This window comes from Rosa chinensis, chromosome 1, assembly GCF_002994745.2.
Source record: "Rosa chinensis cultivar Old Blush chromosome 1, RchiOBHm-V2, whole genome shotgun sequence".
Taxonomy (NCBI): Eukaryota; Viridiplantae; Streptophyta; class Magnoliopsida; order Rosales; family Rosaceae; genus Rosa; species Rosa chinensis.
In genome coordinates, this window is record NC_037088.1 from 17,000,178 (window position 1) to 17,144,356 (window position 144,179).

Consider the following 144,179-nt stretch of genomic DNA (forward strand, 5'->3'; position numbering starts at 1 on the left):
TGAACTCGTCTCTGCGATGGTGGTGGAGCGTCCTTGACTCAGCGCCTAAGAGCTTTGTAGATTGATGGATGGATGGTGTCACGGTCTTGTAAGATATGGAGGTTTGAGGAGTGAATTGGGTAGTCTTGGAATGATCTTGGCTGGGAAGTGATAGGCCGGGAAGTGATCTTTGGTTGGGAAGTGATGCAAATTCAGTTCTGGACGTTGCCTATTTATAGGGGAGCATTGGTTGGCTTTTCCAACTGAAACGTCTTCTTTATGGCCTTAACTCCTCTCATAATGGGGCAATTCCTTTAATTTCCAAGCTGAAACATCTTTCTCTTATTTATTTTTCCAGCTGAAACATCTTTTTCTTTTATTCCTCAACTGAAAACGTCTTTTCTCCTTTATTCCCCAACTGAAAACGTCTTTCTCTTATTTATTTTCCAGCTGAAACATCTTTTTCTTTTATTCCTCAACTGAAAACATCTTTTCTCCTTTATTTCCCTTCTTCATTGCTTGGTCAAATATCTTAATGCTTTATTTTATGACTCCATCATTGCTGTTTCCAAGAGTTCAAACAGGCAACGTTTCCTACAACAAGCAGGAGAATATCAGAATTTTCTAGAGAAAATAAAGGGAAATTAAAATGTAAAGACCGCAAAAATAGTTGACAGTTAGGAATCCTGATCCAGCTAGGATTTTTCATGAATTTTACTTTTTCCGCCTATTTCACTCCAAACACTCAACAACACTTTCAAAATGACTTAATGACTCAAAACACTAAACTAAGGGAGAAATAAGGCTAAAATGAGGCACATAATTAATAATATCGTCACACTTTTTTGCTCCTATCATCATTGCTCTACATAAGGCGGTTCGTGAGTGTGTATGGTTAAGAGCTATCATCACACATATTCAAGGGACTAATGGTTTGAGTTCTACCACTGAAGAGCCTACTTGCATTTATGAAGATAATGCATCTTGCATCAAACAGATGAAGCTAGGAGATATCAAGGCTGATAATACAAAACACATATCGCCAAAGTTTTTCTACAATCAGCAACAACAGGCCCTCCTCAAGATTCAAGTGAATCAAGTAAGGTCTGAGGAGAATGTGGCAGATTTGTTCACCAAATCATTGCCTGAGGCCATATTTGAGAAACATGTGAAAAACATAGGAATGCAAAGACTTTCCAAGCTCCCCTGATTAATGTAAGTATCATGGGGAGGTGTAGACGTCAGGGGGAGTCTAACACACACATGTCATACTCAAATGTAAAAGGTGCGTTGTGCTCTTTTCCTTCGACCAAGGTGTATTTTTTGTCCCACATAGTTTTTATTGTTACTTGGCAAGGTTTTTAGTGAGGCAACAACTCATGCACCATTTCGTCTTTGACTTGGCACAAGGGGAGTGTTAAAGGAAAAACCAAGGACTGAAAAATCGAAAATATCCCCGAAATTTCGGCGATATTTTCGTTTTTTCGAGGTCTCGATATTTAATCAACATACCAACAATATATCGTGCGAATTTTTCGAAATTTCGCTATATTTCCGGAAAGTTTTGAAATTCTCACGATATTCTGGATTTTCTCGTAGCTCAGCCATCTAAACTAGGGCCAAATCTTCTCAACTTTGACCCAAATTTAAATAATAATAAACAAAAGGTAAGATTGGGAGAATCGAACCTTGGTTGCCCCAAGATAGTTGAATCTCTTTAACCAACCCCGCTGTGCTGAGGATTCGTTATTCCAGGCACAATTTTTCTATATATTCGTAAATCTTACCATATATGTAAACACTGAAGCATTTATTTATAATGGTTTGTTTTCTTGATTGAGTTGATTCTAATTAATCATATTTAATACTCAAGGTACTTAGTTGCTTGATATTTTTGTAGACTCCTAATGTTCGGTATGAGAAGTAGTAAATTATAAAGATCATAAGTATATATTAACTTATATTTTAAGAATTATCAGTGAGTCAGCGTATACTATCTTAATTTACTATAACATGTTATGTAATAATATTTATCTAATATTTTCTTTTGAAATAAAGAATATAATCAACATCCTTTAAAGATTCATTTAAAATTTATATATATTTTTTTCTCGAAAATTTGTCAATATTGTTAAAGGAAAAACATATTGTGTGCCTTCGTCAAAGTGAATCAAGAAATTACCGATTAACATCAATCAGCAAGGATTACGAACCAATCAGTAGTTAATGTCATCATTGTAATTGTTCTTTCCATTGTAATTCTCTCCCTATATAAAGGGGTTATGAAATGAAATGAGTAGACCATTCCAATCCATTTTTACTTTTACACGTTATCAGCACGCTCAGAGTCAATAGCCAAAGAAAAAAAACTAATTTTCTAGTTTATTTCTTCTCTCCGTCGAAAACAAAAAACCAAAACCCTAGAAGAAAAAAGTTTTTTTCTTCTTATTCTGCCGCCACCCTAAAAAAAAAAAAAAAAATCCACGTCCAGCCGGCCAGACCACAAAACACAGGCCACCAGCCTTCAGCCGATAGGTCGCGCTAGCCCCGCCTGCACAGCCTCCTCCCTGCCAGCACCGTCTGCGCTGCCTCCAGCCCAGCGCACTGCTGCGCACACCTTCGATCAGCCCACGAGCCTCACCTAGCGTCTACACCGCCGAGCCGACTCCAGCCCCGTTCCTTGCCTTCGCTCGCCTACGATCCGAGAAGATCGATATCGCCTGTACCATCCTCGGTCCCTGCATGCTGGAGCACAACGCAGCAGCACTGCCCAGTCGCAGATCCTAGCAGCTACAGCCAAGACCGCGACCAGCAGCCCATCTCCACGAATCAACTCGCACAGTCGCTGACGAAGCCTCACCTGCTCTCCTCCACCGGACACAGACCGCATGCAGCACAAGATTTCGGCGATCTGCACCTGCTCCTCACACTTCGGCCAGACCGACGACGAGGGCAGCACCTGACGCGAAGAGAGAAAAAGAGAAAAAAAAGAAAAAAAATATAGAAAAGAAAAAAGAGGGGGATCCGGCCCAAAGTAAGAGCCAGCCCGGAAAAAAAAAGGGGCCCTGCAGCCCAGAAAATAAAGAAACAGACCCCTCAATCCAAAAAAAAAAAGGCCCTACGGCCCAAGAAAAAAAAATCTAGCAGGCCAGAAAAAAAAAAAAAAAAAAAAAAAAAAAAAAAAAAAGAGAGAGAAGTAAACCAAAAAAAAAAAAAGGGCTTTGAGGCCCACTGCTAAAAAAAAAGAGGAAGCAGCCTAGTTTTTTCTCAAGCACATCGCTACGCACGCCTGCATCAACACGCGCGTGCGCTAAGATTGTTTTATTTCTCGCAACCAAGTTTTTTCTCTTTAATTTATTTAATTTCATACTATGGTAGATTCTCATTATTTATTTTCTTGAGCATGCTATATATTTTATTGTTTATGCTTTTATTATAAATTTTCGAGCATGTTTAGTTAGATTATATTAATCATTTTAAGCATGCTTTGTCATTTATTTGTTATATGATTTATAATTATGTTTAAGCATGCTTTATATTTTATTGCTTATGTTTTTATTATGCAATTGTGAGCATGTTTTGTGAATTTTATTTACTCTTATATAATTATTCCTAAGCATGCCTTTATATTATGCTATTATTTATATTTTATTTTACGCATAATATATTATTGCTATTATTATGTGTGACATATATTTTGGTATAGATTTGTGAAATTTGAGTATGCTATATTTTTATTTTAATATATGCTATATTTTTATTATTTATTACGTGCTATGATTATTTTTAATGCAACATATCAATATCGTTTGGCCATGATAATGCAAATTCATGCGCATTATACACTCACTTACTGTGATAAAGTATTTTCACATAGCATCGGAAAAAAAAATGTGACCATTACGAATCTTGGTCTTGAAATCTAATTCATATGTTTGGAAAATAATTTACGTGGATGTCTTTATGCTTGCGTAATTTATATCTTCTCTCTTGTTTTATGTAGATGGTTGATCCAACTCGACTTGAGTTTGACATCTTGGGCTCAGAAGGACTTGAGTACCATCGTTGGGTTTCCGATATGGAAACTGCCTTTGTGGCAAAAGACTACACTGCCACCATTACTTATCCCAAAGATGATGAACTATCTAATAAGGTGAAAGCAGATGCCTTTATTTTTTTGAGGCGACATATTGATCCTAGCCTACGCTGGGAGTACCTTCAGTTGAAGACACCCAAAGCACTGTGGGATGCCCTTAAAGGACGTTTTGGGAACATTCACGATATTTTGCTCCTAGAACTAGCTATTCAGTGGAATGGAATCCGCTTACTTGACTATAAAAAGGTCAATGACTTCAACAAGGACATGTTGCGCTTAAAAGCACGTCTCAATTTTTGTGGAAGGGAAATCACAGAAGATGATATGATCTACAAGACTCTTACCACCTTTCCTAATTCATCTTTTATACTAGCGAACCAGTATCAGTTAGATTATGACAACAAAAGAATCACAACCTTCAATAAGTTGATAAGCCTACTGCAAGTGGCTGAGAGACAAAATAAGATTCTCTTGAATAACAATGTCAGGCCCACTGGGACAAAGAAAATTCCCGAGGCTAATTATGGAAAAATGAAAGGTGGAAATAACTCCAATGCAAGGGGGTTTAGACGTGCTGATCCCTACCCATGTGGCAACAATGCACCACGTAGAAAGGGACATGGGGATCATGGAAACAAGATGCCAAAGGAAAGAATTGACAATGAACCATGCTATAGGTGTGGATTCATTGGGCATTGGTACAAGAACTGCTAAGCAAACAACAGAGTAGCAGCCAATTACAAGAGGTATAGAGAGTCTAAGGAATAAGTGGCTCACTATATGGAAGAAGGAGGTCATGACCTAGACGTCAACCTTACAGTTGCACACTCCAATGGCAAAGAGGAACTTGCTAAGTCAATGGATGCTCTCAATCTTGACTGATCTGCTTTATTCATTTTATTTTCCAAAGACAGTTGTGAAGGCATAATGCCTCATTTTTAATTAGACTATTGTTTGGTCTTAAAGTTTATTTTCAATCATGGATTGATGAATAAGATTTCTGAACAAGACCTTGATTTGATTATCGTTGGCTTATTAATAAATTTTGAATTTTATTCTGAAGCACTGAATTTATTCAAATTTATTTACTACACATATTTACATGGTTCGACATAGCACTATAAAGATGTAAAGCAATACATCTAGAAAAAATTATTAGAATGAAAAGAATACCATTCTACGCAAATAGAAATACTCTAAAGAATATGAGTTATATTTCTAAATACCTCCCATTTATTTGTAGGAATGAATGGAGGATAACTTGAGTGCTTAGATGATAGTGGGACTACCCACACAATATTAAGAAATAGGCAATTATTCATTGAACTAAATAGCCTATAATTCCTCTGTGACTACGATGATTGGATTATCAAAACTAATAAAATGGCGAGGAACTGCCAAATTTTTGCTGCCTAATGGCACAACATTTCAAGTCACAGACGCTCTATATGCACCAAGAGCTAATCGAACCTTGTTAATGTTTCAAAGCTATTTGCGCCAACGATTATCCAGTAAAAACACACCGTGAGAATGGAACTAAATACCTTGATATTACATCTCATGACTGTGGAAGGAAACGCATCTTAGAGAAACTTATGAGTCAATTTAGTGGACTGTAGCTCACTATGATTCGAATCATTGAATCCTATACTGTCACCAACAATGAAATGTGGGACACTGACTCATACAGGCTTTTGCATGACCGCCTATGGCACCGAGGTCGTGACATGATGATCCATATTTTTCAAGAACTCACACAGACATCCCTTCTTTCGAGTGAAAAAAAAAAAGGGAGAAAAATCCGCCACACTGTAAGGTGTCGGTTCTAGTATTGCTCAAATGCAGTCATTGCCTTCTGAAGTACCAGATGCACTACCTCCCTCCCATTATGCCTCGTTGACTATTTCAAAGGTACATCACTCGTTTTGCAAAGCCTGCTCTTTAGCAAAAACAGGATCGAGACCTTCCTATGCTAAAGATACAAAGCAAAACATTCCATTCTTACAAGGGATACAAAGAGATGTCTGTAGACCTATCCATCCAGAATGCGGACCATTCAAGTACTTTATGGTTATGGTGGATGCTTCGACAATCTGGTCACATGTCGGTTTATTGTCCACAAGAAATGTTGCAATACTCCTAGCAGAGATTATACGTTTGAGGGCTCACCACCCTGATCACCCTATCAAGTCTATAAGGCTTGATAATGCTAGAGAGTTTACATCAAAAGCATTTGATGATTATTGCATATCTATTTGGATCGATGTAGAGCATCCTGTACCCCATGTGCATACACAAAATGGTCTCGCAGAAGCCACCATCAAAAGGCTACAGATGGTGGCTAGGGCAATGGTTATGCGCACCAACCTGCCTATATCTGCATGGGGTTATGCAATATTGCACGCAGCTTTACTTATTCGTTTAAGACCCACAGCTAGCCAACCATTTTCTGTGCACCAGTTGGTAACTGGATATGAGCCTGACACTTCACACTTACGCATATTTGGTTGAGCAGTATATGTGCCTATTGCGCCCCCACAACGCACCAAAATGGATAGGAGCATGATTATGCGATATTAATAACGTTAATCTCTATACTTTCTTTGTTAGTTTAGTGTATTTTCTCGTTATTTACATTGTTTACTTGTTTTATAGGTATTTTGAGCAAAGAAGGAGAAAAGAAGTAAAAGAGGGATTGAAAGGCTAAATCGGCAAATCTGCCTGTGCAGATCAGTCAACTTCGACGGATCACTGAGACCAGCTCACAACGATCCAGAGGGTGATCTTTATATTGATGGAAAGCCTTGGATGTCTAGTTTCCATAACTTTTAACGGTTCATTCATATCATTTTTCTACAAGAAGTTATGGCTGATTTAGTACAGCAAGGTCGGACAGTCCGAGAATCTGACACTTTGACGGAAATCCATGATTTGAGGCCCGAATTCCTTTTAGAAGCCCACCGACGAGTATTAACTTAATATCTCTATTCATTAGAGATATATGACATATTTTTATGGGTGAAAATTATTAGGAATCTTAGAGGAGAAGCTACTTGAATCCTAAAAGGAAAAGAAGTGAAAATCTCTTGGAGTTAAGCAAAAAAGAAGGGACGTCTACGGGGACGTACGTTTGGCCGCACAAGATAAAAGAAGAACGGCATCCTTTCTGCCAGAATCCAGCCGCCATCTCTGTGATGACCTGGTTTTCTGTTATTTAATTTTAGTAATTAATAATGGACCCGTTGTACGAATAATTGTTATTGTGCTTTATTCGTAGGTTGTATGTGGAGTTGAATGGTTTTCGTACGTATAAATATTTGAATTTCACTTTTTAGGGGGTCATGTGAAGTTTGACTTTTTATATGTTGGGATTCTCGGAAAACTTCATTCACGAAAGTTGTAGAGCGCGTTGATACGAGTTCGTGGACATGCGGAACGCGTAAATCGGAGTTCGTGTGAGGAAGTTATGGCTATGGAAAGAAGTTTCCATTTTAGTATATATAGGAAAAATCAGAAAAATATATTCATTTTTCCACTTTCCTTTTCCGGAAACCATACTCTCTCTCTCTTCTCTCTCGTCCGCGCCTTCAGAAACGAAAATCTTCGACTGACCCGACCCGGACCCGGTATTCGGACCCGGTCGGAACTCGCATCTCCGGCGACCTCTTCCGGTGAAACCAACCCAGAACGATTCGCCTCCTTGCTCCGGTTGTCTCTGTGGTGGTCTCTTACGACGATTCTCAGTCTCGGTGGCAGTTAAAGGCAGCACAGATTGAAGAAATCGGACCCGGCCGGAAATCCTTATTCCGACGTCGGCAAGGCTTCTAGTTTTCTTGGTTGGGCTCAGAGCAGCCTCGCCGATCGATCCTTGGTGGTTGTTTGGATCGATTCACGTGAAACTTCGATTAACTCAGTTGGGATCACTGTTCACGGCTTGTGAGGTAGTTTTTGATCCCTTAGGCTTGTTTTCTGACTTCGATCCATTGTGAAAGTTCACAAGCATGCTTAGATGAAGCTTTTTGATGTTGGGAGTTTTGTGAAATATTGAGTTTTGGCCGGCGGCGGTGCGCCACCACTTGTGGCGGCGTTCCGGCGGTTGTTCGGCCATGTATGGGACTATTTGTGGTATTATATATGTTCTAGTCGTTGATACGAGCGTTTCGATATATAATATGCAAATTTTGGAGTTCGTATGAAATTGTTATGATTTTTACAGTTTCATACCGATCGATTTATTCGATCCGTGAGGATTCGAGCGTCCGATCGACTTGTGGTTTGGTCACATCGATCGTGGGCGTATTCCGGAGACCTTGGGAGGTCTCGGATGTGGTTTTGCCTCGATTGGCGCCACTTTGTGGGTTTTAGTTCAAAACAGAGGGTTTCGAACTTAAATCAAATGTTAATCGTCACTAAATTGGAAACGTATGTGAATAGGTACTTGACGAAGTACAGTGGACGATTATTTGTGAATTGGCGGCTGTGTGTTTTGTTGAAGACGCAGCAGGAGTTTCGAGGTGAGTAAATCTCACAAGGATCTTTATGAACAGAAGTACCATTATTGTTTTGGCGTTAATTAATTAACTGCAAATTATAGTTGGTATTAGTAGGCATTCCTGAGCGAATGACTACATATATATGTTTAGATGAAATATATATATCCTTGTGAATGATTGTGATGAATAATAATATGCATGATGGTGTTCATATTATTGTTAAATGCAACTTTTCAGGAGACGATATTATAGAAAAAGATGTTTTCTATTGTTTGGAAAGTATTGAGCTTGATGTTACTTTTTGAGTCAAGCGTGACTCATTTTAGATGTATTGGTTTTAGTATCAAGGGTCACAGATGGTGAGCAGGGATTAGGAAAACCGAAACTACATGTTATGACGTTTTTAAGTCAGATGTGACTTACTTAACGTTGACCTTAAGACCAGATAGGGTCTAAGAAGATCTTAAGTCACAGATGGTGATAGATCATAGATAGTGACAGGTTGCAGACGGTGACCTTGATGGTTGATTTCATGACCAGATGGGGTCTGAAAATCATGAGTCACAGATGGTGATAGATGGTGATCAATGGTTGAGCTGAGACCAGATGGGGTCTAAAGATCATACGTCACAGATGGTGACAGGTTGCAGATGGCTACCTTGATGTTGATTTCATGACCAGACGGAGTCTGAAATCATATGTCACAGATGGTGATAGATCGCAGATGGTGATCAAGGCTGGAAATAGGTAATCACGTCCTTGGCAGGACGAGTGGTTACAATTTCAATAGAATTCTAGTTTATCTGCCATGATAGCTTATGGGAGTAACGGTCGAGGTTGCTTGAGACTCATAGGTATGCAGCTTAAAGGAGAGTTCCGACGGCATTCTCCTTTAATTGTCTAGATGAGACTTGAATTGCTACTTGATGGTTAAGTTAGCAAATAGAGCATGGTCATAGCGGTGACTCATGTTGTCCTTTCTTTGGAAAGGATATGGAATGTTAGAAGGAATTATGGCTGCATGTTTCCTTAAGTAGATTGATGTGAGTTGTTGATTGATGTTCATGAGTTACTCATACGAGCTTTCATAAGCTTACCGGGTTTTGTTGTGTGGAAACCCGGTGCATCATTCTTTAGGTGTAGGGGTTAATCCTGCAGGTCAGGAAAATCGTGGCTGAAGCAGAGGTAGCTTGTTGGCAGCTGAACGGGTAGGAAGCAAATTTTGTTGGCTTTGCCATTGTTATGACTTCCACTATGTAGTAAGCTCTGAGGAGCATTTACGCTTTATTTTGTAATGACAACTTAATTCGTAAATTTGTGTAATATATGACTCTATGGAGCGAGTGCATATTAACTCAGATGGTTTCAGGGCATCATTATGTACTTGTTTTAATGGAAAGATGTTCCAGGTATTTGTATTGATGACTGAACATTCACGCATGTATAATTATGGGATTATATATATCGATTCTCATGTGTGTAAAATCAGGGGCGTGACAATCTCCTCCTATTCCTTTCTTCTAGTTTTTGTTTTGTTCATGACTATGTCTAGCTAAATACTTTTGTAGCTAGGGGCAATTTCAAAGCCCCAAACATGTTCAATTCATATTGATGACAGTTCAGTTTTTGGTTTTCTATATTATCAATTGAGTGTTTGTTTCACTGTGTCTACAAGATGAATCTTTGCTTGTTTTTTTAGGTGCGCAACTAAATGAATAGGTTAGGGTTCTAATGCTAGGAGTAACACTAGATTCGTATATGTCCACAGAGACGATTAAGTATTTATGTTGGATATGAATCCCCAACAATTATCCACTATTTGGAACCCTTGACAGGCGATCTCTCTACTGCTAGATTTGCGGATTGTCACTTTGATGAGACAGTCTTCCCGTCGTTAGGGGGAGATAGGAAAAAGGATTTTCCAAGGGAACGACAGGAATTGTCGTGGTTTGTCCCCACTCTGTCTCATCTTGATCCCCGCACTTCATAAAGTGAAAGTGAAGTGAAAAGAATAATCGATCTTCAGAACGTAGCAGATTCGATGCCTGATGCGTTTACTGATATCGTAAAAGTGACGAGATCACATATACCAGCTGCAAATGTGCCTGCAAGGTTAGAAGTCCCCAACAAGGGGCACAGTGCAACAAATAGAGGCACTGCAACCGCACTTAGTGGAGGTGTGGTTGAGGCCGTGGCTCCCTAAGGAAGAGGGGAAGGTCACTTGGTTCGATTGACACTCACCCAAGGAAGAAGAGAGTGAGTAAGGCACAAACCAATCATCAATGTATAGAATCCCTCTCATGAGATTGTCTCTGATTATAGTTATGTCCATGAATCAATACTGGAGGACGCTCCGATGTTTGAAATGATTCTAGAGAACAAAGAAATCTCAAAGGATTACGAGAGTACGTATAAGTTGATAGAAAGATCTTCCATACACATTGATGATATATACTGTTGCTCAAGGAATCATAGAGCACGATGATATCGAACCACGCTCTGTTGAAAAATGTCAACAAAGAGCAGATTGGCCTAAATGGAAAGAATCAATCCAGGTAGAATTAGATTCTCTGACAAAGAGACAGGTATTTGGTCAGGTAGTGCTAACCCCACCAAGTGTAAAGCCTGTAGGACATAAATGAGTCTTTGTTAGAAAGCGTAATGAGAAGAATGAAGTCCTGAGGTACAAGGCTCGCCTTGTGGCGCAAGGTTTCTCACAACACCCAGGAATTGACTACGAGGAGACATACTCTCCTGTAATGGAAGTTATAACGTTCCGCTACTTAGTTAGCTTAGTAATTTCTGAAGGACTGGAAATGCAGCTCATGGATGTGGTTACTGCATGATCTCTATGGGGATCTAGATTCAGAGATATATATGAAAAGTGCCTAATGGCCTTACATTACCCAAGTCAAGTGACTCTAAACCATAGAGTGTGTTTGCAATTAAGTTGAAACGCTCACTTTACGGATTGAAACAATCCAGACGGATGTGGTATACCCGTCTAAGTGACTACTTGATTGGGAAGTGATATAAGAACGATGAATTATGCCTCTGCGTATTCATAAAGAAAACAAGTTCCGGATTTGCAAATTGTAGTAGTATATGTCATAACTGGTACTCTTGATGAAATAAGAGAAACCGCGAGCTACTTGAAATTCGAATTTGAGATGAAGGATCTTGGGAAAACTCGATTCTATCTAGGTCTTGAACTAGAACACCGAGTTTGTGGAATATTAATCCACCAGTCTGCATATGTCCAAAAGTCAGGCGATATAATATGGACAAAGCACATCCTGCTAGCACTCCCATGATCGGTCGAAGTTTGGATGCAAGGAAAGATCCATTTCATCCAAAGGAAGATGACGAACAAGTATTGGGAGCTGAAATTCCCTATCTAAGTGCAATAGGCGCATTATTGTACTTAGTCCAATTTACTCGACCAGACATTACATTCTTAGTGAACTTGTTAGCTAGATTTAGCTCAGCGCCAACACAGCGTCACTGGAATGGTATCAAGAACATTTTCGATACCTAAAAGGAACCATTGACTTGGGACTGTTCTTTCCCTATAGAGAGACAAGAGGGACCGCAGATGGAACTGCAATCCCTAAAGGAAATGTTGATGGCGAAAACGCCACTTACTATACTAAAACGCCAAATGACTTTTTGGTCAGTTTTGCTGATGCTGGATACGTATCTGACCCACATATCGTTCCCAAACTGGTTATGTATTTACCAATGGGAACACAGCGATATCTTGGAGATCAACCAAGCAAACCTTTGTGGCTACCTCCTCGAACCACTCAGAGATCATTGTTCTACATGAGGCGGTTCTTGAGTGTGTATGGTTAAGAACTATCATTGCACATATTCGAGGGACTAGTGGTTTGAGTTCTACCACTGAAGAGCCTACTTGCATTTACGAACACAATGCAGCTTGCATCGAACAGATGAAGCTAGGTTATATTAAGGGTGATAACACAAAACACATATCGCCAAAGTTTTCCTACAATCAGCAACAACAGACTCTCCTCAAGATTCAAATGAATCAAGTAAGGTCTGAGGAGAATGTGGCAGATTTGTTCACCAAATCATTGCCTAATGACACATTTGAGAAACATGTGAAAAGCATAGGAATACGAAGACTTTCCAAGCTCCCTAGATTAATGTAAGTATCAGGGGGAGGTGTAGACGTCAGGGGGAGTCTAACACACACATGTCATACTCAAATGTAAAAGGTGCGTTGTGCTCTTTTCCTTCGACCAAGGTGTATTTTTGTCCCACAAGGTTTTTATTGTTACTTGGCAAGGTTTTTAGTGAGGCAACAACTCATGCACCATTTCGTCTTTGACTTGGCACAAGGGGGAGTGTTAAAGGAAAAACATATTGTGTGCCTTCGTCAAAGTGATTGACGGAGAGGGAATCAAGCAATTACCGATTAACATCAATCAGCATGGATTACGAACCAATCAGTAGTTAATGTCATCATTGTAATTGTTCTTTCCATTGTAATTCTCTCCCTATATAAAGGGGTTATGAAATGAAATGAGTAGACCATTCCAATCCATTTTTACTTTTACAAATATCGATATTTCTCGATATTTCCATCGAAATATCCATTTTTTGGACAGTCAAAATTTCCTCGATATTCAATATTTTGGTCCTTGGGAAAAACACATTATGTGTCTTCGTCAAAGTGATTGACAAAGATGGAATCAAGGAATTAGCAATTACCATCAATCAGCAAGGATTATGGACCAATCAATATTTAATGTCATCATTGTAATTGATCTTTTCATTGTAATTATCCCCCTATATAAAGAGGCTATGAAATTAAATGAGTAGACCAATTCCAATTCTCAATTTACTTTTACAATAATGAAGATATATATAAAAAAAATTAATGTCCTCTTAACACTTAAGGTTCATGTGACGTCCATTCTTTATACATTTTTTATTTGTTTCCTATATAGATTTAATCTCCCCCTAATAGAATTCTTTAAATTTTAGTAAATACTTAATGAAAAATATTTTTTAGTAAGTAAATAATTATGAGATTTAATTAACATTTCTATCTCTTGTATTACTATTTACATATTTGCTCACCTAAATGACAGTTTTAAGGGACTGTGAGGGACAAATATATCTCAACCACATGTATTAAATATAAAAGCATAAATTATAACAACTTAAAATTGTGCATTTATTTTCAACCGTCAGATTCAGTTGTCCCTCACAGTCTCTTAAAAACTATCCCTTAAATTTATATATTTAATATATAATTTATCATTTGGGGGGGGGGGGGGGGGGGGGTTCCGAACCCCTGCAGACGGAACAGTGGTTCCGCCATTGCTATTGGTTAAATCGGTGTGCCCAAGATTTGTCTTTGACTCAGTTTGGAGAGCTTTTATTCTTGCTTTGGGGAATACGGAAGGAAAGGAATGAGCGGGTCTGGAATCAAAAAAGAAGTGAGGCTCGTGATGTGAAGTTGGGTCTGTCTTCAAGACTACAGGGGTTTAGATTCCATAATGTGAAGCAGGTCCGAAGAAGAGTTGCTAGTTCAAGGGTTGTGCGTTGGGCTGCACCTCATGAAGGTTTTTTGAAAATAAATGTGGATGGAGCGTTCCATCATCATACCCGGACAGGTGGACTGGAATTTGTAAAATACTCATAGTTCCATCATGCGTTGGGAAGGATTAATTATGAGGAGTTGGGGTTCTGTTGGGTGTTCAGCCAATCAGCCTGGCTTAAGGAGAATTATGTAGGTTGAAAAGGGAATATGGTAGCGCATCAGTTAGCTACTCGTGCTTCTTCTCTTAGAGATGTTCAATTTTATTTTTCTGCTCCTGATTTTCTTCTAGCTGCTATTATAGCAGATTTTAATACCATGTAAGCATGCTTCTATTCAATAAAGGGTTGACTTTGTTGGATTAAAAAAAAAGCCTCAAGGCTTAAAATGTGTAAGCCTTTCACGCCTTGAGCTATGTTTTTCACACATTTACGTCTTATGCTACATTTAAAATTTATTTTCTTTAATGACCAAAATAACTTCGTTTTGGTCAATCCATTTTAAACAAAAGACAACAACTTTCTCATTCTCCTATCTCCTTTACCCAAACCATGATGTCAATCCCTTGTTTATGCAGTTGGATTGACTCTAATTTAATTTGTATGCACTTTGGTGACAATAAATAGTCAATTTGTCAACTATATTGTTCAAACTAAAAAAATATATAAAAAAAATATATCATTATTATTCGATGTGTATTTTACGCTTCATGTTACCCATGTTTTAATGAGGCTGTCTCCAGAATATCTCAAATTATGTATTAGTGTTTTAAAACATTGTACAACATAATTTCCAGAAACATCGAGCAAACATCATTACCAAACGAATCGAAACACGCTCCCATGCAGCTAGAGCAAGTCAAAATCTACCTTTGATTCTTGGCGTCCATGAATATCATTGTAGTCCAGGTCTGTCGTTAGTCGTTACGGCAGAGACCTCTTTGACTCCACCCACACACGCCACAGACCCATAATGTCGCTGACATTCCCCCACGTATCCAAGTCTTTCACCTTCACCTTCACGCATCAAAATTAATATTACCTGATAAACTGCAAGTTGTTTTATTCAAAATCAAAGTGAAATTCTTTTAGCTCTCCTAAAAGATACTATATAGGTGGTGACTCAATTCCTTTCAACCCTTTCACCAAATCATTTACATTCTAATCATATAGAGAAACGGTCATCTTTACTGTATGTTTCAACACGTAAACTAGTGAACCTCAATGAACATAACATGTGGCCATTTTCACATGCGTTAAGTGAGAATCATCACTACAAGCTATTTTCAAGGCAGAGAGAAGCCTCAATTTCTCCGAGCAACAGAATCATCCTTTGGAAGAGCAACATAGTTAACAGTTGTTATGTTGGCCCTCCCACTTTCTCTGCGTTCTTTTGCAGCTGACACTCCATGACGGCCCGAAGGGGTACTTGTACGACGACTAATTGGGGTCCCAATCATGGTATTGGCATTGGTGCTTTGTCCCAATGGCTTCTTTGTAGAGGGCCTTGAACCAAATAGTGCCTCCTGTTCGGTCGCATGTTGTTCTTGCAGACGTTTTTGCTCCTGTAAAGATTCAACCAGAGGCCAATTAATTTTCTGCTAAATTTATCTTTGGAGGTCAAATTACGTTGCATTATCAGAGAGAGCAGCAAAAATAACAACGAATAAGGATCATCAAGATCATCAGAGGAATTAAATATCAAGATTATAGAAGATGATTCTCGGATGGAGGGCCTAAAATCACCAAGTTGTTACAGATAAATGAGATTATATAAACTTCCCACATGCAATGGTTGCGCTAAGCAATTAAAACAACACAGGCAATGAAAAGACTTGATCTAATTGTTTCATCCGCATATCAGCAAAAGGGAGAGACAAAAGTAGCAAGTCCAAGCTTACCCGAGATTTACGTTTTTCCTCCTCTCTCTCCTGCCGTTGTGCAGCGTACTCCTCCATGATATGTAAAAGGGGAACCTGGAATTCACAAAACTTTGTATTCATCAGAGGACTGAGAACAAGAAAATTAAACAAAAAAAGAGATAACAATAAAAGCATCTAGTAAACCATATAGGATCACCTTGTCGTATAAGAAAGGGACTCCTTTCTCGCTCTCCCATGCTTTAACTCTGGCAGTCAGACTTTCAATGATAGCTAGACAGAAGAGTTTTTGTAGTTGAGAAAATTTCAATCTTTACTAATCAATAGATACATATAATAAAAACACAATGCAAGAACTGGGCAATGATGGGTCCATTTGACTTTCTGTTCAACACACTTTCAGTTACATGAAATTAGATCATACACTTTGAAGAAGGCAACACACTATCACACACAGGAGAAGGTATAATGAGCTATTCAGATTTTCCAGATAGAAGTGCCTCTTAAAACTTTTCTATGCTCCACCAAAAATCCTCTCACTTCTAATCAATTATGTTCATTCATCATACTCCACATTACATTTAAGTATTTAACTTTTACAAGCTGTGGAATCTATTGCAGCTTGCAAAAGTGGGATGTTAGGCCTAGGAGCATGGCCATCCCAAGAATTTCAGGAACTGCACTGGTGTGTGCGTGCGTGTGTGTGTAATTGTATTAAATGTTTATGAAAAAGTTGTACTTTAAGCTTACGTCCCCTCCCAACAAACTAAGTAAATAAGCCATAGAGAACTCTTAACATTTTTCAGTGTAAACATTAACATTCCTTTAATTTCCAGCCACATCAATTCACTGAAAACTTAGGAAAATCTATTACAGGCAAGTATTCCTAGCATCTCTTTGTACCAAGAATACAACAATAACCCAAAACTCATTGCACACTCAATAATGCATCTACTAATTGGTTATGAGTTCTGACGGCATAAATGAAAGACACACTCGAAGTTAGTCAATCACTCAGCCTAGTCCATCTCAGAAAAGGAGACCAGATACAAAAGGGAATCATCAAGTTCTGAAAATTAGGGTTTAAAGTGGGAAGGATCCAGAGGTTAAGGGGTCTGTTTCCCTTAGATACCCATGGCTGGGTATTTCCTGTCATTTTAACACAGCTTCTAAACTAAAGATCTAAGTAAATGGAATGCAGCCTCCATACACCAACTGCCATCTCTTCATTTGCTTCTCCAAGCAATTTTCAAGTACTACCAGTGTTTTAGGCTTTTAGCCCATACATGTAATTTTTTATATTACATTTCATGGTATCATCTCATGTCTTAACCAAATGATGTTTGGCAAAACATTTTTTACTCTATAAGCTCATAGCCCTCTATGCTTCAGCCTTAGAATTCAATAGGTCCTAGAAGCATGACACGCTTCTTCAACGGATGCTTCAATGGATGGGAAAACAGTCATAAATAATGTGCGGTTCCTGTGGTTGGTACTTTACAATTAAAAAAAATTGAAGAGTACTTTTCTAGAAAAGGTAGGGATTGGACATTGCTTCCTACTCAGTACATACAGTGATAGTTTCATTGGACAAAAAGGTTAACTTACGTAGAACTTGAATTTTCAAGAAGTATAAAGTCAACCAAGGAGACAATTCTCCAACATGCACTGTAAGCATATCCCTTTCCCATTTACAATATATTACGAATGGAGTCAATAATGGCTTCATACTTTCATCCTAACATATATTTCCAGTCAGAACTGACAACCAGAAAGCATGTAGATAATTGTCAGTTATTCCAGTTATCAGTTTTTCAGGAATTTGCTTCTCTGCCCCAGGTCACACATGTAAATGAGTATGCTGATCAATAGTTCTATGTATATACTTATCAGTTATTCCAAAGTCATCAGAACAAACAAATTCTTGTGAATACACAACATACCTAGACTATGGACATGAAGAGTAATACAAGTTCTGTTATACATCAATGAAACAGTAAAACCCTAAGTCTGCAGTAAGAAATACCAATATATCAATATAAGAGAAATATACAAGTTCCCCAATCAGGCGACATATGGAGTTATCTGATAATATACATCTAAAATGGCATACTCTAGTACCAATCAATGACTAGCATTATATAAAACCTAACTATTTTTATGACCAAAAGAAATTATCAACACAATTATAACTCACAAAATAAAGGGACAAGGAACATCTGGAAAACAGAAAAGGCATTACTGTTATATAACTAGATAAGAATTAGTCATATGGATGATTACAAGCTTACATGGTATTTTTCCAACCAAAATCCGGGCTTTCTCAGCACGCTTCAAATTTTTGTGTGCTCCTCTTCCTGCACTATATCGATTTTCATCCTGGAAGGAAAAGAAAGCGGATATTTGAAATAATTAAAAGGAGAGAAACTAAAAGTTTCAAATATAAAGGTTTCCAGAGTAAGATAACAGCTAATGCTTCATAAGTCAGAGGAAACAAATAGATGTACCAAACTAAAAATATTAAATTGTAACACTTTCTCAAATATTTTTACCTTTTCATACTCATCAAGCCACTTATCCTCCTCAAATGCAAATTTGCATTTCTCTACCTTATCCAAAATATCCTTTCTGCTTAAAGCTTGCTCTTTTGCCTTTACAATCTGATCATCCATGCTTGAAAGCAGATCAGACAAATTAACATTACCTGTTAAGATATATCCACAACATAGTCTCAAGGGCAGGTTCAACAAATAAATTAGAAAATCATTGTTAAATATATAAGATGCCTGAAAATAGAGTAGTTTTAGAACCAGAATCTATGAGGCTGCTGAGAATCTGTCTAGCTCCATCACTATCTACATCCATGTGGACTCCTCTATAAATTTCTTCGAGCTCATTTTGCCTCTTAAAGACCAGCTCCTTCATCTTGCTGGCTTTCAAAACATTCAACCGCTCGACTGCAGCCTCAGTCTGGAAATAATCATTAAAATTACCAAGTAATTAAAATTACAGTGCTCTTTAGTGTGCATGAGAAATTACATGGGACATTAAAGATAGTAATTTGCACCTGCTCAATGACATCTAGAGAAAGGCATCCATGCCTTGACAGCTCATCAACTGAGGAAGAAATTAAGCGTGTAACATGGTCAAATTTGTTCCGTTCCTCAGTTGGTGTCTCCATGAGATTCCATACTTCTATCAGCTTGCTTCCAAGCTCTTGTAGCTACAGTACAAGATATACGAGTAAGAGGAATACTGACAGATGGAAAGTATACAAAACTAATGAAAACTGTCCATAGAAACAGACAGCTCCGCAACAGTATTCAAGCCACAAGTATCAAGATCAGAACTTTTAAAATGAAATTCTCAATTATATAAAATTTCATCATTTATAATGGAAGGCTTAAATTCCAGGTTCTACTAATTTAACTAATAACTTGTGAAATGAGGTTCCTAGTCACTAATTTCAGGATAAACAGTTCAAATGACTATGAAATTGGCCTAAATTTTCTTTTTTTTTCTCTTTTATATCCCAAGCAAAGGGGAAGAAAATTAGACATGTGAAATACTATTTTATTGGCCAAGCTCACATCTCTTGGTAAACTATGAGTAGTAGATTTCAACAGTCTTTCAATTCTCTATGGAATTTCATCGCATCTGTGGGGTCCCTTGCAACTTCAACAAGATAGAAACCAAATGCTGACAAGGAATGTGATTAGTAAAGCTCCGGGTCTATATATCCTAAACAGCTTCAGACACAATGAACAATGATGTAGGGCAACAAAAATAGGTGCAGTAACACCATTTAACACATATTTGTAATGTTTCAAATCCAGCAAACTAAACCTTGGGTTTTGGAGGGAAAAAAACAAATAAAAGATAATAATTAAAAAGTTTACAGGAAGATACTGATGACAGCAAAATCAGGACATTGATATAACTGCAGTAGAAAGAATATACTCGAGTGCTGGTTTCCACAATACCAGAATGGTTAATTCAGCAAAGTCATGCAATAGGGGCTAATGAGAGAGAGAGAGAGAGGTACAACATTGAGTCACCTTTTGCAGTCTCTGCTGTTTCTCTTGCTTCAGCGAGTTGGTCAGTGCGGTCAATCTAGCAAGAGTGTCATTGCTGATGCTCTTGGAATGAGCGGCGGACTGATCACTCAGGCTTGGGTGGACTTCTTCGAGTGTCCTAAAGAAATCAATGGACATTACAACTGAGAGGTCATGGATGGTATTGACATGACTATTGACCTTCTGTAAACGTAAAGCCTGCACCAAAAATACATCAAGTGAAAACCCAATTACAAACACAAGAACCGAAATTTCTGACTAACTAAGCAGAACAGACTCAGTACCTTTTCTTTGTGAAGTTCGTCAAGGTGGGACTTAAGCTCTCCCAACCTCTTCACAGTCAAATCACGCTCCTCCACTCCGGCATCCTCACCGGCATTCTTAGCCAGGCCGTTCCCGGCTATTTCAGACGAAATCCTCGCAATCTGTGTTTGAATTACCGAAAAGTCCCTCACCCTTTCCTGCTTCTTCAAGCTCAGTTCGTCCAAAACAGGCTTCACGGCGGATATCTGGTCCCTGAGGGTCCCTCTTGCCCTTGGAAACGAATTAGGTTCTCCGAGAGCGGAGGCGATGGCGGCGATTTGAGCTTGGCCGTCGGCTAAGGACTTGTGCAAATCAGCCCTGTACTTTCTCGTCATTTCCACCTTCTTCCGATAGATGTCGAGGCATTCTTGCTCCAGTTGGAGAAGCATGGTGTCCCTCTCACTGTCACTCTCCCCAATTTCGTCCCAAATGATCTGCGAAATCCCCAAAATCAAAGATGAGATTCAAAATTAGAGGGCGCGGAAAGAAGAGAGGGGCGGAGGAGGAGTGTACCTGTAGTTCATGGAGGAGAGAAGCGCAGGTGGTGCGGGAGGGAGAAACGGGCGGCGGCACCGCCGACATTGTGAAGGAGGCGACGTCGTTTCGCAGCAAAACCCTAGAGAATTGGGGGAGAGAGGAAATGGGTCGGGTGCGTTAGAATCTGGGTTTGGGAAATGTGTGTGTGTCTCTCTGTGTGTGTAGTTGGATTTGGTAGATCCCTAATTATCACGGTGGGATAATGTTAAGAGTTCTAAAAGGCAAGTACGGATTTCTCGGTCTTTTTGGCGCCAAAACCATCTCTATGCTTTTTCAGATTTTCTTTTTTTTCCCTAAATTCCTATTTATTTTTTTGTTTCCCTATTTTTTAGAACTTTTTTTTAATAGTTTATTAGAAGTTTCTTTTGAAGTTGGGACAGGGAGTGCTTATAATAGGAACATTCCCAGCTCTTTGAGCTAATTTTCTTTTGTTTTTTATTCTGGCCCATGACCTCCATCTCCATGTAACTAAAAAAAAAATAGTTCATTTCCAATAATTAATTAAGGAAAATTTTCAATAGGGCCAAGTTAAAATTAGTTGTTTTAGAACATGTTTAGCAATGGTAGCCATTTTTGAGTCAAATTTTAGCTAAAGTAGCTAAAAAGTCATTTTGGCTAGCCACTTTAGAAATACGTCTGCATCAGTGCTTTCATTATAGCTAGTTTTGAATTTATATTATTTTTTAAAGGAATGTTACATAGTTTAAATGTATTTAAAAATTACATAAAATAACTAAAAATGAATTTTATAAATTATAGAGAGCCTCATCTCGCTCTCTATATTTAAGAGCGAGATAGCTAAAAGTTATCATTGAGAGCCACTTAAGAGTCTGGTGTAGCTGCTAAAATATATAAAAAACTAAACATGCTCGCCAAAATAAATCAGGAGCCAAAATAGAGAGTCTACTAATTAAATATGCTCTTAACTCTTAGAAAAATCAACCATATTTTAAATTATTATTATTTACGATTCCTATAAATTATTGGACGAACTATCCAATACAGAAACTAATTGACCAAATACACGGTTATTCTTTCACTTTGACCAATTAGGTGTTGGTTGTCTCAGAGGAGATTTTGGTCATGAGGTTTGTCTTTTGTAATTAAAAAAATAATTAAAATAAAATCTACCAAACCTAACCCAAAAGTTCAAGCCTTCAATTAAGTTAAAGTTATCGTTCGACGGAGCTTCTTCTACCCACTCAAGTGGGTGCTCACCTAGGGTCTTCAACGATGCGTGCAATACACGCACTGTTAGGATCCTAAGCCAAAAAAACGTCTAGGTCGCAGTAAAACTTGTTTTACTACACTCACCCTTGCATGTGATATATGAGATAACCTAAAACAAAAAGAAATAAGAGTATGGACAGCAGCCGCATAGAACGGTTAGAACCCAAATGAGAAGAGGAGACACAGAAATTAGGAAGGAGAGATCGAATCAAGCTGATTAAACCTCAGCATCGGTGCCTTCTGCCGATTCTCCTCTTTCTTGAAGTCGACGCCGTTCCGGAATCAGGACCTCCCCTTTCCGGCTACTTCGGTGCCTTCCGCCGATTCCCCTCTTTCTTGAAGTCGACGCCGTCCCGGAATCAGAACCTCCCCTTTCCGGCTACTTCGTCATGAGCATCGGGCTAATGGGTGGTTGAGCAACTCAAGCGAACCGCCTCTAGGCTTCGCCATCGCTCATAAGACAGCCTGTCGGTCTGGTGTGATCCTATGTCAATGGCATAGTCGTCGGCAACAATCACAAGTTGGCGAAAATTAAATCCGAATGAGTTCGAGTCACTGGAATTGTGAAGGATTCCATTATTTGGGTTACTGGGTTTTGGGCGATTTGATCTTTGGGGCTGCGCTTTCAGGACCAGAACAACATTAGCAGGTTATTCATCTGTGATTTTTGTATAGTCAATTGTTTTTGTTTATATTTGTTCCTGCGTATCATAAATATTGAATAGTGAATTAGAGTTTTACCAGAATGTATCACCAGAATTTCTGAACAGGTGATGGGCTTCATGATGGAGGAGCATAATCAGAAGAATTTTGAAGAGTCCAACTCAGGACCAAAAGGGGTACATTTGGTGGATTCGGCTAATTTGGATGTCGCATGTTTAGAAACAGAAATTGGGAGGTTGACATACACAGTTGATTGCATGGAACCCAAGCTGGAGGATTTAAGATTACATGTATTTAACTTAGAACATGCGATGCTTGAAATATTGAATGGTGATTGTATTGAGGAAATTGTTTCTGAGGTTGTCGAAATTGTGAGTTTAAAGGCCAATAAGACTCATAACCTGTTGAGTCGAACTGTTGGTACAACCTTTGTGGAGCAAATGGATGAGGATTTGTTTGGTGAACATGGGAGAAGCAGTCAAGACCCACTAAAAAAATTGACCAAGTCACCAGTGCTGGATGGCTATGCTGATGAGGGACCCCATGAGGAACTCATACATGATGAGGTAGCTTCGTGAACACTCCCACCCCCTTGATAAACTGATTAATGTACAAAATGCTATATTCTTTTTAAGCTATTTTTCAACTAAAATTATGTGATACTATTAGAAAATTATATTGTCACCGCCATCATATCAACGCCGCTCTAACTTGCAAACTCTATTTGTTGGTGAACACAGCACAAACCTGACCCCATTACGAGGGTTAAACAGCAGCCACAAAAGACTCTTCGTTCTCAGAAGCAACAAAGGAGTAAACCCAAAGGCCCAATTCTTGCAATAAGCGGTCTCATCACACCTGAGAATGCACATCTTATGAAATTTTTATTTAGGAAGAATGGAATTGGAGAAGACAAGTGGAGGTAAAAAATTATGCTATTATTTTGTGTAATTACTTATCATTATAATTGTAGGCTCTGATATATGTTCCTAAGTTATTGTAATTGTAGTTTAGTCTGATATGAACCTGGTTATCTCTTTATTCATGAAATTTTATCCACTGTTGTCAAACTAATATTGGATTTAATAGCATAATACTATATCTAAGTTCATCTGTGTATGTTGGAACCCGGTCATGTTATCATACTGAAAGTAGGAGTAGGGGCCTTCAGTTAATCAATATAGGTTCAGATTTATATTCCTAACTAAACACTCTTAAATATTCGTGCAGTGCAGTAGTGCCTAGTTATGGTGACTACGCCGTTACTAGAAAGGAATTTCAGTGTCTCTCTTCAGCAACTCCACTATCTTGCAAGGCTAGACTCTCATCTATTTCCCATTGTACATATAATTGATTAGATATTTATTTTCACACTCATTTAATGTCCACTTATTATAACTAGGTCATAAACATATCTGCGGCGTATTTGAATGAGCCGGAGTCAGAACATTGGTTTCTCCCTTCCTTTTTTGGGGTATGAACATCTGTTGCCCAAAACATTGCTTGAAAATTTAAAATTATTGCATCCACATGGTTTGGCTAACAAATCATTTCATATCGCAGGAACGAGCGAGGGTAAAAGATGAATCATGTAGCTATGCTAAGTGGCTCACATCAACCATTGAGATGTGTGGTCTTAAGAGGTTTCATCGCCGTCTCCAACAATGCTCCAAGGTAAATTTCTGCAACCATAGTTCCATTATACTTGAAATTTTATTGAATGTATATTCTTTACCGTATTGAGGACTATGATGTAGATATTCATTCCCTTGCACGACAATATGGAAGAGCACTGGATTCTGTTGGTCATGCACCTCCCTGAAAAAAAGGCAGAGGTGTTGGACAGCTTCCCTGATATAAGGTCACGTGAGAGGTGAATGGATCATGCAAGAGACGTGGTTAGTTCCACATAGACAATGAGCCTTTTTATTAATTGCATTCTTTGTCTATGATTATGATGTGATATCAATGTGGGCAGATGGCAATGTTGCAGAAGGTATTTGGTACTGAAACAACATGGTCAAACTCCAAATTTTATCATTTTCCATCATTCACTCTTAACTTTTCGGACTTTAACCCAACACATGAACAAAAATCTGAGAGTGGGGTATTTGTTATAAGGCAGATGCAGTACTACCGTGGCATGTGGTCAACAACGGTTAGTACCGCAACTTACCTAACGACTTTTTTGATGCAATAGACTGATTAAATATTTACTTTTTGTACTTTGGTGTCAGTTTCATTCGGAGGACCAGCGTACTCGATTGGCACTTGAAATTGTTCTTCATCCAAGGAATGAACACCGTCAAATATTGATTGGAGCAGCAGCAGGAGCTTCGATGCCGCCAATAGGTGAAAGTGAGCTATTCAAAAAAATTCCTCTTCCACCAACCGGAAGAAAGTTTCGTAGCCACCGTAAGCGGCGAGATCATGTGTCGAAGGACGTCTAGGTTATATCTTGGTCTTAAGTATTAATTAAATGACAGTTTGAGTAATTTATTGTGAGAGCTCATACCCAAAACAGGGTCGTTTTTATTTTGTTTTTGTTTGGTTGTTGTGGTAGTCATATTTTCAGTTTTGGCATCACTTTATCAATTTATCTAGTGCTACTGTTTTCATAGACTTTGTGGTATCCTTGTGTATTATTTTTGTTTCCATGGTCTAGTCTTTGTAAATTTTGTTTGTTTGTTTGGCAACAATTTGTTTGGTTGGTGGTTATTTATTTGGTGGCGTGTACCAATATAGGTAGCAACTTTGCAGCAAACCCATTGTCCAACTAAAGTCGACAAATCTTACACAACTTATACGAATTGGAAGGGACCTTCTTCACCTCCTTGGCTATGGTCAAGTCTTCTTCATGGAAGGGACCTTCTCACTAGCAATGTTGCTTGGCAAATTGGGAATGGCCTTCATGTTCCAGTTTGGCATTCTAATTGGATTCCACATCTCCCTGGTATGCATCTGATCCGTCATACACCAGTTGATGTTCAACTTCATGTTGACTCTTTAATTAACTGGAATTCTCTCACTTGGTATCTTACTGCTATTGATAATCAGTGGCCTCTCTTTCTTAGTGGCCTCTCTTTCTTTCAATGCATCTTCAGAGTTTTTGGATCAGTATATGGATCCTTCTCTTCAAATGGATAATCAGTTAGTGTCTTTGCGTCCCCCTCCCAAACCAAAATGGTCCCCTCCTTTGCCTTCCCAGATAAAAATAAATACTGATGCTTCATGGACTTTGGAAGGAACAAGACTAGCTGCTGTGGCTAGGAACTCTTCTGGTTCACTTGTATCAGAGCTTGAACAGTTGATCTTGGTTCTTTTAGCTGGGGTTGGACCAATAGAATAGCTAATCAGGCAGCAGACCACACCGCCTTGTTAGCCTGCAGGAGGAAGTGTCCAGCTGATTGGGTTCAGTTTCCACCTTCCTCCTTTGCTCATATTCTCTTGTATGATGCAGGACATGCTCCAACCTAGTTTATTTCGGGTTAGCTCCCCTGTTCCCTGCGTGTTTTGGGCAAGGCTAAACCAGCAAACTACAGAAGGAACACCATCAATGGAATAAATGAAATAAAAAATCAATCATGAAATAAATATTGGAAGTAGATAAGATACATCGTTATCGAATATCATTCAAAAATGAATAGTTATCCCATGAGATACCTCATCAGTTTCTATTAGTTATGGAAACGTAAGCACGTCACAGTTAGTCCCATGCTTTAAAAGTTCAGTATACAAACTCAGCTTTCCTTTCAACAAAGAGCAGGTGAAGAAGAATTATTAAACTGTGAGCCATGCAGGATAGTAATATATCTCTAATATTAATATCAGATTCTATGTCAACGGGCGACACCATTAATCTAGTGAAGAAGAACGAAATACAAGATGAAGAAGTGTGTACATTTATGTTAACGCCAACGCAATTCATTGAAACCACTCGGGGTCTGACAATGGACCAAGCAAATGTCGTCTCCAGTATCGGCTTTGGGGAGTTACATCACCTGGGATGCACCACAATATTTGACACGGTATGTAAGATGATGGTTAATAGTATTGATCCTCTAAATGAGATTGTGTTGATACATGGCAAGGAAATACCCTTTGGACCCACAGATTTTGCACGTGTCATGGGCATAAAGGATGGTGGATTAAACATTCAGAAGATGGGAGATACGAACAAAAGTCTTGTTAGGTTAATTAGGAAACAATTGGGGGGTGGAGAAGGTGGACTACACTGCAAGTTTGAAGAAATGTATCATGGAAAGTACACAGCCTGATGAAATATTCAAGATAGCCTATGCACTTTATGCGGTCGCATGCATTTTATGTCCCAACGGAACCGATTTAGTGGACCAGTCATTGATTTCTACTCTAGTAGAGACGAACATGATAAAGGATCTGAATTGGGCAATGTTCTGCTACTATAAGATGCAGGAATTAGTCATATCGATGCAATCGAAAGGGTTCCGCAACCAAGCAATTTGTGTGTTATTCCTACAAAACTTTTACTTTGACGTCGTTGATAATGAATCCAGATGGGTTGACAAAGGAATCACTCCAATCGCTGCATGCAACACTACTTTAGTGAAGAAATTGATTAGGTGGGTGGAACAAAAGGGGGGAGTCACCAACACAAACCAGAATGTTTGGAGCAGAAATCCTACAATCCATGGGAAGGAGTCTGATGCAAATGGGAAAATATATGATGCAAAACAAATAATGTTGAGTGTAGAAGGCCTGCATAAAAGGGTTTCTAATATGGAACAAAAAGAAAGCCGGCTGACAGAATCAATGGAGAGAATAGAGAGGATGCTAGGCTCATTCCAAGGGGCAACAATTAAACATATCGTTGGAGAGGTGTTGGCTCATTTAGAACAGCGAGATGAAGGCAAGCATGGGGAGTGCCAAGATCAATTTAAGTTCAGAGCCGACCTTAATGTGCATGAATTCAGAGGCTCAGAGGCACAGTCTAATGATCCATCAAGACTATTGAAGGGCAAAAAAATTTGCATGAACCCCTGCCAGACGAGGTCATATGCTTTATTCTTTATATAACTCATTTCCTAGGCATGCATTAATTTCATTGTATAATTTTATCATATCATGAAGAAACAAGGTCGTGACTTGGTGGCCAACTTATATATTTCTCATGGAATAATTCATATGTGTAGGTTTGCATGGCTAGAAAGATGAATCCCCCGCTCAAAGTCCAATCAAAATGTTCATTTAGCCCAGATGGTCCTCCGAAGCCGGCTAAGCGATCAATAAAGGAAAAGAAACTAAGGGCTGTCGGGGTGCAGTCAATGCATATACGGAAGGCTCTTTTCAAAACACGAGGAAGAACATATGGCAAGCAAACAAGAGCGGAACTGAAGGATGATGAAAAGCAAGAGGAACAAGGTCTTCGTTGCCTATTCAACGTCAAAGCAAATACTTCAAAGGAGGACATCGAGTTGTTGACTTTCATTGGGTTTAGTAAGAAGCCACTTACAAATCTTCAAATGAGGTGTGTACAATTACCAATTGCTATATATAATTTTCAAATTATATATTGTAATATTTAACAATGTTTGCTTTGATTAACAGATATTACAATGTCACAGTAGCTAAACATGGGGGAGTGATTGTATCAAGAGCCGACATGCAATGCCTACTGCCTAGTCAACTTTTGAGCGACTATGTACGTCCTCTATTTCCCATTCAATTATCATTGCATGCAAAAACGTACATTTTCTTATTAGGACTACCATTTTTTGATTAGGTAGATATTTTTCATTAGAATGGTATATTAGGAATGCATGGGTTCATGCTTAATATTAATAGTTTGGTAGCCCCTATGTTTAATATTAAACTCTGATAATGGAAAACGGAATGTGCAGGTCATCAACATGTTTGCAAGCTACCTTAATAAAGATGGGTTTGGGGATTGGTACTTCCCAACCTATTTTGGTGTAAGGAGTTTAATTGTCAATGATTTTCAGATTAAATTAACTATTCCATTAGAGGCCTTGTTCTAACATCGTGTATAAATTGTAGGCAAGTTCTAATTTGAAAAATATTCAGATGACCAGAATGGAATGGATTGAACACACCTGTCGCGTTAGCATGTTGGATAGATTCAAGGGGAAATTGAGGATGTGCAGAAGGGTATTCAAACATGTTTTTTAGTTCAAATCTTAAGAGGTGGCACAATCGAACAAGAAACATTATTCAATCCCATTTGCTAAAATTGTGTCTTCTATGCAGATATACATTCCTCTGCGCGATCCTACATCTGAGGGGCATTGGTATTTGTTGGTGGTGCACAAAGACTTCAGATTTGGGGAAATAGTTGACAGTGCACCTGATGATGATAGGACTTCATTCCGTGAGGAAGTTGCAAGAATGGTGGTAATACTAAACAATAACGTTTATGTTAACTATTGTCACATTGAATTGAGCTGTCAGCAAACACATATCTTAATCAGTCAAAAATGAATTATTGGTAGAAATACTTTTTTGTTACAAAAACAAAATGGTTAATAGCTGCTTCTAATATGTGATGCTGCCATCTCCGCAGATGAAGATGCTAGACAATGTTTTTGGTGATGATATTAGGGAGGAAATGGGAGTGCTACCTCATTTTACTGATCTTCCATTCATGGATAAGCACAACCACCCGGTTCAAAGAAACGCGTTCGACTGTGGTGTGTTTGTAATAAGAAACATGCAGCATTATGGCACACAATGGAATGAGGATGTGAGTGGCCTCTAAACAAGAATCTAATGTTGCATAAGGTATTATTAATTATACAAAACAAATATACTTATACACTGTTCGTGGATGCAGTATGTTTCAGATGAGCACCGCGCAAATTTGGTCCTTGAGTGTGTCAATCACCCTCGCAATGAGGTGGTAAATGTAAGAGAAATGGTGGCAGATTGTTTGTCGCAACGAGGGGGAGATGCGGTAGATGGAATGTGTAGCACTAGGGTTGGTGAGGCTCGTCACATGATGACCAATGGTGGCATGACAATAGATGTTGATCCCATAGACGAGAGAAGAGGTTACTTGGGTAATGGAAACAAGCATGGATTTTGCAATATGTGTTCAAGTTGCACATCTGACCTGCAGTGAAAACTGGGTGAAATAGGTCATGGAACCTTTTTTATTTATTTATTTATGCATGCATTACCATTGGGTATCAAAGGTTTAGCCCAGTGAACCATATTGAGTGATTGTGATTTAATTTTGAACCTAAAGTTGTGGACAAAAATAATAATGACATGGCTCGTCTTTGCTTGAATGCGTCTTTTTTTTTTTTTTTTTTTTTTTATGGTTGTGAGGACCCTGTTCAATTTATCGTGCTAAGTCTGGCTACAGTTAGATTATGGATCTAAGTTGAAAACAAAGTGTAAACAACTGTATCAATTAATATGTCCATTGATCCTGACCCAAACTCAATGCCATGATTTCATGGTTAGAACTTGGAACAAAACAAGTCTTGTAGCCATGAATATTTAATCAGGGAATAAAAATCATTTTAATCAAAGGAACTGTATTGATTTAGAGTGTTTCTATTGGGACCTCCAAATCTACTCACTTGACCTCACTCTATTATGAATTATTAAATGACATATATAACCTACTATAAAATGACTATTAAGGACAATAATTATACCCAAAAAAATATTATATTTATTTTATGTAGACTTTCCAATTCAATAATATTAGATTGTATTTTTTATTATTTTCCTTATCTATTTTTCATTTTTCAATTTCACTACATACTCATTAAAGCATTCATATATATTTAATAAGAATTAAAAATATTATTAAGATAATGCGACATAAAAATGTATGATATATTGATATATATGTTGAACATGCATTGGTGAGGGAAAATAAAATAAATCCTATTATAATTTATGACCTGAATATAAGTCTATCCATTATATTTGCAAAAAAAACAAAAACAAAAAAGAGTAGCAGTTAAAAAATATATATATTTTAATAATTAATCATGAGGTACAAAAAGTAGAGAAAATAAATAAACATTAAGAAAAAATGATTTCTTCATTTTCTTTAACAGCTAAAATACAAAAAAAAAAAAAAAACCATAGAATAGTTCATGTTATTTTCTTATTGATTAGAAATTAATTTTCGAAACTCAATACCTTGTGTTTGATTTTTTTATATTTTATTGGAAAAACAATTTATGCATGTTGTTTGATTAAGGTATGTATATGTAGTTAAGATTTAGAGAGTAATTAAATCATTGAAATGACTAAGTTTTTTATTTTAAAGATAATAATTTGTTTATGAGTGAGGTTATTTGAGGAACTTTAGTGAGTAATTTTAGTATTTAAAAATTTGATAGGAGGTGTAAAAAACAAAGAGGTCAAGTGAGTAAATTTGGAGGTTCCAATAGAAAAACTCATTGATTTACTATTAAAGTTATAATAAATAAAGATAGTAGTACTTGAACTAGGAATATGTCATCATTTTAATTAAGATTGATGAATCGTATTCGTGCTGCTAATCATCCATGAGTTTCACATATCAGTCTGCCTTCTTGTCTTTCAAATATAGGAATATGACTTTCAAAAGCGATTGCGTGGTGAAAACTTAATTTGGAGAAGCCGACCATTGGATGAGTGGATTACATTTTTTTGATTCCCAATTTTGATTATATGGATTGCACAAAATCCTTATATGCATACTAATGTGATCTAACTTGTTTAGTAGTTATATCGAGAAGTAAACCTTCCATGAGCAACAAGGTGGACTGGTGGAGTAAATAGAAATGATCAAAATCGACCGTTAGATGTTACCATGATAAGAAGAAATGGTTATGGTCAAAATTTCAGCCATTTTCTTCATCGTTTGGGTCTCGATCTACTAGGTCAACTCTAAACCATAAATACTACATCAAATTAATATGCTCATAACCAGTCATTCGCAATTTCTTTTTTCGATCTGTCAGCTCTCATACTCTCGTGGGTATGAGATATATCAACCAATGTAAAAATTTTCGGGAAGTTTATCTCTTCGTGGTATAGCTCCCCTTAGGGATGTATAAGTGTATAAAGAGTTGATCGCTTTGTTTGATATTGAAATGACGGTGGATCGGATTAATTTTTTTACTCAGTACCTATTCATACACTATAAATAGATAGGTAATGTCACATTTATCGATTCCTAGTTTTGATTTTTTGGATCGCATAAAATTCTTATATGACTTCTAATGTGGTCTAACTTGTTTATTATGTGTATAAAAATATAAACCTTTCACAAGCAACAAGGTGGAGGAAATAGAATTTATTAAAATAGACCGTCAGATTTTATCATGATAAGAAGAAAAGAATATGGTCAAAATTTCAGCTATTTTCGTCATCGTTTGGGTCTCGATCTACTAGGTCAACTTTAAACCTGAAATACCACATAAAACTAATATGCTTATAACCGGTCATTCGCAATTTTTTTTTTTCAATCTACCAGCTCTCACACTCTCGTGGGCATGAAATATATCAACCAATGTAAAACTTTCGATAAATTTATCTTCTCGTGGTATACCTCCCCTTATGGAAGTGTAAGTGTGTAAAGAGTTGACTGCTTTGTTTGATGTCAAAATGACAGTGGATCGGGTTACTTTTTTTACATAATACCTATTGATATGCTAAAAATAGATGAGTAATGTCACATTTATCGATTTTCTAGTTTAGATTTTTTGGATCGCGCAAAATCCTTATATATGCCTACTAATGTGGTCTAACATGTTTATTATATGTATACAAATATAAACCTTTCACAAGCAACAAGGTGGAGGAAATCAACTTTATCAAAATCGACCGTCGGATTTTATCATGATAAGAAGAAATGGGTACCGTCAAAATTTCAGCTATTTTCGTTATCGTTTGGATCTCGATTTACTAGGTCTACCCTAAACCATAAATACCACATAAAACTAATATGCCCATAACCAGTCATTCACAATTTTTATTTTTTATCTATCATCTCTCACACTCTTCTAGGTTTGAGCTATATCAATTAATGTAAAACTTTTGGAAAGTTTATCTCCTCGTGGTATTGTTTCCCTTAGGGAAGTATAAGTGTTTAAAGGGTTGATGGTTTTGTTTGATGCCGAAATAACGGCGGATCAGGTTAATTTTGTACACAGGACGTACTAATACATTATAAATAGATGGATAATGTTAAATTTATTAATTTAAGAATGAAATTGAAAATCGATAAATTTAACAAAAAGTTTATTACTATTAGGAAAAATTTAAGGTGGAATACATGAGTAAGGTAATATCAAATATTAGTGCTAATGTAATGTCAAATAATGGGTACATATCACTACTCGAAAAAAAATTAAGGAATTAAAGAGGAATGATTAGAAATTGAGTATATGGTCTCAGTGATTGTTTAGAGATCTCGGAAATATTTTCCAAATTTTTCTTGATGTAAAATCTCCATTTTATAGGTTTGATAATAAAAGACGTGACATGACGAATCCGTGAGAATTTTCTGAAAATTTTTCGGAACTTGAGCTATTTATTACAATTTTCAAAAATTATATAAAAATATTTAAAGAAAAGGAAATTAACACGGTGCAATATGAGCCGTCTATAAACTCACCGCTTGACATGAGCCATTGACCAAAATATAATTCTTGGCTGTATATACCCAATTCAGATCGAAGAGCCAAGAAGCATCGAGCCTATTGACCCGTTTTCTTGACCCGCGAAGCAACAACTGTATCTCCCAGGTTGGGCCATGTTGCGGCGGGGAACCAGTCCCTTCCGACCTGCCTCTTGATCACCGATGTCTCTATGGTCTTTAGTTTGTCCATCGGTCTAGTTTGGAGGGAGAATCGAAGGCTGAAAGCTTCGACAGCTCCGGTGGTTCTTCGATTCAGTTTTTCGGTGATTCAGTCACCATTGGCGGTGCTCTTTTGCTCTGGTAACGGCCATGTTTTCCTCTTTTTCCTTACTTTTCATAGATACAGCAATCGAAATGAAGTAGTAAAGCTCATTAGCTAATTATTTCACTCTAAACATTTATTTCCTCTCGCTTTGTCTCTGTTCCCCCTCTCTGCAGCTCTTCTCATTCTCAGACCCAAACTCGACAACAAAAGAAAATCAATTCCACCTTGGGATTATGAATGAAAAAGGAGGTTGAAAAACTATAACTTCCAGGTCAATCTCATCTAATTAGGTGCAGACAAATTCGAAACAGTTGAATCTAATGATTGAAAGTTTGAAACGCTAAATTGCTTGGCTGCACAAGAAATTTTTGGTTAGGTTTGCAGGCGGCAATGGTGATTATATGTTGACTTCCCTATCAATTAACATGATTGAAATTTAGTTCCTAACCCATATATTCTAAATCAAACACGATTTGTTTCTTGTTTGGCTACTTCTTGATTCCGGCGATGAGGCAGTGTAGTCGACGCCCTTGACGATGAAGCCCTTGCGGCCGGCGTAGAGACTGTGGAGGAGGATCACCGCATTGGTTGGCCTTTAGACACTTCACCATGCTGGCAGCCTCTCTCCTGGGTTCTTTCAAAGCTCTCGCTGCTCGCGCTTGGATTCACCCAAAACTTCGTGACCTCTTTGTAAACAAGGACGAAGAAATAGAGACCCGATTTAATCGTGACCCATTCATTGATTTTTTACCGCATATATTGAAGAGTTTTTTGGCCAACAATATTCAAAACCGTGACCGATATCCGTCTATTAACTAACGACTGATCCAATGGCCTACATTGGCTAGTCGCGTAAGGAGGCCAGATCTCTTGACAGCACATGAGGTGACCAGCCACCTGGGTGGGTGGAAGAATTTTCGTTCGAAACCAAAAACTTTAGCTATTTAGCACTCTATTTTGAGGACAAAAGAATGTCATCCGACCAACATTTGTCTTTGTTTGTTTTGCAAGCGTTATCCTACATCTACCCATCGATCATCCATCCAATTAAGCTAACGATCTAGAGTAAAACTAGAATCACATGAAATACACAATATTAGTGTAATCTTTGACACAACACATTCCAGGTGATGAAATTATTGAAACCCTAGTGGCCTAGCCACTAGAGAGAACATAAATAAAAATAGCCTATTTTCCTTCATTTCTCCTTGCTCAGCAATGTCTCTTTGCATAGTCAAACAAACAACCCTTTTGAGATGTGGTTAGTTTAATATAGGTGTTGTCGGAAGTAATTTGCAAATGAAGAGTGGAATGTCGACGAATGAGTTGTTGAGATCAATGGATCTACAAGTGCAATTTGGCAATTTGCGATATGTATGGAGTAGTTTGAGAAATTTGTGGTGATCGATGGATCAACAAGTGCAAATCGGTGTGGGATGGATGGTTGAAGTTGCAGATCGTTTTCTGTTATGTGTTCTAATCTAGAGATAAGGTGGTGAATTCTTTTATAGGTATCGTTGGTTAAGGTTCTTAGTCAACCATGTTTTTGGATATGTGTTCATATCTCAAATATGCATGTGCTTCCAAGTTTTAGGGTTGTCATATCTATAATGGGTGCTTGAATTTGGGTAGTTGGTCCTTTGTCAATAGAACCCAGTTTTCAACCAACTTAAAGCCATGCATTTCATTACCAGCCAATGTCGATGTGATCGAGAGATCTTGGGATGGTCAAGCCAATTATCTCTATTGTGATCACTTGTCCTAGTTATTATCGACTACTTTAGTTAATTTGGCTCGGTCAATTGGTCAATCTTATTCTTGTCATTGAACCTATTGACATGTCGATCTCTCCTTTTTTGAAGGTCAAGTCTTAAAACATTGATGCACAAACAATATCAGAACATTTCGCAACTATTAATTTTCATACCTCAGTTTCGGGAAATATCAAAATGGTATCTGAGAATTTAAGCCCGACCCAATATTCATAGCTGGAATCACCAATGACGTTAAGTCCATTATCTTTTCAAGAGTATTTTCGTCCTTTTACTATTCATTTTCTCCAAAGTTCTCTGACTTCTCTCCTATCTCTCTACAACTTCACGCTTTGTTTTCTCTTCTAGGTTTGGTTCCAAAGCCCTAGACAATAACCCGCTCAACCTTTTGAAGTAAAGCATCGGAAGCTCTCTAGAGGGTAGGTCGGGGAGGATGATGAAGGAGCCATGGCCATATGTACGGATTATTGGGAGAAGGATGCACACAGATTTGGGATTGACGACGGTGAGGTGAGCTTGCGATGGTGGAGGTTGAGAGAGGAGAATCATTTGAGGATGGAGAACCTAGGGTTAAGGTTGGGCTTGGGGTCTGAGAAATGGGAGTGGGAATTGTAGAGGGAGCTGAGATGTGGGAGGTGAGAGAATTGATGAGTTAGTTCTGAGTTATGTGAGAATTGTAAGGGGATTTAGGGTTTTGTTCTGACATGATTTGGTTTCCGAGAACGGACCAGTGGATAGGGACACTAAAATGGCGAGAGAAATAAGGGTTGGGGGAGAGAGGGGCACCGGTTTCATCCTTCATTTTTCTTGTATCTCTAGTTTCGTTGTTGCTGTTATTGTAATTGTTTGCTTGTATTAATAATTATAGACCTTGTTGTATGATTACTGATTCACACGCAATTTACATGAGTTTTTGACCTTTATTACCTTGAAATTAGCAAATACTCAAGCATTATTTGTAGTATTGCTTTGTTTTCTTCATTTGTAGGAAATTATGGTCAAGAGAGGAAAAATATGAAAGAAGTGGAGAATTAGAGCAAAAAGTCAATTTTCCACTAAATAACGAAAAGTCAACTAATTGACCATTAGGTCAACCAAGTCAACCCGATCCATTAGCAAGAACCCTAAGGCCCAAGACCAAAGAAACACATAAGTGAAGATCCAAGCTCATTTGTGTTACATCTTTGTATTCAAATTTCAAATTCAAAATAGATGTAATGATAATAATAATTAGTGGACCTCACACATATCACACATGTGGATGATATATTTATTTGTGTTTACACTAAGCACACACTCACTTACACTTTTACCCTCCGGTTTTCTTTATATTTTCCAAAATAATTTCTAAACTTCTAATTCTCTACATTTTTATTAGGTTGTTTTAGTCTTTTTCATTTTACTCATTGTCTCCTTGTTTTTGAGCTCTTGGATCTAGGGTACAAGTCAAATTTTGACCCTAAACCCAATGGAGTATTTAAGCATCTTTCCACACACATTTCACAAGCTTAAGACCCATTTTTCACCTAGGCCTTTTGGCCAAATTTTGGGACTTCTCTCCCTTCTCACATTTTCTCTACTTCTTCATCCCCATTCTTCATATGTGAACTTGCATAATGAGGAGGCATACACATCTCCGGTATCTAGACCACAATCTCTACACCATGGCTTCATAAGGGTAGAAAGGGAAACACATAAGTGAAGACTCAAGCTCATTTGTGTTACATAAAGGTATTCAAATTTCAAATTCAAAATGGATGTAATGATAATAATAATTAGTCGACCTCACACCTCACACATAGCACACATGTGAATGAGATATTTATTTATGTTTACACTAAGCACACATTCACTTACACTTTTACCCTCCGGTTTTCTTTATATTTTCCAAAATGATTTCTAAACTTCTAATTCTCTACATTTTTATTAGATTGTTTGAGTCTTTTTCATTTTACTCATTGTCTCCTTTTTTTGAGCTCTTGGATCTAGGGTACAAGTCAAATTTTGACCCTAGAACCCAAGGGAGTATTTAAGCATCTTTCCACAAACATTTCACAAGCTTAAGACCCATTTTTCACCTAGGCCTTTTGGCCAAATTTTGGGACTTCTCTCCCTTCTCACATTTTCTCTACTTCTTCATCCCCATTCTTCATATGTGAACTTGCATAATGAGGAGGCATACACATCTCCGGTATCTAGACCATCATCTCTACACCATGGCTTCATAAGGGTAGAAAGAGAAACACATAAGTGAAGACCCAAGCTCATTTGTGTTACATAAAGGTATTCAAATTTCAAATTCAAAATGGATGTAATGATAATAATAATTAGTCGACCTCACACATATCACACATGTGAATGAGATATTTATTTGTGTTTAGACTAAGCACACACTCACTTACACTTTTACCCTCCGGTTTTCTTTATATTTTCCAAAATGATTTCTAAACTTCTAATTCTCTACATTTTTATTAGATTGTTTTAGTCTTTTTCATTTTACTCATTGTCTCCTTTTTTTGAGCTCTTGGATCTAGGATACAAGTCAAATTTTGACCCTAGAACGCAATGGAGTATTTAAGCATCTTTCCACACACATTTCACAAGCTTAAGATCCATTTTTCACCTAGGCCTTTTGGCCAAATTTTGGGACTTCTCTCCCTTCTCACCTTTTCTCTACTTCTTCATCCCCATTCTTCATATGTGAACTTGCATAAGGAGGAGGCATACACATCTCCGGTATCTAGACCATCATCTCTACACCATGGCTTCATAAGGGTAGAAAGAGAAGCCATGAAGTTATGGCAATAGCTAGTGACAAGTTTTGCCTTGACTTTCATGGATTTCTCCTATCTTTCCCCCTTCTTGCTCTCTATTATTTCTTGCTTATAGTGTTGTTTGATGTGTATTGACATGTACTTGTGCGATGTCTCATGGTTTTAGGGTTTTGAAACCTAAGTTTAGTTTTGTATGGTTTTTTTGAGGAATTAATAAAATGATGTTTATTCATATGCTTTGTATACTCTTACTTTAATTTCTTTACTCTAGATGTATGGTTTAGGTTTTCCCCTCCTTAATCTATGTTTGGTGTGTTGGAATTGAAATAGTGAATTGAAGAATTTATATTTCAATTTAGATTATGGCATGAGTGTGGTGGAATTCGCCCATTGCATATATTTCCATTTGAACTTCTTAGATTATGGTTCTCCAATCACCCAACTCTGAGTCCCTTGATTGTCAGAATTGTATTCGGAATTGTTGGGTAGGGTAATTGTTATCACAAGTACTATTTTCAACCTTATTATTTGTAATCGATTGTCGAAACCCAAATCATTTAGTTTTAAGCACTTAAGACCCTAAAAAGGCATAAAGTTTAAGACTAGTATAGGGTAGCCAAAACCTAAGTATTATTTCTTCTCCTTCTTTTTATTTAGGGTCGGACTATTATTTTATGACAATCAATTTAGCTTTTTTTTTTTTTTTTTTTTTTTTTTCCAACCACTTAATGCTAAATGGAAATCCGACAAAACATTTGAACCATCATTTGAATTAATCATCGTCATCTCATATGATTTTGTATTTGGGTGGAGAACTTTGAATTACATGGTGACCCTTCTTGCGATGCATCCCATGATTCTATCTATCTTATTTTTATGTCTAGTTAGTTAGTTTATTTATTATTTATTAAAATTCATTTGTATATTCATTTGGGCATGAGCATTACAACCCATTTGTGTGTTCATGGCCCTATCTAGGCCTTGCTTGGTGCAAGGTCGTCTATGTGGCTTTGTGTGATGCAAAGCCTTGTTTAGCAATTTTTTCTATTTTTGTTTATTTACTTAAGTGATTTTCGGTGATCTAGAACCATAAGATTCTTACCTAGTTCATAATCTCTAAGGTACGATAAACCAGTTATAACTAGATGAGAAGTTACAATCTTGTGGCCCATATATGGGTCTGTAATAGCTACGTAAATACTTCCCATCTTTGATGACCGTGTTGATTGTTATGAGATAGGTGAATGAAAAAGGTTCAAATCAATTACACTTTTTTGGGAGAAATTTTTTGACAAAACCTATTAAAGGAAGAAGAACAAGAGGCCATCCAGACAAAAATATCTCCAAAAATTGGCTTCCATGGATTCGATTACAGTATCAAATCTTATGTACGAGTTTGATTTCTTCTATTCTTTCAGTGAGATAATCAAATATCTCTCAGTGAAGATAAAGTTGAGTGAAGCAGAGAGAAAAATGGAGGGAAAGGGATAAGGTTGAAGACAAATAGGAAAAGAACAACTCTACCCTTCGAAAGATAACAACTTTAAAATTGTTACTGTTTCCAGGTATGAATGTTGGGTTGGGCTATTTCATTTTGATATTTCTCAAAACTGAGGTATGAAAATTAATAGTCAGGAAAAATTCAGATACTGTACGTTTGGACAATTTTTCCTAGTTGTAATCCCTTATTGGCGACATGATTGTTGTCGGTTTGCAATTTTAATTTATTAAAATGAAATTATACATATTCTAAAGTAGAATGAGTTTTTTACTGTTTAATGAATAGTAATACAGTGATTTTCTGGATTTTCTCCAAAACAGATAGACATCAGTCTAAGGATATATATATATATATATATATATATATATATATATTTTCCGGTTCTCCCTATATGCGTCTTAACATCATCAGACCTCCCCAACGGCGGAGCTAGGATTTTTAAATGGGGTGGGCTAAAAAAATTTTGATAAAAGTTTACTAATGCTTTAAACTTTTTTTTTTTTTACTTTTTCAAGTAACATGTTTTATTCCTTAATTTATTAAATTAAATATCATCATATATTATGGAAATTCTACAATGTGTTAATTATGTATGACATGCATATAATTACCTTAAAGTAGTAAAATGAGTCTTCAAAATAATAATATTAAAGTGGTAAATTTTCTTAGTTACCACATAAATTCTCAAGTGGTAAAATGAGTCATCATAGTGGTAAAAATAGTTAATATATATATATATTTTTGATAGAAAGATGTAAGCCCTTTATTGATAAACTCAAATTACACCTGGGAGTTCATTGCACCTGCTAGAAAACTACTAGGGACTGAAACATAAAAGCAATCCTCCACAATAGTACTACCATGTGCAACTAACATGTGGGCAGCTACATTTGCCTTTCTACTAACATAGTTAACTTTCAAAATATTTTGAGAATCCAAGAATAGACTCAGATCCTCATAAAGTTGTCCCAAGGCAGAGGCATTATGGCTAGCTTGGGCAGCTAGTTGGCGCTGCACCTCTTGTGCGTCAGTCTCCAAAAGGGCTGGAATGAAGCCATGATCAATTGCAAAGTTAATTGCATTCCGACACGCCAAAACTTCGGCATGTTCTGCTGATGTCCCCGTAGAGGACCTGCACCTCCAGCTAACATGGCACCACCTGAATCTCTAGTCACAAAACCAAAACCTCCAGACCTAGTGTTATGATGAAAGGTTAATGTACCATAGCCTTAATTACCCCATATATTAAATACATATCAAATAATCAAATAGCTAATTGATCAAAAAAATCAACATTAAAACATTTGATAGAATTTCGATAACAAACTTCTTAAACATATCTATTCATATTTTATCATGTGCTCTTGAATATAATTGAAAATATTTAATTATTAAATCTGTATCATAATTCTCAACCAACTCTTTTTCTGACCTAATTTACCAAAAAAAAAAACAAGCTTTTGATGCGAGTATGCCTCTTAAAGCAGAATAGAAAACAAAAATACAATAAAATACTTCAAGCAAACATGTATATGAACAAACTATATATATATATATATATATATATATATATATATGGGCTAAGTTTAGAAATTTGGAGTTAGCTACTTTTTAATATTTAATTTTCTTAACTAAAATTAAGCTACAAATTAACATTTATTCAAAATTTGGGGTGGGCTGTAGCCCGTAGGAGCCCGTGTGTAGCTACACCTTTGGACCTCCCAAAATCAAAAAGCTCACAACAATTAGAGCCGTATCAATCACAGGGTGAGAAGCCCAATTCGAAAATGGCGAGCAGTCTCGCACAGAGAGTGCAATAACGGATCGAATGGTAGGTTTATTGAGGCTCACGTCGAGTTTTGATAAAAGAAAAAAGCAGTTGAAGTTGTTGAGTTACATAGTAACCCATGAAAATCACACATGGGGATCTATGGAAGGAATTCCAAAAAAGGTTTGAAATAAATCCTTAAGATAAGCTCAAGTGGAGAGAGATGAGGGGTTAGAATTAGGCTATTTGGAGTTCGATTTCCCTTCAATGTAAATAACATTTCGTTTAAGGATTTTTTTTTTTTTTCCTCTTCTTCTTTTAGAGGATCCAAAGATTTCACTCCTACCCTCATAGTGACTTGAATTTAGGATCTAGATCCTAGAGGATCAAAAGATTTCACTCATACCCTTATGGTGACTCGAATTTAGGACCTGGATCCTAGATAATGGGTGCTCTAACTACTGAGCTAACACCTCATCGTCTCGTTTAAGGATCTAAGCACTCCCGCAACAAATAAGACTGACAGAGTCATCTTTCAATGCCGTAAGGGAATGATCAATTCGGAAAGAACCGTCATGTTGGCTACCAACAATTGAATTAGTAATTTCCATGTCTGTATAAAGTCCACAACACTGACTAATCATATTCTTTCTAACTAGCTCATTAACAGGTTAACGTGAGATCGAAAGCCAAGCTTCGGAACACATTCCACATCCTTTACAACACGCCTCCTGAAGCTCTAGCCGGCACGGAATCAAATTGGAACCTCAGACCTTTATGCTCTAGACACTACTCACATCCTAGCTCCACAAAACAAACATTTTAAAGAAGCCGTTTTCCACCAGCTCACCTCTCCACAATCAAGGGTAGAGTAACTGATAAGATCTATAAGCAAATTCTGAGAAACAGCAGTTTAAGGCCCTTCCCACTGATAGAAATGAGAAATAAACTAAATCACCTAAATCATCTCTAATAATCCATGTTCACTATTTTGGATAAGGAATGTACAAAAGACTACTTTGAGAGGTAAGCATTATGACATTTAATAAAAGCTAAACATGATCAAAATTCAAATGAAAGCCACTAGTCTTGTCTCAGGTCCTATGTTGCAGTAGGTGCTTCCAAACCTTTCTCATTCTCACGACCTTCACTCCCCTTAGATCCATTATCTGAAATTTTCAGCTCCGAGGGTAAATTCTTTCTGGATTTCTTGGTACCTTCAACTTTCCACATATCCCAGACTTTTGTTTTGGGTGGAGGTGTGGAATCTCCAATTGGTGCAACTAACCCTGGCTTTCCATCATCAATAACCTCATCAATCAACCCATAATCCCTAGCTTCCCAGGGATTCATGAAATTATCACGGTCTGTGTCCTCCTCAACCTGCAATGACGGAAGAAATTACAAATAGAGTTTAAAACTCTCTTGGACTAAATATTACAATGACAGAAATCTGATCTGATCCCTAACCTGGTCTAAAGGCTTCCCTGTGATTCTTGACAATATTTTGTTTAATTTAATCTTGTGGTACGCCATTTCTCTAATTCGTATACCCATTTCTGTTGCCTGATTCACATGTAAAAACCACCGGTCAATGTATAAACCATATAAACAAAAATTTATACCTCTCATACTCAAAAGTGTTCCTCTTGGAGCAAGGGAGGAAAGGATAAAAAAGAAGAAGAAAAGCTGATGATCAAACTCCTCAGTGACAATTAATGCACGTATTAATTATTTTGAAATTGAATACAAAGTTTTTTGCTGGAAAAGAAAAAGTAATACAAAAATTAACCATAAAATAAAAAAAATAAACAGTAAAGGTCTTCTGATATATAATCAAAGAAAATATCTAAATGGCTGCATCATTTTCTATGAAGTATTGCCTTGTATGACTTGATGAGCATTGATTCAACTACATGTTCTCTTACATAATTGGAAAGCCACCAATTAATAGAAACATCTAGCGAAGATAGAAAGGAAACACAAGTTCAGGTTCAACATGCATTTTTGGTTTTCGAGTCTACCAATGAGAACAGTTCAATAAAAAATTTTTAAAAAAATGAATCCACCTACCTAGACAAGTAAAAAATACATACATACATATATATATATATACACACACACACACACACCAACATTTTAGCATGCTTGTGGAGTCTGACGTGTCATGAGAAGTGTCAAGTGTCTACAATAAAGTGTCCTAAATAGACATGAGGGACAACTTTAAAGTCTGAGCTCATAATTGCTCTTGCTCCAGGCATCAATTAATCCCAACAGTGAAGCTCAAGGTGATAGAGGCATCACCTGAACAATAGCAATGGGAAAACTCTCCACCTCAAAAACCAAATCCTCACAAAAATCCAAAGAACAGTCATTCAGCTTTCGAAAACTTGAATAAATGCAACCTGAGTCTGAAGGCTTGGTGCCTTCGCAATATCCTCGACTACCTTGTTCTGTCTCTCTTTTCCTCCCTTTATTTGCGTTTCCCATAGTTCTCTGACTACAGTAGCTATAAACTTTCTTTCTCCCTAAACTATCTCTTAAAATTTGTATCTTTCAAAGCCACCATAATCACACTGACATCCACAATTGCTTTGTCCACTATCATGCATAATTGGAATAACTGCTCAAACACATGAGAAAAGCAAATATATAGATGGAATGGACTGGGGAGGAATCTACAAAAAGGAGATTAGCTAGTGGCTAGAATCTTGGATTTCGGGGTTTGAATAGAGTTTGTCAATTATTGACAGGGGATTTGTTGTTCCAAAATTGGAACTAAAGACCCTTCTTTGAGTGGCATATTTTGTTCTTACAGCTGCTAATAGGAATCATTGATGATGACTTCTTATAATCTTATTATGTAATAAAGGGAAGAGTGTTTGCTAATTGGTGATGTATATGTAAACGTACAACGAAATCGGTAAATCAACCTTCACAGCGTCGTCATACAGAAGGGGCTTTTGGAGTTCTATTTTCTCATTGCTGGTCAACCATGGAATTTTCAGGGGTTTCTGTTATGGCACCTTTGGGATCTTAGCATGTATCGTGTGTATGTGAGGAACATCCAAACTGATTTGCCTTGCAACAGATGACCTTACTCGTAGGCTTCAAATATATCTCCCTTGGGCAGTCTTATTAGAAAACTCATCAAATAACAAGATACCCTTGGACTCTTGGAGAAGGTAAAGAAATTGTACTTGCACTAAAAGGACTCAAATAGAAATTGTACATAAAAATAACAACAATTTACTTCAAACCATCAAATATTGAATGAAGCTTAAATTTTATACTAATCAAAATACATTTGAAAAGGTTAAATCCCCCATAAAATTGACATGTAATAAGGTTTTAATCCCCCCACAAATGAAAATTAAAATACACAATATAAGCAGAAAGGAAGCACTTACTTTGCCTCCAGCAGTTCCAAGAGGTTGATGGATCATCACTCTTGCATTGGGCATGCAGTACCTCTTTCCTTTTGAACCGGAAGCAAGGAGAAATGCACCCATAGAAGCAGCAAGCCCCAAGCAAACAGTTGAAACATCTGCCTTGCACAATTTCATTGCATCATATATTCCCATTCCTACACACATCCCAAAATTGGTAATGAGAACAAAAGAAGGCCCAGAGAAAATTTAACAGAAAATACTGGATCCAACAGAAAGTCACATCTCTAGAACATTGGTGGCTGGGCTGAAGGCTGGTGCACAGCCGAGTTTTCCCAAACACAAACAAAGCTATATTACACGCGTATACTTCTGTAGTTCACCAAAAAGATGCATAGCACTTCACAATTGTATGTTCTATTGCCTTAATACCTTACAATTGTGGTGGAAGTTGATTATGGACATTGAAGCTTTTGGGTTATTCCAAAGGGGTGTTCTGAGCTCTTGATTACTTTTTCCAGACCAAAAACCCTACTAAGCTACTGTTGTTTTCAGGGATTATTCCTCTTCTTCTATTATGATGAATCTATTGTGAACTGAGGCTGGTTTATAGTGCATATCTGTTTCCTAGCCTCTCTGGAGTCTGGAGTCTGGAGTTCTTTCTATAACTTTTCTTAGCTCCAGGCTGTGGATTTCTTATCCACACCTGGTATATATTTCTTGCCATCTGTGACCTTCCTTAATTGAGTTGAGACCAATTAACAGAAGTTCCAATACATTGAATATAATAATCTCACCAAAAATGGAGAATGAAAAAAAAAATGGATACAAATCCTAGATTTGAAATTCATGCTTGTTTAACCTCAGTAGCAATATTGAAAGTATCTGCTACTAAAATGGTTTGCAGAATTAATTATCATGTCTTAAAGTTCCTCAACTGAACTCTAAAGGAAAGTGTATAGAAGATGACATGGTTTGGATTACAAAGAGAGCTGGAAAGCTAAAGTAACTAATTGCTAGAGAAATCTGAGAAGCTCCTAGGATTTATCATCAAGTTTCTGTTAATTGCTGCATTAAAAAAGAAAGCCTCGGATGTCCGATCTAATGCTTTTGTATTTGGATAAGGCATACATATTGCAGTAATACTCCGGACATTACTATGTGGGAGAAATTAAGATAGAAAGAAGATTGAAACAATTTCTCTAGTAGAAAGTTCTTGTATCTAAGGCACAAAGAAGTTCTATAAGGCATGCAGCCACTCACTTTCTTCATTCTGAAATTATATTTATCGTAGAGGCCTTACCAAACATCAAAGTATAAAATCAACAAGTACACTTCTCCTTTTCCTTTCTGCTCACTAAAAGTCATGTCCTTTTCCTTTACTCAACAATGCTCTTAACAGGTACTACTCTTCCCATGGGCAATATACCAAGCTAACACATGTACCTTATGGGGTACATTAGCATTCCAGATTGCAGTAGAGGGACAAAGTCAAGTAAGAGAAGGGTTGTAACTAATGAAGACCTGGACTGTATTGAACTAATTTCCTTTTTAGTCGTTTTGCCACTTGACAGAGCTAAATCCTTTTAGGGTGTCGAACTTGATGCACTTATGATACTTTACCATCAAATTCAAAGCTCTTATACATGAATGGCTGTGCGGTTAAGTATGCAACTATTCAAGTATGGAGAAGGATGATCAACCCAACTGAATTAAGGTGTGACCACAGGAGAAAAAAGAAATGGTTGGAGTGTCCAGCATATACCACTAATAAAACTGAGACATATTCTCCAATTCATTTCTTACAATAATGTCCTTTCTCACTACTCTGAATTGTGTTCTTTCCAGTGCACCTTTACCCAGTTTTACAACATCAACTTGAATCAACTCAATTGCTATTGCTGGTGCATCCTAGGATCTTCTGTGCGCCTGAATGAACCATCTTAAACCACTATCTTCACTTCAATCTGCTTGTGAACATCCATACAAATGCATTTCAGCTATTCTTGTTCTATTGAATCTTAAACATCTCAAAAGTACACAGAGGAAGGCTGTCGATGCAACTTCCCTAAATCATTTTCATTGAAGCTACTTAAAACCTTGGAGAACCTATAACAATGGCAAATCCACACAAGCGGGCTTCAACATTGACCCTCATTAATAGAATCTAGCTGATCCAACCATGCTTTGCATGCTCAGATACAATGATAAAGGTCACAATTGGAACTTATCGTGCAAAGGCATTTTGCAAAGTTTCTTCCAAAAGCCCAAGCGTTATACCTACTGAATCTCAACCCCAGAAACTTTATTGAATTGATCAATAGATAACTGTAAGTCGAGAATACGCCAAGGCTTACTCATGTCTATATATTACTTGCTTGACATTGTTGGAAAGTTCTTCTTTCCTACGACACTCTTCTTTTTAACATTTCCTCATGCAAATATGTTGCAAAAACAATCTATCACCCTGCATTTACCTTTGTGCTTTGTTGATGCGAAAGCATGGCTTCATGGCATACCATTTTCCTAATCTACTAGTTAGTTTGCATGTCATCCTAAACACAAAGCTTGTTCATCTACTTATGTCAAAAACCAGGTACTTCATCAGTAAATTCTCAAAGCTCCCATATCAAGTGAAAAAAAAAAAAAACTCAAAGAGCAACAAACAGGAGAGGAATAAGTATCAAACATGTCAAAAAGACTCATAAAAACATACCAGCAGTAACCGAGCCACCAGGCGAATTGATAAACAATGTAATATCCTTTTTGGGGTCTTCAGCATCCAGAAATAGCAGTTGGCTTATTATCAAATCCGCCGTCATATCATCCACCTGCCCATCATCAAAGCTCAATGAAACAAACCCCATAAATCCCATCTTCTAACAATTCAATTCAGCTTCCAACAAACACGAGAGCACAAAAATTCACAACATTTTCCAAAACCCATTTCAATAATTCAAATGAAAATGAAACCTGAGAACCCAAGAAGATGATTCGCTGACGGAGGAGCATGTTGGTGGTGTCGAGCTCTTCGAATCTGGGGACGCGTGGAGAGGAAGTAGTAGTAGTAGTAGCTGCGAACTGAAAATCCCAATTGCTGGACAAGGTGGGTCTTGTAGGGGACGAGGCTAGAACTAGGCCGACGCGCTTCCTCCTTGCTGTTCTGCTGCAATCGAAGATACTAGAAGCGCTAGTGCTATTAAGACCATTGCTGTTCACAATGGCCGGTTGGGTGTTGAAGCAGAGAGGCCTTGAAGCTGAGGCTGCGTATGTCATCATCCTCCTCTTTTCCCTTTTATCTGGGTTAATGGGTTTGTCTGTCAAATTGGGAAGGAAGGAAGGAAGGAAGGAGAAATAGGCTGAGCTATTTGGCGTTGTGAGCCTGCAGAAAAGCACAACCAAATGGAGAGATTGGTAAACGAGGTCGTTTTGGAATGGAGGTAAGGCAATGGCCACGTTGGCCAAATGGAAAAATTTAGACGAGGGAGGTGTTGGTCTATGAATAAAGTGAGAATTCTGCTCTCGAATGGAAAATATGGTGTGGTTTACGGTAAAAATTTTCTATAGTGACAGAGTTGTGCACGTAGGGTGTGTTTGGTATGGCTATGATTTTAAAAAAAACTAGCTTCTACTTAATTCTGAAAATAAGTTGCTGAAAAGCAAAGCAGCTGAGTGTTTGGTAAACTGGCTTTTTATAAGTGCTGTTAATGGCAAAAACAGTGACAAAGTATTTGATAAACTCAAAACTGGCTTGTCCTTTTTATTTGTAGAATTACCAATTTAGACATGGATTTTTTTTTTCAAAGATTGATGTCATACGCTAGTGATCTGCAAAATGATCATTCCGCTTGATTACTCTTTGTCCACTGTTTTGGTTTCTAAATATCCATAAAAGATAATTCAAGGGGCAATGGAGGTTGATGAGCAGCATATATAGCTCCCCATTTTCATCGGCCAAATTCAGGACCCTCTTGTATAGGGACAGTAATTATCCTTATTACTAAAGCTACAAGTCCTCAGGACTATTATGCATTTCAAATTTGCCGAGGTTTTGATATTATTAAGAGCAAATTCGTCTATTGGGTCTCTGAGATTCTAAAGCACTGAAGCAGAATACTATTCATTCATTTTTTTATGTTTTCTTCCACTCGACTGATCAAGGTCTCTAGGACATACTGCAAAATAAAAAGGGTGTAAGACTCTGGAAATTCGTTATTAATTTCTAAATGTTTTGGGAACTATTAAAGTGTTCGATAACATGATTTCGTGGTTCGAAGGTGGAGCTGAGAGTATTTTGAATAATTATTCGCTCGGAATGCTTCGTCTCAAGAGTTGACTTTTTGGATTATGTGAAAACTTCCTTCACAAAAGTTGTAGAGCACGTCGATACGAGTTCGTGGACATGTGGAACATGAAAATCGGAGTTAGTATGAAGAAGTTATGGCTTTCGGAATAAAAAGTTTAAGGGTTTTCGGTTCGATCGGTTTTCGATCCAAGAGGATTTGGTCGTCCGATCGACTTGTAATTTTGATAGATTGAACGTATAAGTATTCCAGAGACCTCGGGTGGTCTCAGATGAAGTTTCTTCTCGATTGGTATTACTTTCGAGATTTTAGTGCAAATGGGGGTTCGACACTTAATTGTTTTCGATTCGTGTACTAAGTTGTGTCGTATATTCCTTAGGTGATTGACGAAGACTAGTCAATACATTTTCCTTGCTGTAAGAGAAGATGCAGTGGGATTTTGAAGTGAGTAAATCTCATGTGGTTCATTTACGAACCGAGTTATTTAATTGTCAGAATTGATTGATAATTGTAAATCGTTTTCGAAAATAAAGATTTGTTTGAAATAATATGAACTTGATCAACTACGGTTTATAGGGCTACGGCTCACAGGTAAAAAAATGAATTTAATTATAAAATGAATTTCTTGGTTTTAATATGTATGAACTATAGTTGGTATTAGTGGCATTCCTGAGTGAATGACCACGTGTGTGTGTGTGTGTATATATGTGTGTGTATATATATATATATTTACGTGAAATATATATATATATATATATATATATATATATATATATCGATGGTGTGGTGTTGTGGTGGGTACAAAATTTATGAACTTATTTATGTTGGCGTTTTGTGGTTTTGCTCCTTGCTGGAGAACAATATACTTGAGAATGTTGATTTATATTAGTTTGGAAGAGTAACATGTGTCCATGGGGTAGCATTTTGGGGTCGAGCGGGATTCCTTTAAATGTTTTGTTCTGAGCGCCAAAGGGTCCAAAGTTCGACGGTTATAGTGATAACCGAAGTGCAAGATATCGTAAGGTTGAACCTCGGCCGAGATGACAGATTACGATTCAGTTAGAGCTCTAGTCTGTTCCAAGCGTACCTTTATGATGGTAATGGGGTTACTCCATCATGAGTGCGTAGTCTGTGTATGCGTACCGTCATGGTGGTAACGATGTTACTGCAACATGAGTACGTAGTTTTCGGAGAACCTTGCTGGTGTTCTTTCTTTGGTTTATACGTGAGAATGGGATTCTATTAATGTGGTGGTGTTGATGGGGGATCATCGATTTTAGTGTTGATGGGTGATCATCGACTTTAGTGTGAGCTGTTTGACTTCTGTATCAATTTACATTTCATTCTAATTGGTTGATTTTAAATGTAATCTCCTGAACTAAACGATATGCAGGGATTACTATGGTTTTGGGTTGTATATTGTTGGTGAATTCCTGAATTAAATTTCTATCCAAGGATTACCGGTTTTCATTGATAATGATTCGATTGTCACGGTTGTGACATGTGTGCTTTAAAAAGAAAATGATTTTATTGTTGGAATTAATCATTGTGTTGATTGTTGTCCTCTTGTCGGAATGACGTTTGGGGTTATTTAGGTTTACTCATACAAGCTTCAAAAGCTTACCGGGTTTGTTGTTTCAACCCGGTGCACTATTCCATGGTGTAGGGTTTATTGTGCAGGTTAGAATATCAAGTGATCATCATCGGAGTTGAGGTTTGGTTGCTGTTGTAGCTTGGACGTTAAAGTGTACGTTAGTTTTATTCTTCCGTTGTGTAGTGAGTGTGTTTAGTTATTGAATTGTTGATCAGTTTAATTTGTAAACTCTTTGTACATTAAAATGTGACTCTAAAGAATGAGTCCGTATTTGATGTTGGTGGGCTCGGTTTGCTTTATCGCTTAATTTAAATGAAGAATTTTCTATGTGTTTTCTTGTGCTTGTTAAGTTTCGCATCTTGGATTCGAATTTCTTTATTCAAAATTCGGGGTGTGACAAAGGGTGTGTGTATTTTTGAAATATTTGACCTAGCTCTACTAGGGTTTGGACTTCAACTGTGATGCCCCGGAAATTCGTATTTATTTTCCGAGGAATTTCCGGAATCTAATTTATGGTTGTTGGACGGTTTCGTGGCTCGTGGATGGAGCGGAAGTATTTCGGACGAAATTCTATTTGAAAAGTGTGACTTTAGGGGGGGGCTCAAGGTTGACTTTTTATTCGTTGGGATTCTCCGAAAACTTCCTTCACGAAAGTTGTAGAGCGCGTCGATACGAGTTCGTGGATATGTGGAACGCGAGAATCGGAGTTCGTATGAGAAAGTTATGGCTATGGAAAGAAGTTTCCATTTTGGTATATAAAGGAAAAATCAGAAAAATATATTCATTTTCCTCATTTCCATTTCCGGAAGATATTTTTCTCTCTCTCTTCTCTCTCGTTCGCACCTTCAGTATCAAAGAATTTCGACTGACCCGACCCGAACCCGGCATTCCGACCCGACTTTTCCGGCCAACTGCGGCGGTCTCCGGCCGTGAAACTTGGCCAGCAGGGTCGCCTCCTCCGTCTGGTTGTCTCTGTGGTGCTCTCTAGCGCCGATTCATCTCCACGGCGGCGCTGCAAGGTGGTGCAGCCTTGTGTTTTCGGACCCGGCCGGAAAACACAACTCCGGCGACCTCATGACTTCAGGCTTCTTGGGTTGAGTTCAGAACAAGCTCGCTGATCGATCCATGGTGTTTGTTTTGATCGGTTGACGTGGAAATCGGTTCAACTCAGTTGGGATTACTGTTCACGGCTTGTGAGGTAGTTTTCGATCCCTTAGGCTTGTTTTCTGACTTCGAGCTAGTTATGAGAATTCACAAGCATGCTTAGATGAAGAACTTTGATGTTGGGAGTTTTGTGAAATAATGTGTTTTGGCCGGCGGCGGTGCACCACCGTCTGTGGTGGCGTTCCGGCCACTTAAGGAACTGTTTTTGGTATTATATATGTTCTACTCGTTGATACGAGCGTTTCGATATATAATATGCAAATTTTGGAGTTCGTATGGAATTGTTATGATTTTTGCAGTTTCATACCGATCGATTATTCTGTCCGTGTGGATTTGAGCGTCCGATCGACTTGTGGTTTGGTCACATCGATCGTGGACGTATTCCGGAGACTTTGGGAGGTCTCGGATGTGGTTTTGCCTCGATTGGCGACACTTTGGGGATTTTAGTTCAAAATAGGGGTTTCGAACTTTAATCAAATGTGAATCGTTACTGATTTGAGATCATTGGTGATTAGGTGCTTTTAAAGGTGAATTGGACGAGTTGTTGGTGATAGCGTTAGTTCGGTTCTATATAGAAGACGCAGCGGGATTCTGAGGTGAGTAATCTCACGAAGTTCATATCACGAACGGGCTTACCTTTATCGTTTTGAGAGTTATTTAGTTAACTACAAACTATAGTTGGTATTAGTAGGCATTCCTGAGCGGATGACTACGTATAAATATATATTTACATGAAATATATGTGTTTTGGTGGTTTGTGGATTTTGAAACAATATGCATGAAATGATGCTTTTTATTGTTTTGGGTTGTGGCTTTTGGAAAACAAATGATTGTGGAAATGTTGATTTCGATTTGTTTTGAAAAGCGTTGAGACTTGTGTATTTGAGGAACATTTTAGTTCGCGGGTGGTTTATTCAAATATGGGTTTTTACCGGGAGTAATTGATAGGGATCAATTACGGGGAATCTTTCATTTTAGATTCGTGTAACATTTTGGGTCCACTGTGACTCCTTTAATGTTTTGGTATTTATACCGCGGGTCCAAAGACTTACGAGTTGAGGATCGTGGGTGGGAAAATCGGGACTTCACGCCTTTGGCCGGGTTAGTGAATACGATCAGTTAGAGCTCTAGTCTGTCCGCCGTGCTTGTTTATTCATTTAAACGTGTGAGTTTATCTCGTGATTTGAGTGAGTTTATCTCGTGCTTTGTTTCTTGATTGAAACGCGTTTGTTTATTGATTTAAACGTGATTTGAGTGAGTTTATCTCGTGATTTGTTTATTCATTTAAACGTGATTTGAGTGAGTTTATCTCGTGATTTGTTTATTGATTTAAACGTGATTTGAGTGAGTTTATCTCGTGATTTGTTTATTGATTTAAACGTGATTTGAGTGAGTTTATCTCGTGATTTGTTTATTGATTTAAACGTGATTTGAGTGAGTTTATCTCGTGCTTTGTTTATCGATTGAAAACGTGATTCGTGTGAGTTATTCTCGTGACTGGTGTGAGTTGTGTGTGGGTGAGTTGTATGTGGTTTGAGTTACTCATACGGGCTTGCAAAAGCTTACCGGGTTTGTTGTGTGGCAACCCGGTGCACCATTCCAACGGTGTAGGGGTTAATCCTGCAGGTCAGGATAATCGTGGCTGAAACTGAGGCAACGAGCTAGCAGCTTACGGTAGGAAGCCAATTTTGTGACCTTACCGTTATTAAGACTTCCGTTGTAGTGAGCTCTGAGGAGCATTTACGTTTTATCTTGTTGTCGACAATTTAATTCGTAAGCTTGTGTAATATATAACTCTATGGAGCGAGTGTATATTAACTTTGAGGGTTCAGGGCATCAATATGTGTGTAAGTTAAGGGGAAAAAGATTTCAGGTATTGTATTGATGACTGAACGTTCACGCATGTATAATTATGGGATTATATATATCGATTTTCATGTGTGTAAAATCAGGGGCGTGACATCAACATTCCTTCAGGTTCGCCGCTCTTGTACCTACTCCATCTTCATGGAGTCTCTCATAAGTTTCAGCCTATTTCTCTATTCTCTTCGCTCTCCACAATGGCGGTGGTGGGGTGTTAGTTTTAATTGCTCAAGTAGAGGACTTTAGCAGCTATAGTCAATTCGTAGGGCTTCTGAAGTCTGGGCAATAGAGACGTTGTGGATTGTCGGTGTAGATGCTTGCTGACATAGATTCGGTAAAGGAAGATGTTGTTGGGCCGGGGGGGGGCGGGGCGGGGGCATGGGACAGTGGTGGTGTTTTGGCTGTTGTTCACCGTGGCTGGCTAACAGGTATAGAGGTGGCAGACTACGGTGATTTTCTCGATAAAGGTACCGCCGCCTTGCGTAGCCTGGGGTCGACAGGGACTGATCGAGATTTGGTTGGTTCTACTCGTTTCGATTTTCATCTTGCAGGTTTAGTTGTTTGTTGTTCATCTTGTTCTCTACTTCATGGGGGAGCGGTCGGTGTGGGATTGAGCCGATGGTGTTCCTGGCGGTGGGAATCAAATGGGAGTCTGTTGTTTCTAACCCGGAGCAGACTGTGCATCTGGATCTGGATCTAGGATCCAGGTGAAATCTGCAATAGGATCCGAATCTAGGATCCAGGTGGGTTTTGGATTTGGATTGTGACCCCCTATCTTTGTTGGGCTGTTGGTCAAATGCTAGAATGGTATGGGGCGCTTGGGTGTTACTAGTATTGGATTCGAGACCCAAATTTATGGTACCTATTCGTGAAAGATCGTCTGCCAACATGGCCATGTTCTAAACCCTTGGCCGGCTTCGATCTTTAGGTGGGAGAGTGCCCTCATTCGGGTGCCAAATTGACTCTTGTCAATTTGATAGTTGGAGTTGCATGGAAAGTCAAAGCACCGACTACTCAAATCACTACACGGCTGCAATCTGGAATGTAAAATCAGCAATGCGTTTAGACGTAGTTGCTCTTGCATTTTTAATTATTGTATCTTTGATGCAATGTTCGCATCTTTTTTCTTTCGTACTATTTGTTTCTTTCTTAATGCTTTTTGGCATCGTTTCTTTGTAATCTTTCATTTTCAATAAAGGGCTGACCTAATTTTATTCAAAAAATGTCTTAGGACATGGTACATTTTTTTTTGGGTGAAAATAAGAAAGACTATTCACTTACTTTATCTATTAGTTTATTTATTATAAATATTATAGACTTAATGTAAATAAACAACATAATTCTAAAAACTCTCATAGGCAGCTGCCTAGACCTCACTTAGGTGCTTGGAAATGGTAGCCACCTCGACTAGTATGGATGACGCTTGGGTGGTAAGGATTTAAAAAGATGTTCAAAATATTTATTTATTTTTATTATCAAATACTTTAAAATTACTTTTTATTTGCAAATACTAATTATATGCTCAACTTTTTCCTATATTTTCAATCTATTATACACCATGTATAATTTTTGTTTTTAATTGCACTTATTTGTATATTGTATAATAAAATTAAGGGCTAAATACGGGTGGGTTACTACCTTGTGGTTTAGGTCTAAAATCAATTCAGTCTCTGGACTTCTAATTTCATCAAAAACATCCATGTACTTTCAATTTTGATCTAATAGGTCAAATTCGTTAATATTCTGTTATGGGTTCAACTTATAGTTGGATTATTTGATGAAAACTTTTTATTTGATAGATTTCTAATAGTGAGACCCACTCCTAAATTGACTATGCATGTCACCTCAACACCACATCATAAAACATAGGCCATATATGAGCCACGTCAACAAGCTAAATGACTCAATTATCAGAAGACTAACAAATTGTATCTATTAGATCAAAATTGAAACTGCAGGGGTGTTTTTGATGAAATTAGAAGTTCATGGACTGAATTAATTTTGGACCTAAACCACAGGGTAGTAACCAGTATTTAGCCCTAAAATTAAAATAGCTTGTTTGCCCACCTACCATTCCCTCTACACTCCTACCGCCTAGAGATTTTTAAAATAGTGATAAATATTAAATAATAAATATTTTGGAAAATCTATTGAATGGTATATATATATATATATATATTTTTTTTTTTGAAAGGGACAGTCATCAATCCATTAAGTGAAAAAATGTAATTAACAACATATCATGTCAAATCCTCTGCAGGCTACATCAAATTTGAGTCATGTAAGTCTACCCTAAAACAACTTAAATGTAATTATCCTTGCATTAACCACAAGTAACCAAGAAGACAGTGTTAGGGTTTAAGATGTAGTCCGCCCTAACTTATTCCAAAATCCCTAGGACCACCAATGCAGAGGGTACTTTCCCAAGATCCGCTCTAGCTGCAACAATTGCCATGTCCTCTTCCACTGAGGCACCACTAGATTGCTCATCAATCATGTCTAAAGTACAACTTGCACTAGCATAAAAAAAAACTTATGCTTCTTCACCTTTTTAGCCGATGCCAACTCCAGCTTTCAAGGGTTAAAATCTTGCATCTTTGACTTGTTTCTAGCCCTAAGAGGTCGTATCACCTTCCTCTTCTTTGATGGTGATACCACCAATACTTCTGCCTTTTGGAGAAGCTCCAAAGCAGGTTTTAAATTGTCACATCCAAATTTTTTTTTTTTTTTTTTTTTAAGATGCGACTTATATTCCAATCATGGAAATAAATTTCCAAAATTGAAATACGAATAATTGGAAAAGAACGATAATAGACAAGTTTCCGAAATTGAAACACAACCTTTATTACAAGAGGGGTTTACACCAACATTTACAACAAAAGGTCAACTATATTCCAAGTTCTTGTCTAGGAATCCAAGCATGATTAACAATAACACACATGTATATTACATTATTAAAAACACCCTTGCAGTAAAATAACTTCAAACATATTTATTTGTCACCTGCAAAATGATAAAAAGGGGTGAGCATACATTGCCCAGTAGGAGAATGAAACCTCTGTGAAGATCATAGTTAGAATGGCAATAATGAATGGATGCAACTATTATCTATTCCCGATAATCCACATTGTAAAATAAACTGAACCTACATGTCCCATACCATGTATTTTACCACGAAGGTGACTCAGAGTATTCAACAATGTGAACTAACCCCCACCCAAAATCAATCCCCCTAACCCTCTTTTGCTAGTCATCTTGTCTATTCCCCTTTCGCCAGTCCCGAATTACCCTTTCAATATCCTATACTAAGTGCACATTCACAAGTGGGCATACCTGGGATCTGGTACCTGCTGAGGTTATAGACTCAACTACGCAAAAGATAAACCAACATACTCATTCCAATAGCATATTCACATTACCATCACCACCCTTATACTTCATGTCTTATTGATGCACAAATACTTTGAATATGTAAGTGTATTCACTATTCAGCCATACCAAACAAACAGAAACAGAGGACATAAATGCATATAATCATGTACACAACCATCCAATACAATCATGTAAACAACCATCCAATGCAAACATAGAGGCTCCCCAAGTTTTTCCCCTACCTCGATTGATTTTCACGTTAAGTATCCGGATGAAAACAAGTTCCTATTGCAAGAATAGAATTTTATTAGTTCCACACATAAAGAATTAAAGTAAAACTCAGCTAACAAACTATGAAAATCTTAGCAGTGAGTTATTTTGACCAAAACAGGTTTTTACTTGACAAACTGAAATACTGCAGTTTTCTGACCCAGTCACCTTAATGTTAAAAACTGTACAAATCTGTTTAAAATCTGCTTCTATGGTCTTCTAACGATTTGTAGCTGACATCCTAAAGAAACTTTTGGAATTCGAATCATCTGAAAACAATTTTCCTAGAATTAGTTATGAATTTTTAAATTTCAGCTACAGTCCCACGTTTTTCTGCAGAAACTGCTACTGTGTGCTAACCTCTTCAGTTTTAATGTACTTTCCACAACTCCAATTTGTGTAAAACTTTCAATACTGAAAATAGACTTTCTAAAGTGTTAAATAAAAGAAATCACACTTTCAACAAGGCTTTAAAGGATGAGTGAAGGCTTTCTAAATTCAACTTTAAAACTGCATATGTTTCCTACTTGGTTCTTGACTCTTCTCAAATCAGATTCTATTAATCTATGTCTTCCAAAAATTCTAATGACTAAAGGAAACAACAAACCAGATACAAAGTGATTTCAAATTCTAATTTAGATCAATTCAAAGACAAAAGATATAAACTATTTTCCAGAAAACTAATGAAATCAAATAGAAGATGAGAAAATAATTAGTTCTAGTTGTTCCAGTAACAACAACTTTATTCCTAACTGAACTTCATCTCTATTGTAACTTCTTCTATCATCAAGAATCCCCAGGTCTTATAATAACCTATGAACATAACTCAATTTCCAAATTGCATTAACCATCAGAACCACAAAGAACTCATCAAATCAAAAATTAAAAGAATCACACCTGACTTTTTACTCCTCCACTTCTAAGATACCAAAACCCTCTTTTTCTCTCTCTCCCTTGTTTATCTATGTATCTAGCAACTCAAGGAACTGTATGGAAAGCATAGATGGTTTAACCCATTTATAGTGTCTGGAAAGGAGGTGAAAACGTAGAAAGCAAGATAGATATTCTAATTGAAATCTTACCCATATAGGTACTAGACTTGCCACCTCCAGATTTCTAGAGTTCCAGCTCCTGATTCTAGGGTTCCAGCTCTAGCTTCATAGCTTTGGGGAATCACCAATCTGAAACTTGATTTCCAAGGCTGTTGACACCTCCTACTTACCCATGGCGGCGGCTATGTCCTTTGTACTTTCCTAAGGCGGTGGCTGGTGTATCAGATGGAGGAGAATATGGGGGTGAGGAAGACGATGAAGAGACGGGACAATGCTTTGAGTTTAGGCGTTGTTTGATTTGGTTTTGTCGTGGAGTTTTATTCTATCAGCTGTTAAGCTACTTGGGTTTGAGTTTTGGGCCAAATCTTTTGGGCTAAACTCTAATTACTTAAACCCAAATAAATAAAATTCAACTCTATTCTATATATATAGATATATATATATATATATAAACAATATTTAAACAAATAGTTTAGCACAATAAAATTAAACTTATTATTTTTTTAGAAAATGTTTAAAAATTTTAGGTCGTCACATAAATCCACGCTTATATATTTTACTGTTACTTCTTACACTTTCCAGATTAAAAGTAGAAGTCATACGCTTCAATTTGATATCAAGTTTTGTCACATCTCAATTTTTTTTTTGTTTTTTTTTTTTGAGATGCAACTCATACTCCAATTATGTAAATAAACTTTCGAAATCGAAATATGAAAAAAATTGGAAAAGAACGACGATCGACAGGGTTACAAAATTGAAACACAACCTTTATTACATGAGGGTTTTACACCAATAGTTACAACATAAGACCATCTATATTCCAAGTCTTATGCTAGCTAGGAACCTAAATATGATCAACAACACAATGTATATCACATTATTAATATCCTCTTTGAAGAAAAATAACTTCTCATTAGTTAATTTATTCATCAGCTACATAATGGTTAAAGGGGGTATAAAGGAGGATAACACCTCTCTGAATATCATAGATTAGAAACAACAATAATGGATGGATGCAACTATTATCTATTCCGATAATCCACATTATTCTGCAGCCTACAAGTCTCTCTCCCTCCCTCCCTCCCTCCCTCCCTCCCTCCCTCTCCCCCTGTCCTAATCGAACTAAAACCACAAAATAGTAGAAAATGAATTTGTAAAGATTTCTTTGTGGCTCATCTGAGATGTGCAGCTAGCGTTGACTTGTTGGAGGAAGACAAAGAAGATGGTGGTTGCTGTGAGTCCACCCCGGTCATTGGAGATAGGTGAAGGAGGAGAGAAAGTCATCAATATCCACTTTCTCTCTCCTCTATCTCTCTAGTCTGTGCTTTTCTCTCTTCTCTAATGAACTAGATGAATCCTGTAGCTAAACAAGCTTGGTTTGGATTCGTCTAATGAACTACACAAACTGGTCTTCTTCGGAGCCTTAGCTCTAATTGAAGTAAAAATTTCAGTAATCCATCCACTTAAATCTCCGGGCCTTTATCAATTTTCAATGTTGATTTCACCAGCCATAATCAAAGACTATGCAAATCGGTAAGGATATCCATGTTCACAAATTTTGGTATCTGATTCGATTTTGTTATGATATTATTGGATAATTGGAATTGAAATGATTGATTTTCTTATTGTTTGGGAGGGTGCGGCATTGTTCTTTTAACGAAGGTGGATTAGGCGGCGGAGATGAGGACGGAGCCAAGATGTATGGTAGGTTCGGTGGTGGAGGCAAGAAGGGGTGGACATGACTATATAGTTGGGTTGGAGTGCTTTCTATATAGTTGGTATGACTGAGTAAACTTGAAAATGGTCCCTTATTGCTATGATTATTTCTATATTCCTCAATGACATAATCAATCTTTTTTGAAATTTCTCTCTAATTGTAGGAAAATTATTGGGATTTTATGCAATTGTATATGATGATTGTGCTCAAACATAATGACAAACAAACATATTATGATGTTGGTCGGCAATTTAGAATATATGTGAAGGGTTTTTTGACTATGGCAAGCAAAGAGATAAGGAATGATCTGTTGCACTTGCTATAGTTTCATGAACCATGTATTATTATTATGTTTCTAAACTATGTTAGGGGCAACTTTGGTTGATTGTAAAGTCTGATTCTCAGTTGACAACGAGCATATTCATCTACTTTAGTTTCATTCTAATTGTATTATACATGTGGGCAGCCTTGGATGGCCATCTTTTCTTCGTATCTACTTTTCATTTTCTCACCAATTCCACTTTCAGTAAGAAATTTTATTTTGTTAATAACTTGACTTACATCTATGTTTTAGTTGTATGTACGGTGATGCTGGTGATGCTATAACCTATATCATATTATCATGAAAGATCAATTAGGATTATGCTGATCCCCTTGACACTGTATTACAACAATTATATTCATGCAATCTGTCTTTGCAGAAACATGTAATTCATTGTTCTCAACAAGAACTGATAAATTATTGAAACTTTAACTTTGCTTGTGGGGATGTGTTTTGAAATTTTCATATAATTTCATGATGCAAGAGTTAATTTGAGAAAACCCATAAACAAGAAAATCCCTTTTTTCCTCCTTAAAAAAAGTCAAATTCTTGAACCTCTAAGGACATTAGGAATTTTTTTTATAGTAACTTGTTCAGCATTGTTCACCTTTGACTCCATTAATTAATTATAACTAAGGACTTATGTGTGTGTCTATATATATATATATTCTAGAAAGGTGTAGTTAAGTTAACCAACAGATTGTATTATGGATACTTGGATAGGAATGTCTTGTAAGTTTAATGTCTTTTCTCCTTTCCCCTTTCCTTTCCTTTCTTTCTTGTCATAGCTAATTGTTCATTCAATTTTATTTGTAGGACAAAATAGAAGAACAAATGGGATATTACGTATGGCAAGGCTTGCTTTTATTTATATTCCTAGTCATCTAGTTTTATGAACCATTTAGACTTAAATTTTTGTTTCATTTCAACATTTTATGAATAGACATACTTAAGGGATGTTGTAATGTACTTTGAGCATTAACATTAATGAAACTTTGTTTATTTATGATATGTATTCTCATTCTGCCTATTCTCAGTTCTAAAATAAAAAATCGATGTCCCATTAGCAAGTGCATATCGAAATATTACGACAAAATCAATGTCCCATAAATCAGTGCACATTGAATTATGATATAATAATTGATGTCTTATATAATTTTGAACATCAATACAAATTGAATAAACAATGTCCTAGGATTACTGGGATGTTATATAATGAGAACCGATGTGCCGAAGAATAAAAGGCTTCATTTGTATTATGAGAAACGTATTTAGTAAGCATAGTTATATTGTTGGACCTACATTTCATTAAGTATTACATGCAAAAATATTAAGGTTTGACAATTCTTAAACATACCAATTTGTGATCATTATAATGTTTTTACATTGATTCTGGATGCTTAACCGATGCCTATTTTAATTTGGGACATCAGTTAAAAACCGATGTCTTGGTTTTCATGATCTTTAACATCACCAACTAAGTCATTGGTAGATTTTTTTTCTTTACATTGGCTAAAAAATCGATGTATATTAGCATAATTCTAGTAGTGATTCTAGGGTTCCAGCTCCTGCTATATAGCTTTGGGGAATCACCAATTTAGAAACTTGTTTTCCAAGACATGTGACACCTCCTACTTGCCCATGGCGGTAGCTATGACTTTTGTGCTTTTCTAAGATGGTAGCTAGCCTATTCAGATTGAAGAGAATCTGAAGGTGAAGAATGCAATGAAGAGATGGGACAAAACTTTGAGTTTAGGAGTGAAGTTAGTGTTTGATCTGGCTTTGGTCGTGGAATTTTTCCTATAAGCTATTTAAGCTAACTGGGTCTAGGTTTTGGGCTATATACTTGGTTTACAACTCTTTTACTTAAACCCATAACAAATAAGTAAATAATCTGTATGTTTCAACATATATACCCTATGGGTCCGGATCAAGGGACATCTTTTTGACACAAATTTTGACACACCTTGTGAGCCATTAGATTTAAAAATGTTCAATAGTCTAGATTCGTTGCTTGAATGATGTCAACACAACACCAAGTGATGTGGATAATGACGTGGCATTATATATTTCTAATCTAAAATTATAATTGGATTACACTTTTCTTTATTAAATAAAAAATAGAAATCAAAATTTGGAGAATACATGACATACAAGGATCAAAAGAAAAAAACAAGAACAAGAATAGCAGAAGAACAAACAGTGGACGCCAGAAAGAAGAGGACAAGGGAGTAATCGAAGCAATCACAGATCCAAACCGTTAAAACAGGTTTCACATCATAGCCAACTATGCTCAATAGAATCATAGTGTAATGTTGTATGCATAAATTTGGTGTCATGAAGTATGCACGCCAGGTGTTTGATAGAATTCCTGAACTAAGTGTTTTCATTTGGAACACCATGATCAAAGGCAATAGTTTAGGATACATTGCTCCATGGAATGTCTATGTATATAGCAATGAAAGAGGATGGTTATGAAGCCCCACTACTCTACATTCCCATTCTTGTTAAAAGGATATACTGGTGATATTATATTGAAATGAGAAAAAGAGTTTCATGCCCATTCGTTGAAGTGATGGTTTTGATTCTAATGTTTTTGTTCACAAGGCATTAGTGCATATGTACTCTCTTTGTGGTCAAATTGATATGGCACGTGGGATTTTCGATATGGTCAGTGTGAAGGATGTTGCTACTTGAAATGCAGTGATCTCTGGATACAATAAAATCAAGAAGTTCGATGAGTCTTGGAAGCTTATCAGTGACATGGAGAAGAAGGGAGTATTGGCACCATCAATTGAGCCTTCTTATATATAGATTTTCCTAATAAAGTTTATTTCCACTCGAACATAAGGTCTTAAAATTTGTAGAATTGTAGTTTTATATGTCTAGTGTTTCCTGTAAAGGGGTTTTGCATTTGGAATCCTAAAACTTCTTGAATATTGGTTGGAATGATGGAAGGGTCAGAACAAGAAAAATTACTATAGATTGAATTTGGAAGGCTATAGTTCCTAAACCAGTGGGAATATGGAGCTAAAAATTTTCAGGAACTTAGACCTACATGTCTCACATATGCTTGAAAAACAGTTTTTAATTTTGTGCCCTGTAGATTCCACAATGGCAAACCAAGTACACCAATATCAGAATCAGCTTACAGAGAATCTGCATAATAAAACAGTGAATTTGCAGGCCTATAGTTTTCTACTCATATTTAATTAGAGTGTGAAATTTTACAGGAAGAAAGGGAAATGTGACTAGTTTCTGTTCCATGTGGTTTCACCCTTTTTAATCTTCTGAATTTGGAGAAATAGCAGTTTGAGTGACTACAGGTCTGCAGCAGTTCGCAGAATAGTTTAGCAAATTTAACAAGCTACCATTTTCAATTCAGTAGAAATTGGGTGGGCTACTTTATGTGGATGGAAAGCTCTCTGAGTGTACTTTCCATTTTAGGTGGAATCACTCTATTCAGACTTTTTTTTATCTCGAATAATCAGCATATGAGGAATAAATGGTCAATGCTGAAAATAGTATACCCTTGAAAGCTTATAACATAATGAAGCAATATGGCTCATAAATGACTACGATTGTTTGTCAAGATGATAGAGCAGATATAACAAAATCGACAAAACTAACATGTTTCAATGTAAATTGACCCTCTTTTAAAATATAAAATAAAACAAATTACAAAGATACAGAACAATAGTTACTAAGAAAAAGAACATTAATAGCATGATATGAAGTGGAATTCATTCTTCTTCGTCACTGTCTAAATCTTCCTCATCCGAAACTTTGTCTGGCCCTTGCATATTCGCATTTCCTATAAGTGCAAATCAAGATAAAAATATTAGAAACTTTAATTTATACATCAGGTGGAAATATATGATCTGACAAATAAATAAATAAAAAAGTTAACTTACATTGGTTAGTAGAAACAATCGTTTTTGTTTTTGCATCCGGATTTAAAGTGCAAGTAAGCTTATTATGTCCTGGCTGTTGGCACAATGTGCACTTTCTCTGCTTGCTTTGAGCCAACTCCATACCACCTTTTATCCTCTTAGAACTTTTTGTTTTTCTTCTACTATTCTCATCCTTCTTTCTACCCTTGGTTTTTGAGATATTTGGATCCAAATGCAACGTGTCAGATGACTTACTCGTATGTTGATCTGCTTCATCTTGGAAAACATTATCTTGAGACTCCACAACATCTTCTTTTGATACCTTATTAACTTTTGAAATTTTTTTTGACAGTTCATCTAAACCATCCATGAACATTTTTGACAATTCATAACAAGCTAGCTAAGTAGCTCTCTGACACATATGACTAAATCTCAATGCTTCTGATTGTTCTTTACCAAGGCTTCAGAATCCATAACTCTAAACTTATTTGCCCCTTGTCTCCACTTTGGAAGAATAAAGTGGGAGGGTATTGTATCAATGTCTTGACGAACAAATACTTTCATAATATGCCGACAAATTATTCTCACAAATTGAAAATTCTGACATTCACATTTACCTTCATGTGTTTGTAAATTCAGCTTCACAAAAAACTCTTGTGAGTTGTCAGTTTTCTTCATCACTGAGTATCTATGAAACTGATCGTCGGAACCCATTTCTTCAACTCTGAGCTGTTTGACTTTAGACCATTCACTCTTGAATTTTTCAAATATATTTCTAGTGTACACCTGTGCTGCATGTTTCAAAAGAAAGTCATCATCATTCACAATACAATATTTATACTCTGATATAAAATCTTTGCTACTTTCCCTTGTAATAATCTTCTATAAGGCCTGTTCATACTTGACAACAAATTCTCTCAAATTGGTCGTTGATGTAACAAAGTCATCAAAAAATGCATTAGTGCCTTCATTGCGTCCAGTTATATTCATTCCGGCAAAAAATGTGCTGCGATTATATATAGGAATCCAAGATTCACTAATTTCATAAAGTTGTTGTAGCCATTCATTTTGTTCTAATTCATGCTCCTCAATCAACTTCTTCCATTGCTCTTCAAATTCCTCTATTCTGTATGTTGCCCATATACACTTTTTCATGCCAGTCTTGATATTGGACTTTTTATAATATACATGTGACAACTTTTCACCAAACTTTTTCTTAATAAGCCAAATGCAAAGGCGATGACAAGTATTGGGAAAAATCTTAGCAATTGCTCCTTTCATTGCCAAATCTTGGTCAGTGATAATACATAACGGATGTCGACCTCCCATAGCTTCAAGCCACGTCTCAAATAACCATAGAAATGTCACCTCTGTCTCATCTTGTAAAAGGGCACATCCAAATTGTATGGATTGGAAGTGATTGTTTACTCCAGTGAATGGGGCAAATGGCATGTCATACTTGTTTGTCCGATATGTTGTATCAAATGTCACTACATCCCCAAAGTACTGATAAGCCGTCCTTGATCTAGAATCCACCCAAAAAAATTAGTAGCTCTACCATCTTCATCACAATGGATAGCATAAAAGAATTGTGGATTCTCTACTTGCTTTTTCCTAAAGTAATTGAGGATTGATTGTGCATCTCCATATTCCAACTCGTTGTGCCTCACGTTCCTTAAATGATTATAGCAGTCTCTATTGTCGAAACCAATATTGTGAGCACTACCAAACATTAAAGGAACTTTACTGATTTGTAAGTTCTCTTTATGAAAAGCTTCTGTTAAATCTTTTGCCGCATTGGGCATATGTCTATTCGACTTCGTCATCATTCTTCGAGCTGGTGTCATTATTTTATGATTGTGGATGTCATTGAAAACCGAAATTTTCTATTTGTTGGTCCATTTGTCATGAAGAACTCGCATATTAGGCTCACACCCACATTTAATTGTTGAACAATCTATGCCTCTTCTTTCCAATCTATTGGTCACATGTTTCTCATCTCTCTCATCTTTCTCTTGCAGATCATCCTACCTCTTCTAATGTATCAAAAAGCATTCCCACATAAGGTGATTTAAATTTCTGAACATCTTTCTCTGAAGAATGGTGACCAGATGCTTCATCTCTTGATACTTGGTTCAATGAGGATCCAAAATTGCCATCTTCGGAAGTTAAGTCCATCGAGGCCAACTTTAATAACACTACATGATCATAAAAAATCATTAAAAGAAAAACTATGCACAAATTAGGTAATGGCTAACTGAAAAACATAAATTAAAATGTATAAGGATTTTGACAGAAAAAAAAAACTAAAAAAAAACTAAAAACTGTTCAAGTAAAACCCTAATTTGTGTTTGGCCCAAACTTTAAGTTACTTGACCTAGTGATAATAGGGTTTAATTAGAAGAATTTAGAGATTATCTTTCCTTGTATGATTCAAACTCTATGCATTGTAATCCTCTATATAAAGAGGTCCCTATTATCAATGAGAATACACAGCGATTTCCTCTCAATTTCAGTTTCTCTAAAACACGATATCAGCACGAGCCCTAACTCTAGCCCTAAAAACCAAAACCCTAAAACTCTTCTCACCAAAACTGCCGCAAGCTCCTAGCCCTTGCTAGCCATGCCGTACGCTGCCCCTGCAGCCCTTGAGCACCCGTGTGCTGCCTACTGCCCCTACAGCATTGCCGCACGCCTGCTGCCCCCTGCAGCACAGCAGCACGCTCGTTCCTGTGCAGATCAGCCTTCTTGTACGCCCAGAAACGTCTTGTTAGGGACCTCTGATCAAAATCATTTCTTCATAAAAATTGTTAATCTCTGTCTCTTCTATCTGACCTCCAAATTTCAGCCCTATTGGAGTCGTTTTGAGACCTGTATACCATTCGAGGTGGGAGCTGTTCAGCATACTCGTTCCTGTGCATATCAGTCAGTTTTCAAGCCCCGAAACTTCTAGTTCAGAACTTCAGATCAAAATTATTCCTTCATAAAAGTTGTTCACCTATGTCTCTTCTATCTGACCTCCAAATTTAAACCCTATTGGAGTCGTCTGGAGATCTGTACACCAATCGGAGTGGGAGCTGTTCAGAAGCGAATCTGCTCCGAATTTCAACAAGTTTGATTCGCCTAGGACTGAAGCTCGTCTGCAATCCTACAATGAGGATCGAATACGCTCTGCAATCCTAAGAGGTATGGTTTACTAAAAGTTCCCATTTTTGAAGTTTTTTTATTCTTTTTCTCGGGGACTTGCAAACTCCCTTCTTCTACCCCCCTTTCTTCATCATAGGGGAGACCTAATTAAGCAGAACTGTGGGGGTTCATGCTCACTCCAAGCTTGGAGCTTGTAGAGTCCTCCAAACTTAGAGTTTGTTGAGAAGTTATGATCGACCACAAACACATCATTGTTTCGATCTAATCCAAACCCTCTTGGAATCTAATTTCTTGGAAGCGACGCTCAGAAATTTTATATGTTTTTGTGGTAGCCTTTTATGCTCCAAAAACTAACCCTAATTTCTTGTTCTGTTTCAGGATGAGTAAACTGAACAAATTGGACTCCATTGGGAACAAATGGCTCTGGATATCACAGGTGGGTTCGTGATGTCCGCCAGCATCTCAAGGCCAATGGAATCCTGGATATGATTCACGAACCTAGTCAGGACGTGCTAACTGTTGAGCAAGCTCAAGCTTTGGAAGAAAATAGAGCAGCCTTAGAGGCAAATAAGGCGAAAGCCGTCATCCTAATGACTCGTCATATGGATGATTCGCTCCAGTACGAGTGTATGAATGATGAAGACCCTAGAAGGCTGTGGGTCTCACTCGAAGAAAGATTTGGCAACGTCTGTGACTCCCTGCTTCCTGACCTATTCCTAACCTAGAAGTGAGATGGCATAGCCTCCGCTTCTGTGATTTCAAGTCAGTTCTTGACTACAACTCGGAAGCATTTCGCAAACCCAATGAAAAAATGGAGAACTGAACTAAATCTTAAAGAGGAAGAACTTACAAGGAGGAAAGGGGGGGGGGGGAGACAGCAATATCCGACTTAGAAACATGAACAACTGCAGCAACCATCCAATTTCAAAATTCAAAGTAGCAACAATCCAATTTTGAAATTCAAAGTATCAATCGATCTCAGAAACCCAATAAATAAGAAACAACAATATCTGAAAATCAATCATATCAGAACTCAGAAACTCAATCCAAACCCAATGAAAAGAAAACGAAAAACTGAATCTGATTGAGAAGTAAGAGATAGAGAAGAAGAACAAGGAGGGAGGGAGGGAGAGAAGAGAGTCGCGACTAAGAGAGACTAAAGGAGAGAGAACCTGCGGTGGAGAGAGAGGCGCGGGCAATAGAATTGAGAATGTCAATTATAGAATTGAAATTACTGCAATAGCTGCACACCAATATCACAAAACCCAATCAAAACCCAATTTTTTTTTTTCGATTTGAAAAATTGAAGAACATGAATCTTATATTGAAGTAAGAAAAACCAAGAAGAACTTACGAGAGAGAGAGAGAGATGGAGGTTAAAGACTAAAGTCAGTCTAGATCGACAGAGACAGCCCATTGAGAGTGTATCGACTGAGATTGAGAGCTACAGTGAGTGAGAGAGAGGCTGAGAGCGATTTGGGAGGGAGAGTGACCTAAAATTTTAGCTAAGGGAGGGAACACGGGTTTTTCACAAAGGCTGGTAGGTTTTGAGTGTTTTGAGTTGGAAAAAAATAAATGTAAATTAAATTTTGTTTGTTTTTTTTTTTCATTTTTCAGACAACATATATCCTTGTTAGTGTTGTCTGAAATCTCTCAAATTTACCAAAGGATCATGTGTTGGATGAGTAGAAGTGAGACGACAGGTTTAAAAAATCTGTCGTTTGACTAACTCAGACAACAGCAAAAACTCATGTGTCGTCTGATGGCTGTCATGTGATTGAGTTATTCTAGTAGTGGTCTGTCTCCAAGGGATGGGAAAAACCAACAAATGGTAAAAAGTTGAGAATAGGGTGAAGGTGGTTTCCACAAGTTGGTTAAGGTTATGAAAGATCAGAGTACAAAGTACAAACAAAAATGGTTGTCACTGGATTCAGTATTAATGTGTTTACAGCTGCTGTGAAACTGTTACCAGTGCTGGCACTTACAATGATTTGGTCTATCAGAGATATCTTGGGGCAAAAATTGAAATCACATATCTATTAATCCATTTGTATTTGTCATTTTCTTCTGTTTCTATGTCTCATGCTTGTAGCACAGAGACTCATCTAAGCTGAGGATTTCTTTTAACATCAGATTTATTTTGTTTTTCTTTTACAATCTCTCTCGAATACTTCAATATTATATATAACGTAATTGAAAAAAGAACAAAATAAAACCGAAACAAAAAGTATGTACATCTGTTTGGCTCCAAAAACAGTCGGCGTGCAAACTGTCTCTTTTGAGCGTGTGCGCGAGCGTGCCAGCACTGTGGGGTGTAGTCGTCGGGGGAGTCCCTTGACCTAACTTCTTCTTCAAGCGCTGTGGACGAGGAGAGCACCAACCTCGCCACAAGGTTCTTCTCTAGCCTTCCGAGAAAGGACTTCTTGCCTTACGGATAAGGACTTTGGATGTGATCTCTTCGCGTCACTGAATCGATACTCAACGTTGAAGGCTGAGCAGAGCAATCACTGGGAAATTTGAAGAAAGCACGAGTTTTTCTAAAGAGTGACTTTAGCTTCGCTGGGTTGCGAGGGCGTTACCCTTGCTTCGCTGGCTGTATCGATGGCAGTGGTACTGGCAGTCGGCTCGTGGAGAGACTAGGACTGGAAGTACGGTCGTCGAGTTGATCTGGTGATGCTGACAGTCGGCTCTTAGAGAGACTAGGACTGGCGCGGTCGGCTCGTGGAGAGACTAGGACTGGAAGTATGGTCGCCGAGTTGATCTGGTGATGCTGACAGTCGGCTCTTAGAGAGACTAGGATTGGCGCGCGGTCACTGGGTTTCAACGAGGTTGAAGGTTTGCTCCGGGGAGGCTTTGTAATCGCTAGGATTGATTGATTTGAGAGAGGTCTGTTGTGTCGTTTTTAGCCTCTATATATAGGCTACTCGTAGATTCACTTTCCAAATAGGAATGAAATACTATATTTTAGGTCACAGTTATTGGCCTTGAATCAAATCAAAACTCTGAATAGTTTTGATAACTATCGTAGGCAATAATTAATAATAATTATCCTCCTCTGTCGCCGCTAGAATATAGGCAAAGGTAAAGTAATCTGGGGTTCGCATCCAAAACCAATTGGCAATGGATGGAGTGGCCCAAACCCTTATAAACCCATAGGCAAGGTCCCATTTTTCCCATGTGGGATGTATATATTCTCAACACGCCCCCGCACGTGTGGCGAATTTTCAAGCCATTCACGTGGACAACTTTGGGTGACGTGTAGCCCGTGTAGCCATGAGGCATGCACACGTGGGTAACCCGCTCTGATCCCTATTTATATACAGGGATGGAAACATTACTGTCTTCTTACTTATCTATGTTGATGACATATTGATTACTGGAAACAGCTCAGCCCATATTGATACTCTCATTCATCAACTAAACCTACAGTTTTCAATGAAGGATCTTGGTCCATTACATTACTTCCTTGGCATTGAAGTTCAACGGAAGTCACATGGCCTCTCTCTTACTCAAACAAAGTACGTCACTGATCTTTTGAAACGCACAAACATGTTGGATGCCAGGCCTCTCTCTTCTCCTGCCTTATCTCCTTCGTTACCTTCACCACCGCCTAACCAAATTTCATCCTTATCCTCACCGCCTCCCAATAATCTAGTTAATTCCCCTACATCTTCTGCAAGTCCAATTAATAACACTTCTCCACTATCTGACAGTAGCCCTCCTAGCCCACTTCTTAATTCAAATACACCAAATACCAACTCTCCCACTCTAGCCATAATTCCCTATAATCCTCCACAATTATCTATTCCTATCTCTACGTCCAATATTTCAAACACTCACCATGCAACTTCAAATACCAGTTCAATCATCACCAACTCTTCTCATAATAATCCACTCATCCCACCACCTCACCAAGCACCATTGTTGATTAACTCCTCTTCCCCACATAATATGGTTAAGCGTATCAAAACTTATCATCACATGTATAATCTGATTTTTGACTCAAAGCAAGCCTTTACTACTTCTTTGAATTAGGTTTCACCAAGCATCAAACCTAATTACTAGCAAGTTACATGCAAGTCTTCCCATGTTTCGAACCACAAGAACGTTCCATGTACTGAAGCATAAATGGATGGAGTGGCCCAAACCCTTATAAATCCATAGGCAAGGTCCTATTTTTCCCATGTGGGATGTATATATTCTCAACACGCCCCCGCACGTGTGGTGAATTTTCAAGCCATACATGTAGACAACTTTGGGTGACGTGGAGCCCGTGTGGCCGTTAGGCATGCACACGTGGGTAACCTGGCTTTGATATGCACTCAAGATCAGCTTGCTGACATATTTACGAAAGGACTATCTCCAGTTCGTTTCAAGCCATTGGCTTCCAAGCTTCCTGTGGTTGCCCACTCAGTCAGCTTGCAGGGGGATGATAAACCATATCATTCAAATGATGAAAGCTGTTTCTTATCATCTGTTTAGATTCAAGTATCTCACCCTTCTTATCTTGTATTTTGAATTCTAGAATATTTTCTGTTATGATAGAGTTGAATTCTGTTTTGATATTGTAATCATCTAGGACTTTAATCATGTAAATGACTATAAATACAATCATACTGAGCTTGACTTCTCAAGCCATTCAACACAAACTTTATTCACTTCATGGTATACCTCTTAGAGTGCTGGACGTAATCTTTCTCTTGGATGCGGTAGGATATGCACGTATATATGTTCATATATCTTCGCGAGGACTCTTCGCGAGCACTGTCAGTTCAACAATCATGCATATATATATTGGCAGCAAATATTTCCACGTCCACTTAATTGCATAATTGCATGGGAGACTTGTCCTTAATTGCACCATGCATGAGCCACCACATCACATATATATACATATGTATTCCTTCATTATTGACAATCAAGGATGATCACATGCTTCCTATCTCTCCCACGTCCAGCTACCATCAATTGCATGGGAAAGCTTAGCTGGTGGCCCACCTTGATACTTCCTTAATTGATCAACCAATGACCTTAATTATGGGGAGAGAAGTACGTTGCCACATTCTCTCTTTGCAAAAGCTTGGTAATCAAGCAAATAGATCACCATTAATTATCAAATATTTGATAACTAATAATAAATCAGTGAATATCCAGATTCGCTTCAAAATTGCTTGACCTCCAAGTAAGTTTTATTTAGCCTCTAAATAATATATTTTGAACATGTAGGAAATATATAACTTGGGCCACCGAAATTGGCCCGGATTTCTTCGAGTCCCCCTTGTCGGAAAAAAATGTTATTTTGGGTTCAAACAACATCTCTTAAAAATACTACAAACATCCAAACAGAACTTCACGCAAACTGGTGAGGAAGATGTTAAGCAATACACGTATTATGTCCAGCCAGAAGATGTTAAACATACATGCACAGACAGAACCATGTCGCAGGTAACTTCTATAAACTTCTAGCAGTTAATTCCACTTTCAAGCCAACTTTAGTTAAAACCAACATAAACCATATTCCCCCTTCTTCTTGATGAATTCAAGTTTGATTAATGAAAACGTAAAGAGGAGAGTAAACTGATCAAGTCCACATGAATTTGCACTACTCGAGCAAAGTTCAAGTAACCTTTATACTTATGTACTGCCTTGACCCTCGCTATCTATATCAAATGGAATACCTTGAACCTGCAGAGAGCATGAAGAAAAGACTTGTACAATCAACCTGGCATGTGAAAGTCCTTATTGCCAGAAAGATCACTACAACATAATGCAGATTTACAGACGAAGGTAAAAGTAGAAAATTTTTGTTGAGGAAAAATATATGAACAGGCAAAGGAGTGTCTTTTAGTATTTTTCACAGCAATATCTTCATCATATACACAGAACATCAATTCTTTCTATCTTCCCTGAGCCTGCTATTTTAGATGGACCAGAGATAGATATTTTATTCAGAAAAATCCAATCCATGGGTTATTTAGATCCATGCACCAGGCAGTTGGTGCAATCAATGCATTCTTATGGACTCTAGAATCGATGGCTAACACAACTCTGTACCAGAAAATTGCAAAAAATGTGGCCAATGGTACAAGGATGGTCTTCCAAAGAAAATTTAGGATCCGTACATTTTGTTGGTTTAGTGAATAAAAAAAAGGCCCGGTCATCATTTCAAGGTGAGCCACATAATTTCATACAAATTGCTAAGAATGCAATGCAAAGTTACTTAAAATTCTCTATAACAGCACACCATTCTACATGAGTACATGGTATAAAAGTATAATATTAATGGTGCAAGCCTACAAGTGTACTGATAGCTTATAGACTATAATCAATATGAGAAGCTTTATATGCTTTTCCTATCAAACTAACTACAGAGAGGCAATTCAATTTATTGTTAAACTACTTCAATAATATCGGTTATGCTAGAAAGATTATAGTTGGAAATAACTTGGGAGTCCTAATAACTACGCAAAATATCAAAACTAGAGTGATCAACTCACCTAACTGTAAAAGATGAAGGCAAGAGAGCTCCAGAAAGTAGTTACTGCAGAAATTCAAATGAGAGAAGAGGAGACAGTGGCCATTCATGATCTGCAACTCATTTCCAACCATGGGATCAGAAAGTCCTAAATTGTGGTCTTTCAGAGCGGCCAATGGTGGATCCCCTATATTTCTGCCAGTCCTACAATTCTTCAAGCGTGCAAGTTCTGCTACCAGTGCCACTGGTTTCCCCTACAACTGGAATATCAAAACCCATCAATATATCCTCATACGGAGACATCCTACTGCTTGATTGAGTGGTTGTTTGCTTCAACTCTTGCACATCTTGCTCATACATTAGACGGACTCCACACTCCTTCACCTTCAGACCCAGCCCTCTGGTTTCAAATAAGAACTCAAGCTGACTGCAACTGTTATGCCACCACTCTGTACCAAAGTATTTATCACGAGATACAGAGAATAGCCACAGGTGATCTGACTCAACCTGGCAACATTCTTCACTAAAGCGAAATGCAGGCTGTCTGCCATATACTTCCAATTCTCTTCCATCGAGCTTTAAGCAACATACAAGATGATGTGTTGCATTAAAAGTCTTGAATTTATCTATATAAAGCTCATCCACCCGATGGTGCTCATGGAGTACAAAAACAGCACACAAAGCAAATCCCAAAAACCGATTGCTATTCCAATGTGCAGGTAGAGATACACTTAAGGAACAACCAACACTCCGATGGCTGAACCACTCAGGAATATTACTTCCAGGAATTACAATTTGAAACGTTTCCCTCTCACTAGAGATTCCCTGTGCAAGAAATACGTTGTTAGTTGATTAATATCTATAAGTAATTAAGTATATGAGCAGAGACGTACACGCGCGCGCGCGCGCACAGTTAGAGAGGGAGTACCTGACACATGAATGTCTTCAGCATTTCAAATGCTATGTTATTGCATCCTTGATTGCCATTTAGATTGAAGCAATTGATGAAATTAAAATATGATTTGTTTATTCCGATCAAATTTGATGCATCAAACAAGTATTTCAGTGAAGTACAACCATCTGCCCTTAAATCTAGTATACTATTTGATGGAAGGTTTGACAGCTCTTGAAGTCTCTTGCAATTCTCCAAGTTAAAGTTCTCAAGCTTAGAAAGCGATCCAATGCCTGAAGGAAGACGAACAAAATTGTTTCCACTTAGATTCAAGGTCACCAAAGAGGGAAAGTAACCAAATTCGCTGGCAAATGCTCCTTCACCAAGATTGCAATTACTCAGGTTCAGATATGTTAAATTACAGAGACCAGATATAGGCAAGCGGAAACTCATTGGCTCTGTATTCACTTTTTGCCCCAATCCAGAAGGCATGAACTCATTTGAAGATCCCCAAACTACTTCGCATCCGTGAAAGATTGAACCTCTCACATATTTTATGCGATCATGGGTAGATGAGATTTCTATTGCAGACCCACTATTCACATCAGTTTCCTCAAAACAGTCCATATCCCCCACATTTACCTGATGTTTGCCGAGTTTCAAGCATCCAGAAAGATTAAGATTTTCAACAGACTTCAATTTATTGATGGTGCTTGGAAGACATAAAAGATTTCTGCAGTTGCTCAGATTCAATGACACAAGGCCACTCAGCCGTTCAATTGACACAGGCAGTTCCTCAATGGCAGTCTCATCAAGATAAAGCATCGACAAACGCTCCATATTTCCAACAAACTCGGGAATCTTCTTAACCTTTAAGCAGTTAGAAAGAATTAATGTTTCGAGAGATTCCAATTCAATTATACTTGGCAGACTCTCGAGACTTTTGCAGTCTTTAAGATCAGGACAATAAGCTTTTTGAGAAATCCAAGGGATTGATGGACTCTTACCAAATTCTCACATCCTTCAAGATCTAAACTCTCAAGATTCTGAACTCCTGTGAGGTCTGGGGTCTCCACAATGGTTTGAGAGTGGCAGAGTTTGATGAACTTCAACCTGTCAAAATTCTGATCATAAAATTGAAATAGTGAGCCACACAGAACAGACAATATGCTTGATAGAGATAAACAAGTAGACTTAACTAATAGCCATACCTTTTTTCCCTTCCAAAGATATGCAATGTTGCTGTGGCACAGGTTAAGTTCAATGAGATCATCTGCTTCAAAGTTTTGTGGGAGAGATCTTAAGGGATACCCAGTCCATTCGAGGAGTCTCAAGGAATTAGAAAGACAAGTGAGGCCTTCAGGAAGGTCCACATTACGAATATGGAGAAGCATAAGTTGAGACAAATTTGAAAAGGCTTCTGGATTCCAATGAGCCACTTGTAATTTAGTCAACTCCATTACCATGCCTTGGATTGAATCTGTTCCCTGATAATGAAAAAAAAGAACAAAAACTTAAGTGCAGAACATAAAGAATACAAGACCTAAGCAGATTACAAGTAAATCTGCCTTATTTCTTTTTTACACAATAATTGAATTTCATAACACAAATAATAACATGCTTATCTTTTTTTCATTATCAAACTCTTACCTTATGTCTCTTCAGCACATTGTTGATGTCTTCATGAGACCATAATCTACTACGTTTGCCTGGGTGTTTAGGAGACTGTTCACGAACAATTTCCCAGCCCATTTCTTGTAGCAAATCATGCATCGACAGTTCGTTGTTGGAGATAGTTATGAGAGATCTATCAGCAAGAACACTTAAACCAATGACAGGGTTTAGCTGGCAATAGTCTAGTATTTGTGTCACACGATCCTTATCCTTCCCCTTGTAAAAGCAAGCAATATGTAGGAATATTTCCTGATCTTTTTCATCCAGTCCATCAAAACAAATCCGAAGCAACTCAGTAATGCGTTTATGTGGTGTGGTCTTTAGCCTATCTATTGCACTTGCCCATTCATCAGCGCTTCTATCAAATAGAAAAGAACCTAAAACCACGAGAGCCAACGGAAGTCTCTGAGCATACCCTAAAATATCGTAGCACAGATGCAAATAATCTTTAGAAAATTACACTCAAGTGTATTTTTGAAACTTTAATTATTCAGAAGGCCACTTAATCTTTTTTGTCTTCATAAGGCCACTTTAGGGCTAAAACACGTCAGCTTTTTTTATGCTATGCCCAATTTGCCCTCAGTATCATATCATATCAGATCTCTCTCTCTCCCTTTCCCGATTTTCTCAGTTTTCTCTGAGAATGCTTTCTCCCTCTTGCTTCGCGCCTCTCGTCGCCGTCGTCGCTCGGTTCTCTCCGGCGTCGCCGATCTAGAACGATAACTTAAATTTGGCGATGCTCTTTACGACTCCACCTCACTCACTCCTGATTTCTCCTCGCCGATCATTTCCTGATGACCTCTGTCTCATTCAGTTGTGAATCTGAGCCTCAGAAGTCATGCTTCGTTGATCGGTGGCGCGGCGTCGGAGTTCCACGCTGCTGCGGTGGTGGGGGATGGAGATCGAGGGAGAGGAGAAGGAGAAGGAGAATTATAGAGTTCTGAGAGTCGGGGTCATCTGCGGAGATCCCTCCACCGCCAAGCGACCGCACAAGAAGATAAAGAACCTCAAGCTTCCGATCATCGAGCCCGACGGCCAGGAGCTCAAATTCGAAGCTGTCCTTCTCCGGCAAGCGGTTGAGATCTGGTGGCTGAGATCTGAAGCACTCGATGCTTTTGAAACCACTCGACTCCTGGGCTCGACCTCGTCATGAGATCTGGTGGATGAGAATCTGCCGATGCTTTTGAGATCTGGTGGCTGAGAATCCGGTAATGAGATTGGTAAAATCTCAGATTGGTTCGGGTCGAGCTGGAGCATGGTTTCCTTCGGCTTTTTTCCGGTAATGAGATTGGTAAAATCCGAGTCCTCAATGCAATCGTAATTTTTCAATTGCTTGGATTTGGAAATTTTACACCTGTTCAAAACCTGGAATTATGTATTGTTACAGTTTTTGGAAAAGTTAGAAACTCATTTGTTGATATTTGTCATTCAATTTGATATCTCTGTGTAATTGTTCTAGTGGCTTTTCAATATAGTGATAATAGCTTTATGTGTCTATGTTAGTATCTTTTCAAGCTAATGTCAATAGCTTTTGTTTTCAAATCAGTACCACTTTGTAACTATTATAGTGGTTTTCTATCATAGCGATTGTAGCTTTCTGTACCTATATTAGTATCTTTTCAAGCTGATGTCAGTAGCTTTTCTATTTTCATTTTGATTGGTGACAATAGCTTTTGTTACTGGTGATGGTGACAGTAGCCATTTGTTGCTGGTGAGAGTATCTTTTTGTGTCGGTGACAGTAGCTTCTGTTAATGGTGTTAGTGGCTTTTGATTTTTTGGAGCGCATCTTTTATTGGTGACAATAGCTTTTGTTGCTGGTTATAGTAGTTTTTGTGACCTCACCGGAAATCTCACCAACGTAGCTTTTGTTGCTAGTAACAGTCGCTTTTATTGCTAGTGATAGTAGCTTTTGTGACCTCGCCGGAAATCTCACCAGAGTAGCTTTTGTTGCTAGTAACAGTAGCTTTTATTGCTAGTGATAGTAGCTTTTGTGACCTCGCCGGAGATTGCCGGAAATCTCACCAGAGTAGCTTTTGTTGTTAGCGACAGTAGCTTTTGGTGTTGGTGACAGTAGCTTTTGTAGTCGCCGGAAGTTGGTCGGAGACTCGCCGGAAGTTGGACCGAGGTCGGCCGGAAACCCGCCGGAGTTGGCTGGAGGTCGGCCGGAGTTGACCGGAGACCTCGCCGGAGAGAAAAGAGAGGATGGTTGTTGACTTTTTACTCTAGTGGCATTTATGTAAATATGTTGGTTTTTATATCCAAAATATAACACCATTTTAAATCTAGTGGCCTTATGAGGGAAAAAATTAGTTGGTGGTCTTATGGCTAAAAAAACATTCCAAGATGCACTTATATGTAATTAACTCTATAATCTTCTGGTGGGTTAAATTTCTTAAAAGCCTTCAAACTCAAAAGTTGAAGTGCTTCATCATAATTTAGCCCGTTAGCCTTGTATTTAGAATCAACACCATGTGCCTTCAACAAGCGAATATCTGTGGTGGTTATGATGATTCTACTCCCTGGACCAAACCAGTTGCGACTTCCAGCCAATTTCTCTAATTGTGTCAACTGATCCACATCATCAATAACAACAAGCACCTTTATTCTACACAACCGCCTTTCTATCATAGCGGCTCCTGTGTATTCGTCCTCTATATTTTTAATTTTTGCCATCAGGATTTTGGAAAGAAGTTTTTTTTGTAGAGAAACTAGGCCAGCATTGTTTTTAGACATTTCTCTAACATTGGAAAGAAAGCAGGTTTGATCAAAATCCTGACAAATTTCATCATAGATAGCTCGGGCAACTGTTGTCTTACCTATGCCCCGCATGCCATGGATCCCTATAAAACGCACCCCACAAAGCTGCGGACATATGTAATTGCTTAATAAATCATGAATGCGGGAATCCATTCCTATGAAGCCCTTGTCAACACTTGAAGATGTATACATGGACTTCTTTAACATATGATTAACAATTTCCTTACATATCATTGAGTCGAATCTGAGAAAATTTAGATAAAATTCTGAGTTAGAAGCTTAGCAATGTAACATAACCGGCAAGATTAAGTGAATGCAAAATGGTAATCCAGTCTCTCAAATGTTCATTACTCTCCATTCGTATCCATCCCCCAATCAGAAAAATCAAAACCAATTTAAATCATAAAGAATAGTTCATTTTAAAAAGAAGAGATTATCCTGCTGTCAAAAGGATGGGTTTTATATGGGATTCGGTAGGAATATCTATATCTACTTCAGCAAGGAAACACACTAAGGTATGAGTAGTAAGGAGACTAACGTAAAATCCTTGGCATGCCAGCCAGAAAGATTGGCGACCTCAGTCAAAGCAGCTCTCCAGGCAGTTAGTCTGTCCTCAGTAGGCTTCCCATAAACTTCTTCATGTTCCCTTACGTCTACTTGGGGTTCCCTTACTTTGATCTCAAAACTTCGCCTTTGGTGCCGCACATCAGAAGGATCCACCCAGTAGAAGACGGGGAGGACTTGTTGGCCCATGTCTTTCATGCATTGAATAATCTTGACGAGTTCATCCAAGCACCATGACGAAGAAGCATATCCCCGTGAGAGACCTTTCTCAAGTTCTGGGTCATCCATAAAGGTGAGAATTCCTCTCAGAGTTAGTGCAGCATACAGAAGAGAGGTAAAACCAAAGCGGGTATCTACCCCCCTGAAACTCAGAAAGACATCGTATTTCCATTGACGACGACGAGAAGAGGTTGACGCCATCGATCTCCTTCTCCTAATCGGAATTGAATCAGAGTCGCCTGTTGTGTTGTTCCCGGAAATATTCTGTTTCTAGTCAATGCCCGGACTTGATTCCACTCTCCAGCTAAAAGGGTCCTCACATTCTACTTTGTATATAATATTCAACTTAGTCCGTATCTATTTCACAATTTTCAACTTTCCGTCTCATTTGGACCCAACTCATTTGCCTTTTTACGTCATGGTCTCATGAATGGGTTGGCCATTAAGCAGTAACATGATTGGGTCCTAGCCCGCCCGGACTGTAGGGCGGAAGCTTATCTGATTCAATTGTTCGTGTGTGCATGAAATTTGGTTTTCTTTTGTAGCCTGTATTTTAACTTTTCAATTGCTCCGACAACCAAACTTTTCTTTTCTGTTATTATCTTCACAATCATGTATAAAGTTTCTTCAATATGGTTTAAATATCCTGTATGTGGTAATGACTGATATATGAAGAATGTGATATTGGTAAATGCTTTTGTGTTCTTCGAATGAGTTTGCATATAGACTGGATGGTTATATCAATTTTGTATTTTGTCTATAGTTGTGATTTTGCTATACTTTTTGAGTGTAGTTATGGCACCAAGGATCCCATGGACAAGAAGAAAAAGGTTACTGGAACAGGATTCTTATCAGAATTGTAGTGTTAAAAAAAGAGTGAAGCAAGGCTCTGTTGGTGAAAACTCTTCTGCTCCAGTAACTAACTCAAGGGAATTTTTGTACTAAAGGAACAAAGCAAAGCTGCAAGTTGAATCAAGTGGATTGAAAGAGAGTAAGTATGTTAGTATAAAATATTGTTGGCATTCCAAAACTACTCTGCTAGCCGTGTAAAGTATAAAAGCGAGTAATTGTTTTAACGGAAGTATGGTGTGGTTGCTTTGCTCTCTGATCATAAATTCATACGTGTTGAAGAATTGGTGGTTTTTGCTATTTTAGCATGCAAGATTGTTTAATTGTATTGAGGAGAAAATGCTGTCAGGAGAACAAAGTCATGCATGTGTCTTCTTCACGTTCACGTGCAGGCGTGCAGCCCAGGATGAGTTGTTTAATTATGATGGTGAAGTATGATTAATTAATCAAATGCAAGTATGGTTCCCACAGCTTGCTGTGAAGACATAAGAAAAAGACTAGCATGTGGGAGACATGCTTTTTAAGCATGAAAGATTGTTTAATTAGTTTGTGGTGAGCAGGTTGTCAAAAGACCAAAAGCAGAAGAATATTGCAGGTTCACGTGTGGTTTTTCTCGTCACTGTTGTGCACTTCCATCTCCTTCACATGACCATTCCTTCTGTTGAAAACCAAAAAGAAAAGGGAGTTGCATCTGGGTTTTCAGTTTTTCTATTTCTCTCCTTCGTGGAGAACATGCTATGAAAGAGAAAAGGAAGAACATGACAACGCGCGTGGTTTTCCATTTCTTCTTATGGAAACATTGCTGTCAAAGAAGAAAGTAGGAAGCAACTACATCTGGTTGCCGCCCATCTCGTCTTGCCCACTCAATGCAATCATGAAATCCTTGCTGTCCGAAGTGGAAGTGGGAAGCTAGTGTCCATTCACCTCGTGGTCTTCTTCAACCAAGCTAAATGATCCTTAGTAATCTCTTCCTTGTATAAATATACGGGTTCTGTGCTTCTGCTGGGTATTGAAATAGTTTTGGCATTTCGATCAATCCCTTTGTTGTAAAAGAGTCGATCTCTTTGTCTCTTTGTTGTCAAACTGTTTTGTTCCATGATTGAAGACAGTTTGTAAAACAACAAGTGAGTCTGTCCAGGAATGATTGCTGAGGTCAGTGTAGAATCGCTGTAAATTTGTATGTAATTAGGATTTTATTTAATTAGGATATTCTGTAATTATGGAAATATTGTTTCCTATTAGAGTTAGACTACTCCTTTGTACTTGTATATATACCCTCATTGTGGGATGAATAGAATTATCGAATTAACCTTGAATTGAAGTATTCTTTTCTACTTGGTATCAGAGCAGGTTCAATCCTTTGAACTTGCGTTGCATCCTTTGAATCCTGAATCCTGAATCCTGAATCCCGAAGAACACCACAAACCGCTGCGTACCACCACCGTTGAAATCAAACCATCCTGAATTTCAAACCACCATCACCCTACCTTTTTTTTTTCAGACAAAAGAAACAAAACAAAAGAAAATTTTCTTTTCCAAAACATTCATATCCATCCTGAAACCCTTGAAAATCCAATCCTGTGAAAATCATGAATTCCTCAATAATGCAATCAGAGAAACAGGCTATGGGGCATTCGGTAACTACCGAATTTTCTGTTATGGCTCAATGCAAACAGGGTCCTCCTCCAGGCTTCTCAGGACCTTCTCCACACCGTCCTCTAGGTAAACCAAATCCATATGCAAACAAAAGGTGCATTATCTGTGGGGAATTAGGTCATAGCAAGGAGCGGTGCTATGAAGTGATTGGTTACCCTGATTGGTGGGACTTCACCAAGAAACCGCGAAAGAATCTGGGCAAGGCCGCTGTTGCTACTAAAGAGGAAGTTTACCTAGACAATGCCTCCGCTAATGTAGCACAGTCAGGTATGAAGGGTAATGTTACTTTTAATAGTACATGGATAATTGATACAGGTGCATCTGACCATATGACCAATGACCCAAGTCTTGTGAAAAACCTTAGACGTTCCCCTCAAGACGTTGTCTCTACTGCTGATGATACTCCAACTCCGGTCACCGGAGAAGGTTCTATTGCTTTATCTGATACCTTAACCCTTGAATCTGTCTTAGTTGTTCCATCACTAGCTTATAATCTCCTGTCTGTTGGTCAAGTTATTTTAGCTCTTGCATGTATTGTGACCTTCTATCCGTCTTTCTGTGTGTTTCAGGACATTCTGACTCGACGGATTCTTGGTTATGGTGTTAGACGGGGGAAATTATACTATCTGGATCTGACAGAGACTGGAAAGAAACAGAAGCATCTTTTGGGACAGGCTAACCAGATCAACGGGGTAGAGAATGCGAAGGAAGCTGTATGGTTATGGCATCGCCGTTTAGGTCATCTATCCTTTCGTTATCTTAAGAAGCTGCAACCTCAGTTGTTTTCAGTTGTTAGTGATTTGGATTTCCACTGTGACATCTGCGAACTGGCCAAGAGTCACCGTATTTCATATTCACCAAGTCTTAATAAAAGTCCTGTTCCTTTTATGAAGATTCACTCCGATGTCTGGGGTCCTGCAAAAATTCCTTCTTTTTCTGGAGCTCGGTATTTTGTAACGTTTATTGATGATTGCACTCGCATGACATGGGTGTCAATATTGAAGAATAAGAGTGATGTATTTGGAATGTTTACCGAATTTCACAAAATGGTGGCAACTCAGTATCAGCAATCCATCAGAGTGTTTCAGTCTGACAATGGTGGAGAGTTTGTGAATGGCCCTATGATTGAGTTTTGCCGGTCACATGGAATTCGTCATCAAACCTCCAATTCTTATACTCCTCAACAGAATGGTTTAGCAGAACAGAAGAACAGGCAGTTGATGGAAGTTGTTCGTGTTTCCTTGTTTGGTATGAATGTACCTCGGTCCTATTGGGGAGAAGCAGTAAAATCAGCAGCATATCTTATCAACCGTACTCCTTCACGGGTGATTGAGTTTCAGAATCCTCATCAGAAGCTTCATACACTTTTGACCATCCCTTCTATGCCTAATTTGGAGCCCCGGGTGTTTGGGTGCACAGCCTATGTTCATATTCCCAAGCCTCAACGCAGCAAGCTTGATCCCCGTGTCCGTAAGTGTATCTTTGTTGGTTATGCTGACTTCCAGAAGGGTTATCGATGTTATGATCCTCTTACTGGCACTATACATGTCTCTCTTGATGTTGCTTTTCGTGAATCCGAGCCTTACTACTCAGGGGGAGCTTCTCAGTCTTCCCTTCAGGGGGAGAGAGGTAGTGAAGGGAATCCTCGTTCTCATTCTATTATTGATTTTGATGTCTTTGAAGACTTGGAAAATTTGGAGGATAGATTTGAAGGTAGAAATTCGGAAACAGAAAATGCAGTTGCCGAACAGAGCATTGTAAATTCCGAAATAGACAATGCGACTGCCGAACAGAGCATTGTAAATTCCGAAATAGACAATGCGACTGCTGAACGAAGTGTTGCGAATTCCGAAATAGAAAATGTAACTGCCGAACAGAGTGTTGTGAATTCCGAGACAGAAGAGACAACTTTTTGGATAGTTTGAATCAAAATCAAGATATATCTAAAGCTCACACACAAGATATTTCCCCTTCTGCATCACCAACTGAAGATCCAGGTCAGAATGATCCACCTCAGGTACCCCTAAACTGTAATGAGTCTTCTGGGTTAGAAAGTGTCGAACCTAGGAAATCACAAAGGGTTACCAAGGGAATTCCTAAGAAACAATATGAACCAGATATCAAAGCCAAAGCTAAATATCCTATAGCTAATTTTATGTCTAACCATAGGATTTCTGGGTCACATGCGCTTGTTGTTGATCAATTATCTACTGTATCTATTCCTAGTAACGTGCAGGATGCATTGACGGATCCAAAATGGACAAAGGCGATGAATGAAGAATTGGAAGCTCTTCAAAAGAATGCAACATGGGAGCTAGTACCTATGCCGGTTGGAAAGAAGACTGTAGGATGTCGTTGGGTATTTACTGTGAAGCTTAATGCAGATGGAACTATTAATAGATACAAGGCGAGGTTGGTTGCCAAAGGATATACACAACGCTATGGGATTGATTATGAGGAGACTTTTGCACCTGTGGCAAAGATTAATACTGTCCGGATTCTAATCTCACTTGCAGCAAACAAAGATTGGCCCTTGCACCAGTTTGATGTGAAGAATGCGTTTCTTAATGGGAATTTGGAAGAAGAAGTGTACATGGATGTGCCCCCAGGTGTTAGGAATTACCCAAGTGACGTTGGCAAGGTATGTAAATTGAAGAAGTCTTTGTATGGCCTGAAGCAGTCTCCAAGAGCTTGGTTTGGAAGATTTTCAAAGTCCATGAAAGCCTTTGGATACAGACAGAGCAATTCTGACCATACCTTATTCATCAAGCGCAAGAGTGGTAAGATTACAGCTCTTATTGTGTATGTTGATGACATGATTGTTACAGGGGATGATCCGAAAGAGATAAATGAATTACAAAAGTATTTGTCAAAGGAGTTTGAAATGAAGGATCTGGGACAACTGAAGTATTTTTTGGGTATTGAAGTTGCAAGGTCTAAGAAGGGGATTTCACTTTCACAGAGGAAATATGTTCTTGATTTACTTGCTGAAACGGGGATGTTGGACTGCAGACCCATCGAGACACCCATTGAGATGAATCACGGACTTGCTATCTATCCTGATCAAGTTCCAACTGATAAAGGGAGGTATCAACGTCTTGTAGGAAGGTTGATTTATCTTTCACATACTAGACCTGATATTGCTTATGATGTAAGTGTTGTTAGTCAATTTATGCATTATCCTAGTGAAGAGCATATGGATGCAGTCTTTCGTATTTTGAAGTACTTAAAGATGGCGCCAGGTAAAGGGTTACTGTTTCAGAAAAAAGATGAATTGGAAGTTGTTGGGTACACAGATGCAGATTGGGCTGGTGATAAAACTGACAGACGCTCTACATCTGGGCACTTCACTTTTGTTGGAGGGAACCTTGTCACTTGGCGTAGCAAAAAGCAGAAAGTTGTTGCCAGATCAAGTGCAGAAGCTGAGTTCCGAGGTATGGCACACGGAGTGTGTGAAATGTTGTGGATTCGTAATGTCTTGAAAGACCTGGGATACAAGCTTAAAAAGCCTATGGATTTGCATTGTGATAATACAGCTGCCATTGAGATTGCACATAATCCAGTTCAGCATGATAGAACAAAGCATGTGGAGGTTGATCGTCATTTTATTAAAGAAAATCTTGACAGAAAGGTTATTCGCTTTCCATTTGTAAACTCAGAGGAGCAATTAGCTGATGTTCTTACTAAAGGAGTGTCCAGGAAGGTATTTGACAGCTCAGTTGACAAGTTGGGCATGATAGATATCTATGCACCAACTTGAGGGGGAGTGTAGAATCGCTGTAAATCTGTATGTAATTAGGATTTTATTTAATTAGGATATCCTGTAATTATGGAAATATTGTTTCCTATTAGAGTTAGACTACTCCTTTGTACTTGTATATATACCCTCATTGTGGGATGAATAGAATTATTGAATTAACCTTGAATTGAAGTATTCTTTTCTACTGTCAGTGCAATCTCAGAGTTGTAAGTTAGTCAGTTCAGGAGGGATTGCCGCGGTCAGTGCAATACCTGAGTTGTAAGCTTGTAATCTGGTGTATCTAGTGGATTGATTTCATTTGGGTTCTCAAGAGTAAGAGCCCGGCAATGTTTTTAATCTCAAATTGAGATTTTCACTGCGTAACCAAGTTGTGTTGTGTTGTGGAATTTTCTGTTCTCTACCCGGCCAGTATCCAAAACACATTCATCCTTGTAATTACAAAGTACTTATCAGGAAACTTGGAGTATTGATTTCAATTAATGACTTCAATTAGACTGACCAATTGTGAGAAAAAGGAAAAAGGATCATACTGTCATGCAAAGCACAGCAGGTACTTTTTGTAATTCATTTTTAACTTATTACTTTTATCAAGCATGTAATTTATGTTTTGTCAATGTTTATATTGCTCAGGTCAATGTTCATATTGATATGGTCAGGCATCATATCAGAGAAGCAGAGAAGGTCATTTATGTTGAATTTGTGTTATTGTATTGATAGAAATCATAGAATAGTTGTACAGATTTTGTGTAATGACATCGACAGTTGTGATTACATGAATAGTTGTGAAATTTGAAGATTCAGGTGATAATGTTTATGCGTATTGTAACGCATCTTTTTGGGCCGGAGAGGCCATTAAACAATCATCATCAAATGCACATCTTATCTATACAAATTGCTGTAAAAAGGGTCAAATTAAACTTGAACAACCAAAACCAACATCAACTTTCCTTGAAAATTTACTAGATCCAAATAAAGGTTCAGAGAGTAAACTTTTTAGAGAAATTATTGGAGTGTTTTCTTTTACATCAATGGGAGCAACAGTTGATCATAAAATAAATATTGGATCGAGTCTATGTATTTAAAATTAGTGGACAAGTACCATCATTTAATGGGTTCTATAGTGCCTGCTGATGGAGAATGTCTTAAATATGCTCAATGGTATTTGTTGAGAATGTGTATAAATATAACTCCCACATTGGAAAAATATAACTTTGCTTATGGGTTTTTAAGGGTTTGAGCCACTCCATCAATTGCCAATTGGTTTTGGATGTGAACCCCAGATTACTTTGTCATGGTATCAGAGCTGAAATCACTCAAGCTTACAAACTCTGGAAGAAAGGTGATAAAGCTTTGCTAAGCTTACTTGTGGCTACATTAGATGATGATACTATGGAAGTTGTAGTTGGTTCTAAATCTTCAAGAGATGCTTGGCTGTGTCTTGATGAAAGATTCTCCATTGTCTCAAGGGCCAACATTATGCAACTTAAAACTGACCTTCAAACCATCAAGAAGGGTGCTGACACAGTTGAGAAATACCTAGTCAAGGTTAAACATGCTAGAGACCAGCTCTGTTCTGTTGGAGTCACTATTTCTGATGAGGATATCATAATTGACATTCTCACTATATGATTCAAAAAATGAGACTTTAAATTGTATTAATGCTATTGATCCTACTCATACCAATGAAAATATTAAGCTAGATATTGTTAACGGATTAATTAAAATGTTTGATGAAACTAATGAATTAGTAAAAGAATTTCGTACCATAAGAAATAAATTTGAAAATCATTGTTTGCCTTCGCTAAATATGAGTATATTAAGTCGTCAACCAACTGATAGTAAGCAATATGAAGAGCCAACAACTGAAGAAATTGGTGGTTTAGTAATTGGTGATATTGGACAAAATAATTCAAATAAATTAATATATAATTGTTGAACTAAATAATGGACATTTACAACGTGTTTCTAAAATACATGCCAAATATATGTCTTTACAATATCCAATATTATTTCCATACGGCGAAGACGGATACAAAATAGATTTATTGATGCAGCAAATTAGAATAGATCATACACAAAAAACACAGAGAATATCAATGCGAGCTTACATTACGTACCAAATTCAAGATAGAAATAATATAATGCATACTTTATTAAAAGGCAGACGATTATATCAACAATTTTTAGTTGATGCATATGCAACTGTTGAATAAGATCGATTAGATTGGATTAGAAAACATCCAAAAAAATATTTGAAGTGAAATGTTTAAGGATATTTACACTGCAACTTCAATGGGAATTGAAAGAGGTCATGATTTAGGACAAAAAGTTATCTTACCAAGTTCTCATACTGGAAGTCCTAGAGATATGATAAATAATTATCAAGATGCTATGACAATTTATAGACAATATGGTAATCCAGATCTATTATTAACTTTTACTTGCAATGTCAAATGCTAGGAAATAGAAAGATAATTTAAAAACAAGCCTAAGTATAAAGTTGAAGATAGACCAGATATAATTTCGAGAATATTTCAAATAAAATTACAAAGTATGATCAATTATATTAAATCTGGGGAACCTTTTGGAGAAATTGAAGCAGATGTTCATACAATAGAATTTCAAAAAAGAGGACTTCCTCATGCTCATATGTTATTTTGGTTAAAAAAAAATTATAAATGTTATACAGCAGCTGATATAGATCTATTATTTTAGTTGAATTACAAGATAAAAACATTGATCCAGAACTTTTTGCAATAGTTAGTCAATTTATGATATCTTTGTTCTAGATGCTCATTATGTGGCTCTAGTGTGGAGACTGTGGAGCATCTTTTTCCTCTTTGTTCTGTTACCATGAATTTATGGACCTGGTGCATGCATTTGTTTATGCTTCAAGTTCCCCCACAGTTAACGTTGCATGCCTTGCTTAATTTAGCCAATACTAGTGGCCTTACAAGCTCTAGCAAGTTACTTTGGAAGTTAGTGTTCTGTAATCTTTGATGGTGCTTGTGGGTAGAAAGAAATAAGCTGAGATTTGATGGGACACGTTTCAATTTCATACAGCTATAGCAGGTTTTCATCATGGCCTTAAGAGACTCTGCGGCTCTTTGTTTTAAGCTCGGGATTGCTCCCCACTCTGCTCTCCTCATCTTCAAGGTGCTTGGGCTATCTCCTTTAAATGCCAGGGCTCCCATTTTCATTCCAGTTTATTGGAAGCGTCCCCAAGATCCATGGTTAAAGGTAAACACGGATGGGTCTTTTCTCGATCAAAATCATGCAGGTTTGGTGGTATTTTTAGAGATAGAAATGGTTCTTTTCAGGGAGCTTTCTCCTCCAATGCGCTAGCCAAGAGTGCTCTTTAGGTGGAGTTGTTAGCCGTAATTAAAGCTATTAATTTTGCAAAAGCTCTCCAATGGACCCATATCTGGCTTGAGACAGACTCTGCTTTGGTAGTTCATTATTTCAATTCTCCTCATTTGATCCCTTGGATTTTACGGGTGCCCTGGTCAAATTGCTTGCACATTGCTAAGCAATTCAACTTTAGGGTCTCACATGTTTACAGAGAAGGTAACCGGGTCGCAGATAGATTGGCAGCCTATGGAGCTAGTCATATTGGTCAGATCTGGTAGGCGACTCCCCCTGACTTCATTGTTGACAACTATGGCCGTGATCTTATTTCTTCGGTCTACTATCGTGTTTCTTAGTTGTGTTTGTACCTTTGTATTATGTTCTTTTCTTTGGATGTATTGTTGTTTCTGTTTTAGCTATGTTTTTTGGTGCTTTAAGGAGTGGCATTGGCCTAGTCCTCCCTCCTATTTGTATTTTTTTTCCTACTTTAATAAAATTTAGAATAAGGGCTAGGAGTTAGCCCTTAAAAAAAAATGATTCCTGGTCCTTGCAGACAAAGAAATTCAAAATCTCCTTGCATGCGAAATGAAAAATGTTCTAAATTTTTTTCAAAACCATATAATACAAATACCATATTTGAAACGAATGCTCCTTCAATATATAGACGTCGTAATGATGATACAAAATTTGTTGTAAAAAATAACGTTCATATTGGAAATAATTTTGTCATACCTTTAATCAAAATTTATTGTTAAAATGTCATGCTTATATTAATGTTGAGTCATATTCTCAATCTATGTTAATCAAATATTTATTTAAATACATTAATAAAGGGCCAGATCGAGCTCAAATTTTGCTATATGAAAAACTAAATGATGAAATTACAACTTATCTTAATTGTCGATATTTAACTGCTCATGAATCTGTATGGAGATTATTTGAATATTCAATTCATTCTCGAGATGCATTCATCTGTTCAACATTTACATATTCATTTTCCATTAGAACAAAATATTATTTTTAATGAATTTCAATCTCTTCAATCAATAATAGAACATAAAAGTAAAGAAAATACAATGCTTACTGCATGGTTCAAAGCAAATTCCATTTATTCAAACACATTTGAATTAACTTATGTAGAATTTCCAAGTAGATTTGTTTGGGATAATGTGACAGGATCCGCCTCGGATTTCACCCTAAAATCCGAAGTGGCTCTACGGGGCCCACCTTAGAAGAAATTCTACTAAAGAATTTGGCGGAACTTCCTCTAAAAGCAGATTACCCAAAACCTGTAGAAAGACATTCACACTTCTAAAATAATCCACCCTTATTCTTCTGGAGCCACCCTGCTCCCTAAATCACAACATCTCTCATTTTACAAACAATTCTCAACTTAAGAATAATAATCGCACGATTATCAGAGCAATCTAATGCATAAGATATACCAGAAGATGGAATAGAGAGACAAATGATCGATACATTCTACAAGACGGAAGCTATGACAGCTATGCCTCAGCTTCCTGTATGCCCAACCTCAAGCTAATCTAGCCTACAAACTAGGTATTCGAAACCGAAGGACCTAGGGGAAAAACATTTAAAAACCGTTAGAGTGAGTAGACGAAAAAAATAATTAATTTCAAATGAACAAGTGAAACTTAATGCTCTCCCAATTATCCTCTTAAAAACCTCGCATGCAGTAAAAATCTTAAAAATACTCTTAATCCTTCTTTTTACTGAAATCTCAAACATGTATTATAAAATCTTTCAAAAGCCATCTCAAAGTCTCTTTAAAACCTCATATCTCAAAAATAGACGATGACTAGAGGGAACTGCCGACTAATTATCTCATGCCACCTGGAGGGGACTGCTAACCAGGAACACATTGGAAGGTACTGCCAACTAGACGAGGAGGTAATGGTTAGAGGGGACTGCCGACTAACCACAGATAGTTAGAGGGAACTACCGACTAGTTATCTCATCCCACCTAGAGGAGAATGCCGACTAGATGACGCATCGGAGGGAACTGCCGATCGGAATATTCTGGAGGGGACTGCAGACCAGAATATTTTCTGGAGGGGACTGACGATCAGACTATTACTTGGAGGGGATTGCCGACCAGGTAATGCATGCATGCACTGAATTATTTACCTCCTCAATAAACTGGAATCAACCTCTTTCAAATAATTGCTTTCGGAAAAAAACTCGATATTAATTAAATAAATCATCCGTAAATCACCAAAAACATAACTCAGAAATATCTCGATAAATCCTCCAAAGCATAAATCAAATACTTGATGAATCATTCGTACCCGTAAATATTCGAAATCAATAACTCTCATAAGAATTTCTTAATCAATCACTTCCCTAAAATCACTTCTCAACTCAATAACTCATAAATAAATAAATAGCTAGAAAATTTACTGAAAGCCCTCAGGAAGGAAATCCACTAATAGTCTCATAATTCATAGAGCATAAATAAATCTCAAGAAATCAAGCTCATAAAATCATAAAACCTCAATAATTCAAATCATAAATTAAATCTCAATCGAAAAATATTAATAATAATATACTGCATGCACAATTAATTTAAAATAAATGTCCACTCGCAGTTTGCGGCTATGATGGCTGTCCAACTATCCCTTTCTCAAACTCGCATATTCGTTGTCCTGAACAATCAATATAATAAATAATTATTTCGCACGAACCGAGACTTAATTTATGATAAATAGAAATCGAAATTCTAAACGTCTCCTTTGAACTGAACTCCTTCAATCCACATTGGATTTCATCCAAACTTCACCAATAACATCTATACATCGATCTACAAATTCTAAGGAAAATTCGAGAGAAATCCAATGATCAGATTCTTATAAATCAATAATCAAAATTCTAAATTTTGGAAAATTCATAATTAAACCAAAACTTCTCCAATTTTCACCAAAATCACATATACAAGCTCCACAACAATTATAGGATATAACTAGATAAAAATGGAAGCTAAATCACCGTCCTACGTGCCATCATGCGCCGCCCACAGTGGCGGCGTGTGGGGTTCAAGCACCGCCGGCCACCACCACCAACGGCTACCAAATTTCATGTACTACATCGTCTCAACATTTCCAACAACTTTCTCAACTGAGCAAAGTCAGAAAATACCTTTAAGTGGTCGAACAATTAAGCAACCCAAAGTACAGTGAAATTTTCCAATTATTCTTTATTCCTCCATGCTGCAAATCGCTGCAAGAGGTTTGGAGAGCAAGAAGAGTGGCTCAAGGAGCTTCTAATGGACCTAGGTTTGTGGTCGGAGGTGGCCGAATTGAAGAGAAACCGGCATTGACTTCCAAACTGGAACAGTGAAGTTTACGGCCTTGGTTCTCCGTTTTCCAGCCAAAGCACGGTGCTCCACCACCACAGATGCGTCAAGAACAAAGAGAAGAGTCGAACGGTGGTCGCAGCTCGCTCCCAGGTAGCCGGGTTTGCTGTCAGTGGCGGTGTACAGTGTGGTGTCGAAGAGAGAGAGAGAGAGAGAAGGAAACGTGGAAAAAATGAGAAAGAGAGAAAAATGGTTACCCGGGTAGAATTCTGACCTACCACAGTAAAAATTCAAATTTCTACTAAAATATCATGAATAGTAACTTTAATTTTTTACTTATAACTTTCGAATACGAATTCCGATTTTTACATACCACATATGCACGTGCTCGGTTTAATGTCCTCTATGACTTTCATGAAGGAAATTTTCTCAAAATCTGACCCGAACAAAAAGTCAACTTTTAGGGCCTCCTAAATGGTCGAAATGGAGCCAAAAATAAAAATAATAGAAAATTACATAGTAGCACATGACCAAAGATGTAAACATAGAAAACTCTCGTTTAAAAAGATTTATACAAATAAGGACATGAGCATAGGCCCAAAAGTCAAATGATGCAAGTCTGAGTCCCAATTTTAATGAAAAATGACTAAAATGCTCAGTTTAATGAAATATTTATGAGTATGCCACTGACCAAATACTAACACCCAAAACAAAAACCCAAAACAGATGAGCATCGACGCCTTGACCCATTCTCGAAAGCTCTGAGTATCTCGGCGGGTTTTTTGCAAATTCCAGCGGTGATATGGAGGCGGACCACCAACGTTCCAATGGTCTCGGTGTCTCGATCACGTCTATGGTTCGGGTTTTCACAGAGAAGCTCAGATGAAGTCGAATCGAAGCTGGAAGTCTCAAGCTTTCGGGCGAGCTTTCTGGGAATTTTCCGACGAATCTGGCTAGGGACTAAGCCATGCCGGTGAACCTACCGATGAGCTCTACGGTCAGTTCGAGCTCTGGCTCCTGCTGGAGCCACAAGGCATCCGACTCTCCAATACTACGCACTCTGAAGTTGCTCCTTGCTTGCCTCTGCCTTCCCTTCCGATGCTCTGCGGCGCCTCCGATCAGGAACTCCAATTGTTTGATGAGCCGAGTCGGAGTAGGATTGCTGATCTACTTCGTGCTACTGACGTCTCTTGCTTGTAAGTGTGCTATTTGTTCTTAGCAGCAGATTTGATTTCCAGGTTTAGCTTTGAAATTGGAATGCAGCATCTTGAAATTGTAGTGATGATTTGAAATTTCACCTGTTTGATTGTTTCTATCACCTTTGAATTTACCGAATTTTGGATTTAAGTAGGTTTTCTGTATAGTAGCATTTGTTTTTCGTTTTCTGTTTGTGAATTATTGCTAATATATGGTATTGTGTTAGGAAGCTGAGGGAGGATACTGCGGCAGTTCAATATGGCTACGTCCAACCTATGAATCTTCATGATGAAGTTTTACAGTACAATCCAGAAGCCTTTCAGTACACCACTCCACGTAAACGAAGTATTTAATTGCTCGTTAACCACCGTACTGTTGGTCACAAGTGTAGCTGGTTTAGAATTCACTCTACTGTTGTTTACGTGCAATTTTTCATTTTCCATATTGTTGCTTTGGTTTTCTGTGTCATTGCTTGGCTACAACTAGCAAAATGCCTAGACATATTTTTTGTTACTTATTTTAATTTTTAAAGTAAGAGTGGAAGAATTGAAGAAATTTCATTTCGAGAGCAGTAGCAGGATTAGGCGATGATGAGTGCAGTAGCAGAACACAAGTACGAGGCCAGTAGTAGAATTGGACGAGTATGAGTACAGCGAGTGTAGTAGCACGATTGGACGAGTGCAGTAGCAGAATTAGGAGATGACGAGAGCATTAGCAGAAGACGAGTACAAGTGTAGTAGCAGAACTGGACGAGTATGAGTGTGTCACGCCCCTGATTTTACACACATGAAAATCGATATATAATCCCATAATTACATATGCGTGAACGTTCAGCCATCAATACAAAATACCTAGAAACTTTTTCCCTTTAACTTACACACATATTAATGCCCTGAACCCACTATGCCAATATTGACCGGCTCCATAGAGTCATATATTACATAAGCTTACGAATTAAATTGCCACAACAAAATAAAACGTAAATGATACTCAGAGTTAATTATACAACGGAAGTCCTTATCAACGGTAAGGTCATAAAAATGGCTTCCTACCGTAAAGCTGCAAAGGCGCTACCTCAGCTTCAACCCGATTATCCTAACCTGCAGGATTAACCCCTACACTGTTTGAATAGTGTACCGGGTTGCCACACAACAAACCCGGTAAGCTTTTGCAAGCCCATATGAGTAACTCAAAACACACATGCACAACTCACGCCAAACGAGGAAAAAAACTCACGCTTTGATTTCTTAAAACATGAAATAAATGAGAATAACTCACACTTTAATTTCCTTTCAAATCGAAACATAGAAAGCAACTCACTCCTTGGTTCCTATCAATTGTACCAAAATCGTACCATAGAAAACAACCCACACTTGAATTCTATCAGTAAAACATAGAAAACAACTCACCCTTGAATTCTATCAGTAAAACATAAAAAATAACTCACACCTTGAATTCTATCAGTTGTACCATAAGCGTACCATAGAAAGCAACTCACACCTTGATTTCTATCAAATCGTTAATAAGGAAAACAACTTGCACTTTGTCCCCTTAAAAACCATTAATAAGGAAGCAACTCCCACCTTGTTCCCTAAAAATACGTAATGTCATGAGTTATCAATAACCAATTCCCGTTACCCCATGAATTACCTATATGGCAGACAGAGTACAGCTCTAACTGAAAACGTAACCACTCTTCCGGCCAAAGACGTGATGCCTGATATTCTGCCCAAGGTCATAGACCTTCGATCCTCGGGCCGCACTGTCCCTTGGAGCAAAACATTAAAGGAGTCGCACATGACCCAAAATGTTACACAAATCGCAACGCTTTTGAAAACAATCGAAATCAACATTTCCATAATCATTGTTTTCTGAAAAAGCCATAACACAAAACAATAAAAAGCATCAATTCATGCCTATTGCTTTCATACCCAAATCACAACGCTTTTCCACAATCATTTGTTTTCCAAAAGTCACAACCCAAAACAATAAAAAGCATCATTTCATGCATATTGTTTTCACAAATCCACAAACCACCAAAACATATATATTTCATGTAAATATATATCTATATGTAGTCATCCACTGAGGAATGCTTACTAATACCAACAATAGTTTGCAGTTAAAAAATAACTCTCAAAACAATAAGGGTATTCCCGTTCGTGAATGAACTTCGTGAGATTACTCACCTCGAAATCCCGCTGCGTTTTCTATACAGAACTGAACTAACACTATCACCAACAACTCGTCCAATTCGCCTTTTAGAAGCACCTATTCACCAATGATCTCAAATCAGTAACGATTCACAACCAATTTAAGTCCGAAACCCCTGTTTTTGAACTAAAATCCCCCAAAGCAGCGCCAATCGAGGCAAAACCACATCCGAGACCTCCCAAAGTCTCCGGAATACATCCACGATCGATGTGACCAAACCACAAGTCGATCGGACACTCAAATCCTCACGGATAGAATAAATCGATCGATATGAAACTGCAAAAAATCATAACAATTCCATACGAATTCCAAAATTTGCATATTATATATCGAAACGCTCGTATCAACGTGTAGAACATATATAATACCAAAAATAGTTCTTTAAGTGGCCGGAACACCACCGGAACGCCGCCACAGGCGGTGGCGCACCGCCGCCGGCCAAAACTCAATGTTTCACAAAACTCACAACATCAAAGTTCTTCATCTTAGCATGCTTGTGAACTTTCATAACTAGCTCGAAGTCAGAAAACAAGCATAAAGGGTCGAAAACTACCTCACAAGCTGTGAACAGTAATCCGGACTGAATTGAACAAGGTTTCACGTGAATCGATCCAAACAACCACCAAGGATCGATCAAGGAGGCTGCTCTGAGCTCAACCAAGAAGGCTTGAAGCCTCGTCGATGTTGGAGCAAGGATTTCTGACCGGGTCCGAAATCCTCCAACTGCACCGCCTTGTTGCACTTCCTCCACCACGAATCGCCGCAAGAGGCTGCCACAGAGATGACCGCACGAGAAAGACGAATCGTTCTGCGCAGGTTTCAAGGTTAGAGGTGGCCGGAGATCGCCGGAAAATCCGGGTCGGGTCGCCGGGTTCGGGTCGGGTCACGCGCAAAGAAGAGAGAGAACAGAGCTTCTGATTTCCTGAAAAAGAAGAGCGAAAGAAATGAAAATAGTAAGTTTTCAAAAATGGAAAATACTATTTATAGAACTTTCCCAAAATTTCAAATGCTCATAACTTTCTCATACGAACTTCGATTCTCGCGTTCCACATGTCCACGAACTCGTATTGACGCGCTCTACAACTTTCGTGAAGGAAGTTTTTGGAGAATCCCAACGCTTCAAAAGTCAACCTTTGCAACCCCCCCTAAAGTCACACTTTCCGAATAAAAATTCATCCGAAACACTTCCGCTCCATCCACGAGCCACGAAACCGTCCAACAACCAAAAATTAGATTTCGGAAAATCCTCAGAAAATAATTACCAATTTCCGGGGCATCACAGAGTGCAACGAGTGCAGTGGCAGGATTGGACGAGTGCAGTAGCAGAATTAGGCGATGACGAGAGCAGTAGCAGAAGTCGAGTACAAATGCATTAGCAGAACTAGACGAGTATGAGTGCAACACGAGTACAGTAGTAGAACTGGATGAGTATGAGTGCAGTAGCAAGATTAGATGAGTGTTGTAGCAGGATTAAGCAGAATTGGACGAGTGCGGTAGCAGGATTAGATGATGAGATGAGAGTAATAGGAGAGTGAGGTTTTGTGAAGTAACATAAATGGATTATTCTCAAGAAAAAAAAAAGTAACATAAAAGAATTATTCTAAAAAAGAAAAGTAACCTAAAGAATTATTCTCCAAAAAAAGAAGAAGGGCTAAATACTAGTTAGTACCCTGTGGTTTATGTCTAAAATCAATTCAGTCCCTAAACTTCTAATTTCATCAAAAACACCCCTGCATTTTCAATTTTGATCTAACAGGTCTAATTCGTTAATATTCTGTTATGGATTCAAGTTATAGTTGGATTATTTGTTGAAAAACTATTTATTTTTAATAGTATGACTCACTCCTAAATTGACTATGCAGACCACCTCGACACTACATCATAAAACATATGCCATATATGAGCCACATTAACAAGTTAAATAACTCAATTGTCGGAAAACTAACAAATTGGACCTATTAGATCAAAATTGAAAGTACAAGGGTGTTTTTGATGCAATTAGAAGTTCAGGGACTGAATTGATTTTGGACCTAAACCACAGGGTAGTAATTTGTATTTAGCCAAAAAAAAAAAAAAGTAACATAAAGGGATTAGAAGTCAAAAGAAGTAGTTAAGGGTAAAAAAGTAAATTAACTCATGACATGTGGCAAGTGGAGAACACATTGTCCATATTTGTAAGATTTGATCCTCATAAAGTGATTAGAAGTCAAAATAAGTAGTTAAAGATAAAAAAGTAAATTAACTCATGACATGTGGCAAGTGGAGAATACATTGTCCTTATTTGTAAGATTTAGTCCTTATATGTTTAATTCAATATTTAGAGGATGTATTTGTTAAGTCAACTTTTGTCAATAACTTATATGTAATTTGTTATAAAAATAACACTCGTTTACCATCCGAAAGACTAGTAAAATGGTAACTTGAGATCTGGGATGTAACAGTCTCCCCTCCTTATAAAAATTTCATCCTCGAAATTTCATACTGTTGAAGTAGAGATGGGTGCACACACAAATCCGTAGTAAACATTCACGAAGATGAATAACGTACACATCAATCATACAACAGTGGCAATGATAAGGCATAAAAAAAAAAAAAAGATGTGCAAGTCTGCTCAAATCATGTAGAAATTAGCTTCAAAACTGATCCAAGAGTTGACCAATTAGAACAGGGAGATCAACCCTTATAAGAAACAATCCTCTAGCTGAAATCTAGCCAATCATTGTGATCTGAATAATTCCCATAGCGTTCCTACTAAATTCAGTGTCTTAGGTGATAGATTTACTTCCACTCATTACTCACAATCCTTAACAACTGAGGGAGAACATCGTCAAAGCATTATGTTTGAAGCAACCTATAAATGGTTCATATATGTGAGCAGAAACACATGCTAGAATTTCCAGAATAAAGACTCAAGACTAAATCAAGGTGATTTACTTAAACGAACTACACCTTGAATACTGCATAATGAAAATCAAATCTTCATTGGGTTAAGTTTTCTTTTGCAATCTTAAGTCAACAACTGGAGCAACTGATAATCTCCGATAATCTCAATTACACAAGCAACTAAAAACATATGCTTAAAACCCAAATTTATCAATATTACAAGTCGAATAACCTTGTCTTACCTAACTATGTAGTACTACATACTCACAAGTACACAACTTCGGCGTCAAGAAATTTATGTCAAATACTAGTTCAAATGACTCATGGTATCGATATCACAAACTATTCAATTGGAATAGTAGCATTCATAACCTTTTCATATAACTCGTATGGTGAAGATCTACTCTGGTCACCAACAACATGATGATAACCACCAAATGGTCACTGTTAACCAACAAGTCTAAAATAAGTAGTTTCTTAACCACCACAAAACAACACTCCCTTTTATCTGTTTGTGCCTAGATTTCTGATCAAATGTCATTCATGTAGAGGACCCACAGTTGCCAAGTATATCGCAAAATAGCCTTAGTCAACTCTATAAGTTCCTAATCATGTAGCTTCTTTGGCGGTCATAAGGCTACACCTTTCGAGTACTACTCACCCGTTCATGCTCAGATTCACATACAAGGGCTGCTATCATAGCATTTCACTTTCTTTTTCTTCGGGTTTCCAGACTGTAATATTCCAACAATCAACGTTAAACAACAAAGTACTTAAATATGATCAACTCTTCTTCCTTGACTCAAACAACACTACCAGGCGACAAGTGTCTCTTATGGAGCTGAGGATAAGGTAGCTGAAGATTCACTCTCCACACAATACTTATTCAATAAAACTTCAGTTACAACAACATTTTGGATGCTCATACAACACGAACAATTATTGCTCAAAATTTCTCAAATCTCATCTTGCCAAGAAGTAAGCCCAGTAGCCTACCACACACTTTACATCCTAGGAGGCTACTAGTCACACTCCAACTGTTAGTTTAGACTTTTGATAAATCGTAGGTATATGCTCAGGCATGGAACTAGAGGAAGATTGTGTTGTGTTGCAGCTCACCCCAAATTTTCTTTGAAAAGAAACTCAAGCTAGATAAGAAACTATGAGATCGGAAATTTTCAGCATTGACCACTCCTTCATCAAATACTCACAACTTGAGATAAGAAAGTCCAAATGGAGTGATTCCACTTAAACTAGAAAGTATACTCATAGGGCTTTCCGTCCATATAAAAAAAATAGGTTGCTCAATTTCAACCTAAATGTAAATGGTAATTTATCAAAGTGGATCAATTATTCTGCAAACTATTGCAAATCTATAATCACTCAAACTGTCATTTTTCCAAATCCAGAAGATGGAAAATAATGAAACCACCTGGAACAGAAACTAGACACATTTCGCTTTCTTGACATAAAATTTCTCGCTCCCTTTAACTCTAAGTAGAAAATTATAGGCCTGCAAATTCACTATTCCATCATACAGATTTTGTCGTAATTTGGTTCCAATATTGGTGTACTTGGTAGGCTATTGTGCAAGCTAAAGGCCACAAAATTTAAAGCTGTTTCTCAAGCATATGTGAGACATGTATGTCTAAGTTCCTGCAAATTTTTGGCTCCATATTCCCGCTCGTTTAGGAACTATAAAATTCCAAAATCAATCTACAGTAACTTTTCTTGTTCTTACTCTCCAGTATTCCAATCAATGTTCCATAACCTCTACCATTCCAAATTAAAAAAAAAAAAAAAAATCCTTTTACAGGATAACACTAGACATAGAGAATTACAATCCCACAAGATTTTAGAGCTTATGCTCTCTTGAGGTGAGAAATATAGGTCTCTAAATTCAATTAATAACTGTGACACAAAACTTCTTAGCACGAATTTGGCAACCTAAGATTTAGCACACTCAATTTATTTTCCTGGCTATGTTCTTGTGTATATATACCAACAATCTCATGCCAAACTCATACTTCATATTAACGTCATCTCGCTAGTAATCATGCCATGGTGACCGTATCTCAATTACTCCCTATACTTCCCAATCAAGGGTCATCATATGATAGAAACGTTGATTAAGGCGAGAACCAATATCTCAACAGATTAACCCATTAGCACCCATAATGACATCAATGTAGTAAAACTCATTCAATTTCTCCAAATCAAAATATTTAATACAAGTATTCAACTCAAGCAACAAACAATTTTCTGGAATGACAAAACACGATTTACAAGGTCCTTTCTCGAACAACCTCATTGATATGAAATGAAGGACATCCACCCAATATTTTGCATTACATAAAGGACATCCGAAAGTGGTCACACCACATAACTATCCACAATCTCGAATTAATCACCATTGAAACCCATAACTCTACTAGACAAACTACATTACATTTCACCTAACATAACTAGAATGCTGGTCAAGCCTTGAGTTAAAATAATTCCGGAGCCAATTGGAAAGCGTATTTTAGTAAAGTTGCTTTGCTAACCATTCTTATAAAAGGACAACCCATCTGTCTAGTAAAACTTCCACCAAGAACCGATCACAATTAAATCTTCAATGCTCCACGATTCAGAACTCATATCATACTTTGTATCGCATACTAATTCTGCTTGAACCATTATGGATACCCTATGATGTCATAACTGACAATCCTAATTTCAAAACAACTATAGTATCTAGAGATAGCCCAAAACTATAACCGCTCACATCTAACAATCAAGGATAATTTCAAACTTTGGTCTCGCACCTTAAACCATGCCCCAACAAACTTATTGACATCAAGGAAGAACTAATCACAATATTTCCTCGAATCACATTTCATAGCATAATTCGAACATGTAGAGTAGTCTTACTCTACCATCACCAAAAAAAGGTGCAAGATATGTAAACAATCTGATATGTAGTGAAATCCTTATGAGATCGACGTATATGAGGCATAATACTTGAAGGAAAAACCAACTAGACGTGTACCTTACACACTCGATGCGTACATCAGCACCGAAGAGTATATGATGGGGAACCGCTGAAGTCGGGCCATCACTCTAGAGGAATTGAGTAACATCAAGCAAACAAGATAACAGAATAGGAACGAGCCTATAGAATCTGACAACCTAATGCTCTGATACCAACTGACAGGACCCACCCTGGATTTCACCCTGAAATCCAAAGTGGCCCTGCCGGGTCCACATTAGAAGAAATTCTACCAAAAAATTTGGCGGAACTTCCTCTAAAAGTAGACTACCCAAACCTGTAGAAAGACATTTACACTTCTAAAATAATCCACCCTTATTCTTTTGGAGCCACCCTGCCCCCTAAATCACAACATCTCCCATTTTACAAACAATTCTCAACTTAAGAATATTAATCGCACGATTATCAGAGAAATCTAATGCATAAGGTATACCAGAAGATGGAATAGAGAGATAAATGACCGATACATTCTGCAAGACGGAAGCTATGACAGCTATGCCTCAGCTCTCTGTACGCCCGACCTCGAGCTAATTTAGCCTGCAAACTGGGCATTTGAAACCGAAGGGCCTAGGGGAAAAGCAATTAAAAACCGTTAGAGTGAGTGGAGGAAAAAAATAAGTAATTTTAAATGAACAAGTGGAACTTAATGCTCTCCCAATTATCCTCTTAAAAACCTGGCATGCAGTAAAAATCTTAAAAATACTCTTAATCCTTCTCTTTATTGAAATCTCAAACACGTATTATAAAACCTTTCAAAAGCTGTCTCAAAGTCTCTTTAAAACCTCATATCTCAAAAATAGGCGATGACTAGAGGGAACTGCTGACCAATCATCTCATGCCACCTGGAGGGGACTGCAGACCAGGGACGCATTGGAGGATACTACTGACCGGACAAGGAGGTAATGGTTAGAGGGGACTGCCGACTAACCATAGGGAGTCACTGATCATCTTTCCTCAAAGCTTCTAGCTAAAATTTTCACTGTGGTAGGAGAATTTGAAGGATTTCCAAATTGGTGAGTTTCGAAATTTCTGGGCTTATGTTCACGGGCCAAATTGGAGCCCTTCAAGGTAAAATTAGAACTTGTTGTAGTTGAGAAAAATGTTTGGATGGTTGAGACGAAGCTGCTGCTAAAATTTGGTGGCCATTGGAGCTGGCGGCGACGACTGCGGCGCCGCCACTGTGGGCGGTGGCGGCGGTGCGTATGGCTGCCTTCCGACTCTGATTTTTAGCCCATAAAATCCTATAAATGTAAATATTTGAAGTTTGGTTGGTTATTGGAGGAGATTTAAGGAGTTGAGATTAAGGAAACAATTAGAAATTAGATTTCAATTATCATAAATTATTTTCAGTCCTGGGATTATTCATGAACGATTATTTTCTTGTACAGGACTAGAGGAGGCTCCATTTGAGGAGGATTCCGACCGACTGCAAGATTAGCCATTTACCGTGAGTGGACTTTTATTTCTTAAAGAATGATGCATGCATTTTTAATCCTTGAACTAGTGCTTTATTTAATTATCATATTACTTTTCGAGCATATGATTGTTTTTCGGATTTTGATTTTGATTTATCTCGTGGAATTACTTTCAATGAGGATTTTCATGAAATGATTATGATTTATTCCGATTGTGATTTTCAGATATTAATTTTTTTATGCTCGGATTCGAAATTATGATTTATGTTGTTTTTCAAAGAAGTATTTTCCATAGTGATTTCCAAAATGGGATATTAGTTCATTATTGAACTTCCTTGCTTATTCGTCATTGACCCGAGATTATTTTGGCGTGTGGGACATGCCGTTGATTTATTATTATTTCTCACTTATTTATTTTAAACTTAAGATTATCTTGGCTTGTGGGACACGTCGTTGGAAATTCTTTTGCGAGAGCTAGGGAAGCCTTATGTATTTATGGATTTACTGGATTTTCGAATATGATTTCCTGTGCCATACTTTGGGGTGATTTTATCATGCTAGCATTGAGTTCGCCTTTGTGGTGACGTGATGGGATCACGGAAGCCCATCTGCCTTTGTGGCGCTGGCTACTGTCTTTGTGATAGTAATGTAGAAGCCCAGTATCCTAATCGCTACACTTAGTAGTGTAAGGGTATATACGGGAGTATGGGAGTACTTTAGCCTGGGAGGCTCACTCGTATGGTTGTCATCTTCCCATACTTATTATATTATTTTTAACCAGCGGGGCTAGTCCGATTTCCCTTAATCAGTAGGGCTGACTTGTCTTTACGAGATTCTTGATTTTAAAGATAAAAGTTTTACCATTGTTGCATGCATCGAGTTTTAAAGGAATTAATGAGGGAAAGTATAAAAATTACTTTTATTTACAATTATTTATTTTTTTGTCCACTCACGCTAACGTTTTTATGTACTTTCCCCCTGTGCCCTTCTGTTTCAAATGCAGTCTGCAGTGTAGCTGTTCGGCTTTAGGAGTTGAGAGGCTTAGCACCACCGCTGCCATCTATCCTTCGTAGATTACTTGCTAACCTACTTTGTTTATCGTTGTACTTTTGGTTTTAGACTGCTCTGATAACCATGAAATTGTTGTATTACTATTGTAACCTATGACTTGGTTGTATTATTATCGTTTCACCAGGCGTTCTTCTGAGAACAGGAATCGGTCTGTGATGGGTAGGCCATAAAGCGAGAGCGCTTCTTCTGGCATGTAGTCTCGGGGAGTGGGACCCAGCTCGGCGCGGTGGTTTGGGAGTCTGAGTAGCAGTGGCCTCTGGACGGTAGTGTGGAGGAAGCAGCGGGCACCTATGCCAGTTCCCCAGGTATGGGCGGCGTTCTCATTGATCTCCTCTTCCTGATCGATTATGATTTTCTTTGAAGGAGCCATTTCTGGGTTTTTGCAAGGAGGATGTTTTGAATAAGAGGGTTTAGGAGACTGGAAGAGTTTCTGATGTGTCAGGTCGGAAGTGGCTGCGAGTTTAAAAAAGGGATTTTGTGAGGGAAACGATGCGACGAAAAGACGTTTAGCAAGCGAATGGACGCAATCCTTCATTAATGATCCCGTTTCATAATGAGGCATGTCGTTTGGTTCCCTTCAATCAGTTATGTTTATGCTGGCCTGATTTCGGGGCCTGGGGGGCAATGTTTGAGACCAAAAGTAATTTTGGCAGGATCCTTAAGGGGATTTAGCATAGCGGACCGATACTTGCGGCCCAAAAATAAGTCTACTTGGGTTTGGGTCATAGCTTCGTCCATTCCAAGATCCATGAGGAAAACGAGTCCTTATTGGAATCAAGTAGCGGAGATTGAATAGGAAACTTCAATCAATAATCCTTCTATGGCAAGGAGCAGTCGAAACCCTAGGTATAAATACTGGGTTTCAAGGACAAAACAGACACAACTCTTCAATCAACTAATCGCACAGATTACCAAAGCCTCTCCGGAGCAAACCTATCTGCAACCTAGTTGCGAACCAGCGAAGCAAGGGTAACGCCCTCGCAACCCAGCGAAGCTAAAGTCACTCTTTAACAAACCCTGTGCTTTTTCCCAACTTCCTAGTGATTGCTCTGCTTAGTCTACAACACTAAGTATCGATTCGGTGAACGCAAAGAGATCACAACCAAAGCCCTTACCCGTAAGGCAAGAAGTCCTTTTCCGAAAGGCAAGAAAAGAACCCTGTGATGAGGTTGTTGCTCTCCTAGTCCACAGCGCTCAAGAAGAAGTCAGATCAAGGGATTCCCCGACTACTGTACCCCACGGTGCTGGCACCCTTGCGCACACGCTCAAAAGAGACAGTTTGCACGCCAACTAGTTTTGGTGCCAAACAATGGGAATGCATGAGAACATAGACTATTGCTTTACTGAGGATAAGCCTGCAGAGTTCAATGATAAAAGCACCAAGAAACAAACTGATCTTTATAAGAAGTGGCATAGATCTAATAGGATGGCTAAGAATCTTATCCGTACATCTATGTCAAAAACTGTCAGGGGAAGCATGGAAGAACCTGAGCTAGCATCAGATTTTTTGGAACTTATAGCTGCTAAGTTTAAAGAAAGTGAAAAAGCAGAAGCAGCTAGGCTAACTAAGGAGTTTCTTGACTTGAAGTACACAGGTTCAAGGGGAGTTACAGAGTATATAATGAAGATGATTAATATAAATAGCAGGCTCAGGGAGCTATTGATGGGAGTTAGGGATGAACAGGTGGTGCATTATGCATTGCATTAAGGAAACTGGACCTTAGATGAGCTCATATCCATTTGTGTGGATGAGGAAGACAGGATCAATAAAGAGAAAGTAACAGGACCCGCCCCAGATTTCCCCCTCCGAAATCCGGAGTGGCCCTGCGGGGCCCACCTTAGTGATAACTCTACCGAGAACTGGTCGAGTCACCCCCTAAAGTGGACTACCCAAAACAGTAACCCACAATAGATCAGAGCCAAACAAAGAAGTGCGGAAGCTAATCGTCAACTATGCCTCGAACCACATACGCCCGACCCCAACTAATAACGCCTGCAAACTGGCCATTAGAAATCGAAGGGCCCAGGGGAAAGTAAACGAAAAACGTTAGCGTGAGTGGACAAAAACATAAACAAATAATAAAAAAAAAGATTTCATACTTTCGCACATTTATTTCTTTAAAAAAAATTCCCGATGCATGCAACATTTATAAAACGTAAGTCTTTAAAACTCGGAGTCTCGTGAAAACATACGAGTCCCCACTGGCTAAAAGAATCGGACTAGCTCTGCTAGTCAAGTACAAATAGTAGGATATGGGGAAAGGATGTCACCATACGGGTAAAGGAGCCCCTTAGGCTCAACCTACCCTCGACTACCACTCACACATAGATTGTGTGAGGAGGAGAACTAATAACCTCGACTGCCACCCACGTGAGGAGGAGAATAAATCACCTCGACTGCCACTCACAAACACAAAGTAAGTGAGGAGGAGAATAAGCTACCTCAACTGCCACTCACAAACGCAAAGTAAGTGAGGAGGAGACCTAATCGAATGACCCGAGTATGGTGAGGAAAACATTCAAAATCCATAAAATCCGAAAGGCTTTCCCAATAGCTCATGAGAAAACAAATAAGTATATTCCAATGACGTGACCCCGCAGGCCAAATACTCTCAAATTCAGAACCAAACCCGGAAATTAGTACGAGCACAAATTCCTTCGGAAAAATCTCATTTCCAATAATATTCCAGAATATCTCAAAATTGACTACTAAATATAATATGTAATCCAAAAATCATCTCGGTAAAGTAAGTCGTCGGAAAAAAATCACGTAAATCATATTTCCAAATAATAATCATATATTCCAAAACCAATTCCGAAAGTCATACCGAGATAAATCATAATTAAATTCCAAAATCAATTCATATGCTCGGAAAGTGATAGTTAATTAAATAGAACTTACTTTAGTAAATAAATGCATGCATCACTTATTTAAAAACAAACAAAAGTCCACTCACAGTACTATTGGGCGACCACGCAAACGAGTTCCTTCATCTAGCCGTAGCTCGCAACATTGCCCTATACACAATTATATTTCCGTAAACGGCAATCCGATAAAATAAATACGAACCTAAACGAAACCCGAAAATCCCTATCTCCATTACTTCTCAATTTCCACCTAAAACTCTTCCACAACACTACTTCCTCAATTTACATATTCCACAATGAAAACGAGGGAAATCCGACGGCCGGATTTCCCACAATTCCATCACAAAACTCCAAACTTCGGAAATTCACAAACAATTCCAAACTCCTCCAAAATTCACCAAACTTCACATACAAGCTCTACAACAATATACAATTTAATGGGCTAAAAACTGAAATTAAAACACTGCCATATATGCCTCCACGCGCCACCAACAGTGGCGGCGTGTGGGGCCCACGCGCCGTCGGCAACCACCACCAATGGCCACCAAAATAGTAAAACCACTCAATTCCTCCAAAGCAATCCTCTACACGTATTACACTCAAACAACAACCAGTTTTCTAGGACGACAAAACACCATTCACCCGGTCTTCCTTAAATGGTATCCATGATAGAGAACAAATGGCACTCATCCAATATTTCGTATCAAACACCCCAACACTCGGATCCGAAAGTGGTCCCACTACGTAACAATCCAATTTCCTCGAATTAATCACCACTGAAATACTTTTCCATTATCAGTGACCAGAGTCACTTGGAAGCACAGCATCAAGCCATAAAAATTCAAAATATTTATCCAATTTCCTCTTGTAAATGGTTTCCAACATTGACGTTTCCCAAAGAATGACCAAAACTTCCAATAATAATTCAATTGCTATTTAACAACCGATCACATCACAAAACACAATTTCTCGAAACTTGGTTCAAAGTCAAAACCACCATTATTACCACTAGTTCCATTCCCACCAACGATCATGATTTCCGAAGCAATTATAGTACTCAAAGACAACCCAAAAAAATATTGTCACTCATCTCAGACACTCAAACACAAACTCGAACTCTAGTTTCCGCACCATAATCTATGCCCCAACAAAATTGTTGGCATCGAGGAAAAGACAACCACAACATTTTCCTCGAATCACATTTCGTAGCACAACTCGAAACTCTAGAGTAGTTTTACTCTACCATCACCAGGAATAGGCGCAAGACAGTTGACCAATCGAATACGCAAAGAAAACCCTAGGAGGTCGGCGTACAAGAGGCATAGCACCAAATGAAAACCAACTAGCTTTGTAGCTTACACACTTGATGAATACCGCAGCACCGAAGAGTATACGATGGGGAACCGTTGCAGTCGGGCCATCACTCGAGAGGTACTGGGTAACACCAAGCATATAAGGTAACATAATAGAAACGAGTCTACAGAACCTAACAACCTAATGCTCTGATACCAACTACAACAAGTTCCAATTTTACCTGGAAGAGCTCCAATGTGGCCGGTGAAAAAATTTCCAGAAAACTCCAAGAACCCTAGAAATTGCAAATCGTTAATTCGACCTCTACACTGCAAATTGAAATGAAAGACCTTAGGGGAAATGATCACCATCAAAAACCGAACCTTCGATGCTAACCTGGTGGCCGAAGGTGGCCAGAATGGCCGGAAATCGGTGAAACCCCAAAACTGCAACTGGAGCAAACCTTGCTTCGATCCGAGCTTTTCCGGCCAAATCGTCGAAAACTAAGGGCACCAGCATGACCAGGGGGAGGAGGCGACCCTGTGGTGGCCGGCTTTCTGCCAGGTGATGGCCGGATGGCCGGGAATTGAGAGGAGGAAGATAGAGGCCGAAAGGGAAAGAGGGAGAGATCAGGGGGAAAGAGAGAGAAAGGGTGGGTTTCCGGTTTTGGAAACCTACCACAGTAAAATTTCAATATATATATAAATTTACCATGAACAGTAACTTCCTTATTTCGCTCATAACTTTCGCATACGAACTCCGATTTTTACGCACTACATATGCACGCGCTCGGTTTAACGTCCCCAACAACTTTCGTGAAGAACATTTTCTCAAATTTTGACCCGAACAAAAAGTCAACTTTTAGGGCCACTAAAAGTACGGAAACGAAAGTAAAAGTGAAAGTAGTTGTCGTTTACCGTCCAAATGACTAGTAAACCGGTGGATTCAGGTTCGGGACGTTACAGAAAGGGCCTGCCACAGCCATCAACCTCATAGAGAAGCCTAAGAAGAAAAAGCCCCAGAACAAGCTCAAGCCTACCAAAACCATAACTAAGAGTTCAACAGCTGCAGTGGCTAAAGAGAACACGCCATTTAGGTTTAAGTGCTACTTTTGTAAGAAAGTAGGTCACATGAAAAAAGACTGCACTGGCTACAAGAACTGGTTAGCCAAAAAGGGTAAGATTTTTTCTAATTCAGTTTTTTCCTTAGAAATTAATCTTATAAATGTTGAACCACAGTCTTGGTCAGGCTCACCTATTCATATTACTAATTCTTTGTAGGATTCATAAGAAGGAGAATTCCAAAAAGTGATGAAGTGAACCTGTGTGTGGGAAATGACATGAGAGTGACAGTCAAGGCTATTGCCACCTTAAAGCTCGATTTAGGATTAGGAAAATTGTTAGTTGGCTCCATTCCGGTATGGGTAATGGCTGCAAGAGACCAACAGGTTGTTGACATTGAGCCTTGACTTGCTGACATACTAAACACTTGCTAACAAAATCGGCAATTTCCCTCTTCATACCTGACCATCAATAATGCTCCTTAAGTGTATGGTACATCTTGGTACTTCCTGGGTGCATAGCATAAGCCGAACTATGAGCTTCCTCAAGAATCTCTCGTTTAAGTACCTGATCATTTGGGACACACAATCTAGTACCCATAACCAAAGCTCCATCATCTCTAATTGTATAGTCCACCCTTGCACCATTACTCACTTCTTCCCTTAGCTTCATTAGTAAAGGATCATGTTGTTGTGCTTCTCTCACTTGCTCAATTAACATAGGCCTTACTTGGAAGCTAGCTAATAACGCACCTGACTGATTCACCAAAAGGCTAACTCCTGACGCCTTTAACTCAACTAAAAGAGGCAAGTGATGCACCTGCATATGTGCCAAGGAACCAGATGTTGTTGCCCTCCTACTAAGAGCGTTGGCAACAACATTAGCTTTTCCAGGATGGCACTCAATTGTGCAATCATAGTCTTTAATCAATTCCATCCATCTCCTTTGTCTCAAATTCAATTCTTTTTTGGCGAAAATATATTTGAGGCTTTTGTGATCTGTGAAAATCTGACAAGCGGCCCCATATAGATAATGCCTCCAAATCTTTAGTGCAAAGACCACTGCAGCAAGCTCCAAATCGTGGGTAGGATAGTTTAATTCATGTGTCTTGAGTTGCCTAGAAGTATAAGATACCACTTTACCATGTTGCATCAATACACAACCCAAACCTCATAGAGATGCATCACTATAAATGACAAACTCACCACTATCATCGGGAAGGGTCAACACTGGAGCAGAAGTTAAACGTTTCTTAAGCTCTTGAAAGCTTTGCTCACACTCCTCTGACCACATAAATCTAATGTCTTTCCTAGTTAAGCCAGTGAGAGGTCCCGCTATTCTAGAAAATCCATCAACAAAGTGACGATAATATCCAGCAAGGCCTAGGAAACTCCTAACCTCCGTAACACTAGTATGCCTGTCCCACCTAACCACTGCTTCAACTTTCTATGGATCAATAAGGACTCCATCCGCTGAGATCACATGCCCCAAGAATGCTACCTTATCCAACCAAAACTCACACTTACTAAACTAGGCATATAACTACTTTTCCCTCAAGATTTACAATACCCTTGTCAAGTGTTCTGCATGCTCCCTCTCACTCCTAGAATAGACCAATATGTCGTCAATAAAGACAATGACAAATCGGTCCAAGAATGGGCGGAATACCCGATTCATGAGGTCCATGAAGGCTGCGGGTGCATTAGTCAACCCAAATGGCATGACTAAAAACTCATAATGTCCATATCGAGTCCTGAAAGCTATCTTAGGTACATCCTCTCGTCTAATTCACAACTGATGGTAATCGGACCTCAAGTCAATCTTAGAAAAGCATTTAGCGCCCTTTAACTGATCAAACAAATCATCAATACGGGGTAAAGGGTACTTGTTGCGTACAATAACCCGATTAGGCTGCCTATAATCAATACATAATCTCATGGTGCCATCCTTCTTCTTCACAAACAAAACTGGTGCACCCCATGGTGAAACACTAGGTCGAATAAAACCCTTATCTACCAATTCTTGCAATTGAATCTTCAACTCCTTCAACTCCGCAGGGGCCATCCTATATGGTGCCTGAGATATAGGACCTGTACCAGGAAGTAACTCAATGGAGAAATCTATCTCTGTCACAGGGGGTAATCCTGGTAACTCATCAAGGAACACTTCCTTAAAGTCCCTTAGTATCTCCACATCTTCTAACTTCACCTCGCTAACTCGAGTATCAACAATATGTGCTAAGTATGCAGAACATCCGTTCTTAATCAATCGCTTGGCTGATATAGCTGATATCATACAAGCTGGAAGAACTCTACGCTCCCCACAAAACACTACTTCAGGTTTACCTGAACTCCTAAATACTACTTCCTTGCGGAAACAGTCAACAGAAGCTCGATGAGTAGCTAACCAATCCATGCCAAGTATGACATCAATGTCATGAATATCTAAGGGCATCAGATCTGCCTCCAATACTTGACCCCCTACTTTGATAGCACAATTTCTAAACACATGCCTTACATTAATAACATGCCCAGTAGGTATGGCTATGTCCATCACACTATCAAGGACCGACAACTTTCTATTCACAAGTAAAGAGAAACTACGTGATATGAATGAGTGTGTAGCTCCTGGGTCTATCATACGCATCATGACCAAAAATAGATAACATACCCATAATCACCTCTGCTGTAGCTCGAGCCTCTTACAGAGTCATAGCAAAGAACCTCGCCTGAGTATGAGGTCGTCCTGGCTGACCCCTCTGCCCGCTGCACTAGACTGTGCTGCACTACTAGAACTAGTCCCCCCAGTCTGAGTAATCCTCTGCTCTCTGGTAGGTAGCCCAACACTCTGACTCTGTGATGCTACTGAACCCGATGCCATACTACCCCCTTGAAGTAGCTGAGGACAATCCCTCATGATATGTCCTATCTGACCACAATGGTAGCAACCAGACCTCCCTGACTGACAAGGACAAGAATGATACCTCCCACAAGTCTGGCACTGTGGGTGCAGCGCTCTACCCGACCTATCAGTCCTCGGAATACCTGAGGAGGTGGGAAACTTCACTGAACTACCAACTGAATGCTGAGCTGAACCTTGACTCTGTCTAGCTCCATGACTACCAAAACTACCTCCATAACTGAAACCACTAGATCGACTGTCACTAGAAGATGATCTAGAGGTAGAACCACCTCTCTTGGATGGACCCTGGTTAGGGTCACCCATACCAGTAAACTGACGGCGCCTATCCACACGTGCATGTCCCTCGTCAATGCTCCTCTCAACCCTCATAGCCGCCTGAACCAGTGTCACAAATCGAGTATGCCCAATCACAGTCACAATAGATCGAATCTCCTCTCTCAAACCATCCTCAAACCTATGACACTTATCCTCCACATTAACTACCAGCAATGGAGCATACCAAGACAACTCAATGAATCTCTGCTCACACTGTGCTACTGTCATAGTACCCTGAACCAACTTCAGGAACTCTGCTAGCTTTGCATCACGGAAAGATCAGGGGTAAAAATGCTCATAAAATGCAAGCCTAAAATCTGCCCAAGATATAGCCACCTGGCCCACATATCGCTGTTGCTCCAACTCCCACCAATGATAAGCATTTTCCTCAAGCAAAAATATAGCCAAACTTAGCTTACAATCATTTGGACAACCCATAACATCAAACACCCTCTCAAGCCTAACCATCCAACTCTCCGCATCTGCAAGATTACTAGTGCTAGAAAATTGGGTCGCACCCAACTTCTTGGCACGCTCAATACTATAATCGGGGCCTCTACTTTGACCATGTATGGCGGTAGTCACAACCTCAGCAAGCCTCTCTATGGTATGCTCAAGATTAGGCTGCGGTACACAAGTGTTCTCTGCTACGTGCTCAGGCGCATTGCCTACTCTCGTACCTGAAGTCCTACGAGGTCGACCACGTTGAGGAGGCATGATACCTAGGAAGGAAAAAGGGTTAACAAAGCCAATAAGGACGTTCAAGGTATGAATAGTCTACATAATCTTATAACCTTGGCTCTGATACCAAGTTGTCAAACCCGGTCCCGGATTCCAAGGTGGAATCCGAGGTGGATCCGTATAGACCAAGTTAGAGAAAGATTTTTATCAAAAATTCAACATAACCTCCTCTAAAAATGGATTATCCAAGAACCTGTAAAATCCAATAATATACTTCTAATATTGTTAATGTCTAAAAGTCTAGCGGTAGCAGGACTTTAGCTAACGTTGATCCGATGGGCGGATCGATACTTGTGTTGTTGTGGTTCCCGTTACCTGTCAAGTGAAATACAAAGGGGCGTCAGAGGGAGACCGCGCTGGGCGGTCTTCAGCTCTCCGATGCCTAAGTTAGTCGATGTATTTATGTTGACAAAGTAACCGTAAGCAAGTATTAAATGCGTAATAAATGAGGAGAGAGGAGAGGACCTTTTATAGGTGAGGAAGAGGATGATCTTCTCCTTGTTTTCGATGTGGGACTGATGTGCTTCAGTTCCCAGTTTCAGTAGCTTCTGATGCTAACTTGACACGGCGCGTGGCGGCGCGTCTGCGGTGCTTTGGGGTTGCTCCGGGGCTCAGGCGGTAACCTGGCTAGCTGTTTTTACGCCAGTCACTTATATAGTGGGCGTTGGTACCCCTGGCGGTACAATGAGCGTGGCTCATTATAGCTAATTATGCTTGCAAATGCACATGTACGTACAAGTCCCCCAAATCCCCAGTCAAGGAGGGCAATCTTGGTTGGGGAGTTGATCGGCGGTTTGAATCGTTTCTCCCGCTAGACTTTGCAGAAGCATAATTAGCATCAGTGCGTCGTCAACCATGGATTTACTGAGCAAACGCTTTGTGCCCTTTCGGGTGGGCCCCTGCTAGGCCCCCCAGGGAGTCCCCCACTCCCCGGCTAAGATGGACCTCCGGATGGTCGCTATTATTGTTTGTTGAGGGGGAGCTGCATGGAGCAGCGCTGCACGGAGCAGAGGGTGTTGGGTTGCGAGCCCAATCTTAGCACCCAAGTGACGGGGGTCAACGTACCTGATCAGGGCTGTCGTAGACTGTTGACTAGTCCCCGTGTCCCGTAGGGACATTCTGACCGTAACTCCGCGTGGCGGCGTTGTCAGAGAGGCGTGGCCTCGGGATCCGCCGCTGGCGGAAGTCCCCCTGCTAGATGTAGCAGGAAGCAGCGTCAAGTAGACGTGCTTGGTGGTATTTTATTGAGCGGTATTGCGCTGAATAAAGTACGCAGCTTGTCAGATGAGAAAGGGGGTCCGCTAGCGGTGTGCTGTGTAGCGGAGGACGCCCCGTTTACCGAATGACGAAGGAAGTTCCGGTGGAGACTTCGATGGTGACAAGAAAAGTTCCGCTGGCGGGGTGTCGCTCAGTGGATTGTCACCTGAGACGACAAGTGAGAAAATCCTCTGGCGGGGTTTCGCTCAGCGGAGACTCCGTCACTTGGAGAATGGCAAGTGAAGGTCCGCTGGCGGGGTTTCGCTCAGCGGAGACTCTGTCACTTGGAGAATGGCAAGTGAAGGTCCGCTGGCGGGGTTTCGCTCAGCGGAGACTCAGTCACTTGGAGAATGGCAAGTGAAGGTCCGCTGGCGGGGATTCGCTCAGCGGAGACTCCGTCACTTGGAGAATGGCAAGTGTAGGTCCGCTGGCGGGGATTCGCTCAGCGGAGACTCCGTCACTTGGAGAATGGCAAGTGAAGGTCCGCTGGCGGGGTTTCGCTCAGCGGAGACTCCGTCACTTGGAGAATGGCAAGTGAAGGTCCGCTGGCGGGGTTTCGCTCAGCGGGGACTCCGTCACTTGGGGTTTCTTCTCAAGTGGTGACTTCCCTTGGAAGCTGAAGAAGACGACGGTTGACACGTGGCCAACTCCTAGAGGGTTAGCGTGTGGAGGTTTGTCTGCTAAGCCTAGCCGTCTTCTCGTCATTAATGTGAGTAATGATGGATTTCGTAACCGAGGCGACGCCTCGGCTAATCCAGGGAGTTAGTGAAGACGTGGGACACGTGTACGGTTGCTACGTGATGTCATTTTGTAGCGGACGGCTCAGGATTACTTGATGTTGACATAAAAAGGGGGGAACTGAGCGAGTTTCGACACTTCTGGAAAATCTTCAAATCTGAGTTGCCTCCTTCGAGCCTTGTTCGTCTGCGAATTGCGAAGGAGATCCCCGGGTTTGCGTGGAGTAGTCGGACTGGAGAGGACGAAATCTGTCAGTGAAGACGAGCTGCACTCCAAAGTCTTCGACGTGAGGTTGGTATTTCGGATCCTTTTCCTGTTTCATTGAATCTGCAATGGTGGTTTCTGGGTTTTGGTATTTCTGTTAATGGTATGATATTGCTTCTGTGTTATTCTCGGAGGGTGTAGGGAGAGATTTGAGGGAGGTTACGGTGTTTGACAGAAAGTTGGGGTTTTGGGCTTTGCTAGACGGTCCAATCTGGGTTGAGTGTGTGGTTGTTTTTGTTTTGGTATTTTTGTGGGTAATTGTTCTTGACATCTTTGGCTATATCTGATGTGAGAGTAGGTTAGATCTGTATTTGTGCTGACTGATGTGGGTTTTAGGGTTTGGGATGGCCAACGTCATAGAGATTTCGAGCAGTGAGGATTCCGGGTCTGACGTGTCGTTCAGCGTGGCGGATATGACTTTTATTGACTCGTTGCGTCCGTCTGCCCATGCAGGAACCTCACTGCCAGAACCGCTTGAAGTTGAGCCACTTCAGACCATCCCCTGGGAAGTAGCTATGGATCGTGGTTCGCGTCCAGAGAGCTCTAGGGCGGGTGAGGTTGCTGGGCGCGACGAGCGTTTGGCGAGTGATGCGGCTGAAATAGCCTCACAATTTAACCCTGCAAAATGTAGTTGTCAGTATAGGATAAGCAGGGATCGTTCAGTCCGGGGATTGTAGGGTACACCTACACAAAAAGGTCAATTAACAAATAAAAGAATAAAATGGGGGGTTTTGAATTTTGGATCCTAATCTACTTAAAATAAAAACAAAACAAATAAAACTATATACAATGATCGACTTCCCTAACCTAGACCAATACCACTCGAAAATTACTAAGTGTAAAAACAGAAAATTCATTTCAACATGCTACAAAAATGTGCCCATCTTTAATGCCTAGATAAGAGCTCAAATGAAAAGCCTCAGCGGATCAATCCACTTATCTGATTCATTCTAATATAGGCTTGAATCGGAAAAGTCCTTACCAAGCCTAATACTACTAATTTTCAAAAACACTCAGCGTAATTCTCTTAACTAGTAGTATTATCTAACCCTCGAATCAACTCACACGTGCAAATTAACCATTAGACATAGAATTTAACACGTAATTTCCAGAATCGTTTAACCATTGAACATAGTTTTTACCACTTTTTAGAACTAATTGCTACTTGTTTAACTCAGCGCCTTAACAAATAACAATTACTCTTGGCAAATTAAGAAAACACACAAGAACTCTCACCATTATTCTAGCATGCAAACTTATTAACCTAACTCTGAAAATTACCTAAACACGTAAAAGGGCACAAGATTGTAACATGCATCATAAAAGAATTCTCGAAATTAACTCAATAATAAACTGAAAATCTCAAAAATATTAATAAAAATATTCTGAAAATTCCATGTCTCCAATTACACAACTCGCAAATTGAAACACACAAAACCGAAACAAAAATTATAAGTAGAGTCATAGTTACACTTTGAAGCTTTCCTCAGCGGCTTAGCAACAAGGTGATGAACTTGTCTCTGCTTTGGTGGTGGAGCGTCCTTGACTCAGCGCCTAAGAGCTTTGTAGATTGATGGATGGATGGTGTCACGATCTTGTAGGAGATGGAAGTTTAAGGAGTGAATTGGGCAGTCTTGGAATGATCTTCGCTGGGAAGTGATCTTGGCTGGGAAGTGATGCCAATTCAGTTCTGGACGTTGCCTATTTATAGGGGAGCATTGGTTGGCTTTCCCAACTGAAACGTCTTCTTTATGGCCTTAACTCCTCTCATAATGGGGCAATTCCTTTAATTTCCAAACTGAAACATCTTTCTCTTATTTATTTTTCTAGCTGAAACATCTTTTTCTTTTATTCCTCAACTGAAAACGTCTTTTCTCCTTTATTCCCCAACTGAAAACGTCTTTCTCTTATTTATTTTCCAGCTGAAACATCTTTTTTCTTTTATTCCTCAACTGAAAACATCTTTTCTCCTTTATTTCCCTTCTTCATTGCTTGGTCAAATATCTTAATGCTTTATTTTATGACTCCATCATTGCTGTTTGCAAGAGTTCAACCAGGCAACGTTTTCTACAACAAGCAGGAGAATATCAGAATTTTCTAGAGAAAATAAAGGAAAATTAAAATGTAAAGACCGCAAAAATAGTTGACAGTTAGGAATCCTGATCCAACTAGGATTTTTCATGAATTTTATTTTTTTCCGCCTATTTCACTCCAAACACTCAACAAGACTTTCAAAATGACTTAATGACTCAAGACACTAAACTTAAGGGAGAAATAAGGCTAAAATGAGGCACATAATTAATAATATCGTCACACTTTTTTGCTCCTATCAACTACCCCACACTTAGCTTTTGCTAGTCCCTTAGCAAAACAAAAATACAAAACAAAACAAAGACTATTGCTCCTAACTTTTGTCTCAGAGACTCCAAACTCATGGCTTTCACGTTTAAACACTTAATCAAAATCGCATAGATAATTCCATGGTTAATAAACATGTGACATTCATATGACTAAGCAAGATATGGAGAACTTAAGTTATACAGTGAATGATAGCATGTTTCGAACAAGTCCAATCCAAACTCACAAGGCATACTCTCAATTTTTCTCTCAGAAATGGCTATGCTTAAAAGCTTCACACTCAAGTACATGCAAGAGAACAAATTGTAAGGCAACAAACAGCTTGCATATTTCATCAATAAAAGCATTTTGTGAAGATTTATTAAAGACCTCATGAAATGACTAAGTGCACAAATGGACCTAAACCATAAGCTCGACTGCGTACCTGACTCCACTAACCAAAGACTGCCCATCTCAAGGATCAAGTTAGCACTTAAAACAGGTTGTAATGGGGCTAAGCTGGGGTTTTCGAAATGAAGATTAAGGATACAAAAATCCTAAGGACCTAGCAGAGCACATAAGGACCACCGTATGTCATCATTTTTGTAGACCAAATATCATTGTTTTGGGCCAAACCTTCACTCTAACCAACATGGGAATGGACAAAGGCATAATTTTCAACTTTGAGCCTTCTACAAATTTGAAAGTCCAAAACCACACTTCAACTATTTTCCAAGAGTTTTCTTTTCAATTTTTCTTCACTTTTGCCGTTTTTTTTTTTTTTTTTTTTTTTTTCTTCTTCTTCTTTTTCCTTGGATTTTCCCCACCCCACACTTGTCTTTCATCGTCACCCCTACACACTATGTCATGCTCTACTAAGTCCCTAAGACAAGGGTAGAGATATCCTGTACTAAGCTCATGGTAGGGTAGTGAGGGTGATGAAACAAAGGTTTTCAACGTAGGCTCAAAGGGGTTCATTCTAAGGAGTCCCACGACGGGCACAGTTGGGGACACATGCTTGTTTGGCTATGGTGGTTACCCTAATGCCTTCTATCCTATCCAAGATCAGGGCATATTATGGCATACAAGTTTTGACAGTCACAACAGCCGAGTTCTAGTACTCTCTAGTCCATTAAAATCTATGGCACATGATCATTGGATTTCCAAGAATGATGAGGTTTTGCAAATATAGCCATGAAATTATGAATTTATCAATAAGCACTCGAAAAGAAAGTATTTTAGCTCAACAGCTCACTTAGGGTAAAATGAATCAGACTTAATCCTAGCATGCTTAATGAACCAAGTTACAATCCTATCTCAAATCTTCATACAAGCATTACAATGTCGATTAACCACAGAATTCAATTAAGTCCTATTTCGATTGTGAAAACCTTCAGCCATGAATTCAGAGACATGTTCATCCTAGACCTTAGGAGCATCCTAAGACTCAAGCAAACAAACAAAAAAAAAAAAAAACTAAAAAAACCATAGAAATTTTTTTTTTTTTTTTTTTTTTTTTAGGGAAGGGTAAAATAAACAAACAATAAACAAAGACACAAGTACAATTCAACCTAAGCAAGTGAAGGGATAGAAATTTCAAACTCTCGTTGATGGCTCCTTCACAACTTCGGTTGAAATGGGTTGCCTCCCATGCAGCGCTTTAATATTTATAGTCCTTCAGCCTGGACTCTTCTTCTTGTTCACATGTGCTCATTCCTTGGGTGCCTCCTGGAGGGGTATCTCTTCCAATGTGTGCTCCACAAAGGACTCACCAGATCAAGTGTTAGTAACATATACAAGGTTAGGAATACAAACATTATGTCTTTCCTACTTTCTAAGTTACTTTTACATTTACATACTTAGGTACTGGAACAGAGGACCTCAGTGTGCAATGGGACTATAGAACAGCTACCCTCGACTTATGGTCATGTTTAATCCAATATACCTTAAGCATGTCACACAACATTTTTTTTTTTTTTTTTAAGTTTGTTATAAACATAGTTAATATCTCAATTGATTCCAAGTTGTAAGTCGAGCCCAATAGAAACCACTACTACTGGTGAGATACGATATAGGGATAGTCGCCCAGACATAAGTCTCTTTCCTTTGTTTCAGAAGGCCGGATGGCCAGATTAAGAGGTAAGTGAGAGGGAGGACTCATTTTGGTGATACTACGGAGGCTACTCCCTCATTGAGGTTTAGGCCCCTATCGGCTACTCCCACATAGTGGTTTAGGCTCATTCTATAGTATCTCTGAGATCCAATTGAACCCATCACCCAGGGTCCCAATCTAAGACACCATCCGTATGCGCCCCTTACTCAGCTGGGAAATTAACTTATGTGTTAGACTGTTCTCCAAGTGCTAATAAAGGCCGCCCTCAACCTCAAGAGACCTGAGTAAGGTACTAATGAAGGGTTTAGGCCAATATTAACAAAAGGGCCCTTGTCTACTCATACGATTTTACACACTTACAACAATTAAGTATTTAGCTGAATTCATATCCACACACAATTTACAACAATTAAGTATTTAGCTGAATTCATATCCACACACAATTTTACAACAATTAAGTAAATTAATCTAAATGAAACACATACAATTTACAATATGCTTAAAAAAACAACTTCTACAAATTGTACAACAATGATAAAAGACATGCTTAATTTTGTAACACTCATAAAACTTAAACTAAATCACAATTAAAGGTTGGCCTAACCAAAATCGCAATTTGTCACCATTTCACAAGTGTAGTACAAAACTTAGCATGCATTCTATATACAACAAAATCGATGACACTTTAAGTGTAAGGGATTTTAACAATCCCCGGCAACGGCGCCAAAAATTGATGCGGCTGAAATAGCCTCACAATTTAACCCTGCAAAATGTAGTTGTCAGTATAGGATAAGCAGGGATCGTTCAGTCTGGGGATTGTAGGGTACACCTACACAAAAAGGTCAATTAACAAATAAAAGAATAAAATGGGGGGTTTTGAATTTTGGATCCTAATCTACTTAAAATAAAAACAAAACAAATAAAACTATATACAATGATCGACTTCCCTAACCTAGACCAATACCACTCGAAAATTACTAAGTGTAAAAACAGAAAATTCATTTCAACATGCTACAAAAATGTGCCCATCTTTAATGCCTAGATAAGAGCTCAAATGAAAAGCCTCAGCGGATCAATCCACTTATCTGATTCATTCTAATATAGGCTTGAATCGGAAAAGTCCTTACCAAGCCTAATACTACTAATTTTCAAAAACACTCAGCGTAATTCTCTTAACTAGTAGTATTATCTAACCCTCGAATCAACTCACACGTGCAAATTAACCATTAGACATAGAATTTAACACGTAATTTCCAGAATCGTTTAACCATTGAACATAGTTTTTACCACTTTTTAGAACTAATTGCTACTTGTTTAACTCAGCGCCTTAACAAATAACAATTACTCTTGGCAAATTAAGAAAACACACAAGAACTCTCACCATTATTCTAGCATGCAAACTTATTAACCTAACTCTGAAAATTACCTAAACACGTAAAAGGGCACAAGATTGTAACATGCATCATAAAAGAATTCTTGAAATTAACTCAATAATAAACTGAAAATCTCAAAAATATTAATAAAAATATTCTGAAAATTCCATGTCTCCAATTACACAACTCGCAAATTGAAACACACAAAACCGAAACAAAAATTATAAGTAGAGTCATAGTTACACTTTGAAGCTTTCCTCAGCGGCTTAGCAACAAGGTGATGAACTTGTCTCTGCTTTGGTGGTGGAGCGTCCTTGACTCAGCGCCTAAGAGCTTTGTAGATTGATGGATGGATGGTGTCACGATCTTGTAGGAGATGGAAGTTTAAGGAGTGAATTGGGCAGTCTTGGAATGATCTTCGCTGGGAAGTGATCTTGGCTGGGAAGTGATCTTGGCTGGGAAGTGATGCCAATTCAGTTCTGGACGTTGCCTATTTATAGGGGAGCATTGGTTGGCTTTCCCAACTGAAACGTCTTCTTTATGGCCTTAACTCCTCTCATAATGGGGCAATTCCTTTAATTTCCAAACTGAAACATCTTTCTCTTATTTATTTTTCCAGCTGAAACATCTTTTTCTTTTATTCCTCAACTGAAAACGTCTTTTCTCCTTTATTCCCCAACTGAAAACGTCTTTCTCTTATTTATTTTCCAGCTGAAACATCTTTTTTCTTTTATTCCTCAACTGAAAACATATTTTCTCCTTTATTTCCCTTCTTCATTGCTTGGTCAAATATCTTAATGCTTTATTTTATGACTCCATCATTGCTGTTTCCAAGAGTTCAACCAGGCAACGTTTCCTACAACAAGCAGGAGAATATCAGAATTTTCTAGAGAAAATAAAGGAAAATTAAAATGTAAAGACCGCAAAAATAGTTGACAGTTAGGAATCCTGATCCAACTAGCATTTTTCATGAATTTTATTTTTTTCCGCCTATTTCACTCCAAACACTCAACAAGACTTTCAAAATGACTTAATGACTCAAGACACTAAACTTAAGGGAGAAATAAGGCTAAAATGAGGCACATAATTAATAATATCGTCACACTTTTTTGCTCCTATCAGCGAGCAATAGTGCTGCTAGCGGCTCCGCTGGCGAAGGGGAAGTGCCGGGCCAAAATGTCGAGTCGGCGTGGTACCTCTCAGACGGCACCGCCGTCGACGAGGCAGGTGGGCGGATGGATGCCGCCGCTGTTAATCGGATGAAGCGGACGTTCCGGTTGCCGGGCTCGGTGAAGCTGCGCCCGCCGACAGCGGATGAGAAGGCCTCGATGCTCTCAGCGGGATGTGCTGCCGTGTACGAGGCTATATTCCGCCAAGGAGTGACATTCCCGCTGGTGCCCAATCTCCAAATTCTTGTGTGCGAGTTTGGCCTTGCCTTTGGTCAGATCTGTCCCAACATGTGGCGGTTGATGTTGGCGATGAACTCCTTGTGGCGCTTGTCGGGGTGCGAGGGGCCTACCGTGGCGGAAGTACTTCATTTCTACGAGCTAGTGTATGTGAAGCGCCGAGGTTGCAGAGGGTGTGTGAACCTGAGCCGCCGCCAGGGAGCGCCCAAGTTGATTGAGAATCTAAGGGACTCAATGTCCTACTGGCGGGGGACCTTCTGCGTCGCCACAGATGGCTGGGAATACCACACCAGGTCGAATGTGGAGGGGCCGACGTTTAAGACTAAGTCGGAATTCCAGCCCATCCGAGGTTGGCAACTGGTTTCCGCTAAAAATAACTGGCGGGTTCAAACTTTTGCAAACCTGCGCTTTTTGTTAATGACTATTGTGTTTGTGCAGCGGGACTGAGGTACATTTTGACGGGCGAAGAGGAGTGTCGCGTGGCGAGGATCCGTGGCTGCTGGCGGAACCGCAATTTGCTTGACTTCCGTCTTCTGACCGGTTGGGAATTGCTGGTCGACCTGCGGCTAACTCGTTCTATTGGTGAGAACATTTCCGCCACACCTCTCTTTTTTTTGTAAGTGATCCGGACTGACGGGTGTTTGTGTTTTTCTTTGCAGAAACCCCGCCCGGTAACAAATCTAGTCGCGACGCTTTCGAAAAAGCAATGGATCGTGCCGAGATAGAAAATTTTCTGGAGGCTATGTATGCCGAGGGGCTGGCGGCCCAGCAGACGGTGGTGAACCCGGAGACGCTGGTGCTGAGCCAGTCTGAGGTTGCGGTGGAGCTGCCAATGCCGCACCACTCCCATCTGGGTGAGGATGGTCTGCCGGTAGTACAGGCGGATACTCAAGCGGGCGGCGGGGATAGGGGGATTGTTGCTACCGGGCCGCGGGAGCGGATGCCTACCACCCGGCGCGGTCCTCAAAAGAAGACGGTGCAGCCGACGGAGACTGCCACCGAGTCCAGGGGTGAGCCGCCGGTGCGGGTGACGAGGACCGCTGCTGGGACACAAAGGGCGCTGGAGAAAAAACGCCTGCAGCCTGACTCCCCCGTCGAGGAAGAGGAAGAGGGGGTGGTGATCGGAGTCCGCCAACAAAAGAAGGCCCGGCAAGCTGCGTCGAAGGTTGCAGTGGCGGAGGGAGAGGCGGCAGCCGCCAGTGATCTGGACTCCTTCGCCGAGTATGCGCCATTCATGACAGAAGGGGAGCGGGCGTTCCTTTTCCATTTGTGCGAGCGGCTGGGGTTCGGGGGTCTGGCGGGCCTATCGCGCCCGACGGCAATTGACCAATCGCCCTTCAGCTCGGCGTTTGGTCAAATATCTGCGGGATTACATGGTATGTTCGAGGCGGCGTCTAAGCAGCCCCGGATTGAGGAAGAGCTCAGGGGAGAAATTGGAGGTCTCCAGAGGGAGTTGGCGGAGGCCAAGGAGAGACTGGCGGAGGTCGAGCGGGGACTGGTCAAGGCGGAGTGTGATTATGCGGACGCTCGTGGTAAGCTTAATGCGGCTATCCGGCGGGATCTGGAGAGGAATGAGCGCGTCTCCAAGTTGGAGCAGGAGATCGCGCTGCTGCAGGAGCGGATAGCCGCTAAAGATAAGAAGCTCATTATTGTGCAGCGGGAGTCTGCCGCCAGACTGGATGAGGTGCAGCGGCTGGACGGGGAGGTTAACCGCCTGAAAAATGAACAGCGTTCCTCTGCGGCCGCCGCCGTTGAAGCGTTCAAGCTGTCGGCGGAGTATAAAAAGACATTGATCGAAGCGGCGAAGTCTGGGGCCCGGGCCAATATAGACATGTTGACGCGGAAGGGCGCCATTGACTTTGCAAAGGCGTCACAGCCCGACGTGCCGGTGGTCGAGAGTGTCCCGCCGGAGACAGAAGTCGTGCCTGACCCTGCGGCGGGTACTCATTCGGGCAGCGGGGAAAGTGGCTCCCTTCCGCTGGAAAGGTCCCGGCAGACTCCCCAGCAGACCCCGTCGGAGGTGTCACGTGCCGGATTTCTGGAGGCACACACCCGGGCGGACGGTACTATAGAGACTCCCAGTCCGACAGCTCGAGGGTCCGATCAGGCGAGCCGATCGGTCGTGCCGCCGCCTGTTGAAGCCGCAGAAGCTGAAGACAACCGCTGAAGCTAGCTGAGACTTCCATAGTTTTTTTTTTTTTTGACACTTTGTAATAATGAACTACTTTGGGTGGGGAGTCCCAGCCCTGAAATGAAATTTCAGAGTTTGTCATGATGTGCTTGTACCGCTAGAGTTTTGACGTAGATATTTTTCTTTTGCCAAGAAATGAAACATTAAAGGAATTAAAATTGGTCCAAGTGCACCACGTAGCGGACGTGGTCCGCTGACGATTCCTGGCGTTGCCAGTTGCCCTCAGTGCTAGACTTGGTAACAATGGTTTGAATAATTCCTCGTTTCATTGATAGCTGACTGATCAGCGTTTACAAAAGAGGGGTAGTACCCGTTGGGTAGCTTCCCTTAGCTAAATATTGAACAAAAATTTAGCTAAGTCAAGATGCTCTTGGGTAGCGGTATGACTATTTGTAATAATACCGAAGGTGTTTGGTATTCCAAGGGTGGGTCGTTGTGACGCCATCCTTGTCCATTAAGTAGAAGGTGCCTGGGCTAACGACTTCCACAATTTTGTATGGACCTTCCCAAGTTGGGCGAAGCTTTGTTGGCGGTGGAATGACTTCCTTCATTACCCAGTCCCCCAGTTGGAGGTTCCGGGCCTTGACTCTGGCTTTGTAGAAACGCGATACCCGCTGCTTGTTTTGCAGGTTGCATAGGTGGGCCTTGTGTCGTTTTTCCTCCAGGAGGTCCTTGTCCAGGTTGATGCCGTCAGTGTTGGTCTCTGGGCGGTAGCCCTCGACTCTGGCGGTAGGTTGAGAGACCTCAATAGGCAGGATAGCCTCCGTTCCGAACATCATGCAAAAAGGAGTTTCACCAGTTGCGGAAGTTGGGGTTGTTCTGATGGCCCATAGAACTTCCGGGAGTTTCTCTGCCCATAGACCCTTTGCTTTGTCGAGTTTTTTCTTCAGCAGCTTTTTGATTATCTTGTTTGCTGCTTCGACCTGACCGTTGGTCTGGGGGTGGGCGACAGATGCAAAACTCATCTTAGTACCCAAGTTGGCGGTGAAAGAGATGAGCTCCTTGTTGTTGAATTGTGTGCCATTGTCGGTGATTATCGTGTGTGGGACACCGTAACGGCAGTAGATGTTCTTCCAGAGGAAGTGAATTACCTTGGCGGTAGTTATTGCTGTTAGTGGTTCCGCCTCTATCCACTTGCTGTCGTAGTCGATAGCCACTATGATGTACTTGAACTGGCCCTTGGCGGTTTGAAATTTTCCCATCAGATCCAGGCCCCAAGTTGAGTGGATCCATGGAGCGACGATGACTGATAGTGGCTCCGCCGGTGCATGCGGGATGTCAGCAAATTGTTGGCACTTGTGGCATGATCTTGATACCTGGCGGGCATCGTCCCCAAGAGTAGGCCAAAAATAGCCTTGTCGCATTGTGCGATTGGCTAAGGATCTGGCGCCTGAGTGGTTTCCGCATTCTCCGCTATGAATTGCTGCCAGAACGACCTTTCCCTCCTCTGGGGTTAGGCAGCGGAGGTTGGGATGGGTGAATCCCTGGCGGTACAGCTTGCCGTTCTGGATGTTGTAGCGGGTTGCCCTCCGCTGGAGTTGTCGCGCCTTAACTTTGTCTTCCGGCAATGTGCCGTTGCGCTTGTACTCAATGACTTCGTCCATCCAGCTGGTATTGACCTCAATGTTGAAGATCTCCGCCAGGGTTTTTGTGATACTTGGCTTGTCAAGACACTCCACTCTTGTGTCCGCTGGACTCTGATGTGGCTGGGCGGTTGCCAGTCTTGCCAGTGAATCGGCCTTGGTGTTCTTTTCCCTGGGGATTTGTGTGATGTTATGAAATTTGAATTTCTTGAGGAGTGTCTTGACGTACCCCAAGTATGCCGCTAACTGTTGGTCCTTGGCCTGGAAGCTGTCATTGACCTGGTTAACGACCAACTGGGAATCACTGAAGATGTTGACACTGTCAGCCCCTGAATCGATGGCGAGGAGTAAGCCAGCAATGAGTGCTTCGTACTCCGCCATATTGTTGGAGGCTTTGAAGTTGAATTTTAGCGCGTATTCCACATTCAGCCCCCCAGGTCCTGTGAGGATGACTCCGGCGCCGCTGGCCTTGGCGCTGGCGGAGCCGTCCACATGCAGGTTCCAATCTGATTGTAGGGGAGCTGGCTCCTTAGCGGTGACCATTTCCGTCCCGGGCTCATTCTCCGTGCTGGGATTGGGCTGACGCTCAGTGAGCTCGGCGATGAAGTCCGCTACCGCCTAGCCCTTCATGGCGGTTCTTGGCTTGTAATCTATGTCAAATTCACTGAGCTCGATGGCCCACTTGCTGAGGCGCCCTGAATGTTCAGGGTTCTGCATCACCTGTTTTAGTGGTTGGTTAGTTAGCACATGGATTGTGTGTGCTTGAAAATATTGGCGGAGGCGCCTGGCGGCAACAATGAGTGCGAGAGCTAGCTGCTCCAAGGGTGGATATCTTGTTTCTGCCCCGTTCATGCCTCTGCCGGCGTAGAAAACTGGGAGCTCGTCCTGTCCCTCCCGCCGGACAATGGCGCAACTCACCGCTGATACCGATACCGCTAGGTATATGAACAGTGTCTCTCCTTGCACAGGGATAGAGAGTAGTGGGACTGCCGCTAGGTAATCCTTCAAGCCCTGAAACGCCGTCTGACACTTTGGGTTCCAGTTGATGACTTTCTTGTGAGTCGTTTTGAGGAGCTTGAAAAATGGGGCACACCTGTCAGTGAGCCTGGAGATGAATCGAGAAAGGGCGGTTAACTTGCCTTGGAGGCACTGGACGTGTACCTTATACTCAGGGTCCGCCAAGTCGAGTATGGCCTGTACCTTGTCCGGGTTAGCCTCGATTCCTCGTTCACTGACGATATAACCCAGAAATTTGCTGGCGGTGACGCCAAAGAAGCATTTTTCTGGGTTGAGGCGCATGCCATAGGCCAGGAGGATGGTAACTATGATCTTGAGGTTTGCCACGTGTCCGCTGGCCCTTATACTCTTGACCAACATGTCGTCCACGTAGACCTCGATTATCTTGCCCAAATGTTCAGCGAACATAGCATTCATCAACCGCTGATAAGTTGCACCGGCGTTCTTCAGACCGAAAGGCATAACATTGTAGCAGTACAGGCCTTTGTCGGTGGTGAAGGTGGTACACTCCTGATCGCTGGGATGCATCTGGATCTGATTGTAGCCGGAGAAAGCGTCCATCATGCTGAGGAGTTCTTGCCCGGCGGTTGCGTCAACCAGCTGATCAATGCGTGGCAGAGGGAAACTGTCCTTTGGGCACGCCTTGTTGAGATTTTTGAAGTCGACACACATCCGCCATTTGCCGCTAGGTTTCTTGACCATGACCAGGTTGGAGATCCACTGGGGATAAACTACCTGGCGGATGAATCCAATGCCCTGGAGCTTGGCGACCTCCTCTCCTATGGCGCGGTACTTCTCCTCGTCAAAGGCCCTTCGCTTCTGCTTGATGGGATAGAAGGATGGCTTGATGGTTAGCTTGTGTGTGATGATTTCAGGAGAGATACCTGGCATGTCTGCATATGACCATGCGAAGACGGCGGCGTTGTCCCGTAGGAATTGAGTGAGTTCTGCCGCCACCTCTGGGTCTAGCTGAGCTCCTATGCGGACTGTCCGCTCTGGGTGCTCGTCAGAGATGCTGATAACCTTCAACGATGTTTCCGGATTGACCGGTTACTTCTTCACATATTTCTTCTCCTCATCCCTAGGATCTTCGAAGATATCTGGTGGCGGTGCCTGATTTCCTACCGTTAGGATTTCGTGGCGGCGGGTTGACCGCACAATGGTGGTTGAATAGCACTCTCGTGCCAATTGCTGACTTCCCCTGACACAGCCCGTGCCGTTGGGTGTGGGGAACTTCATGAGAAGCATGTATCCGGCGATGATGCATTTGAACTTGTTGAGTGCCGGCCGTCCTATGATGGCGTTGTACGAACTGAAACAATCCACAATTATAAATTCAGTATGTACCTCCGCCATACAGGGACTGGAGCCGATGGTTAACCGCATGTAATCAGAACCCAGCGGTTGAGTGATATCGCCGGAGAAGCTAAGCAATGGCTCATGGTCTTGTAGTAGTTTCTTGTTCCGCTTAAGGTTGTTGTAACAACCGCTGAATATGACATTGACAGCGGATCCGCCATCCACCAGGATTCTTCCTACTGACCATCTGTCGAGAATGGCATCGATCAGAAATGGGTCGTCATGGGGTAGATGTACTCCGCGCTCCTCCTCCTCTGAGAAGGTGATGGGCTCCCAACCAGACTTTGGGAGTTTGGCGGATCTCTCGTAGCGGATGTTACAGACTTCCTTTGGGTGATTGGCGCGTGCGTAACGCTTTCTTGCCCTGTGAGACATGTTGGTGATTGGAGCCCCGCCATCGATGGTGTTGATGCGGCCCAGTGGCTCAATGTTGGCAATCACAGGTGGCGGTTGGCGCACTTTGAACTGATCCATCTTGCCGTCACGGTACAGGGTCTCAATGGCCGTTTTGAGAGCGTTGCAACTGTTGGTATTGTGACCGCTGTCCTCGTGGTACTTGCACCACATGCCGGTGTTTCTTGGCTTGCCCTTTTTGGGGAATTTCGGTGAGGGTGGCGGCGGTATCTGATCCTTACACTGATTGTAAATTTCCTCGTACGAGGCTGTGAGGACGGTGAATACTGCATACCGCTGAGAGGATTCCGTCTGCTTGTTGCGATTGTCCCCATGGGATGGGCGGTTGCCCTTGTAGTGGTTGTCTTTTTGCCTCTTGCTTTGATAACTGCCCTGCTGCCATTCCCTCTTCTTGTCAGCTGGCGGTGCAGTGGGGGCTTTGCTGGCGGTCTCCTGATGGCTGGAGGAGGGTTGAGATGACTTTGTTGGTGTTGCTGGTGGCGGTGGGGTTTCTCCATATGTGATAAATTCCGCCTGGGCATGAATGACCGCCTCACTCATAAGGTGATCATACGCCGCATTGGGATGATTGTAGTTGAGGTGATAGAGGAATGGTCCCTTGAGGAGTCCCTGCCTGAAAGCCGCCGAAGCCATCGTTTTGTCGAGATCGCGGCACTGAGATGCTGCCGCCCGCCATCTTGTGACGAATGCCTTCAACGATTCGTCCTCTCCCTGCCGGACGCCAAACAACTGGCTCGTATTGTGATGACCGGCGGACAACAAGATGAATCGAGAGAGGAAAGCATGAGATAATGCCTGGAATGAGCCGATGGACCCTGGCGGACACTCGAAAAACCAACTCATTGCCTCACTATCCAGCGTTTCGCTGAACAAGTGGCACAGGGTGGCCTCATCAAATCCCTTGTTGTTGGTGACCTTCTTGAACGTGTCCATGTGGACGAAGGGATCGGTCTTACCGCTATAATGTGACATTTTTGGGGTCTTTGCAAACGCTGGTCTGACGGCTTGCAAAATTGTAGCGGTGAATGGTCCTGGCCTGGACGCGAAGAGTGGGTTTGGGACTGGCGCCGGGGTGCCCGCCTCCGCCAGGATTAGCCTCTCTTCTAACTGTTGTATCCTTTCCAAAATTTGGGCGGTTGTGCTGCCAGCGGGGCCTGCTCGGGCGCTCCGCGGAACTGACCCCCGCCCGGGAATGGGTAGATTGCCCTTAGTGCTTGCTCTAGTCCTCGAGGGGTGGGTGCGCAGCGATGACTCCTCCTCCTGCTCCAACAGTTGGGGGACAGGGGGTGGTCCCGTTCCTGCCAGCTCAGGTGGGTTTAGCGGTACCTGCATTTGCACAATGGGACCCATACCAGCGGTAGGCCGGCTGTGTCTGGTGCTGTGTGACTGGTCACTTCGTGCTGGGTTGGCGTTTGCGTCCAGCGCCCGCTTTAGCTCGTCGAAACGTGTCATCAGTGTGGCCACCTGGTGTTGGGCTTCCGCCTTCTCCTTGCGTTCCTGCTCGCGTTCCCTGTTTGCTTTGTGGAGGTCCGCGAGCGCCAGCTCATACAAGGCGGTGAGGTCCTGACCTGGGGGACGGCTGCTGCTTGGATTTGTTTCACCGCCTGGGTTGACCGGGGTGTTGAATAGTGCGCGGTTGATGTTAACCGCTGGGTGGGCGGGTTGGGGAACGGCGGACTGGTCTGCCTGCTCCTCGACATTTCCCCCGCTATCGTTAGTCATGGTAATTGTGATGGGATGACTTTTTGTTCAAGGTTTCCCACAGACGGCGCCAATGTTAATGTCTAAAAGTCTAGCGGTAGCAGGACTTTAGCTAACGTTGATCCGATGGGCGGATCGATACTTGTGTTGTTGTGGTTCCCGTTACCTGTCAAGTGAAATACAAAGGGGCGTCAGAGGGAGACCGCGCTGGGCGGTCTTCAGCTCTCCGATGCCTAAGTTAGTCGATGTATTTATGTTGACAAAGTAACCGTAAGCAAGTATTAAATGCGTAATAAATGAGGAGAGAGGAGAGGACCTTTTATAGGTGAGGAAGAGGATGATCTTCTCCTTGTTTTCGATGTGGGACTGATGTGCTTCAGTTCCCAGTTTCAGTAGCTTCTGATGCTAACTTGACACGGCGCGTGGCGGCGCGTCTGCGGTGCTTTGGGGTTGCTCCGGGGCTCAGGCGGTAACCTGGCTAGCTGTTTTTACGCCAGTCACTTATATAGTGGGCGTTGGTACCCCTGGCGGTACAATGAGCGTGGCTCATTATAGCTAATTATGCTTGCAAATGCACATGTACGTACAAATATCATAAATCACCATTAACTTCCAAATAGGACCTCCTGTCCTCCACAAAAAAGAAACATCCACCACAACCCAAGCCAGGGGTTCTAACCCAATAATTACATCGTAGGAATCCAGTAGTCAATTTATGGTTACATCAGAGCATAAGTTACTATTGTGTTTTTGGCTCGTTGATACAATCTGAAAATTAGGGTTCAGAATTCAAATCCAAGTCTAGAAAGGAAAGAGGTTTGCGCGCAGCTTTTCTATAAGTTCTAGGAAAGTTAGTCTTTCAAGTTCTATTAGGATTTGTATTAAAAGCTTAGTCTATTAGGGTTAGGAATCCTAATCCCATGTTGTATCAGCAGCCTCTATGCCCTATAAATAGGGGCTGCAGTCAGTTTTCTGGAATTAAGACAGAAAGTGCAAAAAACTGAGAGTCAAGGTGATAGAGAGATAAGAACTAGTCAGAAGGGTTTGAGGGATCTGCAATAAGTACTTGTAAACACCTAAGTTCTTCATAGTGCTAGTGAATCTCTCAAGAGAGATCACGAAGTAGACGTAGGCTAAAGTTTTGGCTGAACCACTCTAAAATCTGCTGTGTTGTTTCTGTTTTCAGTTCATCTATTATTCTGATTTTTCTTAAGTAGTAAAACACAACGATCCTAAAGGGGGGCTTACACAATAAGTGGTATCAAAGCTTAGGCTCAAGGTGTTTTGCGATGGTGAACGGCAAAGGCATTGTCGAAGCAGGAGATGTGAAACTGTCCATTAAGCCCTTTAATGGCAAGGACAACTTCACGCTTTAGTAAAGGAAGATGAAGAACGTTCTGGTTCAGCAAGAGGTTGATGAGGCAATTGGAGATAAGCCTGCAACGATGTCTGAAGCAGATTATACGAAGAAGAATAAGAAAGCAAAGAGCTCCATTGAGCTGCATCTTGCTGATAATGTCTTGCTTCATATTGGTGAGAATATGACTGCAAAGGAAGCATGGGAGAAGCTTGAAAGCGTCTACAGGGGAAAAACTATTAGCAGCAAGTTGCTCTTGAAGGAACAGCTCTTTGGCCTCAAGATGGAGGAAGGGGATGATCTTAACGATCACATATGTAATTTTCAGAATTGCATATCAAACTTGGAGAAGGTTGGAGCAAAGATGGATGACGAAGACACGGCTGTCATGTTACTTCATTCGCTTCCACCTTCATTCAAGCACTTCAAAACCACCATGATATTCAAAGATATTATCACACTTTCTAAAGTGTGTGAGAACTTGGAATCATATGTCAAAATGGACAAATATGAAGAAAGTTCTCAAGCACGGGGACTTCATGTTAGAGGCAAGGAGAGAGGAAGGTCCAGGAATAGAGGTGGTGGATTTGAAGAAAGAGGCAGGTCAAAATCCAAGGGAAAAGGCAAAGAAAAGAAGAATGGTTGCTTCGAATGTGGTTCACTCGACCACTGGAAGAGGAATTGCAAACAATGGAAGGAGAAAAAGGCGCAGATGTTAGGAGAAAGCTCCAAGTCAGCCAATGTCGTTGCTGGAAATTATAGTGACGATGGAGAACTTCTCGCAGTAACAACCAGTTCCAGCGCGCTTAAATATTGGACCTTGGATACAGCCTGCACATTTCATATGTGTGCACACAGAGATTGGTATGACACATATGAAGAGAGGAACACCGGGGAAGTGTTGATGGGAGATGATTCACCTTGTAGGATTATGGGAATCGGAACAGTAAAGATCAAGATGCATGATGGAATTATCCGAACACTGGGAAACGTCCGACATGTCCCAAAATTGAGCAGAAATCTGATTTCATTGAGCACTTTGGATAGGGCTGGATTTTGGTATAAATCTGAAAAAGGACAGCTCAAGGTAGGAAAGGAACAAATGGTCTACATGAGGAGTGTGATGCAACCAGATAACATGTATAAACTTACGGGTTCTACGGTGGTAGGTGGAGCAGCAGTTTGTACGGAAGAAGACAAGACTGAGCTTTGGCATAAACGGCTAGGGCACATGAGTCAAAGAGGGTTGCAAGAATTACACAAAAGGGATCAGCTGGAAGGTGTAATGAGTTGCAAACTTGAATTTTGCAAGTATTGCACACTCGGAAAGCAGACCAAGGTGACGTTCAAAATGGGCAGCAGTGAGAACAAATCCAAAGGAGTATTGGACTATATTCACACAGATGTTTGGGGGCCTACACCAACAAAATCAAAGGGTGGAGCCAGATACTTTGTCTCTTTCATAGATGCTTTTTCAAGGAAGGTTTAGGTATACTTTATGAAAACTAAAGACCAGGTTTTCACTAAGTTCAAGGAGTGGAAAGCTGAGGTTGAAAACCAAACAGGCAGAAAAATCAAGTGTTTGAGAAGCGACAATGGAGGTGAATATAGAGATAATCAGTTCTTACAGCTGTGCAAGGATGCAGGCATCACAAGACACTTTACTGTTAAGAAGACTCCTCAACAAAACGGTGTTGCAGAAAGGATGAACAGAACTCTCATGGAGAGAGAAAGAAGCATGAGACTTCATGCAGGGTTGCCTGAAACTTTTTGGGCAGAAGCGGTTAATCATGCATGTTATTTGATTAATCGATCACCTTCTAGGGCTATTAACTTCAAGTGTGCAGAGGAGGTATGGTCTGGAAAGCTAGTTGATTATTCCAACTTGAGAGTGTTTGGTTGCAGTGCTTATGCACATATTCCCAGCGATGAAAGAACCAAACTGAAACCAAAGTCCCATGAGTGCTTGTTCATCGGCTTTGAGAAAGGGGTGAAAGGTTATAAGTTGTGGGATATAGTCAACGACAAAAGAGTGATCAGCAGGGATGTAATCTTTGATGAGAAGACTATGCCATTGAATGAGGAGGTTAATAGCAAGAGGGAGAAGTTCGCTGTTGTTGAAGAAGAAGCAATCAAGATTTCATTAGCTAAACCATCAGATGAAGATTCCCAAGTTCAGGTGGAGCAAATTGAGCAAGTAGGGAATGATCAAGGAGCTATTGAAGAAACAGAGCAGCAACAACAGTCACCAGTTAGGGCTCAGGTGGAGCAATCCCCACAGAGGGGTCGAAATTCCCCTATCCCACAAGCACCTGAGTCATTTAAAAGAAGCATAGCACTTGACAAACCTAAGAGGAATCCAAGAAAGATACAAAGGTTTGGGTTCGAACCGGAAGAAGATGTGAGTCATGCTCTGAGTATAAGTCAAGGAGATCCAACTACTTATCAAGATGCCATAGAAAGCGAAGAACGGGCAGGTTGGATTGGTGCTATGATAGAAGAGATGGAATCTTTGCATAAGAATTCCGTGTGGGAGTTGGTTCCTAAACCCAAAGAAAGAAAACTTGTTGGCTGCAAGTGGGTGTTTAGGAAGAAAAAAGGAATACATGATGCTGATGCCATAAAGTATAAAGCACGTTTGGTGGCAAAAGGGTATTCGCAGAAAGAGGGAGTGGATTATGACGAGATTTTCTCTCCGGTCGTCAAACACACTTCAATTCGGTTATTGTTGTCTATAGCAGCTCAGTATGATATGGAGATTGAGCAGATGGATGTGAAAACTGCGTTTCTTCATAGGGACCTCGAAGAAGACATTTATATGTCGCAGTCGGAGGGTTTTGTCGAAACAGGAAAAGAGGATCTGGTTTGTCGGTTAAAGAAGTCTCTATATGGACTTAAGCAATCACCGAGACAGTGGTATAAGCGTTTCGACACATACATGCTGAAAATAGGCTATACAAGGTGTCTATATGACTGCTGCATTTACTACCATGTATTCGAAGATGGGGAGATTATTCTACTACTTTTGTATGTAGATGACATGCTAATTGCATGCAAGGATATGTTGAAAATTCAAGAGCTTAAGAAGAAATTGGGAGCTGAATTCGACATGAAGGATCTAGGAGCTGCACAAAAGATCCTTGGAATTGAAATAAGGCGGGATAGAAAAGCTGGGAAAATTTGGCTGTCACAAGAAAAGTACATTCTGAGGGTACTTGAACGCTTCAACATGGATGGAGCTAAGGTTGTTTCTATCCCATTAGCTGCACATCATCAGTTAAGTGCAAAGCAGAGGCCATCAAGTCAAAAAGAGATTGATGCGATGAAGGATGTTCCATATGCAAGTGCAGTAGGGTGTCTCATGTATGCGATGATTTGCACAAGACCAGATTTAGCTCAAGCATTGAGCGTTGTCTCTAAGTACATGTCAAATCAGGGTAAGCCCCACTGGGAAGCAGTGAAGTGGATTTTGAGGTATTTAAAAGGAACTAGGCAGCTTGGAATCATGTTTGAGAGGAAACAAGAAGTAGCATGCATGGCTGGTTTTGTGGATGCAGATTATGCAGGAGACTTAGATAAAAGGAGGTCCACAACAGGTTATGTTTTTACTTGTGGAGGAGGACCTGTGAGCTGGAAATCAACTCTTCAAGTAGTCACAGCTCTATCTACTACTGAGGCAGAATATATGGCGTTAACAGAAGCTTCAAAGGAAGCTATTTGGTTGAATGGGCTGACAAGTGAATTTGGAATTCACCAAGAAGGTGTGGTAGTGAAGTGTGACAGTCAAAGTGCCATTCACTTGGCAAAGAATCAAGTGTTTCATGCAAGGACGAAACACATTGATGTTCGCTATCACAGGATCAGAGATTGGGTAGAATCTGGAAATATATTTGTGGAGAAGGTTCACACAAATGACAATGCTGCAGATTGTCTTACCAAGCCCGTTGCTGTAGAGAAGTTCAAGCATTGCTTGAACTTGCTCAGTGTCACAACATGCTGAGTTGTGGTGGAGCACCTCCTCACTTGAGGTGCGTTGAGGCAAGAAGAGTCTTGCCAAGGTGAAGGTTCTTGAAGGTTTGTTCGGGATTACTTCAAGAAGTTCAAGACATCCTGAAGGTTGCAGCAATTGTTTTGGTATCAACTCACCAAGCTGGAGATTGTTGTGTTTTTGGCTCGTTGATACAATCTGAAAATTAGGGTTCAGAATTCAAATCCAAGTCTAGAAAGGAAAGAGGTTTGCGCGCAGCTTTTCTATAAGTTCTAGGAAAGTTAGTCTTTCAAGTTTTATTAGGATTTGTATTAAAAGCTTAGTCTATTAGGGTTAGGAATCCTAATCCCATGTTGTATCAGCAGCCTCTATGCCCTATAAATAGGGGCTACAGTCAGTTTTCTGGAATTAAGACAGAAAGTGCAGAAAACTGAGAGTCAAGGTGATAGAGAGATAAGAACTAGTCAGAGGGGTTTGAGGGATCTGCAATAAGTACTTGTAAACTCCTAAGTTCTTCATAGTGCTAGTGAATCTCTCAAGAGAGATCATGAAGTGGACGTAGGCTAAAGTTTTGGCTGAACCACTCTAAAATCTTCTGTGTTGTTTATGTTTTCAGTTCATCCATTATTCTGATTTTGCTTAAGTAGTAAAACACAACGATCCTAAAGGGGGGCTTACACAATAGTTACATGGTCTAATTAAGTAAGAAATATAAAAGTACGAAAGGAAACAAATCCTACAAGTAGAGATGGATGAAGGTGGATAAGGAGAATGCCTCAATGTGGTGCGGTCCGACCTCAGCAAAATCTACTACTTGGGCAAAACGGAAATCCAAAGAGGCCCGAGAAAAACATAGAAAACGTGAGACAAGCTCAGTGAGAGGACAAAAGTAATTTAATATTTAAAACCACTTTGATAAATCTTATTTTCTTAAAGCCATTTCTCTTTCTTAAACTTTTGGCATGCAATTAACGACTTACAGTGAAAGACAAGTTCAAAGTTCATAAATCACGAATGTCTTCACATACCAAGTTATAAGGTAAACTTGTAACAAAATATGTACTTTACTTTGAAAAGATCCCATAAGAAAACTAACGCATAACTGGAGAATAAACTAAATATTTGCTTGTAAAGGTGGCTTAGTCCAAAGGCATTTAGCATAACTTTCAAAACTAAAAAGCATTACAAAACTTGTACCCAAAAACTAGTCATACACCTACAATGATCTAAATCAAAATAGGCAGAGCGTGGCGGACAACTGGTCATGCACCCATGTTGAGCGAACTCAACATGAGCAGAGCGGGGGAGGGGGAAGAACTGGTCGTACACCTGTGCGCATCAGGCAGAGTGGGGGAGCTGGTCATACACTTGTGCGTCCGCCGGTACACAAGCAGAGCATGAGGGTATACGTGCACGTAACCAGAAGACTGATGAAGTATCGCTGTATCTCGTTGGGGTTAGGTACTCATAAGGTAAGTTGAACTCCAATTTACTTTGCCAAATAGAAGGTTCTTTCCTTTTATACATATAACAACATTTAAAACTTCATATCTAATAGACCATTTGAAAAGTTTCTTTCTTTCCCAAAAAAAAAAAAAGCAATTTACTTCAAACCATAAATTATAAAATTGCATAATGACCACAACAATTAATTTACGAGAAATCACAATAAACTTCTTGAATATTAAATAAATAATTAAAGATATCAAATATCAAGAATTGAGGTAATTGCATACATTTCTTTAAAACAAAGTCCAACCTAAGAAGCACCGATACGGGTACGAGTATCCGGATACGATACGATCGGATACGTGGATACGGCAAATCTTAAATATAATAGGATACGGGTACGTGAAGGATACGTCAATTATATATATTTATATATATATATATATATAATAAAAATCAGAAAAGAAAATATGAAAATACATAATTATTCTTGAAAAACACACAATTTACAATTTAATGTTATACATTATCACAATGGGTCATGTGTGTATCTACTACCTACTTATCTATCTGTTTTTTTAATCCCTGCCTGAGGCAAAAACAAAAAGAAAGTCACGGTCCCCCCCCCCCTCTCTTTCATCTGTTTCTTCTTCTTTGCTAGTTTGAGTTTCCAGATCTCGTCTCTCCCATGTTATGCTTGCACTTTGCTATCGATCTATGTTTATATATTCGGGAGAGGATCTGTTTATGCCAGTTTCCATCAACATTTGGTTTCCAATATGAGCTCATGTTGATTGATTAAGAGAAGAAGAAAGGAATGATATATAAAGAGGAGGGAGGGAGAGAGAGAGAGAGAGAGAGAGAGAGAGAGAGAGAGAGAGAGAGAGAGAGAGAGAGAGAGAGAGAGAGAGAGAGAGAATCAGAGGGCTACGAGGAGAAGAAAGGAGAGAGGAAAGCAGAGGACTGGAGTTTTTCAGGGCAAGGAACTGGCTAAAGAGAGAGATCTCGATCTGGGTTTGGTTTTTGGTTTTTTGTTTTTTTTTTTTCCAGCGTAAAAAGTCACTATTACCCCCGCGTATCCAATTTAATTACAAAAATTCGTATCCTATTCAGATACGGACCTATCCAAATCCAGATCTGCGTATCCAAGCGTATCCACTGCGTATCGTACCCGTATCCCGGATTGATATGGGATACGAGGCCAAAATGGCGTATCCGTGCTTCATAGAGTCCAACTCACAATGGAGGGTGACTAGGTGAGTCCCATCTCTTGAATGTCCTCGGAAGCTTGCTCAACCGGATTACCTAGTCAATAAGAATTTATGAATAAATTCAGCTCAATTCCGATAAACTAAGTCAAGAAACATGAATACATCCTAGCAAATCGTATCCTCTCTTTGACATAATGTCACCCAAGTCTTCCTATCATCAAATAATCATCTTAAGTCTCTTCCACTAGCTTCTCTCCAACTCCAACACCTCCAAAAACCATTTTTTCCGATTTATTCCCAACACCAAATTCTAATTCCTCATCCAAAATTCAACAATCATACTTGGGCTAGTAATAACACATCCTAGGAAACATAATAATGCTCAAAAATACTCAAAATGGCCATGAAAGGCCGCCGGAGATGGCGGAGCCGCGGTGGCTCATGGTGGCCGGAATCCCAACTTCCAAAATCTTCAAATATATATGCAATATTATACTCAAAGGAAAGCCCATGAGATTTTGAACGACTTTATACCTTGGGATTTCTCCAAAAAGTCGACGGCTTGGCCGGAAATCGGGAAATTAGCCAAGAATTATCAAACATTCTCTCCTTCGATTCGTTGCACACAAGTGAAAATAAATTATGAAACTTATATGGATAGAAAGCCCATGAGGAGAGGAAGAGGATGGTGTAAAAATTTTGGCTGGATTTTGTCGGAATCGGCGCCGGCAACGAAAAAGGTGAATGGTGGTGGCTAGAGCTCGTTCCTTCACTCTCTCTCTCTCCTTGATCTGGTTCTCACGTGAAAAATGGGCTGGGGAGGGAGAAGATCTGATCTAATTAAGCTAGGGTGAGGCAAAAAGACCAAAATACCCCTCGCACGAAAATACTCATAACTTTCTCATTATAACTCCGTTTAACGAATCGTTTGCGCCTACATTCTTGTATTGTCATGCTAAGAAAATAATTTTTGAAACTCCATAAAAAAAATTTCCTATTAAGAAGACTAATTTAACGATACGATGAATTGAAATATTTATATGCAATTCAAATAAATTAAGGGAAAGCATTTCCGGGTACAGGGTGTTACAAATTCAACCTAGAATTGCTCTTGCGGAAGCAGATAAGTGCAAAACAATATAGATAAATGAATGAGAAAACAAACACGAACTTGTTAACGAGATCCAGTAAAGAACTTTGCCTACGTCCTAGGGCTACTTGGGTTTCACTATAGAAAAAGAATGAATAAGAATACAAGAATCTGTCACAAGAAGGTTTCACCAACTCTCAAGACCTCACTTGCTCTCTCTGTTTAGTGCTTCAAAGACTTGATCTGCTACTACAACCTATGCCTCTATTTATTGATATCCAACCAGTCCCTATAAGACATTGGAAACCTATTCCCAATAGACATAGAAACCATTACCTAGTAGGATTATGTAAGTAAGTAGGAAACAATCAAAACTCCTCTTTGATCAAGGATTAACAAATCCTTATCCTATGTGGAATCGGATCCACACCCCCAACAATCTTCCACTTGGAGCCGATTACGCCAGTAGTTAGCATTCTCCAATACTCTTCAATCATAGCAACACAAAACCCATTATTATAGCCAACATCTCCTTCTTCAAACTTGGAGACCAACTGAAGCCAAGCAGAACTTCAATTTATTTATTGGCACAGACTTGATCAACATATCAGCAGGATTCTCACTTCCTTGAATCTTCAACAATTGCAGCACTTCATTCTCCACGAGTTCTTGTATGTAGCGATACTTCATAGGAATGTGTTTAGTCCTTGAATGAAAAGTAGGGTTCTTTGCCAAGTGAATTGCACTTTAACTATAACGTCCCGAACCTGAATTTACTGATTTACTACTCATTTGGATGGTAAACGACCTTTACTTTCACTTTTATTGTCGTTTCGGTACTTTTAGGGGGCCCTAAAAGATGACTTTTTGTTCAGATCAAAATTTGAGAAAATTTTCTTCATGAAAGTTGTAGAGGACATTAAACCGAGTTCGTAGACATGTGGCACGTTAAAATCGGAGTTTGTATGCGAAAGTTTTGGGTATTTTCGTTTTGATGGCATTTTAGTCATTTCACCTTGTCCCTAACTTCATTAAATCAGCCATCTTCTTCTACTATTCATGTATTCACGTTCAGAACCAGAAAGGAAGGAAGAGAGAGAGAAAGAGAAAGAAAGAAGGAGAGAAAGAGAAAGAAAGAAAAGGAGATCCGTCCAAACCGTCGACATTTTGGAGAAACCTCAAGGTATAAAGTTGTTCTTTACCTCATGATCTTTCTTTTGAGTATAATTTTGCATATATATTAGAGGATTTTAGATATTGAAAATCCGGCACTATTCACAAATTGGGGTTTACTGTTTTCTTAATTGTTGAGGTAGTTCTAGTTGTTTTCTGAACTTGGTGTAGTTGAGAAAAATGCTAGGAAGGTTGAGATGAAGCTGCTGCCAAAATTTGGTGACCATCGGAGAAGTTGGCCGCCTCGTGTACAGTGGCGCCGCGTGAATAGTGCAGCGCGTGAATAGTGACTTAAATTCTGTGTTTAGCTAATTAAATCACATAATTGAGTTAGAGTTTGTATATGTGATTTTGGTGAAGATTGGAGGAGTTTTGAATCAATTATAAATTTCTGAAATTTAGAATTTCGATTATCAATTTACGAGAAACCGACCGTCGGATTTCTCTCGAATTTGCCCTAGAACTTGTAAATTAATGGAATGTTGTTAGTGGTGAAGTGTGGGTTGGATCGGAGAAGGAAATAGAGATATTGGCTTGAGAGGATTGATTTTGGGATTCGTATTTAATTATCGAATTGTTATTCACGGAATATAATTGTGTACAGGACGACGTACCGAGCTATTGCTCGATGACGGAACTCGAATGCGTGATCGTCGGAATAGTACCGTGAGTGGACTTTTGTTTTTAAAAAATGATGCATGCATTTATTTCTTAAAGTAATGCTCTAGTTATTTATCATATTACATTTTGAGCATATAATTGTTTTCGGATTTCTGATTTCGATTTATCACGAGGAATTACTTTCATTGATGAGTTTCATGAAGTGATTATGAATTATTCTGGTTGTGATTTTTTGTTATTAATTTTGTTATGCCCGGATTCGAAACTTTGAATTATGTTGTTTTTCAACAAAGTATTTTCCATGGTATTTTCCAAAATGAAATATTAGTTCATTATTGAACTTCCTTGCTTATTCATCATTGACCCGAGAATATTTTTGGCGTGTGGGACACGCCATTGGTTTATTTATATTTTCTTATTTATTTATCGACTTTCGGATTTGGCATTGGGAATGCCTTGATGATGATCTTGGAATTGGTTTTGTTTCGATTTATGGAGATTATGTTTTATTATTATTCTCTCCTATTTATTTTTGAACTTGAGATTATCTTGGCGTGTGGGACACGTCATTGGAAATTCTTGTACGAGAGTTGGAAGCTTTATGTATTTATGGATTTATATGGTTATGGATTACCCTTTTGCCATACTTTGGGTGACTATTATCATTGCTAGCATTGATCGTCCGCCTTTGTGGCGAGGTGATGGGATCACCGAAGCCCGTCCGCCTTTGTGGCGCTGGTTACTACTGTCTTTGTGACAGTAATGCTGAAGCCCAGTATCCTAATCGCTACACTTAGTGGCGTGTGGGTATATAACGGGAGTATATGGGAGTACTTTAGCCTGGGAGGCTATCACCCGAGCCTGGGAGGCTCATTCGTATGACTATCATCTTCCCCTACTCATTGTATTATTGCTGGGCTAGCGGGGTCTAGTCCGATTGTCACTGTAACCAGCGGGGCTGGTCTTATTTCTTTTCTTGAGAAACGAGATTTCCGTTTTTCATTATAATTTCGAATGTTGTGACTAGCGAGGGTGTCAGTGTATTGTTTTGAAATTCTTGGTTTTAAAGCTAAATGTGTTTTCTTATTGCTGCATGCATCGGGTTTTTAAAGAAATAAACGTGGGAAAGTATGAAATCTTTTTCTTTTTAATTTATTTATTTTTATCCACTCACGCTAACATTTTTACGTACTTTTCCCTGGGCCCTTCGGTTTCAAATGCCCAGTTTGCAGGCTAGGTTAATTGAGGTCGGGCGTACATGGAGTCGAGGCATAGCCAACAGCATTGCTTCCGCGTACTCAATTCTATTTCTGTTTTCGTTATTATCTAGTGGGTTAGTATTGCTCTGATAATCAGTGGGATCAATATTGTATTG

General features: G+C 39.4%; 4 protein-coding genes and 2 long non-coding RNA genes across 6 annotated transcripts; 2 read left to right on the forward strand and 4 right to left on the reverse strand.

The window, feature by feature from the left end:
• Nucleotides 1-15,251: 15,251 nt before the first annotated feature.
• On the reverse strand, nucleotides 15,252-21,157 carry LOC112178834 (65-kDa microtubule-associated protein 5). The gene is made up of 10 exons (XM_024317072.2): nucleotides 20,912-21,157; nucleotides 20,380-20,832; nucleotides 20,078-20,293; nucleotides 19,087-19,242; nucleotides 18,830-18,989; nucleotides 18,572-18,723; nucleotides 18,311-18,398; nucleotides 16,219-16,292; nucleotides 16,041-16,115; nucleotides 15,252-15,704 (listed from the first exon to the last, which is right to left on the reverse strand). The coding sequence occupies exons 1-10, from the start codon at nucleotides 20,978-20,980 to the stop codon at nucleotides 15,444-15,446; spliced, it is 1,704 nt and encodes a 567-aa protein (XP_024172840.1). The 5' UTR covers nucleotides 20,981-21,157; the 3' UTR covers nucleotides 15,252-15,443.
• Nucleotides 21,158-22,710: 1,553 nt separating this feature from the next.
• On the forward strand, nucleotides 22,711-23,808 carry LOC121053091. The gene is made up of 4 exons (XM_040519484.1): nucleotides 22,711-22,814; nucleotides 22,936-23,394; nucleotides 23,569-23,750; nucleotides 23,802-23,808. The coding sequence occupies exons 2-4, from the start codon at nucleotides 22,939-22,941 to the stop codon at nucleotides 23,806-23,808; spliced, it is 645 nt and encodes a 214-aa protein (XP_040375418.1). The 5' UTR covers nucleotides 22,711-22,814; nucleotides 22,936-22,938.
• Nucleotides 23,809-42,429: 18,621 nt separating this feature from the next.
• Nucleotides 42,430-48,347, reverse strand: LOC112182383 (ATP-dependent Clp protease proteolytic subunit 3, chloroplastic). The gene is made up of 5 exons (XM_024320874.2): nucleotides 47,919-48,347; nucleotides 47,662-47,776; nucleotides 44,967-45,142; nucleotides 43,027-43,122; nucleotides 42,430-42,939 (listed from the first exon to the last, which is right to left on the reverse strand). The coding sequence occupies exons 1-5, from the start codon at nucleotides 48,222-48,224 to the stop codon at nucleotides 42,658-42,660; spliced, it is 975 nt and encodes a 324-aa protein (XP_024176642.1). The 5' UTR covers nucleotides 48,225-48,347; the 3' UTR covers nucleotides 42,430-42,657.
• An 8,348-nt stretch (nucleotides 48,348-56,695) lies between these two features.
• On the reverse strand, nucleotides 56,696-58,850 carry LOC112182850. The gene is made up of 4 exons (XR_002929577.2): nucleotides 58,595-58,850; nucleotides 58,410-58,498; nucleotides 57,485-57,527; nucleotides 56,696-56,873 (listed from the first exon to the last, which is right to left on the reverse strand). It is a non-coding gene; the product is annotated as an uncharacterized LOC112182850 (long non-coding RNA).
• A 16,449-nt stretch (nucleotides 58,851-75,299) lies between these two features.
• On the forward strand, nucleotides 75,300-88,119 carry LOC112202450. The gene is made up of 4 exons (XM_024343466.1): nucleotides 75,300-75,344; nucleotides 85,138-85,545; nucleotides 87,121-87,197; nucleotides 87,792-88,119. The coding sequence occupies exons 1-4, from the start codon at nucleotides 75,300-75,302 to the stop codon at nucleotides 88,117-88,119; spliced, it is 858 nt and encodes a 285-aa protein (XP_024199234.1).
• Nucleotides 88,120-139,756: 51,637 nt separating this feature from the next.
• On the reverse strand, nucleotides 139,757-140,682 carry LOC121049929. Its single transcript, XR_005801651.1, has 2 exons — nucleotides 140,455-140,682; nucleotides 139,757-140,014 (listed from the first exon to the last, which is right to left on the reverse strand). It is a non-coding gene; the product is annotated as an uncharacterized LOC121049929 (long non-coding RNA).
• Nucleotides 140,683-144,179: the final 3,497 nt, after the last annotated feature.

Bases quoted from the DNA above. Each gene is read 5' to 3' on its own strand.
- LOC112178834 (XM_024317072.2), bottom strand. From the start codon at position 20,980: ATGTCGGCGGTGCCGCCGCCCGTTTCTCCCTCCCGCACCACCTGCGCT. The intron at 20,833-20,911 runs GTACACTCCTCC...GGGATTTCGCAG, and splicing joins CTCTCCTCCATGAACTACAG to ATCATTTGGGACGAAATTGG. The intron at 18,399-18,571 runs GTAAAAATATTT...TTTTCCTTCCAG, and splicing joins GGCTTGATGAGTATGAAAAG to GATGAAAATCGATATAGTGC.
- LOC121053091 (XM_040519484.1), top strand. From the start codon at position 22,939: ATGGGCTTCATGATGGAGGAGCATAATCAGAAGAATTTTGAAGAGTCC. The intron at 23,395-23,568 runs GTAGCTTCGTGA...TGGTGAACACAG, and splicing joins AGGAACTCATACATGATGAG to CACAAACCTGACCCCATTAC.
- LOC112182383 (XM_024320874.2), bottom strand. From the start codon at position 48,224: ATGATGACATACGCAGCCTCAGCTTCAAGGCCTCTCTGCTTCAACACC. The intron at 47,777-47,918 runs GTTTCATTTTCA...GATGATGGGCAG, and splicing joins TCATCTTCTTGGGTTCTCAG to GTGGATGATATGACGGCGGA. The intron at 43,123-44,966 runs GTAAGTGCTTCC...CATGTGAATCAG, and splicing joins TTGGAACTGCTGGAGGCAAA to GCAACAGAAATGGGTATACG.
- LOC112202450 (XM_024343466.1), top strand. From the start codon at position 75,300: ATGCCTGAAGGAAGACGAACAAAATTGTTTCCACTTAGATTCAAG. The intron at 75,345-85,137 runs GTCACCAAAGAG...AATAGATACAAG, and splicing joins TGTTTCCACTTAGATTCAAG to GCGAGGTTGGTTGCCAAAGG. The intron at 85,546-87,120 runs ATGATTGTTACA...TATATTGCTCAG, and splicing joins TTATTGTGTATGTTGATGAC to GTCAATGTTCATATTGATAT.